We start from the raw sequence: 143,711 nt of genomic DNA, 5'->3' as shown, positions 1-143,711 counted from the left end.
ATTAGTCACATCCTATCCTAAGGACCAAGGGGAATCTCCTGCCAGACACTATCTTTGATCAGTTTAGCAAAGTTTTAATGTGAGGCTTTAATTGCTGCCTCTCATTAGATACAGTGACTTGAAAGAAAAGCACTGGTGGAGAGAGAAGATCTTTATAAGCTAAAAGTGATGGTTAGAAATAAACATTTCTGACAGTCAAATTAAAATCAAGGTTAATCTGGAAGTGGGATGAAGTTTCCAACTTTACTCTTAGGGCAACAAGTTTATGGAAGCACCTCCAAAACACTGTAAAAATGGCAAAAAGAAATTAAACAACAACAAAACACCACAAAAAAGAAAAACAACAAAAACCCCCAAACAAACAAAAAAAAAAAAAAAACCCACAAAAACCCTAACAACACAAAACAAAACAACAACTAAAACAAATTTAAAATTTAAAAATCATGTGCTTCCTGAAAAATAAGGCCATTCCTGGAGAACTTCCTTCAAAAAGAAGAGAGAATTGGAATTCTCCAACTCAGCCATGACTTTGACTAAGGTTCCTTCCCACCCACTGTCACTCATTTATCAATATTCTCTTCCTCGGTCACACAAAAATTTCTGCAAGCTCCCACAGCCAGTTTTAATTAGAATATTCTGAGTCATTTTGCATCAGCAGCAAATTGTCACCTATTTACTTCCTTTTCCAGGCCACCCTTGGAATTGCCTCCACATGAAAACCTGTCCTTCAGTTTCACTTCCTTTTAATAGAGAATTGAACAAGAGTTTGGATTAAAAATAGAGATTTTCAGGCATTCACATTTTTAGTAAGTTGTCAATGCCTAAAAAACCTGATTTTTAATCCAAACTCTTGTTCAATTTCCTAAAAAGCTTTTTTATATATTTTTAAGAGGCTTTTTTTGAAAAACTCTTATGTAAAAGGTAAATTATGTCATCCTCATACTTGTTAACTCCTCCTAAAATCTTCCAGGTATTGTTTGTCATTATAAAAGCTAGAGAGAACTCCCCAGCATCTGTTTGTCCATTCCCCTGAGCACCTGAATTTATTTTATGCTGTACTGAGTCAGATTTGGATTCAGCTGCACACTGGCACAAAGGCTGGGCTGAGAATTCCTCCCTGCTGCTCCTCCTGCACCCAGGCAGATCTGAGTGCTGTCCCACAGCAGCAGCCTGGTGATTTCATGGCTTCACATTTTCATTCCCCTGCAAGCACTGGGTGAGGACCATCTGGTCTCTGTGCACTGCTCCTGCTCAATTTATTGATTTGTCTCCAAACTCGAGGGTGCTGAAGAGAATAAAGCTGCTACAAAGGTCGACCCAGTCCAACAAGCCCTGCAGAAAAAAAACATTTTGCAGCATCATTTACCTAGGAAAACTCAACTACAGATGTGATGCCTGCTTTTGTGGGGTTTTTGCCATCATTCTGGCTGGGTTTTGTGAAGGAACAGAAGGGAATCCGACCAAAGTCATAATACTAAAGCTGCTCTATAGCCCAAAATTGTGCCACAAATCATTTGCATTTATTAAGCAATTTACTTTTATACACACCCCAGCTGAAAACACATGAACACAGAGTTCAGCATCTATAAATATGTCCCTGCTCTTGCAATAGGTAACCTCTTCATTTTAAATCCATTTCTCCTATAAAAAACACACAACAGTCCCTCAAGTTTCACAGTCACACACCTTCTCTTTATCAGTACAATTAAACCTACTCTGGTTTTCTCTGTTTTTCCTTTCCCAGCTCCCCTCATTTCATAAAAAATAGCCTGGAACTCAATTTATTAGGGTTTTGTCTACTGGAGGCTGCATTTCTAATAAATAAACCCCTCATTGGATGGAAATGGGCACACCTGAAGTTGGAATTGCGCAGAATAGTGTTTGGTGCATCCTGCAGCAGCTTTTAGCTCCTGGCTGCCACACACACAAAAGAAACTGATTATTTGGGGTTCTTGAGCTGGATCCCAAGAATTTGGAAGGGAGCAGTCTCCTTGCTGAGGGCTGCCAGCCAGAGAGGGGCAAAAACCAGAGTGGAGCCAGGCCCTGCTGAGGGACAGAGCTGAGGGCACTGCTGAGCAGCAGGGAATGCAGAAAACATCAGCAGAGCCTTCCCCTGGCTGCAGCAAGGGCTGCCTGGGGAAAGGCCTGGATACCTCAGTGCTGGAGGCCAGAAATTCCTGTAAAAAGTGCAAAATCCAGAAATCTCACCTGTAAAGTCCATCTCTGCAGTGTGATCGGGATTTTCTTCTCTTCTTCCATGTGTACATTACCAGCTGCAAGAGGGGGGAAAAGAACAGGTGAAGGTGATGCCTCAGGTTTGAGCTTTTCTGTATTTCACATTCTGTGCTGCTTTAGTGTGTGGGTCTGAGCTTCACATTTTGGGATGGTGAGCTGTGTGCACAGAGCAGGGAGACAAAACAATTCCTGCTCCAGCTGGGCACCAAGGACAAATGACCCAAATCTCAGCCCAGAGCACAAACCCCGTGGGCTGCAGAGAGAAAAACAAGCAGGGTGGGACTGCAGGGGCTAAAGCTGCAATGGGACAATGAACTGCAAGGTGCAAATGGAGCAGAGCTGATCCCAGGGACAGACCCCGGCAGCGCTCGTGCATTTTGGGGCCATTTTGGTTCATCTTGGGTGCAGCCCTGGCTGGGCTCTGGTGCTGCCCAAGGTGGATCCATGGAGGAGATCCTTGGAATAAATCCCTGCTTTATTCTGGGACTCTGCCCAGCCTCTGCTCCAGGGCAGCCTGCACAAGAAGCAAGGTTTGAGGAGCAAGGACAAAATGCCTCCTGTAGCAGAGGATACAGCAAAAGCAGAAGGAATTGCAAATGCTGATTGGCTTTATCTTGCAGTACACTGCACCTTGGTCAGCACTGCTGGAAGGAGAGGGAGCCAGGCTGGTTGGAGAACACAAAGAGAGCTCAGGAGAGTGTGGGAGGAATCTGGGCCAGGTCTCAGTGGTGTCCAACACCCACAACAATACTTTGCAAAGAGTTTGGCAGCAGGAGTTTATTCAAAAATCCAGGTAAAACCATTTGGCTCTTTGCTGTCAAACAGGATTCCTGAAAAAGCATTTCCAATCAAACCAACACCTTTACTAAACAAAACAAACAAAGCCACCTACAACACTGCTCAGTTATCTTCATTTGATGTGAACCTCAGAATGGAGCAGCTGCCACATTCAGGTGGCAATTTGGTTGACGTTTTGACACATCATTCGCACTCAGAGCATTGTTCTTCTCTTGGAAGCAAACAGATTGTTGCTTTAAATATCCCACTTCATGCAGTGATACCTGCAGGCACAAAGCCTTGGGTGTCACTCATGAAAAGAAACGTTTAGTTGAGTTGTAAATTATAAGACAGTGGAATTTGAATCAAAATGAAGAGTCAGATATTGAGTGGATGACACCAAAAGGAGACATTAAACTCCTTTTTTTTTTTCAAATTAAGAAGAAACAGCAATAGCACCAAGCAGGATAATTAGAATTTTCAGCATGTTTTCCCTCCAGCACTTGTTGAAGCCCTGGGAAGAGTCACTGGCAGCAGTGAAATGGGCACAACCACCAGCCCATGCTCTGATCCTGAGCTGCAGTGCTGCAGGACACTTGGAAACAAAATCTGTCACAGGAGGACTCACTCATGTCCAATTTAGCCTCACCCTAAGAAAATAAATGCTGCCAGGAGCAGGCATCTAGCTCCTGTATGCTATTTCTGTCAGAAAAAAAAAAAAAAAATCGGAGAATGTTTCTTTGTTACATTTAATTTAAGTTCGTGCCTATACCCATATTTAATGTCTCATTTTGACTCAAATCCTCCTGTCCAACACTGAAATCTCACTGTGCTTTTGAAAACCACTCCAAATTGACAGAGAGAACATTCCCACCTGAAGCTCATGCCAAGCCTCACAAAGCTTAGTTCCCTTCTTTGGTTATTTCCATTCACACAGAGGCAATTTAGGAAATCAGAGATTTTTTAGAGGTGTTTGAACTGAAGGCCCTTTGAGGACAGAGTCACACAACATCAGCATGGACAACAATGCTGGGAATAGAACTGAGGCTCCCAAGAGAGGAAAAACAAACCTTCTGAGCCCTTTGAGGCTTTCCAAGACCATAATCCACAGAATCCAGAATGGTTTGGGCTGGAAAGGACCTGAAGCTCCTCCTGGCCATGGCCAGGAAATTTCCCACAGCCCAGGCTGCTCCAGGCTGGCCCTGCTGCCTGTTCTGGAGGAAGAGTGCAAGGGAGATGCCACCAGGGATTCAGAGCTTTTCCAGTGGAGCTCTTTCCCCTCTTCCCAATAGATTTTACCTGGAAAGGACACCTGACCCTGGCCACCTTCCTTCCCTGAGCTGTTAATAAACCTTCTGAGCCCTTTTAGCCTTTCCAAGACCATAATCCACAGAATCCCAGAATGGTTTGGGCTGGAAAGGACCTGAAGCTCCTCCTGGCCATGGCCAGGAAATTTCCCACAGCCCAGGCTGCTCCAGGCTGGCCCTGCTGCCTGTTCTGGAGGAAGAGTGCAAGGGAGATGCCACCAGGGATTCAGAGCTTTTCCAGTGGAGCTCTTTCCCTTCTTCCCAATAGATTTTACCTGGAAAGGACACCTGACCCTGGCCACCTTCCTTCCCTGAGCTGTTATAAACACCTTCCTGTGAGCTGTTAACAAACACCACTGCCCTCAGCTGCTTTCTGCCCTCCCAGCCTGCAGGAACAGCATCCCACCAGGAGCAGGAGTCTCTGCAGGGCTGTGACAGTGATGGCCCTGTGCCTTGGCAGAGTATTTAACACCCTTAATACCTCGGGGTGAGCCACAACTTTTGCTCTGTGTTTAAATTGATCAGCTTCTGAGGCTGCTTTGGCTTCTGAGAGCAGGTTTTTTTCTGATGACATGCTGAGAGCACAGCTGTCTGGGCAAGTAATGTGCAACTAATAAACCTCTGCAGCTATTTCTTGTTCTGATATTTGACTAAATGGAAAAAAAAAAAAAAAAGCTTTTGTTGAGCAGCAAACATTCTATTTTGTTTAGAAAATTGTCAGGAAAGCAGCCTCATCATTCTTCTGCTGCCTTATTAAATGTAGATGCCATGCAAAGCAGTCCTGATAAACACCCTGCAGCCAGATCAAAGTCCTGGAGTGAAAAATAACCCCCACTGCTGTAAATTGTCTGTCTGGTGTGATTTTCTAAGCATTCCCCACATGCTGTGCCATAAGCCTGCTCCTGGTGCTGCCTCCCAGCTCTCGCTTTGTGCTGTAGGAAGGATGTAAACACCAGGGATGTTAATGGAGGAGTCAAACATCCCCATTTTTCCAGGTTCAGTAGAAAATGCTTGAGGGAAGAGGAAGGAAAAATGGTTTTACTTGGAGATGATTGGGATATTCAAAGCATTGTACACATAAGTTATATAAGCAAACTCATCAACTTTCACAGAATTACACTGCCAAATCAATTCAGGTAGAAAGATTAACATGAAAAATATTCTCTAGGAAGCTATTTTGACTTTCCAAACAGACATCATGAGGCATAAGAAATGTTATGTGGCAATGCTTTTCCAAGAAAGTTCAGCAAGTTTTAATTTGTACTGCAGGAGGGAATTGCAGATAACTATAAAACACTGTCTTTTGAAGTGCTGTACATTATAAATGTCTGGTAAATTATAAAAAGATACTTCATGTCCCCAGCGCAATTCAGAAAAAAAATAAAGGGTAACCATCACATTCCTGTATTGGTTTTTGATGAAGTGAACAACATTTGAAACTCCTCAGAACATTAAATCTTCTCTTTCACACAGTTTGTAAAACATCAGGATGATTTCCAGTAGCCTTTAAATCCAAGTTATGATCTAATTTCAAAGATTTTCCATGAAAACTCATTCTTGCCAAGCAGGCCTAAGAAATTCTTTGTAAAATTCAAGCTGGCTCAGCAACAATAATATTGATAAGTCTGAAATATATTTATCATTATTGTCAGTTACTCTGTCTTAACTTTGGCCTGAGCAATGGTGTCATAGTTGAGCCAGTCCTTAAACCTTCAGCCCATTCCCTGGTCTAAGCAGTTCTTAATCAGACAGCAGAAAACAGCTGAAATTGCTTAAATACCTCTGTTCACAATGAAAAAAAAGCAAAAATATTCCACAGAAAGCAAATTATTGGCTCTGCATTTCCCACAAACAGAGCAAACTCTAATCTGTTTGATTTAGCAATGACTTTGGATGTTTTTTTTTATTTAGGATATCTTCCATATTGGCTATGAAGCTTTCCAGCTTGAGAACTGAAAAATCTCATCAGCTTGCTTAATACTGACAGGGAAATTAAAGTTTGATGCTGTGCTCCATCAAAATTGAAAATGTGGGGTGTTTTTTTTTTCTTATTTCCATCTGAGCCCCACACAATGCACAAATCCAGAGGTGTTGTGGAGTTCTCATCCCTGGCAGTGCCCCAGGCCAGGCTGGACAGGGCTGGGAGGAGCCTGGGACAGTGCAAGGTGTCCCTGCCATGGCAGGGGTGGAAGGAAAAGGTTTTTAAGGTCCCTTCCAACCAAAACCACTCCATGATTCCATGAAAATTCAAAGCAAGTCGTTTGGAAAGGGCCACATGAAAAAACCATTTTTACATCCAGCTTGAGTTTTCCCACTTTTGCCTACATCAAAAGAGGAAATATCAATTTCCAACCAATCTCTTATTAAACACTACATCTTCCTGCATGGGAGATATTTGTCTACCTACAACCAAGCTGAAGATTTTATTTCCACCCACATTAGTCCTGCAAGCACTGCAAATAAGCACAGGGAATTTAGAGAGCAAAATGTGAGAACTTTCGGCCTGACAGTGACAATGCTTCCTAGCAATGAAATTTTGCACTTATTTTAGTAGTTATATCATAACTTTAAACAAGAAAAGATGGACAGGGGGTTGTAAAATTTAGGTAATTTAAAAAGGTTTTAAAGCAGAAGTCAAGCCAGCCAGCAGCTCACCCTGGGCTCAGAGTCTGTTCCCTGTACCAGAACATTTGTTTGAAGATTATTTCCTCAGCTCTCTCTTTCCCAGGCAGTTTATTAGCCTGAACCCTGTGTCCTACACCTGAGGAAGTTTATAGCAGCTGAAAAATGTTGGAAATTATTTCCAGGAGCTCTTCCCTTAACAAACCACGCACAGGAGAGCAGCTCCTGGCACTCCAAGCCCCCCTCCCCAAATCCTGGCTGTTCCAGGGGCTGAGCACTGGATCCAGGACAGGGATGAGCAAAGGCTCTGCCTTAGGAAGGACATTGTCTAAAATGGATCCCAAAGTCATTTCAGCTGAATGTCACTGAGAACAGGATGTGCTTTTTCACTGGCAAGCCTCCCACAGGCTTTATCAAGAGCTGATTGAGGCTGTCCCTGCGTGCTCCAAGATTTCATCATCCCCATTTTAGCCATTTGCATGATCTCTGCTGAAGGGGAGGCTTTTTTTTGCTTTTTTACCAAGTAGTAAAAAGCAGGAAAAAGAAATCAGAACCCTGATTTCAGCTCCCATTTTGATCTCTCTCCAAAAAAATACATAATAAAAGCAACTCATTCTTTAAATGGATACATGTCCTAAAAGTCACCTTAAAATACAAAAAACCCAAACTCAACAACAAAACCCAACCAAAAAACCAAAAGAACCTCCCCCCAAAAAAACCCAACCAAATAAAAACAAACAAACAAATAAAACAGAAAGGAAAAAATGGGGAGGTATATGTAGGAAATGAAAGGTTGTATCCATACCTGCAGCTCTTTCTGATCTAGAAATTATCATAACTCTGTTCTCTTACTCCTTTCTCACTTGACTCCGAGGCCAAACATTTCTGAAGACTGGTTCAGCTCAACTACTACAAAAAATGTAGCAGAATAAAATTTTAACCTTCATTAACAGGTTGGCCAAGAGAGAAACAACCTGTGCAAGCCTAATAATTGGAATTAGGCCAGATCTCTGCCTCAAAAAGTTGCTGGTTTTTGTCTGTTTTTTTTTAAAACCCTCTTTGTTCAGTTTGTAGCTGGTGTTCTTACTGTGACCATAAAAAGTGGTTTTACAGCACTTACAGCTAAATGCAAATAACAGCAGCTGTGTTTCAAGCAACATATGATGTATCTATTTGATAATTTAATAGTAACTCTAATGTAATATAAGTAGGAAAATTAAATCTAGTAGAGGAGAAAGTATATTTGTATTTGGCAAGCTCCAGCAGCCAGACAGAAATAATGCAACAGAGCATGATTTTTCCAGGCTGTTTCAGAGCACTTTGAGAAAAAATGTTCACATTTTTCAAACTGAGCCACATTCAATTAACTTCTCTTCAGGTTTCCCTGTATAAATGATTCAAACTTACAATAAAAAAAATAAAATAATTGTCAGGGCTCTGGTGCAGAAGCAGCATTGGTAGAAATGGTTTGTGGGCACCACACCATGGGCACTGTATTTTGATAACTTTTCATTGCTCAATTTACAGCATTTTCAGGTTATAAACAGGATTTTGGTAGATCCAAGCATAATTCCCAACTCACATTGATCACCTCTCCATCTTTATGAAGATATTTATTCAGAGTTCTGCATCCACTGCCATTATTTTAAGGCACAGAAACACTGGCTACAGCAGGAAATTATGGAAGGACTCTCCCAATGAAGAGTTCCTTTAACCAAAAATCAGCACATCTCCAGTAAATTTAACACAGGGAGGAACCACAGCAAACAAAGGAAAACAAAATAAAATTGATGGAGTTTTATACTATTTCATCTTGCCAAGTAAATATCAGAAAAAAAGTGGAAGTACCACAAGAAATGCTGCCCCAAAAAATAACCAACTAACAATTATGTTGGAATTTTTCAACACAAACATTGAGTAATTTTTGTTGCATTATGTTCAGAGAAATATGATAGACACACACTGGGCCAAATCCTGACGGATTTGCTGAGTAGTTTTTGTTAGGTTTGGGGTTTATTTCCAGATTTTTATTTAAAGTAAAACAGAATCTAATCCATACCTAGCAAGGTTTCACAGCTCATTCTGCTGAATATTTGTTCCTTAACCCCTCTGTTGTAGTTCCTTTGGAAATCAGCATGTGAAATCCCTCAGTTTTGCTGAAATAAATCAGTTTTTCTTTAGGGGTTTTAACATCCCTCCATATATGGAAAATCAGTTTTGGTTTTGGAGGCTTCCATTCCTTGGGCTTGTTAACTGATCTGTATTATTAACATAAAATAGACTATTATGTTTCCATCCCTCACCAAAAGCATAAGCATATTAAACAATCTAATTAATCCTAATTAACTAGAAAGTCACGGAACAGTTCTCTTGACCAAAATAATTTAGAAATGCCCTTGTGTTGATGGCTTGCAATTTGCAGGATTCATTTTTGAAATGAAAAAGACAGATGTATTTGTCTCTGATGCAAATGGTCTGGATAAATTAAAACTAATTGGGTTTATGTGGTCCTGATAATTAAATGAGATGCATGTAAGCTGTATTATGATGGAGGAAAGAACAACTGTTAATTTTTATAAATGAGATGAAGCAAATGACAGCATCTTAAAGTCTATTAAAGGGTAATACCAAAGGGTAAAACAGAGCTCTGCTCTAGAGCAGGGAGCAGAGCCCTTCACAGGGTTTTCAGTGGAATTCATCCCTTGCTGGTGAAAAAGAAGAATCAACAGAAAAATCTCAATTTTCACTGTCCAGTCTTTGCCCATCTCTGTAATGAATGTGATGTCCTCTCTCAAAACCAAACTGATGGCCAAGTCATTTCCCAGGATTTCTGTTTTATACAATCATGTTACCAAAAGTCAATTGTACACAAGAAGACAAACTCACCTCTGAACATCCAAAAAATAAACTGCTCTTTCATTTTCCCCCTCCTTTTCTCTTTCTCTATAAGGACTGGAAAGATGATTTTTCTGTGCAAATCCCTCGACACTTGGGTATGGATCAGGCATCCCTACAACAGGCACAGGTAGAAATAAAAATAAAACCTAAAAAAATAAATAAATAACATTATCATTTGTAGATTGCATTGATAACAAGGAATGTATTGACATCAAGGAATCATAGAATGGCTTAGGTTGAAAGGGACCTTTAAAGATCATGCAGATAATTACATTAAACCACATTCATAATAATAATAAACAGCTTTCAAATTTCCAACACTAAATTTATTCTCTTAGCAAAAAATGTATCACAGAACAGCAGCAATTCAGATTCTCTTTTTGTAATCTGTTTAGGATATCAGTTCCCCTACTATAACTTAAACAGAGTGGGGAAAAAACAACAAAAACCAGCTTCAAATGTTTTAAATCAGGAAAACAAAACTGAAATATATTAAAATCACCACTGCCTAAACAGAGATCACTAATACATCGAAGGGAGCTTATTGTCAGCCCAAATTTTGTTGCAGGTGTTATCAGCAGCCTTTTTTTTTTTTTTTTTTCCTCTTTTAAGCAAAAGCATTGGGAAGGAAAAACTTTGAAAATCAGATGCTGAAAGCACTCAGTGACTTTCTGGTTATCTCCAACGAGCTGAAATTTAAAGGATTACCCTGCCTGCTGAGGGCTGGAGGCACACGCTGCAGCAGCAGCTGCTTCATCAGTTTTCCTGTTAAAAAAGGTTGGGAACAGCATGGAAGCAGTCAGGCTGTCTGTGCCAGTGGAATGAGTGTAATAGGAATATTTGGAAGAGTAACTGAAAAAGAAAGGTTACATTGATGAGAGAAAAGCACTGGCCTCCATCTCCAAAGTAGAACTCCTGCTTTGTGATTTTATTCTCCCAGTTTCTGACAAAGAACTGCTGTAATAAAACATCAATATATGGTAAACTCTATAAAGAAAACTGAGGTGGAAAATATGCCCTCACCTTAAAGACAAGAAATGAGGCAGGAAATCAAATCAATGGTCTGTTCAGCCTGATGCCTCTAGTTTGTATGAATTAGGGTGGCTGAAGTGCTTTTTCCTGTAAAAGGAATTGTTGCAAAGATTACAGTGTTGTGTGATATTAGTGCAGAGCTGCTGAGGGGGGCAGATAACACAGCAGAGCCCTGGGGCGTGGGGAGAATCCAAAGCAGAGAGGGTTTAACTGCAGGAAACCAAATCAGAGACTGGAATGCTTCCACTGATCCATTAGTGAAGGGCACCTGCCACCTCCGAACACAGGAAAGCAGAATTTAAAGCTTCTCTTCCTAAAGCAAAGTTTGAGGATAACAATTTCCATGAATTTAGAGCCCTGCCAGGCAGTTCACCCATAAACATTTAAGAATTATCAGACAAAAGCTTTTAATTAATCCCACTTTCAAAATTTCCCAACACCAAAAGACAAATCTTTGTCACTGCTTTCGATACACCTTTATTATCAAAACCAGGGGAGAAGGGGGAAATTTTCCCTAAAAACCACAGTGAAGGAAACAAAAGGAGGAGAGTCAGGCACATGAAGGGAAAGAGAACTTTTTCAAGCTAAGCAAGCTGCTGTGTCTGAGAATCCTACAGATGTTAGCAAAAGATACCATTTAGGTAATTTCAAAGCCACTCAATTACTGGGTACAATTAAGCATCTCCTCAACAAGAGAGCCCAAACCCTCTTTACATCAAAGCACCACATTGGCCAAATGACCTTTTACAGAAATTATATTAATTGCATTAAACCTTACACTTTCTGGGGCAGAGGAAGAAAAAAGCTTTTTATACAACATAAATACAGCAAGTTCAAAAGGACACTTGGGACTGTTTGTTAAAATTCAAACCACCCAGGATGAGTTTAGCTGCATTTCCTCTTTGTTCCTTTAATTATCAAAGGCCTGTAAGGCAGTAAGTTACAGCACAGCTGGATTTGCCTGGACTCAGATCCCTCTGAACTGGAATTTTGGAGCAGGGAAAGAAAGGGAATTCACTCCCAATTGATTCTGAGCAGAGGTTTGCTGCTGCTCTGGGCTCCCTGCTGCCTTTAGGAAGAAAGGAGTGTGGCAGGAGAAGTTAAATGTGCAGTGGAAAGCTGTTGAATTCTATTCTGCAAGGTGCAAGTCCCTTCTGAAACATGTGACAAAGGGTCAGAGAGACTCCTCTCCTGTGCTTCTCACCACAAACCTGATCATACAGAAACCCCAATTTATCCCATTAATACCCCTGGTGTGCCACCTTCCAGCCTGGCCACATAAAATCACATTTGGAGACGCAAAATTCCACCTGCAGACAAGAAAACTTAAATTGAATTAAAAACAATAAAACAATCCTAAACATAGCAGCACAATAGAAGTTCTTTTATTCTGTTATTTCTTCATAGTAGGAACTATTAAAAAGCCAAATCAACATATTTTTAAGCAGTTTTAATGACAACTTCACAGAATATTCCTTAGTAAATGATGGCTTGAGCAGAACTTAAAACACCTCTTGATCTTCTTGGTTCTGAACCATCCAAAGGTGGATTCAGAGCTGACTTTTCCATGCTCACTGCAATGCCAGAACCTGCTGCTTGTCCTCCAGAATTGCTTCCTCAGCATCCATTTGGCTTTCCTCCCAGTCCCTTAAAAGAAACACACCCCAGTGATTTCCAGTGCCTCCGGTTCCCTAAATTCTCTGCTTTAAGCCCTGCTGACATATGTTCACATGTGCTGAACTAAAAGGCACATAAAAAAGCTTTCACTGGAGATGTTTGGCAGTACAAGCTACTCTAATTCAGCTTTTCCCTCAGTTTTTGTCCCAAATCTCTGAATCAGCTCTGATCACACAGCATGGAGTTCCCTTCAGCACTGCTCTGGCTGGATAGGAGTAGGAGATCCCAGTAAAAAGCCAGTGAGACACAGAACTTTGGGAACTTCCTTTTTTCCAGTCATCTCCTCAGTGTCCAAGGCAAAATAACAAATACATGGTGACTCATAACCCAAAAATTGAGATGATTTTAAGAGATTCACCTCTAGTAAATAAACCTCAGTGTTAATGCACTGAAAAACCCACAATGCCCAAATTTATCATTTGGAGTCCAAACAACAAAACAGATTCCTCAGGTCTGACTCTGGGCTGCCTGAGAAGGGGCTCAGCACACCAAGACACCACACAGGTCATGCTGACTTTAATTTTCATTACCTGCTAATTACAAGAGGGTTGGGGCTGTTTTGATTTCAGTTCTGACATGGTTGGCATCTTGAATAATCTAAAATGTCATAAAAACACAGCCAGCAAGTTGAGCTTACCCAAAAAGATCAAATGTGTCATGGTCTTCCAGCTCCAAGGTGTTCTGGAAATCTGCATTTGCAGAGATCCCCATGGCTCTGCTGGAGGAGGTTCCATCCTCACAAGCTAAGCTGGAATTACTTTCATGGCCTGAAATGTCTTAGGAGCAAATATGAACAAAAAGATGCAGTATTTCCACTATCAGCTTGAAAAAAATTCAACATATTGGCAAAAACTTGCCATTGAAAGTCTCAAACCAACTCTAGCTAATGTAAAGTACCACTACAAATTAAGATTTTACTTTCCAATATATTTGTAACTTTTTTATTAACACCTATAAATTCACCACCTCCTACTTCAGAAGTATCTTTCAGAAAGAAAAACATGATTTAAGTATTCTGCACAATGCCACAAATTTTGTGTGAGGGGAGACACTGAACTACTGCAGAAAGCTCTGAAGTTTGATTCTTTTTTTTTTTTTTAAATTTAAACCAACATGAATAAAATATAGACCCTTTCCAATATTTTCCTGGGATTCAAAATTGACAGCTTCGATTTCTGCACACAGCATTATTTAAATTAAAATGTCAACCTGGTAGCTCATGATGTGAGAAATAATGCAGAGCTACATTTCCTGGGATGGAGACAGTTGAAATTGAGAAAGGTAACACAAAAGTGCAGATGCAGTTATTGCTTGTGTCCCTGTTTCTTAGAGTTCATATAATCAGACTTGCTTCTGTAGCAGAAGAAATCCTTTATTAGATCACTCCCAAATTGTACCAGGGACTACCAACACACACAAATACAGAAACGTCTTCTGGAGGGTTTATTCTCTAAATATTCAAGATAAGAGTGGAGTAAAAGGGCAGCAGCAGAAGCAGAAACCAAGCTAAATAAAAAGAATTCTTGGTGAGAGCTGAAAAAAGGTAATTAACTCCAAAGCCTATTAAAAAAAAACCCACTAAAATACAAATTCACAAATGAAGACATAGAAATGACCAACTCAAAATTTAACTTTCCAATTTTAATTGTGGAAAATTAAAATTTTGTGGTAAATTTTAATTTTCCACAATTAAAATAACCCTAATTAGGAGCTCAGAGCTGTGGCTGTCCCTACCTGACCATGGCATCCACGCTGCCATCAGATGAGAAAGTTGATTTTGAGCTTGGAAAGCATTTGCAGCTCTGCTCAGCTGACTTTCCAAGACACCTTGAACTACAGAGTCATCAGCATGTTCACTCAGGCTCCTCTCAGAAACCCACTGCTCCTCTCCTGAAATCCAGCATTATTAGAGGAAATTATTTGCAGGTTTTGTGTTAATATCATTTACTCTATTCTTGCTGCATTTAGCGTGCGAATTAAAGAAGCCACACAACAATTTTTTTTTTATAGATAGATATGTAACAGACTACAAGCCTGATTTCAAGTGATATTTTAAATCAGATTAATGATGTTCACTTATTGTTGTTTCACACACACCATGAAAAGCAATAGGAACCTCATGGAACTCTATTATCAGGAGACGTACCAATATAAATAATTACATTTATTTATATTGGTATATATATATTATATAATCTATACATATTATATATATGTATAGATTATACATAATACATACTATAATATATATAAACATATACAGTTTATTCATAATTATAAAGATTAAATTTATGGCACTAGATTGCCTCAAAGTAGGGAATTTATTTTATCCTTGCCCAGCACCACTTGTGTGGCATGACTGTCACCCTGACGTGACTCCTAAAGCAAGCTGGATGGAAGGGAACTGAAAAAACATGATAAATAAGTATATTTTTGAGGATTTATTCACACAAAAGTACCTGGAAAAGGGATTTTCCTGTCCCTAGGGCTGGAGGCAGCAGACAGGGAAGAAGGTGCCTCCAGCTTTTCTTGTTTAGGGTTTGCACCTACAAAGAAACCCTCAAGTCCCTGATATGATGTAGAACCACATTTCTGTCTTTTGGCTACATCCTGTAACTTGGAAAAAAAAGAGAGATTACAAACAGGAAACAGCAAACTTTATAATTGCCCCTCCAAGTTTAGATTAATAAAATGCTCATTTCTTAGAGCACGGTTATTTGGACAGCCAGCTGTAATAGATATTCATGAGGATGATGTTTTTGCTCAAGGTGTGCTTTAAAATCCTAAAAACTTCCCATGTTGTGAGAGCTTTGGTCTATTCTTTCACTAGGGATGAGAAAGTTGATTTTGAGCCTGAAAAGCAGATTTTCTTTGTGTTCACTTTTGGGTACATAAAGGAAGGTGATCACTGTTTACCAATAACTCCAAATCAATGTCCCAAACTTTTCTATCATTTTATTGCTTATAATTTTATTTTCAGCAAATGAGGATCTGAATAATTTGCTAGATAAGACAGGGCAGGTGTCTTATCATTTTTAGTCATTCAGACAAGAGGTGAAGGACTGTTAATACAAATATGGGAAAAGCTGTTCCTACAACACCTTTTTTTAATATCTGAGACAAGTTTTGGAACATTAACAGAAAACTGGCACCACAAAGTGGAGCCTTTCATATCAAATATAGCAGACAGTGACAATCCCCTAAATCTAAAGCAGACAAAGCAACATCCCTAATCTATTCAGCAATTAAAGACACCATCACTCACTGCTGAAGATTTTGCAGTCCCAGGCAGGACCAAGGCCAGTCCCTGTGGCTCTGTCCTGCCCTGCTGCACTTCTGTCTCCAGATCTCTGCTGCTCCTCAGGTCAGCCCCAGTGAGAGCCTTGCTCACCCCCTCAGTGGGGTCAGAGAGCTCCTCAGGAGGTTCACAGCAGCTCAGGGATCCTCCCCCAGCCTTTGGTTCAATGCTCTCCTCCTGCACTGCATTTATTTCAACATCACCGCAGACATTCAGTTTTTCTATAGGAGTGCAACAAAATCATGAATAGAGAAATGCTTGTAATGAATATTAATTATAACCTGCAAGTCAACTATCTTTTCTTCATGAATTTAAAAAAAAAAAAAAACAAAATCTCCACTAAAGCTAAAGAAAGGCAATCGTGGAAATTCAATACAATTTCCTTAAAAGCATTATAAGGTTTGAAATCCATCTTGTCAGGCTGTGAATGAATCTGTAAGTTGGTTTTCTTTGTTATATATGTTTATCACAGGCCATCAAACTGCAATCAAAGCAAATTGTGATAGCCCAGAGAATGGGACTTAATTTAATGACCTTTAACTATTTTTCAGCCCACCAAAGTTCACTACCCCAACCTATATGAGAATGATAAACTGAACATATTTATGTATTTTCAACAAAGAACTTAACAACTCCTCACATTTACCTTGAGAAATTTCTTTAGGACAAACAGGATCTCTGTTGAGACGAGAAAGTAAAAATTAAGTTTCAGCTGAGGAAGTTAAATGGAAAGAAGACATTAAGACTTTCCCATTTTACCCATTTTTCTTTTAAGGGGTTGGTTCTGTCTTCTAGTCTGCAAATGCTGAGCTTTGATAGAGGAGGGGAAAAAATGAGAAGGACACAAAAAGCAAACCAGGTCACAGTTAATTCAGTAAGTGTTGGGAGATCAGAAGAATTGCACATGTAGCAGGTATTGTTTTTGTCTGGAGTTACAAGGTTAGTTAAGTAAGAGTATCTTCAATGTGTAGAGCACTGATCCATGGTAAAATCTGTATGTGAGTTCCTGCTCCTGCTGAGGTAAGAGCTCAGAAAAGAGAATTTCACTAAAATTCAGGACAGGCAAGTGGAAAGAAATGCATCTCACCCCTATGGGTTAGGATTTCCAAGTGATGCCTCTCCAGTTACAGGCAATTAATATTCCTTAATGGCTTTGAAACACTGTATGCACAATAACTCAAATCTAACTGCCTGCAAAGAAAAGCCCCCATTCCTTAGGGACTACCACAAATTTGGGATTATTTCCTTTCCTCTCCCACAATCTCTGCATTCCTGATACCTTCTACTCTCCAGTGGGTCAGTTTTTCCTTGCTTATTCACCCCCTCATCTCCAGTTTCCTCTACTGAAGAGTCTGAAGATTCTTCCAAGTCCTCACTCTGAGACTGAATAAAGAACAAAAATAAAAAATAAAATAAAAGTTTTAAAAAGAAGTAAAAAAATTTAAGAGTGCTGAAAAGCTGTCAGACTTTATTTGTGTATAAATCCCATACAGTGCAAGTCCCTGAATTAAACAACTTTTGGAACTTTCAGTTTTCCACATTAGTATGGAAAGCAAACAATGCTCCAGCATTCTTCATTGTTGGAAATTATTTAACTGTTGCTACTTTAAACACTTAACAGATCAAAACTTGAACAAATCAGTTCATTGTTGAGACTCATCAAGTCCTTTATCAGTACTCACATCATCAAGGAACTCAATTTTCACAGAGGACTCTGCACTTTCAGGAACAGTGTTGGATTCTTCAGCTCTATAAACAGATGCCCAGTATTTCTTCACCTCTTCATCTGTGAAATATAAATAATTTCATGCATTTCAGTTTTTCCTGCTCAAAACTGAAACATTTTTATTAATTATGAAAAACCACAAATATCTCTTTTTATTATTGCTGCTTTTAGCAAACTGGTTAAGTGTAGGAATGTTCAGCATCCACAGAAAAAAATCTGAAGAAAAAGGTATTTTAGATTGAGTAAAGAAATCTGTTACACCTGTTAACTCCTCAATGCCATCATCATCATCATCATCTCCTTGTCCTCCTCCTTCTACCCCATCCTGTTGAACACTCTGGGCTTGCACAGGCCTTGAATCTTTCATGCAACTTGCAAAAAATTGATCAACTGGAGTTCTGAAACAGGAAAAAAAAAATCAATCTTAAAAAGTCATACTTTTAAAAATATATCACAAAAAAAAGGAAAAAACCCTATGAGCCAATTTACTGCAGCAGCATTTACTAACTCCTCCTAACTTCATTGAGGTGACTTTGCTTCTCAAGAACTCATAAAACAGCTCTGGAATGTCCACAAAAGAATCCTGAAAATTCCTTTTCTCTATAAAACTCCTGTGGCAAATGCCCCAAAATCAAGTAGCCAAATATCCTTACCGGTCTTCAAAATCTACAATAAACAGATAGCAAAGAGAAATCCTCTAAATACTCCCTCTGCAGGAATTCTGAACTATCAAGTCATCAAGTCTGGTTATAATCATTATTTTATTAAAACAAATTCTACAGTAAACTGAGAGCAAAGCAAATCCTTCTAAATACTTCCTTTACAAGAATTCTGAAATATCAAGTGATCAAGTCTGGTTATAATCATTATTTTATTAAAATAAATCTCCCTGTATACACTCCCCTTGACTCTTGATAATATATCTAATATTTTAAAAGTTTCATCTGGGTTTTTGTTATTCAGTATTTCTGAATTCTCTCATTAGGAGCAGCAAATGCAACAACACCTTCTGTATTTCTTCAGCAGGAGTTTCTCCATGTAGCTCAGGCCATCCTTCTGGAATTCCACACGGATGGGTTCCTTCAGAGCACTAACATTGGTCTGCACCTCACAGCTCCCCACAGGTTCTGTCAGAGTTATTTGAAAAAAAAAAAACACCAGTTTAGGCTTATAAATATGCTTAAACATGCTTTTTACCTACATTATTTTTGAATGAACATCACATTGAGTCTGTGCTTAGTTCAGTCTTTGCATAACTCCAAAATTTAAATGGCCAGCAATATTATATTTACAGAACACAGGCAGTAGTGGGGCAGCCCTAAAAACTCATTTATTACAGATTACACACTGGAGCCATAGAAAGAGTGGGGGGATGGAAATCTGTGACTCCACAGATCAAAATCCCACAGAAAAGAAGAAAAAACGGGGAAAAAATCAGTTTAATATTAATTTTGTACAAAAAGCCAGAGAGAAAAACCACCATCCATGGACTAGAGGAACAAGACACAGATTGGATTTGCACAAATCCAATCAGACCAGAGGAATTTTCCATATTTTTCCATGCATACTTCAGCTGATTGCAGCTTTTCATTGGGACAAAGAAATATTAAGAGCCTGTGGAAGGCAAGCAGAAAATGTACTTGGATAGAACACAAAATCCTGAGCCCTGCACATTCCTTGCCTCATTTTAAAGCTGGTTTTGTGTTTGAGCATTGCAGCGCATGCTGAAGTGGCACGTGAGACACAAAGCCTTGGGAGGGTTCAGGGACATGGGCTGGACATCCTGGCATTAAAAAAACTGAGCTAAACATTCTGAATATCATTTAAAAACCCTTCAGAGATGATTGTTGTTAATAAAGGTACACTGAGAAAGAATAAAATGGGTTTTCTTAACTTGATAACATCTGCCTTCATTAATCTAACTCCCCCAAATGGCTCCCATAGTATTTAAAATGTCATCAATCAGAACAAACCATACCTGGTGGGACCTCAGTGGCACACAGACCTCCTCCAGGATCACTTTCACCCTTCCTCCACTCAAGCAAAGCCTCCTGGAAAGACTCTGCAGATGCCTTCTCATCAAAGGCACCACTCAGCAGCGATCCTCTGTCCTGCTTCCCAGGGCTTGCACTGCTCCATGCTGGGGCTGGTTCCTAAATCAGCGCCACAACATTACTGATAAAGCATTTCTGAGCAGCAGCATTTTGAGTGTCAGCTGTGGAACTGCAGCACTCACTTCCCTTGGCTCAGCTGAGCTACCTGGTAATCAAGATCACTCCCATTTTATGTGATCTTGCTCACAATTAACTGCAAGGATCTATCAAGAGCTAAATAAGAAAGACAAACTTTTTATTACCAGACACACAAAACCCCTGCTTTTAAAGGTTTCTGGTATCAGAGCAGTGGCCATGGACACCCACATCCCATGTTTTGGATACAAAGCCATGGACACCGCATGTACAAGGGGATTAAGTGAGGCATTTAATGCAGCATTTCTCATTTAAAGGAATTTATGAGCTATGTGCTTTACTAATGAAGGGCTGCTTATTGAAGCTTCCCAGTGGACAGGGGCACATCTGGAGAGGTCAGCAAGAGGAAAATGGTCATTTAAGGGGCTAACTGGGATAGCCATTAATACAGCAGCCCAGGGAAGTCCAAACTGTAATTGATGAGATTGATTGAAAACAGCTACAAAAGGAGAAAAACACTCCTGCACTGGGACTTTCAATCCAGTGGTTTTTCAACCTTTATTAGAACAAAGAAAATTACTGTGGAAGTTTTTCATTACCAACTCTTGGATGATTATCAAGCAAAACCACGAAATAATTTATGTATCTATGGGAAAAAATCCTTTGTCTACATATTCTCCAAGTGAGTGACCTGCTCTTACCACAACAAAGCAGCAAAGGTACGGGCAGACAGATGAGAGTCAAACATTGTAGCCATGATATTTTCTGAAAAATCCCTTTGCTAGGATTTTTTCTCCTGAGAAGCTGAAAGGCCTCAGGAACAAAATGCAAACAATGGTTATCTGCTGCTGTGGAATGCAACAGGTGCATCTGGGATTGGTCTCGTGTGGTTGTTTCTAATTAATGGCCAATCACAGCCCAGCTGTCTCAGTCAGTCACATGATTTTATCATTCCTTTTCTATTCTTAGCTAGCCTTCTGATTGAATCCTTTCTTCTATTTTTTTAGTATAGCTTTAATATAATATATAGAATAAAATAATAAATTAGGCCTTCTGAAACATGGAGTCAACATTCTCATCTCTTCCCTCATCCTAAGACCCCTGCAAACAGCATCACAAAACATCAGCAGTCCCTACACACTCAGGATGTTTTCCTAACCCCTTCTTTCCACCTGCCCTATGCTTTAACTGATCCAGGGACTGGCTGCACATCCAATGGCACTTGTGACTTGCAAAAGCAAGAAAAGTTGGCTGTTAAAATTGTCTGCACGTCCAGGGCATTCCCTCATCCTCTTATTGCAGTGCGGGGTGAGCACTGTGTGAACAGGGCATCAGCAGGGAACGACTCCAGCGACTCGCAGTTCAATTTCCCCCAGCAGCACAGATTCCCAGCCCCATTCTTGCTCCGGCTGGATCCCCGCCAGCGCGGGGATCTCCCGGGATTCAGGAGAAGCCCCCGGGGATCGCGGGGAGATGCGCCCCGGGGATTGCGGGAGACGCGCCCCGGGATGCGGGAAATGCGCCCCGGGGATCGCGGGCAGACGCGCCCCGGAGATCGCGGGAAATGCGCCCCGGGATCGCGGGAAATGCGCCCCGGGATCGCGGGCAGACGCGCCCCGGAGATCGCGGGAAATGCGCCCCGGGGATCGCGGGCAGACGCGCCCCGGGATTGCGGGAAATGGCCCCGGGGATCGCGGGCAGACGCGCCCCGGGATCGCGGGAAATGGCCCCGGGCATCGCGGGCAGACGCGCCCCGGGATCCGCGGCTGCCGCAGCTCCCGCGGGGGCGCAGCGCCCTCGGGCGGCCATCGCCGGCACTGCAGCCGCTCCGGGGATCGCTCCGGGGCCGGGATCGCTCCCCAAAAACCGCCCGGAAAAAGCAAACCACGCACGATCTGCAATGCTGGGAGTGTGCGGAGGTCTTTGCCGAATGAAATTAGCAGCACGGAAGCAAAATCCCCGCGGTTTTGTTGGCACGTTCTCTTAGTTTCCAAATCGGCGTGTATTTTTCCCCAAAGGAAAAGCATTACAAAGACACGCACAATACATCAGTTCCTTTTGAGGGTTAGCAGCTCCAGCTGGTTTAATAAAAATGGAAAAAAAAATCATATCGTGTATTACAGAGAGATGTCCCTCCACACTCTAAAAGAAATTATTCTTTTTTAGAATAAAAATGTTATTTTCTTATTCAAAAGTGGAAATCCACATGAACTACTTTAAAATTGAGATGTATGAGGCTACACCACACTTTGGAGGCTGGCTTTCCTATTTATTATTTGTTTCCTATTTCCTACTTAGGTAAAAATACCTAAGTATTTCCCTAAGGTAAAAATACCCTTAAACAGAAATCACCTCATACTTGATAATAGAAATTTCCACTCTAACACAGCCAAAAAGGTGCCAACTTGAAAATCAGAATTGAACACGTGCTTTATGCAAGGATTTAAAATTACAAAAGATTCATGGACCACTTAATTTTGGCCCCTTTGCCTGCAACCACACATCTTTCTTTAATCACAAAGTGTTCTTTAGTTAAGGATGAGATCAGCCTCCTTCAGCAATGGCCACATGCTGAGCAAATAATAAAACCAGAGTTTAAATAAATTCTTTAACAGTTACCAGTTTAAAAAGTGGTCACAGTTCTGACAACAGAACCATTTAATCTGTTTCCTTGCATTCAGGGAGATCAGTCTGTAAAATTTCTCTTTACAGGCACTAAGTAATTATCAGAGAGAGAAAAAAATGTGTGTCTACATAGTGACACAGAAAAATTCTACACACATTAAATTGTGTTGCTTGAGAATTATTTTTAACCATTTACTTACCAGCAGCCCACCCTTAACTTCAGGTGGTCTGTAGCCCACCCCCTTCACTCCCAACTTTTCATGAGCTACAGGATTTCCTTTTTTAGGCTTAACTGTTTTTTTCACTGGCTCTGAAACAAAACAAACAACAAAAATCTCAACTAATCCAGTGTTCCACTCTCTGATTTCTTCAGTGTTTAATTGCAGCAACCTCTACAAAGCAATGATCTATCAGAAGTTTAAGTTTTATTTGGTTAAGAAAGACGCCTTTACCTTCAGTCTGTTTGAGTACTTTTAACTTCACTCTTTGTGGAGAAACCTAGAGGAAAGAATATTTCCATATATCTGTAAAAGGTTCTAATGCTAATGAATAAACAGTAAGTTCTACAGAATGAAAATGTTAGGGAAATAGGGCATGTACTTACAGAAAAAACTCCATTATTGCTCATGACAGCCATGAAGCCCAGGACCAGTTTCCCTCCCCAGAGATGAACATCGTCCATGTGGCCCTTCCATGATCTAACATCCCAGTAATTAATGATTTTCAGCATTTTTGCTCCTCAGTCTTTCCCTGCAAACTGAGTTCACCCTGCAGCCTCACTGCCCCTCACTCACCCCTTATTTTTAATTTTGCTTTTTTTACAATTCTGCCCATTCATCTCCTCAGCCACCCCAGCTGAAACCTCAAGTCTTTGAAGCAGCAACAGCTCTGAGTTCCTTGTCTCAGAGAAGGGAAAGAGGTGTGTAAAGAAAACCTTCTCATTCTGATCCTCTCCTCTCACAGACAAGGAGGCAACTGCAGTCAAGGAGGCAATTTCATTGAGTTCTCATTTTCTGCCAGTTTAAAAAAAATTGCCACAGATTTTTCCAAAATAAGATAAGTATCCCATTTGTACTTACTGAAGAGAAAACAGATTTTTCAAATATTAACCAGGAAAGTTCTACACCCCCTCTTTTAGGTCTGAGCAAGGTTGTGATAGAACAAGAATCAATATAAGTGAGTTAAAGACTTTAACTGTGGTGTATTTTATCTGGGAAGGCAGAGAATTTGCACTCAAAGTTTCACCCAAAGCCTTTCAGGGTTTCAGATCCATCCTGGGCACCAGCCAGCCAAAGCCAGGCTCCTGATGAGTTCCAGCACCACCAGTGCCACTCTTACAGGATTAAATCTGTAGGAGCAGGGATAATTTGCTGTTTATTGCAACTGATCACCCAACAAAACTTGATGTTCCTCCAGCTCAAAGGGAATCAGAAGCTTGGCATGGAAAAATAAGCAGTCAGGAATTTTACTCAGATAGGGCTCAACCTTTTGGTTTTACAGTGTTTGAAATTTTCCTGTTCTGCAGCATAAATCCACTTCTAAAACTTGTTTTACTTTAGATAGCTTTACTTGCAAATATGGTTTCCTACCTTCTTCCTGTTTTCATTATTTTGTGCCACAGTTCGGGTTTGGGGGGTCCTTGGTCCTGCCTGCCCAGATTTCCAATGATAAGCACCTAATTTCCTACAAACCAAGGCAAGAAAAACTTCAAAATTCAGCCTTCTGCAAGCAAGAGAAGCATATAATTTTCCTTTAGCTTGTTAAATATGAACAAAAAATCACAAAAATAAAATTCTTCTCTATAGGACAATCAAGTTCCCAAAGCACAACTACTCCCTTACATTGAAACCTGCTTTAAAAGCAGTAAATACAATGAATGTGTGAGAAAGTACTTATTTTTAAACTATTAAGTTTGTCCAAGTTTTTATATTAAAAAAAAAAATCTTATCAATTCTCAAAGGCTGGTTTCAGAAGAATAACAACAAAAGTACATTTTGTGTGAGCTTTCATTGTCCCTGTTTACTGCAGGACTTGATCCAGCACTGCTAACAATGCAGGAACTCTCAGATCCTTTCCAGCCCAAACCACTCCATGATTGCAGTGCTGCAAATGCCAAATCCTCCTGTCCTCAGAGCTCAGCACTGCAACCCTATCAGGGGCTGCAGGTACAGGGCCTTGAGAACAAAACAACAATACCATGGAGACAAAAGTGCCACACATGCCCTGGAAAACACTGCCCCAGCAGCTCAGGGCAATGCCAGCAGCTCAGCAGCACCAGGGCATCCCAGCCCAAGGCATTTGCATTCCCAGCAGGCAGAAACTCAAGGAAAGGGAAGCAGGTGTTGCAGGAATTTGCCAACACTCAGGGTGACTCAGATTTAAAGCTCACCCCAGCATTTGCCTCATTACACTGTGCCTGGTTCCAAGCCCTGTTTGCCATCATGCAGGAGAGGCCCCACAAATGTAAAAGGGGATCAAAAATATCAACAGCATCCTCTGCAAAAACATCAGAAATAAACAAGGAGAAACTACTCTGTCGCCTGCTTGAAAACTAAGGGGACAAATCCAGTCAGACAGGGGGAAAAGGGAGAAGAGGGAATAACTGAGGAAAACAGATCAAATATCATATGGGACTTACAAATTAACAACGTCATAAGGAAGCAAGTTTAACATTGAATATTTCTTCCCAGTCTCCTCTCTCCAATCTAATTGTAAATTCCAAACTTTACAAGAGATCCCACATGGGGAGTTGGAGGTGTGGAGGGAGCATCTCACTGGATTCTTTTTTTCCAAAGAGAAACTGAACCTACCTCCTCTCTTCTTTTTCTCTGCTCATGTTTAACTGCAGCTGCAATAATCTTCTCTCCATCTCTTTGTTTTCTGTTTCTAACTGAGCTTTCTCCAACTGCAATTCCTTGACAGTTCTGGAGGAAATAGTGAAATATTCATTAGAAGTCACCTGGAAGTCAGTAAGGTACCTGAAGAACCTTGAAGCAGAAAAACAGAAGCTGGAAAATTTGTCATTAAAACCATGTCCCTCCTTTATCTCCCAGCAGGACTGAAAGCAGGAAAATTTGGGACAGGTCAAGTGCAAATTCCAACAAAAAACTGATACAACTGTGCCTGTACTCAGAAAGGTTTGGAGTATAATTATATTTAAATAAGCAATCCACTGATTTCTTCAGTATGCTTGTATTATCTGTGGATACACAGGGTTGGTTATAAAACCTATAATTTAATCAGGAAGTAGATTAAAGCCTGAGAAAAGAAAGGCTTGTGGATAAAAGCATAGAGAAAATGCTAGAAAAGAAACACATGATTCTTCTTGTTCTTCCACTCTCCTATTTAATGTTGCATTAAAACTTATTAAAAACTACAAAAACACATCTCAATCTCAATCAGATTGAAGGCACTTACTTTGTTTTTAATCTCACTGAGGTTCCAGCTTTTGAGCCTGGGAGAATTACAAAGTCATTGACATTCATGATGCCCAGTATAACTTCTCCTAAAAAGAGAATTTCAGTGATTTAGAGATAGGAACCTGTTGAAATGGGAATTTGATTGAAATTAAAACAGTAAAAAACTCATTACACATCCAAAAACACTCATATATAGAGGGAAATGGAGCACAAAACTTGTTTATATGAAGTGCCAATAAAATCCTAGAGCAACTGAAAATTAAATTTAACTGGGGAAAAAAAAACCCTTTTTTATTACATTTATGATACCAGGGAAAAGATTTCCTTGGCTGTTTCATTTGGACAATTCCCTAAAGTTCATGTGCAAGCAGATTAATATTAACTAAAACACAACTTTCTTGAACCAAGCCTATAGAAAGCACCAAGGAGGAGAAAATTGTACCAATGGCTATGAAGTGAAACAATCTCACTCACCTGATTTGGGAAGATAAATTCCTTCTGTCACAGACAAATTGATACAGAGAACACAATAACTCACAGAGCAGAGTTAATTCCTCCTCTCAAGACTTCAGTGGTATTTTGAATGCTTTTTTTTTTTTTTTTAATCCAGGTTGTAAAATAAAATACTCTTCAAAAAAGCAAATTCATACAGCAAAGGGTTTAAACTGAAGAGCTCTGCTGGGATGGAATGTTTGTGGGGTAAATGCAGCTCAGTGCAAAACTGGGCATTTCCTGCTGCTTCTGGAAATAATGGAAAAAGAATGGAATAATGGAAAAAGGAACAAAAGCTGACAGTGCAGAGACTTACAGCTGCCAGGGTGCTTGGAAACTCTTCTGCAGCTCGTGGGTCTCACCTTCCTGGGGAGAGCAGGACCTAGGAAATGAGAAGGATTAGAAATATCCCAAGTGGAAAACTGCCTGTTCACAGGTAAACCTGAAATTCAGCATTAGTACAGATAAAATGTACCCAAAAATCTCCACCCATGGGGCCAAACACCTCAATGGCACATGGAACTTAAAACACCTGGTTGAAGTTAAAACACAGAACCTAAAATGCTGCATTTGAGTGCTGACAAAGCATCAGATTTGTGCACAAAACATATTTCTTGTTGTGCGAGAAAACTCAAGCACTCAATTCTAACATCACTTCAAAACAGTTTATCACTTTATCACTTCCCAAGATAAAAGATTTTAATAATTTTGAATAGAAGAAAGTTTTTCTCTTGGCAAATTTGAGCTGGCAAGACCAGCACAGCTGGAGAGGAGGAGGTCACACACTGGATTTGAGGGGCCCAAAGGCTATTTAATAGTAAAAACAGAGGGAAATGACACAGGTCAGCTGAGCAAGCTCAAGGAGGGAAAGTAGTTAATAAAAAATACCATTTATACAAGTTAACTTTCACATATTCCACTGAAAGCAAATATTTAAAGGGATAACTTAAAAATGGTGCAATATCAGAGATAAATATCAGAGATGCTGGGTGAGAATACGAGAGATAAAAAGCCCTACAAAGTTACAGGAACACTGGGCAGACAAAAAACACCATCAAATTGTAGGTAACAGGGGATAGACAGTGCGCAACCTCCTGAAGTTTTCTGAGAAAATACAGGAATTATTGAACAGATAAGGCATAAAAACAACTGTTAAACACTGACATTGGAAGAGTCAAATTTACACAAACCCCATGGGGAAATGCACACCCTGAAATACCCCTGAGCTGGGCCCTCAGGGCTGCCAGGGAAGTACAGCAAAGGCAATCCCAAACCCCTCAGAAACACATTTGGAATTTAAATACTCAGAGGAGTTCCCTCTTTCTGTCTGGCTTTTCTTTAATGAATCCCTCTTCTCTCTACCAGGCAGCACAATTTGCCAGTGAGGCAAACACTAAAGCACCTCATCAACATAAATAAATCAAGCACTAATTAGCCACATCCTTTCTGCCTGCTCCCCTGCCACACTGGTGCTCAAATTTCATCATTCCAGCAGGCTCCTCTGTGCTGACAATGGATGTACAGTTAAAAGTAACAAACCAAAACCTGCTGTATGGGCTAAACAAAGTTTGAGTCAACTTTAAAGACTACACAGCTAAATAAACCCAAATTCCACATAGTCTGTACCCCGGCTTAGCTCAAGTCTCTTCCTAATCAATTTAAAGGTTTATGACTTACAGACAGCTGAAGATGGGTGTAGTTTATGTCATACTACAGGAGTTTAACCAGGGCAAATTCCAACAGCTTGCTCACATCAATAAACCCATCAAATCCAGAGGGATGCTACTGTCTGTGCAATAGCTCACATCCCATTATCAACACCATGAATGTGGATTTCATGCTACACTAAGTTCCATCCACTTACCAATACTTCAAACTAAACTATTTCCTTTGAATTATTATTCCAAGTGCAATAAAGAGTTTGTCTATCATCACTCCTCACCCATTTGCTGTTAATTACAATGACTGAGACTTCTGGTCCTTCCAAACATCTAACATTATGATAACTACTTTAAAGAAAGAGGAAAAAGAATGACATTAAAAGTATAAGAAAGAAAAAAGTTACACATAAGCTTTAATTCAGATATGCTGAAATGATTCCAGCCTTCAGAATAAATTCATGTTCTTCATGCCCAAATACCTGTGACACCAGCCATTTCAAACTCCACTTTCTATTTTTAAACCCATTATCCATTTCTAGGTGTAACACTCTACAACATTCAGTTGTTGTAGAGTGTTAGATCAGAACAAAAGTCAGATCAGGAAAACAACATGAAACTCACTAAATGCCACTTTCCCCAAGCCCTTTTACCATATTTTGCAATTTCACCACAATTTGGGAAGATGCATTATCTTGGTAACTCTGCAAACTCAACATCTCTTTCTACAGCTTGCAAATCTTCACTGCTGTGGTGGTTTAAAACAGCTTGGTTTTTAGTTAAGGGGAAAAAAATACAGCAGTTAAGGGAAAAACCACAGTTAACCACTACAACTGTTTAATTGAGAACTGTAATTTCAGCTGTATTGTAAATAACTTCAAACACAAAGGCCACAAGCAAAAGGATGCCTTTCCACACAGTCTACTAAAAAATAAATTAAAAAAAAATTTAAAAAGAGAAAAACAACAAAACCAAAAAATAAACAAGCCAACAAACAAACAAAAAAACCCACTCCACATTATAAAGCACGTTTCTTAAGACAAAAACCTTCTTACCCACACAATGGAAATACGGTCACCCTGCTCTGTGAGCTGCAGCAGTTCTGCCTTGAGCAGAGTAGGGGAAATAAGCAGGTGGGGTAATAAATAACAGATGGGGTGATAAATAACAGATAAGGTGCTAAATAACAGATAAGGTGATAAACAACAGGTGGGGCGATAAACAACAGGTGGATGATGGCAGCAGAGTCAGAACTTGCCTTTAAAGCTCCTCTCAAGGCTCGGTGTGAGATGGGTTGTACTCGGTCCCGACGGTCGCTCTGGGGAAACAGAACAGAGCACAAGGGCAGACAGAAAATAAAAGTGTAAAAGTTTGCGTAGGAAAGTGTGGGGTTGTTAGGGTTTTTTTTTGTTGTTGTTGTTTTTTGGGTTTTTTTTCTTTCATTACCGGTGTCTTTTCAAGGCTGATGAAAACTCGGCGGGGCAGGCAAGAACAAAGTGCAACCTAAAACCAGCAAGGAGTGAGAGGGGCAATGAAGAGAACAGTGCCAACTGCGCGGGGGTGTGCCCAGGGCACACTTTGGGGGCATTTACACAACTCACACCGGCCCGGGTACTCTCAGGGCACACTCTGGGGGCATTTACACAACTCACACCGGCCCGGGTACTCTCAAGGCACACTTTGGGGGCATTTACACAACTCACACCGGCCCGGGTACTCTCAGGGCACACTCTGGGGGCATTTACACAACTCACACCGGCCCGGGTACTCTCAGGGCACACTCTGGGGGCATTTACACAACTCACACCTGCCCGGGTACTCTCAAGGCACACTCTGGGGGCATTTGCACAACTCACACCGGCCCGGGTACTCTCAGGGCACACTCTGGGGGCATTTGCACAACTCACACCTGCCCGGATACTCTCAGGGCACACTTTGGGGGCATTTACACAACTCACACCGGCCCGGGTACTCTCAGGGCACACTCTGGGGGCATTTACACAACTCACACCGGCCCGGGTACTCTCAAGGCACACTTTGGGGGCATTTACACAACTCACACCGGCCCGGGTACTCTCAGGGCACACTCTGGGGGCATTTACACAACTCACACCGGCCCGGGTACTCTCAGGGCACACTCTGGGGGCATTTACACAACTCACACCTGCCCGGGTACTCTCAAGGCACACTCTGGGGGCATTTGCACAACTCACACCGGCCCGGGTACTCTCAGGGCACACTCTGGGGGCATTTGCACAACTCACACCTGCCCGGATACTCTCAGGGCACACTTTGGGGGCATTTACACAACTCACACCGGCCCGGGTACTCTCAGGGCACACTCTGGGGGCATTTACACAACTCACACCGGCCCGGGTACTCTCAGGGCACACTCTGGGGGCATTTACACAACTCACACCGGCCCGGGTACTCTCAGCCCCCCTCAGGCATGGGCTGCGCGCAGGGAGCCTCGGCTCCTGAGGGGAACCCGCAGGGCTCACCCCGGCGGGGGCTGGGGGGCAGCTGAGGGCTCACCCCGGCCAGAGCTGGGAGGGAACTGAAGGCTCCTCCGGCAGGGTCTGTGCTGTCACTGGCGCTGTCGCTGTCCCTGGCGCTGTCGCTGTTCCCGTCCCGGCCCCGCCGCCCCTCGGTCCCTGAGCGTGGCGCCGTTGCCATGGCAGCGCGGGAGAGTCCATTGAGAGCTGTCGTGTGGGGAGGACAAAGGGAGAGACGATTCCGTGTGGGGGGCGCGGAGCTCGGCTGAGGGCAGAGTTTCATTTGTCACGGAACCGCGGAATAAACTGGGTTAGAAGGAACATTAAAGATCATCCAGTGCCACTGCTGCTCTGGCGGGGACACTTTCCACTTGTTGCTGGCAGCCCCGCCCAGCCTTGGACGCTTCCAGGGACGGGGCAGCCACATGCGCTGTGGGCGCGCTGTGTCAGGGTCTGGCCGCCCTCACAGGGAACAGTTCCCTTCGTAATCTCAACCTGCCTTCCCTCAATTTAAAACTATCACCCCCTTGTCCTGTCATCTAAACCTGCCTTCCCTCAACTTAAAACCATTATCCCTTGTTCGGTCACTCCAGGCCCTTCTAAAAGTCCCTCTCCCTCTTTTTAATGAGCCCGCTCCCGTCTCATACCAGCCTTTATTCCCGAGTTTCTCAAAACATCCCCGTTTGTCTTTGAATGCAGACTTTTCTATGGTTTTGCTTTAACCTTTTATTTATTCACCACTCTGGAGGAAGCAATCTGCTCTTCCTGCTCATTTAGTGCCGTGCTTTAAATAGGTAAAACCTAAATCAACCTCGCTGAGCTCCAAATGGCTTTTTTAACAAGTTATCCCATTATCCACACTAACCTTTAGTTAGTGCTCGGGACCCACAGAGCTAAACATCCTTGGGATGTTTAATTTTTTACAAAAGCCCTATTTATGCCCACCCTGTAGATTTGTGCAGTAGTAGATCCATGCATCACATCCAGCCCAGGTATTTATTGATGTCTCTGCCAATAAATGATAATTCCCATGCCTCCCCCTCAAGGGATACCTGGAGTGCACGGCAATATTCGAGTTTTTTATCGGTTATATTGCTGCAGTTTATTTGCTTCGAGTCTTGTCCTTCCAGTTTTGGTGGCTTGACCATTATTTATAATTGATCCTCCTTCAGGGGACAAACAGCCTCCACAGAAAAGCTGGAGTTTAAGGAAAAAAAAGCACTCCATGATCCAAGCCAGGATTTAATAAGGACAAAGTATTATCTGTTTGAAATTTATGCACTCTAAGCTGTATTTCATTTGGCAAATTTGCATTTGTCCCATATGTATTCAGGCTAGGAGGCACACTATAACTTACCCCGTTTTTCTTTGCTATATAATCTGTCTGGCAGTAATTTTCCTTCATCATCCTGGTTACAGCACAGTTTTCAAGATTTTTTTTTACTCTGACAGGCAATTTGAGTGGAGAGCCTGCGGAAACACATATGGATTTATGGATCTTTTGATCTTGAGAAGGAACTCAAGTAGTTTGCATAATGTGTAATCAACCTGAAAATATTCTGTATTCTGGACCTTGCCTGGAGTGTTCTTTTGTTGCATTATAACATGTTCTTCCCTGCAGGAAAATCATGTTCTTAGTAGCCAGATGAATACAGTTTTTAATATTTTATAATAATGCCTTCCTGAAAGGCATCCCATTGTACATGGGATACTTATCTGTTCTTTTAAAAGAAAGTAGAAGCAATACACTATTCTACATAAATTATCTTACAATACTCAAGACTGTTTTAATTGTGAAGTTTCCTCTAGGAAAAATGCAGTTTTTGATGTAAGGTAATTTCCTGCAGAAAAATTGGCGCTCAGCATTCAAAAATAGAATTATTCATTTAAGTTTTGGGAGCTTTGTGAGCTCTGGATCGAGGACCTCAGTTGGAAGAGCATCAAGAGCCTGTTTTGTTGAGGTTTGTCCCCTTAGATTTATATGCATGGGAGATGAAGTAATGCAGGATTTGATGCTGGCATCCTCTACATAATCTTATTTGTAATTCGATTACTTAATTTCCAGCCATTTTATGTGTCTCCTCCAATGCTCAGTTGTATTTTTTGTTTCATTTACCAAGATCTGATTCTCATAAACATAATTCCCTATTTTTGCAATCAGCTTTCACAAATGCAGATCACACAAAGAAGTCAGTGCTTGCCTGATTTCTCCCACAGTCAGTTTATTGAAAGTAAACATAAAGTTTATAAAGAAAATAAAAACTGAAATTCAACTCAGATCCATCTGGTGGAGTTGTACTATAAGTTATAAACCTTCTGTTGCCATTCTCTTCCTTTGTTCTCATATTGCTCCTGACAAAAATGAACCAGATTTATTAACTTTGTGGAGCTTTTCATCCATATTAAAATATTTTTAACTGGTTTTGAAGCTCTGTATTTACAGCCAAGATTTTTAACTGGTTTTGAAGCTCTGTATTTACAGCCATTGTTAGAAAGAACTCCTGAGCACAGAGATCACTGATGGGCTGACCAAGAGCGGCTTTGAGGGCTTGTACCAACCCACATTCCCACTTGGATTTGCAATCCCTCACATTTGTTTCAGGCTTTGGGTGAGGTTCCAGATCAAAATTTCTGAGCTTGCAGGGCTATGAGTTACATTAATACTGGAAATGAAGAATGATCAAGAAATAGAATTTAAGTTTTTCCAAGCTACCTTTGATCACTTTCTACAAACCTTCATGCAGCTCAAATCCCACTTTCATGACCATTTACCAAAAGCCAGTTTTAGAACCTTGTAAACCAGGATCTGCAGGAAATGAACTTTCAATTTGCTCTGGAACTCAGGCAAGAAATAGAAGCAACATCATTTTACTTACCTGATGGCTTTCAATAAATACACTTGCAATAAAAGCAGGGTACTTTTAGTCCTCAGGAGGAGATTGTGTTACTTATTATTGTGAATTATTTGCTGCATTTTGGCCATACCAAGAACCTTGTTTTCCCTCTTCCTCCCCTGTTTTTGGCTGCAGAGGCATGTTTGGAATGACAGCTACCAATCAGATGAAGATCTTGTACCTTTAGTCACATCAGATCCCATTTAAGATGGTCTGGAGTATTGAAACAATTTAAATTTAGGGAAACCCTGGGTAGCTCCATCCCTTTTGGTTGATAGGAGAGGGCTAATTAAGTCCACTGGGGAGCAAAACCCAAGCAGGGTTTGATTTACTGCCAAAATTTTCCATCACACTTCCCAGAACAACACAGAACAACACATTAAATTGCCATGTTCTGTCATTTTTTAGCATTCTTCATAAAATAAAAAGATTTCCTTGCTCAGCCAGAGCTCCTGGTTTGATCTCAAACCTTGGGCTCAGCCAAGCACAGGCAGGAATGAACTCAACACCTCCAAGCATCAGAATTTCCCTGATGAAAAGAGGAGTGTTCACCTCGAGGTGTGCAGTGCAGGCCAGGCCATTAATTTGTGCCTTGAACTAAAAACACTCAGTGCCTTTATAGGCCCTGCTTGACCCAAAACTCAACCCAAAGCATCCCAAATTGGAGCCAAGTTGGGGGTTTGCTGTGAGGCCAGGAGATTTTCAGGTTTCATGACCACGTTTCAGGCTCTGTGACCTGCAGCCTGCACATCTGAAGGCAAAGCAGGCTGATACCTCCAAGGAAAAGCACTTTGCTGTAATAAATGGGAGGATTATTTCCAGTGAATACAGCTGCTGGGAAGTGTTTTATTTGCTCACTTTATGAGGGTAAAAGAAATGAACTCGTTTTAAGCCATTCAGGTTTAAGACAGGTTTTATCTCCCTGGTTGGAGGGAAAGATTAGCACTTATTAGAGCCTAATCTTAATGATATCCATTTATAAATAGAGCTTCAAATTGTCTAAAATATTTAAACATGATGAAATGTAAAGACTTAAGACAGCTGAAGTCTTTAGAGAGAAAAGAAAAATTTCAAAAGCTGAAGATTTATCTACAAAGATTAAAGCAGCTTGAATGGCAAAGCCCTTAAAAGAAAACAAAATACCAGGAGACAGAAAACAGAATCTTTTGCTGCGTCTGTACAAGGCAAATTAAGTTATAGATGTGGTAAAATGGCTTAATAAATTATAAAAATTTAACCATTTAGCTGCTGTTCCATAGCCAAAGGCATCACAACTGTTTACTTTTTTCTAATCCTGTTTTTCTGAATTTTAGACAGTCTTTGCTTTCCGTACAGAAGACTGTTAATGCATTGAGCCATTTTCAGGTTTTAAAAATAGAAATGGTTTTGGGTTTTTTTTTTCCCCCAAACTGTAGGAAAGAGAGAACACAACTCTTGTTTGTGTGCAGGTATTGAAGTGAAGCAGCAGGGGAGTTCCTGGCTGATCACAGGGTGAGGCAGGTTACAAGCACAGCCTTGCAGACATTCCACACTGAAATTTCCACCTCTGCCCAGCATCATCCTTCCCTTTGACTCAAAAGCTTCCCCATCGTGAGGGAAATGGTGTTTTATGCCCAAACCTCGGGGGAGCCTGGCTATGAAAAGCCTTTTCCTGAAGGTTTTCAGTGGAGGATGGGTGTGAGGAGCAGTGTCCTGGTTTGAAAAGCCAAGTGTGTGCTAAGGAAGGCAGGAGCCTCTCTTGAAATGGAAAATGTAAACCCTTCATCTGTATTATTATAATTTTGAAATTAAGGGACTCACAGGCAAAGAAATGGGAGTAGGAATAACAGTTCTTTATTAGGGAAAAAAATTTAAAAATTGAAAGAAAATATAAAAATAAAAATGCAGTAATACAACACAACACTGCCAGAGTGAGAGCAGTCCCTGCCCCCTGTGTGCCAGGGCGGTGTCCCAGCCCCATCCCGTGGGGGCTCAGCCCTCCTGCAGTGCCAGCTGTGGCTCTGCTGCAGCAGGGATCCTGCACAAGGGGGGAGTTTTCCTCTGCAGCTCCAGGGCTGCTGCAGATGGGCCTGGGCTGCTCTGGGAGTGCAGGGCAGCACAAAGCTGCTCCTCTGGGAGTGCAGGGCAGCACAAAGCTGCTCCTCTGGGAGTGCAGGGCAGCACAAAGCTGCTCCTCTGGGAGTGCAGGGCAGCACAAAGCTGCTCCTCTGGCAGTGCAGGGCAGCACAAAGCTGCTCCTCTGGGAGTGCAGGGCAGCACAAAGCTGCTCCTCTGGCAGTGCAGGGCAGCACAAAGCTGCTCCTCTGGCAGTGCAGTGGCCAATGGCTGCTGTGGTGTCCCAAAGCTCAGATTGTACCCAGGTAGGAATGCTTGGCTCCTCCCCTGGGCGGAGCATCTCCCCATGGGATGGTGGGATTGGATCAGCCATGCAGGGACACTCGCTGGCCATGGACAGAAGATAATTAATAATTAATGACCTTTTAACAGCAGAGAATTAATAATTAATGACTCATTAACAGAAGAGATCTCCTGGAGGGAGGATTGGCTGTGGGAGAGATAAAGAAAACTGCCCAAAGAACAGCAGAGAACTGCCCCAGCTCTGACAGATGGGAATTGAACACACACCCAGCTACACCCAAGACAAGCAGGAAGCCAGATAAATGCAGGGATCTCCAGAGCTGAGAGGGCTTTTCCAGCAGGATCAGGGCCTTTTTCCAGCCCTGCCTTTTTCCAGGTGTGCCTTTCAGGAGATGTCCCCATCAGGCTGAAGTCCCCATGGCAGCACGGATCCCAAACAGAAGGATTTTCCCTGGGCATGCAGGGAATGAGCAGCTGGGTTTTTGTGGAAGGCTGGGCTGAATTTGCTTTACTTCTCCTCACCTGATCCATGATGACACATTTGAAATGCCCAGGGTTATACAGATGTGAGCCGGAGCTCACCTTGCATCCTTCCTTCTGCTGCTCGGGCTCACAGCCCTGCTGCTCTTTCCTGATATCCCAAATTCCTCAGTGCTGCTTTTCACGGCCACTGCAAGGCTTTTGCTGTCTTTCCATTATTTGCTGTTAATACAGGTCTCAAAGAAGCTCCTGGCCGGTTTAGAGCAGCTTTTACCTAAAGTCAGCAGAGAATTCTGTTGTTTGAAGTGCTTAGTAACCTTTTCCTTCCATTTTCACAACTCCAGCACCTCAGTTTCTTTCCATTCCACAATGAGAAAAACCAGGAATCAGGAATTTGCTTACAATAACATGCACAAACTGCCTAGAAAGATTCAAACTAAAAAATCCTCAACTGAACTTTATGTATTGGCATTCACTTGGCATAGTTAGTGAGTGTACTCACTTCTGCAATTCATCTCTGTAACAGATTTGCAGAGCTTCTTCAAAGCCTTGCCAAGTTATTTTGCGTGTCATCATCAATATTTTCTTCAGAAACTGGATATGAGAAACAGCAAATGGGCAGTTTATATGTGAATAATGATTAGTTTGAGCAGCAATACCAAATCATTTCCCATAGCCCTGGTAGAAATAGTTCAACAACTCCACATCTATAAAAGAGGGGAAGACACAAAAAAGAATGCAGATCACAGTCCAGTTTTACAGCCAGAATGCCAACAGATCATCTTTTAAAGAACTTTCACTGGAATTGCTTACAAATATGAGGAAATATTGCTTATTTAGCACATCTGTAGGAGAGAGAGAGATGCTTCCCTGGAGAAGAGCTTTTTAATATAGTCATTAAAATAATTCTGTCTTGCAAAAGTTTGCAGTTTTAGTAGGCTGTGTATGAAACATGGATGGTTTGGTCTGCTTGAACTAAATTCCTTTTTGTAGCTAAACCACTGCAGTGGCTTATTGAAACATAAAAAATCTAAATCTCAGATCCTGCTTTTCTGGGATGGCAGGGATATCAGCCCCTAGAGGTCACATTGCTGTCATTTGTGATTTGCTGAATAACTGAGATCAGCAGGCAAACCCTCCTGGGGGCATTGGGATGCAGGAGGGACAGAAAAGTGGGGGGAGCAAAAGTGATTTGTGCATCCTCCTAAATCTTAATGGTGTTAAAAAAAGGACTCGCCTCATTCCTGGTTCAAAACTTTCCATTATAAAACATCTCTGTAAGTTCTGTGATAAAGAGAGGAGGGTGAGAGGGGATACTGGGAAAAATTCCTTTCTTTGAGGGTGGTGATGCCCAGAGCAGCTGTGGCTGCCCCTGGACCCCTGGCAGTGCCCAAGGCCAGGCTGGACATTGGGGTTGGAGCACCTGGGACAGTGGGAGGTGTCCCTGCCATGGCAGGGGGGGAATGGGAGGGTTTTTAATGTCCCTTCCAAACCACTCTGGGATTCCATGAAATTCTTGAATGTCTTGCTGCAAGCCATCAGAATTCCAAATGTCTGGAGAAATGTCTTTTGTCAGTTCTGTACAAGTTTGCAGGATGTAAACTTTGAAAAGCTTTTTCTTCTCTGTGACCGTGTTCCCAGGGATCTGAGGATGAGGGAAGAGACGAGGATCTGACTCCATGTTTCAGAAGGCTGATTTATTATTTTATTATATATACATTAAAACTATACTAAAAGAATAGAAGAAAGGACTTCTTCAGAAGGCTGGCTAAGGATAGAATAGAAAAAGAATGATAACAAAGGTTTGTGACTGAGACAGTCCAGACAGCTGACTGTGATTGGCCATTAATTAGAAACAACCACATGATACCAATGACAGATGCACCTGTTGCATCCCACAGCAGCAGATAACCATTGTTCACATTTTGTTCCTGAGGCTTTTCAGCTTCTCAGGAGAAAAAAATCTTAAAAAAGAGTTTTCATTAAACATGTCTGTGACACTCCTCTATGAATTTAGTCACAGAAATGCTCATTGCATGTAGGCACAGAGCTCCTTGAGTGGAACCTGGAGCTCTGGATAAACCATTTAAGGGCAGTGGAAGGGAGAGGAGAACATCTCATGAAGCTCATCTGAAGCACTGACTGCAAATTCTTTCATTCCATGCAAGAATTCCTTTCTTGATTTAATTTTAAGAACTACAACTGTCAATATATCCACCTCTCACACAGTCTGCTCCATACCCGTCCAAAAAAGGGGGAAACTTTATCCTTGGATCATCTCAATGGAAGGAATGTCCAACATTTTTGACCTCCCAGCAGAGGTGGGATTCTCTGAGTTTACATTGTGATTTTGGCTTTAAGGTACCTCAGTGCTGCCTGAATCCTGTTGGCAATGCCAGAGCTCTTTCCCAGATGGAATTCCTGCTGTGCCTTTCACAGAACACTCCTGACAGGATGCCATCATTGAATTGAATCATTGTAAACACTGGTACCCCACAGATGGGCTCTTTTTCCATGTAAAAATCCCACAAAAATGTACTCTGTGTCTCACAACATAAGGAGTGTTCAAGTTACACCCTTGCTCATGGCTCCACCAGAATTCAGGGAAGAAATTAGCACATGGTCAAAGTTTGCACAAAAATGCCTTCATGGTGCAAATGCTGTTGTCTGGTTGTTGGGTCATTACAGGCACAGGCAGAAATATCCACCAGGAAGTTGCTGGCAATCCTGCAAATAAAGGAGGAAAGGATTCACCTTGTGACTCCAAAACCATCAACAAAAAACCAAACAAATACAAATCATCTGCTGGATTTAAGAACAAAAAATTAAAAGGGAAAGAATTGCTTCTCATTTAGAAGAGCTTCAGTGGAGTCCTTTCTTTGTCCCAAAAAGCAATAGAAATTCATCATCTCTGCTGGCATGCCACAGTTAGAGACTAAAACATTGGTCCTGCAAGTAAATACAAGGGAAGGTCTTGCTGTTAAAAATTCATGTAAAAATCATTCCAGCAGAGGAATAAGATCAGATATTTTCTTCCAGTTCCAGCAAGCTGACAAAGGAAAGAATTAGATACCAAGTCACAGCGTGCATGAATTAATCAATATGGATTTCTAATGCATCTCCCTGAGAGCTGCAATGAGAGGAGCAGGCAATTATTGCATGGCCAAAACCAAGCTGCTACAGACTCAGAATTCTTATTCTGACATTTAAGTTCCTCATATTTTTTACAACTTAATGAATAAAAACTGTAGTTAACTATTATTAAGGAGATTTTAATTTCAGAAATTAGACCTTATAAGCTTTATATTTCTTAAAGCCAGTGATCTTTTTCAGCACTCCCAAAAAACCATGGGGCCTACATATTCAAAGGAAAGAGAAATGTATTTAGTGCTAATCATTACTGTGAACTTTGGGTTTTCATCAGTTGCTAAATGGCCTTGGCATTAGAAAATATCACAGTGATAACTAATGTCACAGAACATTAACAATTCCATTTTTCTTATCAATTAAGCTGACCTTACCTACACTTGTTTTTTATTTGAACAAGAGAAATCTAAACACATCATGGATATTACAGCCCAACTACCACAGAGTTCTCTAAATTATTTTCCTTACCCCAGGCTTTCCATAATTCATCTCTGAAGGCCCTAATTAAAACAGCAGTTATATAATCAGTAAAAGCAGGATTTTCTTTTTCCTTTCCTTTCCTTTCCTTTCCTTTCCTTTCCTTTCCTTTCCTTTCCTTTCCTTTCCTTTCCTTTCCTTTCCTTTCCTTTCCTTTCCTTTCCTTTCCTTTCCTTTCCTTTCCTTTCCTTTCCTTTCCTTTCCTTTCCTTTCCTTTCCTTTCCTTTCCTTTCCTTTCCTTTCCTTTCCTCCTACAAATGATCTGCCATTTATCCAAGCCTTTAATTTAAGAACCAGCCCAGTTTTCACACCAAAAAACATCACATTTATTTTTCATTAAAGTAACTTTGTCAATAATGGTAGTGTGGAAGGGTGTGGGGAATTTCTGTCTCCTCTTAGCATCCCTTTGGCAAATGGAAAACATAAAATGGCATAAAATAATGGACATCTAAATGACAGTGGAGATGCTTAAGAAAAGGGGTTCACAACTGAAAATGTGCTGGTTACAAATGAAAATTTGATACTGGCAAATTCCATCATTAAAAATAAAGTTTAATTACCTCCAATTCCCTCCCGGCATCCTTGCTGGATGTAATAAATCATTGTTCAGCTTTAAAACAAATTGAAAAGCAGATTAAGGACCAGAAAACTGAAACAGAAATTAACGTAAAGGCAAAATTTACATTTCCAAGGTGTAACAGAAAAATGGAGGCAGCAGTCCTGGGTGTCCTGGAGTTGGAGGTTCTTCTTTAATTAAAAACAAATTATTTGTTTTTAATTAAATTATGAGAAACAACCGTGGACATCCTCACAATTTCTTTGTCAAGCTTTGCATTTTTACACTGACAACCAACAAAAGATAATGGAAAGAAGTAAAATTGAAAAATATATATTAGTTAAGACTTTTTTCTCTTCTTCCTCCTGAACTTCCTTAAGCCAGGCTCAGCTGGACTGTAATTCCTTTGTCCAACCACTCCCACAGCTCAGCTTGGCCTAAGCTGAGCCCCTCCTCTTTTTGGGACCATTGCAAAATTTGATCATTCCCATGGTTGTGAGAAAAAATTATTCAAATAGAGGCAAAAAGGTTTGCTCAGTAATTTATGATAAAGAAGGAAATAACTAATGCTTGATAAATATGAAGAATCCCCATTTATATTGAAATACCAGTTCTTGTTCTCTGGGAAAAATGCAGCATCTCAGGAATAAACATTTCATGTCCATGCTTAGAGCACTTCTCCAAGACAGAAAATTTTTGCTTGGTGAATTCCCAATGTCCCAATTCCCCAAGCTTTATCCAACATCACTCTGCATGACAATATTAAGAAATGTTTCCAAGGGTTGGGAATCTAAATAAAATCCCAGATGTTTTCTGAGCAGTTTGGAGTCCCTGTCCCTCCCAGATCAGCTGTTGGTGCTGCTGGTTTCCAATTCCACTGGGCAGTGCCTTGGATCCATCACAGATCAGAAAATCATTGCCAAGCAAACATTTAGGACATGGGCGAAAGTGGAGAATAACTGGCAAAAAAATTATTCTGAAAAAAAACTGTAGAGGATTTACCATCTGTTTTGTTTTCCATCCAGGTACTTCTGGGCTCTGAACAAGCTTTTGTGCCTTGGAAATTCACCAGTTCTCTGAAAAAAATCCCTTGTTGCCATGGAAATACCATCCCTTCCCGATGAATCCTTCTTGAAGGTGGAGGACTTTGGCAAGAGTAAACGCAAACTTTTTGGGGTTTTTATAAATGATGTGTCAGACAAAAGTGGCTGGAGCAGGGAGAATTCCTCACCCCCAAAAAACACTCGTGGTACCATCACCTGCATGGGAGAACATGAAGTAGCTGTGGTGGGGTCCTTGTCCATCCTCAAAACACATCCAGAGTGCCCAAAACACCATCCAACCCCACATTATCCACCCCAAAACACATCCAGAGTGCCCAAAACACCATCCAACCCCACATTATCCACACCAAAACACATCCAGAGTGCCCAAAACACCATCCAACCCCACATTATCCACACCAAAACACATCCAGATGCCTAGCTATCCATCCTCACATTATCCATCCCCAAAACACATCCAGAGTGCCCACCTATCCATCCCCATATGATCCATCCCAAACCACATCCAGAGTGCCCAAAACACTCTCCATCCCCACATTATCCACCCCAAAACACATCCAGAGCGACCATCTATCCATCCCAAAGCACATCCTGAGTGCCCAACTATCCATCCCCACATTATCCATCCCAAAACACATCCAGAGTGCCCAAAACCCTCTCCATCCCCACATTATCCATCCTAAAACATGTCCTGAGTGCCAAAAAGAATATTCATTCCCCAATTATCCATCCCCAAAACACATCCAGAGTGCCCAAATATCCATCCCCACATTATCCATCTCCAAAACACATCAGAGTGCCCAACTATCCATCCCCATATGATCTATCCTCAAAACACATCCAAAGTGCCCAACTATCCATCCCAAAACACATCCAGAGTGCCCAAACCCCTCTTCATCCCCACATTATCCACCCCAAACCACATCCTGAGTGCCCAAAACACCATCCATCCCATTATCCATCCTAAAACACATCCAGAGTGCCCAAACCCCTCTCCATCCCCACATCATCCACCCCAAACCCCTCTCCATCCCCACATTATCCATCCCAAACCCCTCTCCATCCCCACATTATCCACCCCAAACCCCTCTCCATCCCCACATTATCCACCCCAAACCCCTCTCCATCCCCACATTATCCATCCCAAACCCCTCTCCATCCCCACATTATCCATCCCAAACCCCTCTCCATCCCCACATTATCCATCCCAAACCCCTCTCCATCTCCACATTATCCATCCCAAACCCCTCTCCATCCCCACATTATCCACCCCAAACCCCTCTCCATCCCCACATTATCCACCCCAAACCCCTCTCCATCCCCACAGTGTCCATCCCAAACCCCTCTCCATCCCCACATTATCCACCCCAAACCCCTCTCCATCCCCACATTATCCATCCCAAACCCCATCCCCAGTGCCCTGGAGCTCCTGGCACGGCTGCTGTGCAGAACTGAGGGCTGGCTCCGTGCCCAGAGCTCTGTGTTAATGAAACACAAAGTTGAGAGGGATCAATAGCGCTCTACCCTCCCTAACAGCCCCTTAGAGCAAGCTCTGGGAAGGTGATGGGGAAGGAAATTGGATGTCTGTGAGAGCTGGCACCGTTCCTGACAGGTTCACACCACGGAGGCTGCCTTGTCATTCCGTGGCAAACCTCAGCAGGGGGATAGAGAACAGAGTGAAAGACAAGAGTGTGAAAAGAACATGAGAGAAAACCTCTCTTTTCATCCCCTTTTGCCCTCCCTCCCACTTGATTTTTCTCTCTGCCTGCAATTCCAGCCACCCCCAAGTGAAATTCCCCCAGGTGTGACCCTCGAGATGAGCAGCCAGCCACAATGACAGACCTGGTGATGTTCAAACGCTTCCCCCACTCAGAGCCCTCCCATAAACACAACCTGGCTGCTGAAGATGCTATCGACCCTGCAGGGGTAGGGTGGGAAATAAAACGGAGCCACCCCTTCAGAATTAAGGCCTAATCCATCCTCCTGCAGCTCAGACTTGTGCAGTGATTTATGACCGAGTTCCTCCTCCCCTATGATGCACTCACCATCACAAACAGGCTCAGGGACCACTCAAAAAAATTAAAAGGCAGCTCAGCATAAGCATGGCAAATCTGTCTGTTAACCTCATGAGTTCCTTCAAAGGGTAATACCCAGTGAAAGTCATTTCAAAAGCAACACACGGGAAAAAAGCAATTTAAAGATGGTGTGCCAGTGAGATCTTGTGGTTCTCTAATAAATTGATGTCAGGAGCTGAAATGTTCACAGAATCCCAGAATGGTTTGGGTTGGGACATTTGGGATAATGCAGCTCCACCCCTCCATGGGCAGGGACACCTTCCACTGTCCAGGTGCTCCAAACCCCAAAGTCCAACCTGGCCTTGGGCACTGCCAGGGATCCAGGGGCAGCCACAGCTGCTCTGGGAATCTGTGCCAGGGCCTGCCCACCCTCACAGAGAAGAATTTTTCCCTAATATCCAGTCTAAACCTGCTCTCTGTCAGTGGGAAGCCATCCCCCCTGCTCCTACCACTCCAGGCCCTTGTAAATTGTCCTTTTCCATCTCTTCTCTCAGCTCCTTTCAGGTACTGTGTAACAAACTCACCTCAAAGATTCCTCCTCTCCAGGCTGAGCAATCCCAATTCTCCCAGCCTGAGAGCAGAGCTGCTCATCCCTGTGATCATCCTGGTGCCTCTTCCCTGTGCTGGAGGCAGCTCTGCAGGTGGGGTCTCACCTGAGCACAGGGGCAGGAGCAGGGGGACACAGGTGGGGTTTAATCACAATTGGCTGGTTTTATTGAGAACACTCCTGTGTTGAAATCAACTCTTTTATTGTGTTTTTTTTATCTGTGGAGCCTGAGCCAGCTGCAGTTCCAGAGCACTCCCACTGATGTCACCAGCATTACAGCTAAGCTGCTTTCTGCCACTCCACCAGTTCACTTTATTACAGCTTATTTTCCCCTCTCTTCAGCTGCCTGCTCATCTCACTCCATTCTTCTGAGACTCCTTTTTACAACCTTTTCAGCGTGGATCCATTCAGTGTTTTTGCTCCCTGCAGGGAGAGTGTGCTCAGAGCATGTTGTACCACCAGGCAGTGCCCCCTGTGCCAGGGACACCTGGCAGCACTCACAGCCCTGCTGCTCCCTGCAGCCTGCCTGCTCAAATATCTCTGAAACAAATCCTACCAGCTGCAAATCACCTGCCAGAGTGGCCAGCCTTGCATCACAAACCTCTGCACAATCAATACTTGAGGAAAGCCAAGTGGTCCCTTGGTAAGTTAATTTTTTTTGAGAGTTTAGAAAGGTCTGTGGAAGGAAGCAGCTCAAAGCAGCATTCAATGTGCTGAATACTTTTTATTCCGAGTGCAAATCTGTGGCTGTACCTGTTGAGATTGTATTAGAATGATAAAACCAATTAAAACAGATTTATTGCCTTTCTAAGGTCCCCTTTTGGAATGGAAATAGTCCTGCTTTTAAAACATGAATTCATCTGTGCCATAAAGGTTGCAGACATTGAAAAAGTATTATCAAAAACTGTGGGATTGCCTTTTGAAGTAATTTTTTAATCTTTCACTGCCTGCCTTACTTGGCTGAAACAAGTCAGTAGAGAACACTTCTTAAGGAAAGCTGAGAAGAAAATGGAGCAAATTTCTGATATGGGACCAGAATGTGACCCCAGAAATCTCTTGCGGTAGGAGCAAATCCCCCAGGAATTTGAGTGAGGAGCTCATGGGTGCAGTTTGTACACACACAGCCCTGGGCTCTGATCCTGCCCTTCCTGCCCAAAGAACAGACCCTTGCTTGTCCCAGGCTGGTTTGGGATGCTCAGGGGAGCTGCACATTCCCTGTGCAAGCTGGAATTGAGCTCCAATGCTTGACCATCTGTGCTGGTGTTCACAGGGGTCCCAGGATGAGGGAAGAGACGAGGATCTGACTCCATGTTTCAGAAGGCTGATTTATTATTTTATGATATATATTATATTAAAACTATACTAAAAGAATAGAAGAAATGAATTCATCAGAAGGTTGGCTAAGAATAGCTAAAGAAAGAATGATAACAAAGGCTTGTGTCTCAGACAGAGTCCGAGCCAGCTGACTGTGATTGGCCATTAATCAGAAACAACCACATGAGACCAATCCCAGATGCACCTGTTGCATTCCACAGCAGCAGATAACCATTGTTTACATTTTGTTCCTGAGGCATCTCAGCTTCTCAGGAGGAAAAATCCTAAGGAAAGTGTTTTTCATAAAAGATGTCTGTGACAAACACCCTTCCCATGAAGAAATTCCTCCTGCTGTCCATCCTGACCCTGCCCTGCTGCTCAAGGTCCTTTCCTCTTGTCCCATCACTGGTGAGAAGAGCCACCCTCCTGTTTTAGAATTATTTACTGCATAGATTTGTAGTTGTTACCATATAAAAACACATTTTAAAATAATAATCTGCTGCAATTTATGGCAGCAGCAGGAAATCCCTGCCAGAGAACAGCCAGCAGCAGGGCAGGAGACACTCACCATAATCTCGAAGCTGTTTTTAAGAGCTTGTCCTTTGTCTCACTGCCCCATTTCAGGCACTGGAGCAGCACCAAGGGGTGAAGAGCCCCATGGAGAGTTCAGGGACAGAGGCAGGGTCCCAGCAGGGACATCCCCGCAGAAGCAGAACTTTGCTGTCACACACTGGGCATTATCACACTGTTTATTGCACTTTTTCCCTGCCAGATGATTGAAACCAATTAAATTATTGGAACTAGGGAAGTGATTTATCTTCAAAGTACTGCTCTTGCCTGAGAAAATTAGATAAAACTACTGAATTTTCTGAAGTTTCATTGCTCCCTGCCTTTACTCATGGAAGGAAGTTGCCCACATCTTTTGGGAGAGTTATCTCTGACCTGGAGCAGGCCTGGGTGTAAATCAGCCTTCCCATGAAAACTCCTGTATCTGAATGGGTGCCAGAATCTGATCCCACAAAAATCCATGCCAAGGACAGTTAAAATTCCTATTTAGGGCTTTCTTATCAGTATTATTTGGATAAGGAACACATTCTTTTAAATGCCCCACTCACAGACACAATAAGAGAGTTCCTTTCCTCCTGTGGAACAATTTCAGTGATTGTCTCATTTCCCTGATCTGAGCAGCAAATGTTTTATCCACAAATGTTGTATCAGTCTTGCAGACAAACCAAGCCCACATATTATTTCAATTATTGAGAAATACCATTGAGAAACACTCTGTAGCAGAGAGAGTGAGCTCTCATGGCAAATACAAACCTGGACTTTAAATTTTGTAGTGCTTCCCTTCAGAATTTTTAAGTCAAGACTTAAAATCCTGGCAAAAATTTAAAGAATAAGAAATGGGCATTTTTTTGCTGATCCTTGGGAAGCCAAGTCAAACTTTCCTTTAGAAAGGCATTCAGATATTGACTTAGAATTCCACTTCAAAAGGATCACCAACACCCACACCCCCTTTTCCTCCATTCAAAGAACTGCCACAACATATTTACTTTCTTTCATGGGGATCTTATTTATTGCTGGACAAGCAGGATACAAAGAAATAGGATCTCTGTAATGCCTTAACCCAGAGTATGAACGTCAATCACATCAGGGAGCTGAGAAGGGGATTTTAAAAGCATCTCAGCAGCTCTTGGGAGAATCCTGCCCCAAATCCATCCTGCTGTTTATCACCTGCACTGTCCTGAAGGCATCAGCTGAAAAGGAATAAAACCAGAGGGACTCTTCCCATTTGCTTTAATGGACTTTGGAGCAGTGCCCAAGCACATTAAGTTTTAGAGATAAATATATTTTTAATTCAATCAAGTTTTCTGAAGTTTCTGTTGAGATCAATCAGGAACTCTGTGGTCCTGTGGGAAAGAGCAGAAGCCCACACACAGCTCTGCCTTCTCCTAAAGCTTAAGCAAAATTAACCCAGATTTAGGCATTGGGAATACCAAACACCACTTAAAGATTTAACTTGCCTCTGTTAATGGCTGTCCCCTGTGAATCCCATCACTGCCACATTCACTGTCCCCAAAAGCCTTGGGAAGGATTGACATGCACAGCTACCTGAAAAACACTGCCACACCTCTCCACTGGCCGGTGTTCAAGCAGCTTTGCCTTGAAAAATAAAGCCCAAAACAAGGACACAGATAAGCCTAACATGAAAAACAATTTGATTAATGCACCACGGGCCACCACAGGCAGGCAGCGAACGCTGGGCTGTCAGGGCTGCCTTTGGAAGAAATTAATGGAGGGAACAAGGTTTCAGTTTAATGGGATTAGGAGACCTTAAGAAATGCTCATTTCTGTCTCAATTTACCTGACATTTTCGTTTACTTTGCAATCTCTTCTGTAACAGAGTTCAGAGCTCTGCATTTGTAACTAATACATTACAGAGGGCTCGTGATAATCTTGTCCTGCGTGGCTCCCACAAGGAATTGCTCTGTCCTGTGCCCTTTTCCTTCCTTCCTTCCCACAGAAAAAGGAGTCAGAAGCAGCCTGAGAAATCCCCCTTAGTCAGCACAAGGCTGTGGCTCAGCCCAGCCTTTACCCTGCAAATGCAAACCCATCCCTCACTCCATCACCGGCTGATCGTGAACAAAACAGCTTTAGGCTAAAAGCAGTCTAATCTAAACCAGAGAAATACTGTGACATTAAAAGCACTGGAAACAGATGATAGAACATCTCGAAAGCTTTTAATCTGGATGGGCTGGAGATAAGGCTGTTGTCACTCGCAAGAGGCACGACAAGCTGGGTGTGACTCAGTGATGGATGGCCCGGCCTGCGAGCACAGGGCCTGTACACAAACATTATTTGTGGCCTCCTTACAAACATTCATTGTCACTCTGCCTGTTTTTAAATCTGAGCCTGCTCAAGCTTTAAAGGGAAGAGAATGCCATAAATAATGGCTTGGAAACTTCTGAAATTGAGCAAAAAGGCTTTTCTGTGCGTAAAGGTGGCACTGGTTTAAAGTCCAATATATTGCCGTCTCCTCGGACTACAAGTTGTGGGAGGGTGGGAGGGTGGGAATTTGAATTCTCCAGGAGTATAAAGGTTTCATTTCGAGCCCTGAGGACAGAAATAATCAGGCCTAGCAAAGCTGTGTCCCATTTTCACCTCAGCCCTGCCCAGCATGTCCGGGGCAGGTGTGCAATGCTGGCTTTCCATTCCCTCCAGGCATGAAAGGCCATTGTCGCAGACATCTTTTGTGAAAATCTTTCTCTTTAGGATTTTTCTTTCTGAGAAGCTAAAAGGCTTCAGGGACAAAATGTAAACAATGGTTATTTGCTGCTGTGGAATGCAACAGGTGGATCTGTGATTGGTCTCGTGTGGATGTTTGGATTTAGTGACTACTCACGGCAGAGCTGGCCCTCTCTCTCTGCCCGAGCCACAGATCTTTGTTATTCATTCCTTTCTATTCTTAGCTAGCCTTCTGAGGAAACCTTTCCTTCTATTCTTTTTAGTATATTTATAATGTAATATATATATCATAAAATAATAAATCAAGTCTTCTGAACATGGAGTCAACATTCTCGTCTCTTCCCTCATCCAAGAACCCCTGTGACCACTGTCACAGGCCATGACTACAGCAGATCCATTTGTAAAAACTGGCCTCTGCCTGAAACTCCTCAGGTTTGAAATGAACTTTAACTGATATGAAGAAGAGAAGGCTCAGTGCAAGCATCAGGCAGCCAGAAGGGAAGGTGCCTGTGCTCCTGCAGCAGTGGCAGACACAGATTTCTGTCACCTCCAGAGCATCCATCACTGCCTCCCTATGCCCTGTGACCCCACAGAGCTCACCAAACCCCCTGAGCCCCCACCCTGCCACCCCAGGCACACACCTGGGGGCAGGAGCTGCTCCTTTCATTTCCCCCTGCCCTCGGATTGTTTTAATTATCTGGCTCAGAGTTGGAGTTGCTCAGAGCAAGGATAATTTTTCACCACTTAGAAAGCATCAAGCATCTACTCTGCGTGTAATTGAGGTCCTAAAGTCGTTAAGGCAATGACACAGGAGAGCTGTAAAAAATTATCAGAGAAAATGCAGATGGGAGAGATAAGATGCAGCTCTGGGAAAAGGAACAAAAGTGCTTTAAAGTTCCATTCTTCGAGCCTTTGGCTTAATTAATTAGCTCTCCTCAGCTTGCTTTGCTTCACAGAAACTCCCCATGCCTGGGAGTGTCCAAGGCCAGGTTGGACAGGGCTTGGAGCAGCCTGGGACAGTGGAAGGTGTCCCTGGAATGAGATGGACTTGAGGATCCCTTCCCATCCAAACCCTTCCATGGCTCTCATATCCACAGCCCTGATGCTAAAATTAGAATTAATGAACACACATTTGACATCACCCATTATCACCTTACTCTGCAAATGTGTCCTTGCAGGAGGAGATTTTATTTGCTTTGAAGTTTATGTGATACTGGGAGAAAAACAGGCTTTGACCTTGTAAACAACTCTGCACTTAGGATTTGTTTTTTCAAAAGCATATGTAAACCTGAATAGTCCTCCTGAATTCAGCGTGACTCAAATCTCTGCAGGATTTGGTCTGGCAAATTACACATGCAAATTATTCTACAAGAGGATATTTTGCAGATTGACTTAAACTTGAGGATGAGCCAATATAGTAACTATTGCAGTAAGATATGTAAATTGCTTTGAATAAAGCCCATTTTCTAGTAACAAAATATTTTCCAGGAGAAATGAGATGACAAACACTCGAGCAGATACTGCAGAGAGCAGCATCTCCTGAGCAAAAGCTGCCTCTGAGGTGGGAAAGCAGCTCATTGTTTTCTTCCTACAATCTGACCTTGCTCCTTAATGAACAGCAAAGTTCCCGGCAGAGAAAGAATTAAAGCTGGAGTTTTTAGAGAAAGTGCCTCTTAAAACATTGCTGTCACTTTAGGCAGGCACTGAATCCTCAATTACTTTCCCCAAACTTATCCAGAACAGGTATTAAGCTGGAAAATGGAGGAAATGAGGTTGTCTACAGAGATTTCTTGCCCTTCGGAATCAAAGAGGAAATTAGAGTAAAACAGTGCCAGAATAGTGGGGTTTTTTTCATATTCAAAGACACACAAATTTTGTTTCCTTTTTTTTTTTTTTTTAGTTGAAAAGATCCACGATTGCCATGATTAATTCTTTGCCACCACCTAATCCAATCAAGCATTCAGCTCAGCTGCTAATTCCATTTTCATGTGGCGCACAGGGAAGGGTTGGTACAAGGGGGAGATCTGGCTGGGGGTCTGCTCTTCCTTACTCTGAATTAATGATATCAAACCTTGGGAACAATCTGGGGAAGAAAATCCCTGCAAGCACCAGGTTCTTCTCTGGGCTCACACTGTTTTGTTTTTTGCTCACACAGGCATTTGTTTTTTTAGGGTTACAACAGGGAAATCAGGGGAAACCATAAATTTGGAAGTGAATAACTGAAAAGTAACTTCACTGCACTCAACTACTTGGTTTAAATCAGATGAGGATTTGATCCCTCATGGTTTTAAAACATTTCAAGAGCATCCAAATGCCTGCAAACTTCAGCTGGGTTTCAATCAGGGAAATTACTCAAACCACAAGAAATAAAGCACAAAAGTGACCTCCCTGATTTTGTTGGGTTTTTTTTTTTTTGATGAAAAACCCAACATGAGCTGGAGGGAGGGATCCTAAGGATGAGATCCCAAGTAATGGCTGGAAATATTGCTCCTAAGAAAAAAGGGAAAAAATAAACTAATGGCACAGAGCAAAGACAATTTCCCTGGATCTGCATTCTGTGTACACACCTTCCTTTGGAAGAGGAGGTCTATTTTTCTGCCAGCTTTGCTTGTTGCTTATTTCTTTTTATTTTTTCCTCCGCACTCGCTGACAGAGTTGCTTCGCTTGTTTTGTTCAGGATCATGAATTTCTTTTGGGAACAGGCTCTTCTCATCAAATATTGCTTTCAAGGGTACAAAAGAGGAGTGAATTCCACATCAAAACCAGGGGAACATTTGGTGAGGTGCACTGTGAAAATCAGGCTGCAGGAAGAATTTTGAAAAATGAGAGGGGCAGAGCTCAAGCACTGCCCTGCTCCAAGGGAAACCCTGGATTTTCTGCTTCCACTTCTGCTGACAAATTTAGATTTTTGGGCATTTTTTCTCCCAGTTAGGGAACTGAGACTTGTTCAGCCCTGAGTGCCATGGTGCATCCATCTCTGCCTCACACACTTTGAGTTCATTGGGCAGGTCTAGCACATCTGATGGGATGGAATCATGGAATTTTTATGGTTGGAAAACATCTTTGAGGTCGTGGTGGTCAATAAAGAACCACCACCCTGTTTACTATTAGACAGGGAAGGTGAAGATCTCAGGGAGCAGAATTCTAAGAGAACAGGAATGCAGAGACTGCATGGATGAGGATCAGCCCTTCCTGGGCAATCTTCACCCGCAGCCAGCTCCTCTTTGGGCACCAAAATGAAACCAGTCCATCTCAAAGGAGAAACCCCTGGCAATGTGCCTTCAGCAGAGCTTTTGTAACCGCTCATTCCATTTTATTCCTTCCCCTCTGGACTGAAAATCAGCTGCAGATCCTGAAGCATCCAAAGGGAGAGGGTCCCACCTTCCTGTGCCACCAAAACCTTCCCTGTATCAATTAGAACTTTGCTTTTGACTTTTGCACAGGAGTAAATTAATCCCCTATTTAATTCAGGGAGTCTGGACTGGCTTTTTTTTCCCCCCCTTCCTCCTCCAAGTCTCCATTCCTTTAATTTATTAAACCTCCCATCCTGCCATTAAGGACTGAAAAAAATAATCAAATTATCCTCTACTGAAACAAGAGCATTAAAACTGTTCCCTGGAGGCCTGCGTGACTGAGCAGGTTTAGCCTGCAGCCATTTATTTACATGGATACAGAGGGATGATCTCCAAGGATTCCTCCAGTCCCGGACAAGATTCCGTCTCCTCACGTGCACCAATCCACACTGAAGCCAGACTAATTCAAGGATAAGAATCCAATGATGTTCACTGAGCTGTTACTATGACACCTGATAGCATCTCAGGAGCAGGGTGGGAGGCAGGGATGTGCTGCTTTTCCTGGGAAAAGGAGCCTGAGGAATTGCCTGGATGGGAATTTTGGATATTGTTAACGAGGTGATGAGCACGGATCTCAAATTGCTGCAGCCACTTCAGCTGAGAGTGCACTTGCATTTAACAAGGCAGGAGAGCAGCAGGCAGAGGCTGGACGTGGTGCCTGAGTGATTGTTATCGCTGTAGAGAGCATTAAATCAAATCAAAGCAGAAGTACACAACGCTCCTGGAGCCCTGCTCGTTACTGGCCAGGCAGGAGTACCCTGAGTGCTGGGGGGACAAACAGCAAAGCATCCCAGGAAACTTTCTGTCCACGCTCTGGGGCCTCACCTTCCAGCTGTAATTACAGGCATTTAGCCCTTGGGAAAGCTACAGGACTTTATCTATTGATTTCTGTGAGTTTAGGACAAAACTTGTGACAATTTAAAGGATTAGGATTTTAAATGTGTGAGTGCTGGGGGGACAAACAGCAAAGCATCCCAGGAAACTTTCTGTCCACACTCTGGGGTCTCACCTTCCAGCTGTAATTACAGGCATTTAGCCCTTGGGAAAGCTACAGGACTTTATTGATTTCTGTGAGTTTAGGACAAAACTTGCAATGATTTAAAGGATTGGGATTTTAAATGTGTAAACTGTGTTTCTGGCTTCAGTTAATTAAAAGGTACACTAAACTCCAAATAAAAAGGCTAATTAATACATTACCAGGACCTAATTTCAGATACAGGATAGCCATTTAAACACACCCTCAAATGAGAAAGCTTCTGCCTGGGAATTGTTAAAGTTAGCAGCAGAGAAGAATGCGATGCAGGTTTACTGCCAGCCTGATGCTAAAGGCAGCAGAGTGGCTTTAATGAGTGATGCTTCAGAGCCTCAAACAGCAAATCAGCTCCCAGTGCCCACATCTGCAGCACAGCCAGAGCAGGAAAAACCTCAATATTCCCTCACACAAAAACTGGCCCGACGTGGCAGGATTTGTGTGAGCAATCCAGCTGTTCCCTCTCTGCTGAGGTCACTGGGAAGCCAAGGCCATTTAGAGCTGAAATTCAGATTTGCCAACAGCTGGGCTTATTTACTTTGGTAATGGGGATATTCACACACAACCAGCACGCTCCACTCGAGTTTGGCTGTTAAAATTGCACTCCCCACATCATTTTAATGGCTTTGTCCCTCATTTATCTCCCATTTTGAGCAGCTCGTGGTAACGTGGAAGTGCCAGACCCATTTTTCTTTTGCTTGATGAGGGCAAGGTCTGGACAATTAAAACTAAATTAGCGAGGAAGCTCTGAAATGCTGGAATTGTCTGAATAAAAATGACACAAAGCTTACACCTGGCCTTGCACAGAAAAGCAGAGACAGCATTGCTGCCATCATCCCTACACAGAAATAGCACCCCCATGTCAGACAGAAACCGGCACCTGATTAAAAAACTCACAGCTCATGTGACAATTAAATCGGCTTCAAACTGTTTAATTTGGAGGTTGCACACTTGGCCTTGCTGAGTCAGCTGCAGGGTGTCCAACACAATCAGGTTCTTTCACCTCATTTCTTTCTGGGGGCTGAGCTATCGACCTCTGGAATCCATCTCAGCCACAGTGAACGTGTCCCACAGCAAAAGTCCAGATTTTCACCTCCAAACTCCTGATCCTGGGATCTACAGCCACAGTGAACATGTCTCACAGCAAAAATCCAAATTTTCACCTCCAAATTCCTGATCCTGGGATCTCCAGCCCTGGGATCACCTCCAGCCTGCAGGGTTGGATGTGCCCAAATCCTTCATCCTTGCCACCATGGGCAGGCTGGGAGCTGTAAGCTTTGGAGAGGAGCTTTTCTAAGGAATAGGAAGTGCCAAGCAAGATTCCAAAGCCATCAGAAAGCCTCCTGGAGGCTGCAAGGACGCTGATGGATGCACCAGTCAGATGCTTTAATGCATCCAATTAAGCAGCTGCACAGACCCTGTCAAGTGGTTTCCAAATGGACCGAGGGAAGTCTCTCATCTTATTAAACAGAAATCACCTGGTGCAATCCCCAGATGTAATTTCCTCTTATACTCCCATGTATTTCACAAATTAAAATCCTTTTTCTTCGATCAAACCCATTCAGAAGCCAGTACTCCAGACTGGTGTTTTCAATTAACATGTGAAGTGTGATCCAGTGCCTGATGAAGGAAGTTCTGATGTTCCCATCAAATTCAGGAGGTTCTGGAACATCCCTTTACAAAATAAGGAAGTGTTGAGATAGGATTAAGAGTCTCACCACTTACTTGGAGCCTCAAATCAGCTGCTAAGCAATAAATCTTGGGAGTTCTCTATTACCTTCATCTCATTTTAGCACAGATGGTAAAAGCTAGTGACCTTTACATTTTTTTGTCTTTCTGTGCTGAGAGCTGGAGTAATGAGAATATAATGAAGGTCTCTTTATTTTCCAGCAGCCTGGGACGACACAGATTTTCCCAGCACTGCTCTGCTGTCCTTTCCCCACAGTATTTCTCAGGGAGAGGAACAAAGTCAGACTGGTTCATGCCATCAGTCTCCTTGAGGGCTCCAGCACTCAGTGACCCAAACACACCCTTCAGATCCAGGTTTGCTGGAGCACCAGATGGAATTGTGCTTCTCTGAGTTGACTTTTCCCATCTCATCTTTGCAACACTGCTCTACCAGGCACGGGCAAAAAGCGTTCAGGAAGTCTAAATAGTGTGAAACCATGTTTTGTTTGGGGTGTTTTCATTTTAGGGGAAATAAAATGTTCCAGGTTTTTCCTAAAAGCAGCTTCCCCTTCAGTTAAAAAGCCCAGATTGCCTGCTCTGGTGAGATTCTTCCCAACTAAGATGAACACAGGTAAGTGCAGTAAGTGCTGGGAAACTGGGCCAGCCTCTTGAAGATAATTAACAGCGCTAATTACTGCTTTGTTTTGTGCAAACAATTCGGTCCTGAGAGAAACTCAGGTGCAACACATCATTTGTTGCTGAGATATTTCGATGCCACTTGAAAGAAAGACACCGAGACTCAGCTGGGATTCAGTACCAGAAGCAGAAATGCTGTGAAATCAGCTGTAGAACTGAAATAATATTTTACAACCCAGGACAGCATCAAACACAAGCAGCAAATCCTATTGCAGCATTTTAAGGTAACACCAAGAAGCTTTTAAATCCAAGAGAAAGTTTCTTCACCATTTTGGAGGGTTTCAGGCCAGGTAAGGAGCAATCTGCAAATCACAGCCTACTCATACAAACACAAGATGTTTAGCAAGTCAGCCAGAAATCCAACTTACATAATAAAGCTTCTAATCATCTTTTTAAAATTAAATTTTAATTATGGAAAAATTAGTAACCAGTCTAGAGGTTTCTGCATTACCATTAATGTCTCCAAAAAAAGCACATAGTGTAAGAAATACCTCACATTGCTGCAGAGCTGGAAAGTAGGACATGTTGATGGCATCCCAAAGCAATTTTTACTAAAAGCACTATTTCTGAGGAATCTGGCTCCAACAAAAGAGAGAATCCCTCGTGAAGCCACTTCCTAGTAAAATATTTACAAGAACACCCAGAAGCCAGTTTCATCTTCTTGTGCTTTTGGTAAAAATGTACCAAAAATTGGAACAAGTTCATCTGATTTTCTTCCAGGCACTGAAAACTCAGAGAAGGAACCCAGGGTCCCCACTGGGAGGTGGGAGAAGGGGATCACACCTCTGCTCCTGGCTGGCATGGCTGGGAACGGGCAAAAAATGGCAATTCCTTGGGAAAATGCACCTTTTGGGCCATTTTCTGTTTTCATATAATAAATAAAATAATAAAAGAATAAGAAGAATAATAAAACCTACAATTCAGGTGTGATTTCTGACAGCTTTATAGGATGAAATCAAGGGAGAAGGCTCAGGAACTGGATTCTGGATTGAAAGTGTACAAAAAGTGCTTTTCACTCCATGTTCCTTTTACTTCTGCCCAGTCTTCAATATCCCATACAGAACTAACCCCACATATAACAAAATCCCCTTCAATTCTAATTCATTTTGATGATTCAGAGGATGGAGCTGGGAATTCCCATTTCTGATAAATCCCATTTCCTCTTTGCCCATCACATGATGGTTCAGTTCCTAATTGAAAGCAAACTTGAGAAAGCAAGAATTTACTTAAAATGTAATTTCTGTCATGTTAACAGGCAAATGGTTCAAATTGAAGGCAGTTTAGGTGTTTTCTTTTAACATCAAATCTTGTCTTCCATCATTGTTAAAAAAATATTCTGAAACATCCTATTTTTTTGGGCTTTTTACCAAATTTTGATATGTCAAAGCATACCCTCCTTGTATATGTTACATACAAGTAAAATAACTGTTTACCTCCAAAATTTGAAGATTCTTCTTCAAAAAAGAGTTGTTTTTCTTCTTGTCTTCATCCTCATCAGCCTTTGCTCTTGTGCTTGTTTTTTGCAACATCCTTCCTGTGAAAGACAAGCAAGATTTTCAATTTGCTGATTTTTCTTCCAAAAAAAAATAAAAAAGGATGAAATTTTTGCTTGAAGCTTGAATAATTTCTTGTAGTGTTCAAATAAAATCAGCAGGCTCTCCTACAGATAAATATATCAGTTGTCATTCTTTTCCTGGAAAAGAGAGGGAGAAGGCACATCCCTCCCCTGGGACATCTGCAGAGCCATAGTATTTATTTCTACCAGAGAGGTTCTTAAAAGTGTTGTTTTTAGAAGTCAGGATAACTCCCAGACCACAGCTGCTTTATATTTATAGTTCATCTTTCTACCCAACTGCTGCTAAAGAGGGAGAAGCTGTTCCTGAGGTACTCCAGCCTTCCACAAGAGTTGGACAGAGAGTGGGGCTGGACCCAGCATTGGAAAAAAAAAAATAAATAAGGAAAGAAACACCCAGAAGTATTAAATATTCCCTACATTCAAATATTCTTGGGGGGAAAAAAGGCATTCTATAAGAAAAAGGTTCAGGCTGTTGTCAGTGAGATCAATGCAGCTCATCTGTTTATATGATTCGAAGGAGAATATCTTGGGTAAAATAAGAACTTCCAAAAAGTTTGGAAGCTTCCCAAGGCCCATCACTTGCTGTTTGTAATCCTGGGCCTGAAGGATTGATAAGGCAAGCTCTCCTCCTCCTCTTCATCTAATTTATCAAATAGTTTTTTGTTGAGCTGTCTGCTAGGCACTCGTTGGGTTGAAATGGATCCCTGGACTTCCCTCAACAGCTCAGACCTGGAGTTTGAAGCTTTGCTCCATTTTTCCCTTTGCTAAAACCAAACCAAACCAAACCAAACAAAACAATATCAAAAATGAAAGCCACAAGTGAAACTTGGTTGATTTGCCCTTGGCCTATAGGGAACAAAAATCAGTGAGCTGATTTCCTTGCACTCTGGCTGTATTTTCCATAATTTCCCTTGCCTGATCTATCGGGAGATCCTGAGTGCCTTGAGCAGTGGCCATCCTGAACCCAACTCCAGCCTGAGCATCCCACCCTGCCCTCAGCCTCCTCCCAGGATTGCGCAGCTTCCATGGAGCACAGTTTGCTGCTCCAGATTTCTCCTCCAACACCAAAGGGGCTGAGCTGATGCCTCAGGTTTGGCTTTTATATTTTTCACATTCTGTTCTGCTTTAGTGTGTGGGTCTGAGCTTCACATGAGGGGATGGTGAGCTGTGTGCACAGAGCAGGGAGACAAAACAATTCCTGCTCCAGCTGGGCACCAAGGACAAATGACCCAAATCTCAGCCCAGGAGCACAAACCCCGTGGGCTGGAGAGAGAAAAACAAGCAGGGTGGGAGTGCCTGGGCTAAAGCTGCAATGGGACAATGAACTGCAAGGTGCAAATGGAGCAGAGCTGATCCCAGGGAGAGACCCCGGCAGCGCTCGTGCATTTTGGGGCCATTTTGGTTCATCTTGGGTGCAGCCCTGGCTGGGCTCTGGTGCTGCCCAAGGTGGATCCATGGAGGAGATCCTTTGGATAAATCCCTGCTTTATTCTGCCCAGCCTCTGCCCCAGGGCAGATTCTCAAGGCATCAGAGCAATTCTGCACTGAAGCAGCCTCTGCTGTGCACAGCCTCATTGTTCCAGTCATCCCTTAAACACTGGCTGGGACAAACCTGCAAATCAATTCCCTCCACAGGAAATACATCCTGCAGGTGGCTGCTGGAAGGATTCATTTCCCTGCACAGTGCAGAATGAGAAAGAGTTACAGCAGAAAACAAGCTTCCTTCAGAACTGTGCCTTTATTTCCTATTCATGAATACAGTGCTCCAAAGTAAATCTCACTTTGTAAACAGTTTTCTTTATAGGACTGAAAGTACCCCGTGGAACTGAATGTAGATGGGGAGGGGGGAAAAACTATAAATCAACAGCCCAATGGACAGATTTCTTTGAGCATAGTAAATAAATCTGCATGTTTTCAAATTGTTTTACAATTGGAAAAGACACATGGTGCAGGTTCAAAGAATGGCCAGGAGAAACAACAGAGAATTTATTTCACTTTCTCCAGACAGAAACCAGCTGAAGATCCCACACAAACCCAGAGTGTGCTATCACAAATATCCTGTGCAACCTCAGTGACTTTAGGACCATTCCATGGGCTGGACACATTAGGATTCTATGTTTATTGCCAGGCTGGGTTTAGACTATTTAAATTCCCTGTCAGGATCAGTTATGGTCAAATCATTTCCCATAAAAAGAGAAATGGATCCGTAACGAGACTTAATGCTTTGTTGTTTGAAAAACCATTTCAACACACTATTAAAAACTCCAAGGACTCTAATTGAACTGGTTTTTTAAGGAGGAGACAATTAAAGTTTGCTGCGTAATTAATACATCACAGCCATTAATAACCCCTAAATGATCCCTAAATTTCATTTTATTCATTATGGACAAATTGGGCCAACTCATTGTACAGGAAATACTTTAAAACACTTGTCAGTGAAACATTCCTTCCACCATCCAGAGAGAAAAGCCTCCTAACAGCTCCCTGAAATTGTTGTCACTCATTAAAATCATCTTCAGACATTGTGTGCCTTCCCCAAGCCCTCTGAGCACCATCACGGGGCTGCTTTAGTCACCGCTCATCTCCGAGAGATATTCCCAGCTTTTATCAAGGAGCTTGTGTTTGTAAATAGGCAGCACAAAAAGCCACAGCTCATTTCCCCACTTTTGTGCTGAGCTGCTTCACGAGTCCCGGTCTCTTTTGAGGAGAATTTGCACATTCATGGGGTTTTATTTTAACGAGCTAAATCCTGCCATCCCTCGGGCTGCTGGAGGGATTCGGATCCCGGGGATTAATCAGGGAGTTTCAGAGGAGCCATTCACTGGGGGATGATCAAACTGCACAAACACGGCAGCAGATGGGGGCCAGGGAGGCTTCCAGGCCCTTCCCCGAGGAGCACAACACCAGCTCTGCCTCCTTTGCACATCCCACACTGGGAGCTGTGTCCACACCAGCTGGGAGTGGTGCCTGATCCTTGCAGGATCTCTGTCAGGACCCAGCACATCCCTCTGGCTGTCCAGGATGGCCCAGACCCCTGCCAGGGGGCTCAGAGACCCTGCAAGGAGCCCAAAACGCCTGTGGGTTTGGTTATGACCCGTGGAGCAAATTACCAACCTTGTGTGAACATCAGCAAGCCACAACAATTTAGGTAGAATATTAGTGAAGTTATCATGGGGTGGAAAAAGTAGATTTTGGGGTTTTTGGTGTGAGGGTTCAGGAGGCAAGATGGAGGGAACTGGGTGTGTCCAGCCTTTCTCCTTCTTCTTGGCCTCCATCTTCTGCTGTGATGGTGGCACTTTGGGATTGGTTTAGAGTAGAAGCTCACTGTCTAACATAGGTGATAGGTGTTGGAAAGGAATTGTGAACATTGTCTATGTAGTTTTTTAGTATAAAGACATAACACCACCCTGGGGGCAGGCAGAGTGCTTGGACTGTCTTACTGAGCTGACCTCGGCAGGACAGGAGAAAGAATTTTATAGATGAGATGCAATAAACAACCTTGAGACCGAGAAATGAAGAGCCCTGACTCCTTCTTCGACCACCAGGCTGGGAAAAGAGACTTTAGAACTTTTCTCAGGGTCACTCTGACTAGCTAGAGATCCCAAGAGACCTAAGCTCCTGGACTGGCTCCTTCTGGAGCCCCAGAGGTGGAGAATTCAAGGACAGTTTGGAAAACACTCCCAGGCACATGAAGGGATGCTTGGGAACCCTGTGATCCCTGTAGGTCCAGTCCAGGATATTCATAGAGACATGGAAGGGTTTGGAAGGGAATTTAAAGATCATTCAGTTCCATCCCCGGCCATGGGCAGGGACACCTTCCACTGTCCCAGGCTGCTTCCAGCCCTGTCCAGCCTGGCCTTGGGCACTGCCAGGGATCCAGGGGCAGCCACAGCTTCTCTGTGCCAGGGCCTCACCACCCTCACACCTTCCCAATATCAAACCTAAACCTGTTTTGTCAGTGTGAAGCCATTCTCCCTTGTCCTCTCACTCCAGACCCTTGTAAAAAGTCCTTTTCCATCTTTTTTCTGGCTCCTTCTGTGATGGTGTTCACAGGGGTCTTAGGATGAGAGAAGACGAGGATATGACTACATGTTTCAGAAGGCTCATTTACTATTTTATCATATATATTATATTAAAACTATACTAAAAGAATAGAGGAAAAGATTTCATCAGAAGGCTGGCTAAGAATAGAATAGACTCAAAAAGAATGATAAAGCTTCTGGCTCGGACAGAGAGTCTGAGCCAGCTGACTGTGATTGGCCATTAATTAGAAACAACCACATGAGACCAATCCCAGATGCACCTGTTGCATTCCACAGCAGCAGATAACCATTGTTTGCATTTTGTTCCTGAGGCCTCTCAGCTTCTCAGGAGGAGAAATCCTAAGGAAAGGATTTTCCATAGAAGTTGTCTGTGACAAACTCCTTCAGGCACTGGAAGGCCACAATTGGGTCACCCTGGAGCCTTCTGCTGTCGAGGTGAACAACCCCAGCTCTCCCAGCCTTTCCTCCCTTCCATCCCTCTGCTCAGCCTGGGGCCTCCTCTGGGCTCTCTCCAGCAGCCCCAGGTCCCTCCTGTGCTGGGATCTGCAGGTGGGCTCTCACCTGGGCACAGGGGCAGGATTCCCTCCCTCACCTGCTGCCCACGCTGGTTTGAATTTTGACATTTCAGAATCTGACAAATTTCTGTCACCTCAATGTTGGGGATGTTCTGTGGGCCTGCAGAGCCCGCGGCACTGGCAGCCCAACTGCTCCCAGCAGCAGGGTGAAGAATAAACCCCTAAAAGCTCCACAAGCTTATTGTTCCTCTGACATATCAGTGACATTCACAGCACCATAAACCTCCCTCATGTGAAATATTCAGCTCCTTAGCAGCAGTCAAACAGACATGCATCCTGCCTGGCACATCCGCATCGCCGAGCACTAATTTATTTCTTACAGCCCTCCTGGGTGCTGTATGTGCTGAGACAACTGCATTCCCAGAAATGGGCATAAATATCTGTATTTATTTTCTCATCATACTGGCTGGGGAGTTGGGGAGAGAGAGAGAGAGAGAGAGCCAGAATAAGAATCATACAGAGAAAATGGCCTGAGCGCACTTCCTCCAGCGGAGCACTCGACATTATTCCTCATCTGCTGTGCCACAGCTCAGAGTGGGCCCTAATTATGGATTTCCAACTGGCATTATGGTTATTATAGATTAGATGCTCGTCTGTAAAGACTGTCAAACCAATGAAATTTTCAGGTTTTGAGTAGCCTCCGGGGCAGGGCTCTGCAAGGCTTGCTTTCCTGAGCCGTTAGTTTTATTTATAGTCCAGGACTAAACAAGGCAGGAATTAAGGGAATGCTCCTCGCTGAAGGTAATGGCATGGAAATGCTGATGTAGGTCTGTGACAGCAGACAGCAGCAATAGCCTTGAGGAAATATTGGAAGTGTGGAGCTGAGCAGAGCGAGCAGCACCTCAAGGCTGCTTTTTGTCACTCTGACAGGACAGAGTTGTAAATAACCCCCCCACGCTCTGCACTCAATTATCAGTAATTTAGGGGCTCCCAGGATGCACAGGAAAACACAGCTCTCACCTCGGGTTCTCACCAAAATCTCTGGCATGAGTTGCTTTCTCACCTGGTTTGGGCTGCAGAGGCTTTGGAGCATTGAAGCACAGCTTCAGGTTGGCACTTTCCAGGTTCCAGCTTTCCCACCATAGCTCCTAGGAACAGCATGAGGTTTCAATGAATCAGCCAGTCTTGAGCTGAAATTACAGACATAAATAAAGAAAGATATAAATTTTTATCATATACATGTGTTCTGTGAAAGTTCCCCTTTTTAAGGCAAACAGAACTTGCAGGTCCACATGGGTTTGATGCTGGTCACTGAGAAAGAGAAGAAAAAAGAGAAGCTGTGGATGCTCCATCCCTGGAAGGGGTCAAGGCCAGTTTGGATGGAACTTGGAGAAACCTGGGATAGTGGAAGTGTTCCTGCCCACAGCAGGGTATGGAATGGGATGGGCTTTAAGGATTTGGGATTTGGTCACACCTGGCCAGTCCCAGAACCTTGGGATGGATGTGTAAAAAAAGGAACAGATTCCCACTGATCCATGGGACAATGGATCCATCCTGCTCTCTGTGACTTGCTTTCAGAGAGCAAAAATGCAGCAAAATGGAGCAAAAATGCATCACAAATTTTAAGGCAGGACACTGATCCCGACCCCCTTTCCCTCCTCCAGCCTGAACAGACAATTGCTCCCCATTGCTGCAATTACCCTCATAAAAGATGCACAAATAAACCAGTCTCAAAGAAATTAATCCGGTCACACCTTACTACTTCACGGGAGTGTTTTATCTGCACTGGCTTAAGCACAATTATTGTTTCCAATAGGTCGAGCTGGGTTTTGAGCAGAGCTGCCATAAAAGTGCTGCCTGCTGACAAATCAAAGGTAAAGCAGGAACTGCTGCAAAGGCAGCACTGAACAGGCTCCCAGCATGTTCTTATCAGATCGTGGCTGCAGGGACTCCAACAGGTACAGAAATCATATAAATATCTCATAATAGCTGTTACCAGCCAAGCACAATGACACCCTGATCTCAAGGAGAGTCAGATCTTCATCTCTAGGACAGAAATCTCTCCCCCAAAGAGGTGTGGATGCTTTCCATGCCCAGCAGGATGTCAGCACTCACACAGAGCTCTGTGAAAGCCAAGGAATGTCCAGTGGAGCCTTTCAGGGCTGAAATTCTTTCCACTGCTGTTTAGCCATTGATTGGAGAGAGACAAACTGAACCAGGCAGCAGAATTTGTGTCTCCCCAAGGAGTCCCAGTGGCAGGATTGTGTCAGATACAGGTGGGCATGGCCCAGCTCCAATCAGGGAAAACAGATGGCTGCCTTTGTCACCAATGGGGATTTAAATGAGAATTTGCCTGATAGAAATAGGAAGCAGAAATAATCCCTAACAAAACTCTTATCTCTAATTTCCCAGTTTGCTTTTAGGGAGAAAAAAGGGCGAGTCAGTGAAGTGATGCCAGCTGAAAAGTGGCAGTGTTCAATGGCTTGGTAGGAAGGAAAATACATTGATCTTCACCAAAATAGAGACCTTTAGTCCTGCTTCATGTGCAGAATACAAACAGAACTTAGTCTGTCTACAACAATATTTTACAGAGTGCAAGAGTGTTTTGGTGTCTGTAGATTATCATTGACTTCCTACTCCCCATGCCAAATAAAGCTTTGCTGTAAGTGTCCAAAAATAAAGAAAAAAATATATCAGAACAAGCATTTGGAGGATGCAGTTTGAATGAGGTGAAGTTTAGACCCAGCTCTCTGCTGAAAACAACATAATGGTGAGCATTATTCTTGGTTCACTGCAAACATCCCTGATCCAGGGGTTCAGAGGGAGTTTTGGCTGCTCAGGAGCCATAATTCCTGTGCAGGCTCGTGTGGACAGCAGCAGTTTGTTCCCATCCCTGGGAGTTATTCCATAAACCCAGTAAACACTCTAAACACACACTGCAAAGCACAGAGAGAGGCAGCACACACCTCTGGGGCTAAAGGCTTTTCCCTCCCAATGGTGTTTCCCTTCCTGAATTTCAGTCCTAAAAGGCAAAGATATTTGTTTGGAGAGTTTGAAAATAGACAAGAGCACAAAAGCAATTTATTATTTTTTACTCCTCCTCTCACAACTGCAGTGCAAGTCTTCTCCTTAGCCAGAGCGACATCTGCATTCCTGAAAATTCAAAGTTTACAAATAGAATGTTTGGAAATTATGCCTCAATGTTTTTCATAATAATGGCATAAAAACCTAGCAGAGAAGTGCCCTTTATCATTTCAGTGCTGTGATGATCCTGAGCCATTTTAAAATGCCCTTTCTTGTCTACTGCAAAGCAGAGAGAACAAAGCCTCTGCAAGTCAATATTGGTCAATCAGTGCAGTAAACACCTGAACGTGGACAGAGCCATGGATTGAAACGGGATTTATCGAGGACAGCTGCTGCCTTAATTTGCAAGAGATGTGGGAAGGCATTTCCTCAGTGTGCTGCAGCTTTTAGAGCAATTTAGTGATGTGCAGCCAGACCCCAATCTCCTTCCTGCACCAGGTTCCCAACCAGCCAAGGGAGTTAGTCAGCTTGGAGGAAATCAGGCTTTGGTAGATTTTTATATCTCAAAAAAAAAACCAAAATCCTGAATCAAACAATACATTTCAGCAATTTATCTTTGCCCGCTTTTTCTTATAACATGTACCTGTACCAGCACGTCACACTTTTCATCCTCTTTAGTGCCAGTGGATCTGCTCTTTCCAACATCAACTTTATGAAATCAAACTGCTAATTAAGAAACCAAAAAAGAAGAAAGTAGCATAGGCAGAGCAGAAAAATGCTCTGTTGTATTCAGAGTTAATATAGCAAAAAATAAAGCATATATATATAGGCAAAGAAAAATCAGGTGATAAATCAGTAGCTCCTGTGGCCACATCACACCCCTCTCACTATGGATTTTTTATCTGTATGACAGTTTCCCCAGCACTGGTCCAACATCAAGCTGAAACCCAATAAAAATAAAGCCTGTACCTTGCTCTACACCAATATTTGCTTTTCCTAGGCTGTTTTTTGGTTAATTTACAGTCTGGCTCCCGCAGATTAAAACAGCTTTTGAAAAGATGCAGTTTGGGGGAAACACTGGTAGCACATCTCATTTAAATGCAGTCTAATTCATGCAGTGATAATTTAAATTGACAGCACTTGGAGATAGGAGGTGTTTGCCATTATAAGCTGGAATGCATTTCACCTGCTGGAATTCCAGCATATGCATATTTCATGGCATGAATCGATTTCAAAGGTGTTGCATGTGTTTGTTTTATGTCTGTGAGGTTCAGGGAGGCTCCATCTTCAAGTTTTATTTACAGGACAGGAAAACTGAGATAAGGAATTCCCTTGCTGCTCCTTCCCTGCTGGATTCACTCAACCTCAGCTTTCTGGCCAGAAATGTAAAATTCTGACTGTTCTCAAGATTTGAACTTCCAGATTATTCTTTGAAGAGCCTCACCATTGCACCTGCTTTTTCATTATTATTTAAAGCAGGGTTATGGTTTTGTAATGAGCTTTTTCAAAGTGGAAATGGAAAGCAGGTACAGTACTCAGAAGACCTGATGAGACCTAATGTTCTAAGGCAGAACTTTTGTATTTAGACAAGCCCTAATGGAGCACTAAGAGAAGCCTCTTTTCCAGGAAATGCATATTATTATTACCATTTATTAGCGCTTCTCTGAAATAACCTTCCTGTGAGAGCACTTCTAATTAGACAAAGCCAAGAGCTTAATTCACATTAACCTCAGCTGCAGCCTCCTGGATAATGGGGGAAGGCAGAAGGGCTCAGGCTGGATCTTTGTACAGCAAAGCAAGAGAACAGAACATTTAAAAAGAATTTTCATTAGGGAGAGAGGTTCCTGCCTGTGAGGCACATCCAGAAGCAGAAATGCATTACAAACCTGTTAATTGTTATTTATTTTTTAACCCAGCAGCACCTGGCTGCACACGGGCAAGGGAAGCACCACCACAGATCCCACTGCAAAACCTTCCTCAGGCAGGGATAAATGTCTGATTCCAGGTCTCCAGCTGAGGATTCTCCCCTAAATCTCCTGCTGGGATTTCCAAGAGTCTCAGACAATGTAGGGTTTGGTGGGCACTGCCAAAAAGGGCAGAAAAGCTTTTGTCAGGTTTCTGACACAGCCTCTCTTGTTTAGCTGGAAATAATTGAGTTAAAACCAGCAGGATTTCTACCATATGTTGCCCGGTCCTTGAATCAAGGATTACAGATCGAGGGTTTTGTGAGTGACTTGTGGTTTAGGTGGGTGATAAAACCAAACTCCATTTCCCCACCAGCATCACAACCTCAGCATTTTCCTGAGCAAGGCAGGGTGAAACAATTCCCTGTGGTCTGACCATTTTGTACCAGTGTGGGTGAAACTGTGAGACAGGAAAATGCCTTGCAGGGCTCAAGGAGAAGGATGGGCTTCCCCACAGCAACTCTGCCTTGATACATCTTCATTAAAATCATCTCATACATTTGTGCTCTAACCTGGGAAAGGCTGAGAGCTGAAATGCACATCACGGAGCACTCAGCATTGATTTTTTATTTTTCTCCCCCACCTTTTCAATTCTTTGGGAAGATTTCTGATCCCACAGTGGTGGAGCTTCCAAGGGGGCAGCTGGGTTACTGCTTTGTACCACAGGTGCAGCCCCTGGAAAATGGAATTTAAGGAGGGTGAGGAGACAGCAGCTGAATTGAGAATTCACTGATAAGATCACAGTTAAAAATAAGGAGAAGTTTAATTAAAAATCCACCTTCACTGGGTTTTTTCCCCATGTTTTGGCCCCAGGACAATAAACTCCTGTTGTTTGCAGCAAGCTCCCATCAGAGGGCTGGGTTTGCTGCTGGCATTCAGTCCAAAGCCAAGGAACCACCAGCGGAACGTGGCATTTCTGACTGCACCATCACAGCCGTGATCCTGGGTTTATAAATGAGAACTGACGGGCTCTGGAGGCTCAAGAGCATCCCTGGAAATGCCCAGAACCAGCAGGATGGGGCTTGGAGCAGCCTGGGACAGTGGAAATGTCCCTGTGATGGATGGCACTGGATGAGCTCCAAGGTCCCTCCCAACCCAAACCTCCCGTGGATCTGTCCTTACCTCCCAAATTCTCTTCCCAAAAGCTTCTCACTGTCTCTTTGGGCTTTAAAAACCAAATTTAAATGTTGTATTTCCTCCCAGTGCCAGCGACACCTGAGAATTTATGCCGAGGTTTGCAGCCAGGACATAAAACAAAACTGCTGAAGCCTCACAGCACAAACCAACACTGCTCTTATCATTTAAAGCTGTAAATATGACACTGATCTATTCTAGCAAAATCTGGTCAAAGCCATCAGAAATCTCTTCTTGTATCCTTGGAAAAATTCATTGAAGTGAGGCAGCATGATGCTGCCCTTTAGAAATTCTTATTTAATTACTGAAGCCCATTTGAGAAGCAATACACTTCATACTTCCCCAATTACAAAGTCTGATTCTGCCATTAAAAAAAATCTCAAGCAGAGCCAAAACTAAGCTCTGATTATAATTAAATTTCCTTTTTACATGAATGTTGGTATTTTCTAATGCATTCTGAGCTCTCTGCTGATTATTGAAGGATACTGAGAGGGTACAGGGTGCTCAAAAGCAAAAAGAAGATGAAAAAGAAGAGAAAATATTATTTGATCTACTAAGGAATCATGCCCTTTTGCAAAAATATGCTGGGAAAGTTATGGGGAAAAAAAGTTATTAAAAAAAATAATGGGAGCTATGATATTATCCCTAATTTCAGAAGGTCTAATATATATATCTATATAGATATAAATTTTTATGAGCAACTAGCAGAATCAAGAGCATTGAAAAGGAGAATTGCACAAACATGAATAACAAATAATATATAATATAAACAATATAAACAATAATATATAATATATATTTATATATTATAGATTCTATATATATAAAATCTATATAAAAGTATAATATATAATATATAAAAATATATCATATATAATATACAATATATAATATATATTTTATATGTTTATATATAGTATATTTATATATAACATAAATATATATAATAAAATTAATTATCTCATAATAAAAATATAAAATATATCAATATATAATACAAATATATAATATATAGTATAATATATAATATATAATATATAATATATAATATATAATATATATATTATATGTTATGTTATATATTATATATTTATATCATATACATGTAATTATATATATATCTATATATATATATATACATACACACATATTTTTAATATATATACAAAAATAATTTAAAAATATTCCAAGGCAAAGTAAAGCAAGAGCAAAGACAAGAGGGAAACCAAGGGGAAATGTTGGTTCTTTGGAGAAAGATTTCAGCAGCGCCAAGGCCAGAATGTTCAATCCATTATTTAATTAGTCCTATTAAAGATGTCAAGCAGGGAGTTACCAGCAAGGACAGGAGGGTGAGGGCCGTGCCTGGACCATAATGGGAGCAGACAGATGTTTGCAGAGCCTGAGCACTGAACCTCAAACCCCAACAGCTCTTTGAGGCACCATGGAAAACAGCCCAGGAGCAGGAAATTGAAAAAGGCAATTGTTCTCCCTGCCTGCCAGCAAAGGGAGGACAGAACAAGATGACAGCATTATTTCCATCCAGGAAAAAATAAAAGCAATCAGGAATAACATAATGGTGTTAGTGGGCTGCCAGCAGAGGAGGTGAGCAGGACACCCTGAGCAAGGACAGAGCTCCTGCACAGCCACAGCCAGAGCAGCACTGGGAAATCTGGGCTCTGGGCAGAAATGAGCTCTGACAAAATCCAGCTCTGAGTCCACCAAAGGGTGCTGTTGAACATGCCCAACTCAACAGGCACTGCTCAGTTCAGGAAAACCAGCATCTCAAATTGGAATGTTAAACAGCAGAGGGGAAAATAAAACACAGGACAGGGAATATCAAAACCCAATAGAGCAGTGAGGGTGAAAAATGCCCATTTGCAGCCCAGAAAGCACAAGTTTCACAGGTACCTGCCCTAGATGTGTTTATCATCTTCACAGCCATGGTTCCAGATACTAAAAAGCAAAAATAGCTTTAGTAATAAAAAACACAGGCCACAGAGCAAGAAAATAGGTTTAAATCTCGATACTAAGAACTATAAACCTCTGAGGGAAATAAATCTGTAATCTAAATCACATCCATTTATAGATGGGAGACAGATTTGCTCTATAGAAGGAGCTGATTCATCTAAATAAACTACCAGGCTTGTATTTACAGCTCTGCTGAGATGACTCTGTTCTCCTTCACGTGGGTATTACTTGATTACCAGCTTTCTTGGAGCAATATTTCATTTCAGAAAAATGAACTGAAAGTCCAACATTTCATGTCAAAGCTGGGATGCTCATTCCAGCCAGGATTAGCTGTGGTGTTTGACGGTGATATTTAATGGTGGCATTCCCAAACCACCACGAAGCAACATCTTACCTGGTTCCTCTCTGAGTTGTGGGTTCATGGGATGGTTTGGGTTGGAAAGGACCTTAAGGAACATCTCATTCTACCTCTGCCATGGCAGGGACACCTTCCACTGTCCCAGGCTGCTCCAACCCCAATGTCCAGCCTGGCCTTGGGCACTGCCAGGGATCCAGGGGCAGCCACAGCTGCTCTGGGAGCTCCATCCCAGCCCTGCCCTCCCTCACAGAGAACAATTCTGTGACCGTGTTCACAGGGGTCTCAGGATGAGGGAAGAGATGAGAATGTTGACTCCATGTTTCAGAAGGCTTGATTTATTACTTTATCATATATATTACATTAAACTATACTGAAAGAATAGAAGAAAGGATTTCACCAGAAGGCTGGCTAAGGATAGAATAGCAAAGAATGATAACAAATGTTTGTGGCTCAGGCTCTCTGTCCAAGCCAGCTGACTGTGATTGGCCATTAATCAGAAACAACCACATGAGCCCAATCCCAGATGCACCTGTTGCATCCCACAGCAGCAGATAACCATTGTTTGCATTTTGTTCCTGAGGCTTTTCAGCTTCTCAGGGGGAAAAATCCCAAGGAAATGATTTTTCATAAAAGATGTCTGTGACACCAGGGATGTTCTCAGCCAGGCTGGACAGGGCTTGGAGCACCTGGCACAGTGGAAGGTGTCCCGGCCATGGCAGGGGTGGCACTGGGTGAGCTTTAAGGTCCCTTTGAACCCAATCCATTCTATGATTTATGATCATGAGATAATTTCCTGTTAAGTTTAGGGCTTGCTTCTTTTCACCCCTCTGACATCTCTGAAATCCTTTCCAGTGACACACTTTCAATCTCTATTTTTTTTTTGTTTTCCAGGGGAATTCAGAAGAAGATCAATTTGCCTTTTCCCCTTAGCTGCTTCAGAATGGAGTTACCCAGGACCCAAGCAGGGCTTTGCCTCTGACCCTGCTGCAAGTTCCCTGCTCCATTTGCAGCAGCATCAGCTCATTATTAGGGGAGATGAAGGGGCACCTCTGAGCTTCATTAGCACAGAGAGAAGAATGGGATTTCAGATCTCTGGGAAGAAACCAGCAGTCTTCTGGGTGCACAGCTGATGCTGAGTGCCCCCAGTCCTCAACACCTGTGGACATAACAAAGAAATCACCAATTATCTCCAGGTCTTGCCTCAGAATGGGATTCAGGAGCAAATAGCTCACACAGCAGAAGGTCTGCCTTGCTTATTATTTTCCTCATTTGCAACTAAACACATTTTGGTTGGCTCTATAAAGAGTTGTTATTTGTTTTGTGTCAACAGTCAGGGTCCTGCTGTACCATTATTCATTGCATAAACACACATTTATTCCAGCAGTACCCTGCTCCTACTCCAGCACATTTTATTCTCTGGCTTTCAGATTCCTTTACAAAAGAAGAAAGGAGCTGCAGGGATGTTTGTGCCTTGCAACACTTGTGCATCTCAGCTCATCAATCACACTCGTTTCCTTGCCCACAGTCTGTGCCTTTCTCACGTGATGTGTCTGCATTAAAACCTATTTTTTTTTTTTTTTTTTTTTTTATAATCAGGTGAATCAGAGGCAGTAGAGCCTCTATTGTGTCTGTGGCTCATAGACTCAGAAGGAAATCAGAAAAATCAGAATTATCAGCGAGGAGCTGGAGCATCAGCACTGGCACAGACCTGAATTTTGGAAAGGTCTCCAAAGAGCTGGATCTGTGCAGCCCCTGAGGAGGAGATCCAGGAAAAATCCCCTGTGGGATCACCCAGGGGTGGTGCAGGAGGCTCAGGTGGGAATTTCGTGGTCTGTGTGCACAGACAGGGACAGACAGACTGGTGTTTACTGGGTGTGCTGTGAGGAGCTCTCAGGGAGCTGCTGGAGCAGAGGGAATCCTGCAGGGGTGGGCTGGGATCTGTGCAGCACTCCTGGAACATTCCTGCAGCACTCCTGGAACATTCCTGCAGCACTCCCTAGGCTGGCAGGGATCAATAACTGGGATTAGACAAGGAATAAACCTGCAATCACAGAAATCAAACAGGGTTTGCCACTCACCTTTCCTGTATCACATTCTGTTGTCCAGAGAGACAGAGATTTTACCTTACCCCATTTCTCATTAAATGAGTGGACGATATCTTTCATCTATTATATAAATGCAACCACTTTTTACAGTGGTAATAATATGTAATTTTATTTCTTTTAATTCTACCTTCATTTATGTGTAATTTCACCCAGCTTGTTTTCCAGGCTCCATCTTCTCTTTTCTTTCAAGCTGATTTATCAGATGAAATCACAGCCACCCTCTAACTGAGGCAATAATTCACTCTGATGGCTGACACAGACACAGGTGAAAAAATATTGGCACAACACCACAAAGTCATCTTAATAAATCATGGTAAATTAGGAGGGAGAACTAATTTTCAAGCTTTTAGCATAACAATTAAGATGAGATAGAGGAGAGTGGAAAGCAAGAGCTCAGGGCCAGGTTGGATGAAGCTCTGGATGGTTGGATGGTCTGGTGGAAGGTGTCCCTGTCCATGGCAGGGTGAAAGTAGGGGATATTTAAGTAATTTCCAACCCAAACCATTCTGTGATTCTGTGTAATTCCCTGGGCAATCCTGAAAACCAATTTTTGTAAAGAAGGCTCTCTGCACAGCAGCAGGAGTGCATTAATATCCTCGGCTGCACTTGAAATGGAGGCATTTAAGGAAGAACTACATGCAACCATAAAGCAGTTCAAGAAATGTGATCCTTACAGAAGCAGGCACATAACTTTAACAGATATTAAACCTCACTGCAGGCTGGCAGCAAGGCCATGGAGGAATCTGCCCATGGTGAAGTGCATTTAGTGGGAATTACACCTGGGGATGTTGGATCCTGGGAGCTCCTGCTCCAGTGCTCCTGCTCCAATGCCAAACAGCTCAGGTGGTGAAATCTGTTCTTGGAGAGCTGCCAGGGATTCTTGCAGGATTTGGGTGCAAGGACATGAATTTGACAATGCCCTGGCTAGTGGGTGCTCAGAACTGGGGGGAGCCCAGTGGCACCAGCACTCCAAGGTGTGGGAGCTCCTCTGTTCCCTAATTTTGGCTCTTACAACAAACATTTCTTATTCTCCCACAAAGGCACAGCTGTTCTATGGATGATCACAACAGGTTAAAAATGCACAACTTTCCACTCAAAAGCCAAGTGCCTTTGTAATTTTTGCTCTGCAGTCTGTACAGAAAGACAAATAAGGAAGGGTTGGAGCCTGATTGTTGCTCCAGGACTCAAATCTGCAAGGCTGTAAGAGGCATTTATGAGAAGTGGTTCATGAGCTTGGTAATTTGCAGTTTGTTACAAAGACAAATTCGTTTCTGACTAAATTGTATTGTAAGTCAGGCTCCTCAGGGAACATCTGACTAAAAGGTGATGTTAAAGTAATTTCCATAACATCAAACTATGAGAAAAATTATAAACTTCATAGAGGAGAAAAGTGGGGGAAAGGAGCAGGAGCTGAGATGGAACAAATTCCTTCATGGAAGTGCTGAGAACACTCAGAAAATGCTGAGAAACCTGCAGTGCTGAAGCTGCTTGGGAACAAGCACAGCCTTGGGTTTTCAGCTGTTTGACAGTGACTGCCTTCATCCCTGAGCCATTTCTCACAGCATCCAGACACCCTGCAAAGCTCTCCGGGCTCCTGGCAGGGACAGCAGCTCAGCCCCTGATTGGGAAATTCCCCAGGGGGATCTGCCCCCAGAGATTTCTCATCTCAAGCAAGGCAAAAAGCAAATCTCTCAGGTCAGGAGAGGATTGGACCTGCCAGGGCTCCAGCAACCAGAACTGCCTCTGAGTAATGGCATACTCAGGGGGAAGGAGCATTTCATCCATTGCTCTCCCAAAAGGGAGCCCCAGCAGTGAGCACAGCTCAGACCAGACAGCAAGAGCTGATTTGGGGTGGTTTGGGTTGGGAGGGTCCTTAAAGATCACACAGTGCTAGCCTTGCCATGGCAGGGACACCTTCCACTGTCCCAGGTGCTCCAGCCCTGTCCAGCCTGGCCTTGGGCACTGCCAGGGATCCAGGGGCAGCCCCAGCTGCTCTGGGAATCCCATCCCAGCCAGCAATTCCCAATTCCCAATCTCCCACCCAATCTCCCTCACCTGCCCACGCCGATTTGGGCTTGAAGAGGAAAACCTTGACTTGTCAGCCTTGGCGTTTCCAACCAGGGCATTTATCAAACTGCAGTCGCAACTGCAGCACAGAGATCCCATCTTACAGCAATCCTCACCCTGCAGATTGAAATCTGCACTTTAATGTTTTAATGTCACTGCTGTGGTTGGTTTCCCTAAGGAGGCAGAGGGGGCTGCAGGAGCTCAGTGTGCCCAGCTTGGGTGGGACAGAGCCTGGGAGTCACTGCAGGCAGCAAGCACAAACAGAAAAACCCTGTTTGGTGTGTTACAATGGTTCTGAACGTGAGGAATGCATGCAGCAAGGATGAGAATTCACCCTGAATATTTGAAACAGCTCAAACACTGAATTCATGCTCATGTGCCAAGGGAAAGGATAAATGACAGCAGAGAGTTCCTTTTCCTCCGGTAATTCCCATCACCTCATGATTCAGTGATAAATTCCCTTCCACCTCTGCATTTCATGCAGGTCATGCACAGACACAGCACCAGAACAAACCTCCACAGCCTCTGATGTTGGGAGCAGCAAAATACAGAGTCCTCCCCAAAAGTTAATCATCTCTCACTCGGCTCCAACATCAACTGGATATTTTCTTGCTGTTTGGTAATTTCAATTTTCTTCTTACAGTTCCCACTGGACAGCTGGAGCACTGACAAGCTGCTCTAATAAGAATTGCCCACCTAAATTATTCAGGGCCAGTTTATATTTATATATATAACTGTACTAGTGCTGGACTTTTACCTGGCTACATTTTCCTCATACCCTTTATTACCCAAAAATGTAAATGAATGCAATCACAACCTCCTTCAGCCTAGGAAAGACTTACCAAAAAAATATTTATGTTTAAAAATAATACAAGAAAAAAGGGCAAGAAAATAATTTATATTTATATTTTTATATATTTATATCCTAAAAATATAGAATGTTATTATTATATAATATACACTATGCTGTATAATATATATTATACTGTATTATATCATACTATTTATATTATATCATATATCATATCATACTATTTATATTATATCATACTATATTTAATGTTATATATAATGTATTAAAAAAATCTTCAAGCTGAATTAGGAGTTTTCCTCTGCTAGAGATGTTTTAAATCAGATTTAAAGAACTAAAAACCAATGCCTAAAAGTTAATCGTTTTTTAAAAAGGGATAAAACCTTCTTCTGCAAATGTTGAGCTAAGTAATCTTGATTTTTTTATTAATCTTCTCCCCATACACACACTTCTGTTTCTCTAGTTAACTACAAGCTTTGATCCATTTTTAGAGCTAGATGCAATCTGTCCAGAGTCACATTTTTTATTCCAAAAGAATTTTGTGCTGAAGAAGCTCACCAAGAGTGAAGCTTCAATTGATCCCTACATTACACCAGCACTCCCCCAGGTCCCAGCCCCTTCCAAGCAATCCACAATTTCCAGGATGCCTGTAGGGGGAGGAAGGGAATTGCTGCTGTAATGCACACACACAAAATGAGTTTATTTTACCCAGGTGCTTCAGCATTTGCTGCACTTTGTCCCTCAGCCCTGACTCCTGCAGCCAAACCTGTCACTCAGAAAAAGTGAGAAAAGCCCAGACACCCCCCCCTGCCACACACACAGAGCCCTAAAATAAATAAAAAATAAATTGCAGCAGTCGAGGAGGGCAGAAGCAGATGGGTGGCCCCAGCAGTGCCCAGCTGAGGCGTGTGATGGGCACAGAATAAATATTTCCAGTGGCTCAGCAGCCTTTAAACCTCCTGCCTTGGGTGGAGATAAGCCCCAGGTATTTATAGACCTGATCTCATCTCCTGTCCTGAGTCACACAAGGGTTCCCAAGGACTCCCATCCCAGCTTTGAGCCATTTGGGCTCCTTTTCCCAGCAGAACGCAGAATTCTTCCAGGAAAAGGAGGATTTCCCTGTGCCAGGAGCTGCGGGCATGGCAGCTCGAGCCCACAATCCCATCAGCTCCTGGCCCCAGCAGCTCCCCTTTTATCCGCCCCAAATGTTGGAGGGGAGATTCACAATCTCTCTTCTGAGCTTGAATAGATTTTGAACGAGCCAAGGGCTTAATCTCTCGTCACAAAAAGATTAATCAGGGTCCTTGATCTCGTTAGCAGCACTTCTCTGGCTCCCACTGCGGTCACGACGATCCTGTGGAGCAGGGGGAGAGCCACAGGTCCACTGTTCCAAACATCCCCTGTCCCACACATCCCCTGTTGCATTTGCAGGGTGCCCCGTGGCAGGAAGGAGTGATGAATCTGACTCCATGTTCTCAGAAGGCTGATTTATTATTTGATGATGCTATATTATATCAAAGAATAGAGAATGGATACTCACAGAAGGCTTAACAAGATAATAATGAAAACTTGTGACCAGAGCAGATTTCCCCACACTCCAACACTCTCCTCCTAACCCTGAAAACCCCTAAATCTTTCCATCCAACACTCTCCTCCTAACCCTGAAAACCCCTCAATCTTTCCATCCCAACAGCAGCAGCTCTCATGAATGATGTTCCACTGCCACACCTGGTCTAAGGAAAATGTCAAACCTCATTTTAGTACTTAATTACACAATTTCCAGCACTGCCTTTCTGGTTTCCATGCTCCACTGCCCATAGTGGGAGTCCCTGTGTCCAGTTTGAAGTTATTTCACTGAGATAAATCAGCCTAAAAGCAGATTTTTACCATGGAGACTGAAAGAGAATTGTAGGTGTGTTATGTGTGAGAGATGCAGATTGAGGGTTGGCTTTTCCAGCTCTAATAGCTCAGGGATAAAATTCATAGAGAATGATCTCCCTGCTTGCTGCTGCTAATTCAGCTGAATACAATATATATATATATATATATATATAATGTATATAAAATACAAAAATCTGAGGGATGCAACAGCTTTTACAACTCCTTTGCTCCATGGAGGGGGAGAATTCAGCAAAGCAGGGACAGCAATCTCACCCCAACAACAGGAACCATATGTAATATAAATAAACCCAAAATTCTTACCCATCTCCCACTGTGGCGAGTGACCCCACATTTATTAATTAATATGGAAACATCTTGAGACATTATTTAAATGTTTAGCTAATTTGTAATCATCATCCCCTCCTCCCCCAGCAACAAACCCAAAAACAAACCCACAAGACTAATGCTCACCACTTGGGATAGTTTTCAGAGGTCAAGAAAATAAATGTTAAGTCCATGTTTTTAATTAATTTCTACCACATAATTCTCCTCCAAATGGATTTTGGAAAGGGAGAAGTAACAAGTCTTGCCTGCAAGGCAGACAAGCAGCAGGAGGTGCAGGTTTTGAATTGGCTTTTAAGGAGTCAGAAAACCCACAAAGCTGCCAGCTGGTAAAATTTAGTTCTGGCTCCTCAATTTGGAGAGACAGACAATCCAGAGATGAGCAGAAGCAACAGCAGTTTGCAGCTGAACCGTCCCCAGCAAAATCCATTTACTTGAGGCATTTTTGATGATGAACTTTTCCACTTGCTGCTGAAGTTGGGCTGGCAGGACAGTGACTGATGGCTTGGGGAGGAGCTGGAATGGGAGCTGAGCACAGAACACAGCCCAGTGGAAATAAATGTGTGTGGAGGTGTTCCTGTGCAAAGCAGCCCCATCCATCCTCTGCAGCCTCAAAGGCTTTGGAAATAAACACAAATTCTGGGCTGGAAGTTGTGACCTGAGCTAAGGCTGAGGGCAGAGCAGGGACACAGGGCACCCTCCAGGTGTTTCCCTGCTGTTTGCACAGTCCTGTGGTGTTAATAATTTTGTGTGGTTCTCTACAGCTGCTTCATCAGTGACAAACAGAATTTTCTTAAGTGGTTTGGAATGGGAGAGCAGAGATTCCTTTCAAGGCTGTAATGCAGTAAGGATAATAAATATTGCCTGAGAAGGTTTAGAAGAAAACCTCTCAGAATCACAGAGGTGATGAGGTTGGAAAAGAGCTCCAAGGTTGGACTCAATCTTTGAGTGATCCCCACCAGCCCAGGGCTCCGAGTGCCACCTCCAGGGATGGGCAATCCCCTCAATCCTCTGGATCTGCACAATCTCTGCAATAGCCAGATCGAAATAAAATCCACCTGTGATCCTCCAGCCCAGCCCCAGTATTTAGGGAGCCTGGGTAGAGTCTTGTCAGACACAAATTTAATGCACTCTGAAGCCCCACAAAGAGCTATGATTGCTGCAGGTAATGGGAGAAAAAAAAATCCCACCTTATTTCTATTCAGTAAGAATTACAAAGCATAAGGGGCAAAGAAAATGTAATTCAGCTGAGTCAGGAGGGAGTTTTGCGTCTGATCCTTCTCTACCACTTCAAGTTGCAGGAGGAGGATGTGGATGCTCCTTGTTTGTGGTAACAAAGCAGCCCCAGCTCACACTGGGAGTTTTTGCTTTCCTCCCTCACTGGGACACCAGGAATGTCCCCTGGGCTCCTCATCCTTGTGGAGCACACCCTGGGACAAGGTTACACATCACACCTGACACCTCAGGAAATGAGAATTGGCCAGGGAGCAGCTTTGAGCCTTAACTGCTGCGGGTGCCAGCCTTGCTGTTAACTCCTGTCTGCCAGACAGAGTACAACAGGAGCTTTCACACCTCAGCTCTGCTCTCCTCATGCATTACTCTGCTAATGCAACTCGCTGCCTTCTATTGGCAGGGAATTACAGAACCATTATTGCATGTTCATGAGAAAAAGCTCCAGATAGCAAGAGGTCAACAGGTTGAGCTTCACTTACTTTGGCACTGTCAGCAGTTGGCACTGCTCGTGTTTCATGACAAAAAAGTCTCTCCTTATGCTGGAAGGAAAAAAAAAGCATACTTTGCTTTAATGTCTTGGTAATGCAGACATTTGGTTTTGAAAAGAGCAGCTCAGTTCTCATTCAAATAAAAAATACTGACTCGCACAAGGCCTTACTGTTAAACGTTTGCTTTGGGCTTATATTTAAAGTCATGTAAAAAAGGCAGGAAAACTCAGCTGAATTACATTTTCTTTGCCCCTTATGCTTTGTAATTCTTACTGAATAGAAATAAGGTGGGAATTTTTTTTTCTCCCATTACCTGCAGCAATCATAGCTCTTTGTGGGGCTTCAGAGTGCATTAAATTTGTGTCTGACAAGACTCTACCCAGGCTCCCTAAATACTGGGGCTGGGCTGGAGGATCACAGGTGGATTTTATTTCGATCTGGCTATTGCAGAGATTGTGCAGATCCAGAGGATTGAGGGGATTGCCCATCCCTGGAGGTGGCACTCGGAGCCCTGGGCTGGTGGGGATCACTCAAAGACTGAGTCCAACCTTGGAGCTCCTTTCCAACCTCATCACCTCTGTGATTCTGAGAGGTTTTCTTCTAAACCTTCTCAGGCAATATTTATTATCCTTACTGCATTACAGCCTTGAAAGGAATCTCTGCTCTCCCATTCCAAACCACTTAAGAAAATTCTGTTTGTCACTCATTAAGCAGCTGTAGAGAACCACACAAAATTATTAACACCACAGGGCTGTGCAAACAGCGGGGAAAAATTGGTTACCACATTTTCTTCAACAAGCAAGGTAAAATCTTTCCAATTAACATTTTAGTTAAGAAATTCACTCACCATGCCTTTTGTTAAAGGTTGTAGCTCAGTCTTTAAATTTTTTTCACTGTGGCTCTATTGGAGATTAGATACCCAGCAGCAAGAAGGGAAACTAAGTGAATTATCATTTTTCCTCATACTTTATTCTCTTTACTTTAAAACTTCAGGAACTCAGGCATCCATTTCACCCATCATTTATCCTTGGAGACCAAGGCAGCTTCAGGGAAAAAAGCAATTACCTGCTATGGAAAGTCTAGGAGTTACAATTATGAAATAATAAAATGTCAAAGACACGTCTAATTTAGATATAGGGTTTTATACTCAGCTTAGTGAAACAGTACAAAATATTCTCTGCAATTTCTCCATCCATCAGCTGGAATCACTCCTTTGACTGTGATACCAAATGCAAATTCACAAGTGTTTACACAGCAGATCTGAGCGTGCGTTAGAAATCAGCAATTGAAAATCTATTTTGCTTATCTTGTCACCAATAATGGGATTACAGCACTAAAAAAAACATTTTTACTTCTGGATACACTAAGTAGAACAGTTCTGTGTCCAGAGAGAGCAGAACTCAATTTCCCTTCCTCTTGGTTCTTGGAGGAATTTAATGTCTTTTCCTCTCAGTGCTTGATGTGTCACTGACAGTCCCCCCCAAAACAACTCCACCTGCCCCCATGGCCACCTCTGGAATCAGCAAATGAATCCTCATGAATTATAAACCTTTAACAGGAAGGAACAAATTCCAAAGGAACAGCAGCAGCAGAGTGTAACCAAACTTTTCACCGAAGCTGTCTGAGCACAGTGATCTTTACCCAACAAGGTTCCCTGGGATGCTCAACTCCTGAACTGCAAATTGTGGCTCTGTGCTGCCAGGAAAAGCCTTTGTGATCTTCACATGGTGATAAGCAGCACTGCCAGGTGGGAGAGAGAGGGAAGAGATAAAACCCTTTATCAAATAATCACAGACTCACCTTTTATCAATTATTCACAGACTCAGATAGTGCCCAGGTGTGGCAGTGCTGCCCAAATCCACAGCCTTGCACCTCAGGTGCTGCTGAGCTCCACTCCTGACCCTTCAATGAACATTAAAGGGATGAACTTGCCCAAATCTGGCAAAAATCATTGTGAGGATGCCAAGCTAGACTGGGGGAGAGATGCCAGTGACCAGCAAGGAGTCAGGGCTGTGCTGTCCCCTCACTGCAGGAGTGCTTGCTGTGACACTGTGCTGCCCCAGCCCCTGCTGCTCCCTGAGCTGGATGGAACAAGGGGGACAAGGTGCAAAATCAGGAGGCAGGGAGAAAATGCTCAGGAAATCCAGCAAGCAAACCTAGGGGGAAGCATCCTGCATTGTCTGTGTCACAGCCAGGAGAGGCACAGAGAAGCCCAGGGACAGCCCCTCCCCAGACATCTCCAGGTGAGACAAACCTTCTCCTCTGCCTTGGAGACAGAAGCACTGAGGGGTTTTGTAGCAAAATTCAAGTTTGTGTTACAGCATGAGGAAAAAATTGTTTTGTCTCAGCCTCAAAGGAGCAAATTTAGCATTGCCCAAAACCTTGTTCAGTTTAGAGGTCCAAACCCTTGGGATTGTGCATCTGTAAGAAATGAAGCCCGTGGTGGTACAAAATTCACTCCAGAACTAAGTGAAGAAGAGAGGAAAAGAGCAGTTGGTTATGGCCAAGGTTAGTGAATTCTTCATCATAAATTAAATTTATGCAGCATATTAAACTTCAATCTTTGAAGGGTGTTTTTATCCTTGCACACTGTTCTAAAATGACATCTAACAAAAGGAATGAGGACAAAGAAGATGGATTTAAAAGAGAACTGGGCAGATTTTGGACCAACATTCTCCCATGTAAGAATTCTGTAAGAGAAGCCAAATGACCCAGGAGCATCTTTTCAGTCCTGTTTTCATGCACCAAGGCTGCTGCTAGGGAACCCTGTTCCCCTACAGCTCTCTTTCAAAAGCAACATCAGGCCAGATGTGCATGAGGAAAAGCAGAAGAGTGAACAGTGCCCACGGCCAGGATGAGCTCAGGGAGCTCCCAGCACTCTGTGCCTGCAGTGCTTCCCCACAGGGCAGTCCTGGGGGAGGATGAGCCAGGCTGAGCAGGGCAAAGCAAGAAACTCAGGCACAACTGCCAGGGCCTCCTCCAAGGGCAAGGGATAATCACTGCTCTGCCCAATCCACTTATTACCATTGCATTACTCCAGTCTGAAGGGGAAATCAAATAAATGCAGCAATCTAAAGCTTAGATCTGTGGCAAGTTTGTCTGGAGAACCTTCCTTTCCTTCCCCACCCAAGTGAGAGAGGCAGAGCCTCTGTAAAATGAGGAGGCAACACCTGCAGAACAAACTGCCCTGGACACACAGTGTGAGATCTGAACAGCACATTATTAAAAGGAGCACTTTGGTGGAGATCTAGATAAAATAATGTTTAATCCAGACTGGCATTATCTGCTGGTGCTTGTGATGGTGTTCACAGGGGTCCCAGGATGAGGGAAGAGATGAGGATCTGACTCCATGTTTCACAAGGCTGATTTATTGTTTTATTATATATATTAAAATTATACTAAAGGAATAGAAGAAAGGATTTCATCAGAAGGCTAAGAATAGAAAAAGAATGGAATGATAACAAAAGTTGGTGTCTCAGTCTGAGCCAGCTGACTGTGATTGGCCATTAATTAGAAACAACCACATGAGACCAATCCCAGATGCACCCGTTGCATTCTACAGCAGCAGATAACCATTGTTTACATTTTGCTTTTGAGGCTTCTCAGCTTCTTAGGAGAAAAAACCCTAAGGAAAGGATTTTTCAGAAAATGTGTTTGTGACAGGTGCTGGCTGGAGCCAGGGAAGGTCTGGCACCAGGACACTGAGAGGTTTCATACTCACCACTTCCCCTCAGCTCAAGATGAACCTTGCTCTGAGCTGGGCACCTCTCACACACCTGGACACAAATCTGGGGATCAGGATTAAAGCTTCCAGCCAAAACCAAGCCAGCCTAAGCTTTCCTTCACTTCTTTATAGGCTGAGGAAAATCAAAACAAGTGATTAAGACGGTTCTTTGCTTCATTAACAAATATACAAAGTTTTATTTTGTTTATTAGATTGGTTTTCTGTATGTTAACATTATCATAGCAGTTATAACCCACATTCACAGCAGAAATTTTCTAAGAGCATTTTGCAGCACTAACTGCTGTATCAGAAATCCTTAAGAGAAACTTATCTTTTAGCTACTCAGGTAACTTGAATAATAAAGTGCAAAACCACAATAAAATTTGACAGACATATGTCCCAGCTCATATTCAGTGGAAAAGAAAGGTTTATAAGACCACTAGATATGGATTCACTGCACACAACAGAAGAGTGTGACCTGAAGACACCAGTTTTCAAGTTTTCCCATTACCAGACATGGATTACAATGAATAACTTTCCATTAGTTTTAAGGGTAACATAGAGAAATCACAATGAGGTTATAAATAAAACAGAACACATTGGCCAGACAACCTGAAGCTTAGCCCTGTATTTGGTACCTTTTACCCAATAAAGGTTTTGGGAAGAACTGATGAACAGGAACAGTTCATTTCTTGATGAAATAGCCTCTGATTTCACAAGGAACCAGCTGGCAGGACACAACACAGCAGCTTGTGTGGGACACAGGTCATAGGTGGATTTTTATATGTATTTTTTACCACCCATAGACATGGTCTCATTCAACTTATGATTGCCAGCAGTAATTATTGTCCTGCTCAATCCAAGAAAACAGAGAAAACTCAGAATATTATGGGAATCAGGTCCAATTCATAAACCACAACCCAATCTTTTGTGTTTCTCTCTCTCCACAGCCACTGCTGCAGCCTCTCCAGTAGCAAACACTCTTTCCAGGACAGATGAAGTATCACAAACTCCAGGGGCCTTTCCCTTCCTTCTCCCTGACTCATGGATCTTCATGAAGCCCTCTGGAGCTATGACTTAACTGAGAATCACCCACAAGGAGACTACTCAACCCTTTTAGTTACAGAATGCAAAGATGCAAATTAAACATCACTCAAATTTCGTCAGCTCCAACATTGCTGTTCTACCACTTGCCAAAAATGACAGTCCAGCAGGCCAAGCTTTAAGAAATACCAGAAAGTTTGAACTATAAATTGATTCTGCATCCCTTGACTAAGCTCACTTTGCTAAGGACACAAGACACCACTGTCAGAACAGAGAACAGGCTGACCAGCAAGCTTTAAGGACCACGTCCTGCCTATAGCTCTATGTGTAACCAAAAATTGCACAACATACATTCCCAAAGAACTCATTTTTACACAATACTCTCCTTCACATTGTTCTATTTGACTACAGTCAGTGCTCTCATCAGGAAACAATTCCATGCACAAATGGACAGCAGAACATCCAGTGCTATTTGGGAGGCTGCACTTTGTATTTCCTCCCTTTTTGATCCTTTCAGAGCAGCAGATGCAAGGACCCAGCTGTTGTACCTGGGATAAGGCACTTGCCCCAGATGAGCAGTACAGCACCAGGCCAGTGTGCCAGACAATCTGCAGGGACCTTTTCTTCACCACTTACAGCCAAACAAGGAATAGTTCTGGAGCAATTGTGCTCTTTCAGCCTGGAGTGCTCCTCCTGCAACAGCTTTCAGAAGCTGCTTCACATTCTCCCCTAAATTTCCTAGTAATGGCCACGGATTTTGCAAACTTCCAGAGGTTTATTCTATTTCCAAATCAGCTCGAGGTGCACTTCCAAGGGATTTGTCAGAACTTGTGAAACATCACCAGGAAATCACAAAGGGAAAATTTCCACCTGTCCAGCAGCAGCTCTAAACCACCTACACAGCCAAGGTTTGTCAGTCGAGGTCTCACATGATTTCAATTCCCTGAAAAAACAAAGTTGCCTTATGGCATGCATAGTATAGATATCACTAGTGCTACCTGGAAGAGTTCTGGCTCCAATCCTCCTCCCTCCCAAAGGGGACAAATTCAAACCCACTTATCTGAAGAGTTTTAAATTCAATCTTTGCTGCATATATTTCAAATAAACCTGTGCTCCAAACCTTGGAATAGCCTAGGAGTAAAAAAACCTGTTAACTTGCCACTAACAGAAGACTAAGAAAGAAGTGAGATCTAGTTTCTATCAAAAACAAAAGCACATCTCACTTCTGGGTTTATTTATTACTTTCTCAAAGACATTTTAATATAATTATTCTGATATTCTGGTCTAGATAACAGCCAAAATCTCAGTTTTAAGGAAAACCCCTCATTGTACACTGATTTGAACTCCCAGTAGCTTTAAGCACCCAAATAATTTTAATTTCTTTTTCTACTGAATGAATGTTCTGCAGTTCTAGAAAGATGAGTTATGCACTTTTGTTCACATACAAAAAGACAGTCTAACAGATGTAAACTATTTATTGAATATTTGCCACCAATATTGTTAAATACATAATCTTGCAGTTTTCCGCTTTCAAGTTAAAATGTCAGAAACAGAACACCAAATATTTACAATTCTTGTAAGGAATGTTACATAATGACACATTAAGGCGTAAATTCTTTTGGCTTATAATTCTGAAAAGAATGATAATAGCAAAAAGTGATGCAAAATCTTTCTTGTGAGATTATGAGTAAGCTACAATGTTTTACAAAAATATGGTGTAAGATGGCAATAATCCCATTCAAAATCCTGCATTAGGCCCCTCGAGAGGGGCTGATAATTTATACAGTCAAAACTTTTAAAATTTACATATAAAGGTACCCTATCCACCATTGAAAAGTACAACTCTCAACATATACAGTTTTCAGGCCACAGTTTTGAAGGTCTGGAGTATCAAGTTGGTTTGATGAATTAGTCGGTTGGCACTTATGAACACATTTATTGCCCTGTGGAAAGAGAAGAATATTGCTTCAGACACTCCAGAAACATGGCAGGGGAGAAAGCCAGCATCACTGGCATCTACAACTGGAGAACTGGAAGCACAGGGATGTTCCACCCTGTGCTGACCTACCTGAAGCTCCCTGCTGGCAGCCAGCCAGCCTCATTTGCATGGCTAATCCCAGGAAGGCTGTGTTGATTTGGCAGGAATTTTAAAAGAATTTGGCTCTCTATCATCACTGACATCTCAATCCTTTCCTTCTGGGACTCAGATAAGCAAGGGAAAACCATGGAGCAGATGACTGGGGTTTGGAGCCAGATGATCTTTAAGGTCACAGCCATTTTCTGACTCTGTGACTGTTCAACACCTTCCCAAAGCTGAGCTCTTCACCCTTTAGGAATTCCAGAATTGGCAACTCTTCCCTCAGGGAATACTAAACGTGCCCACATGTGACAGCAATGCTATTTTAGTTACCTTTCTGCACAGAAAGGTGTGGGGTCACAGAAGTTTTCAGCTCAGCAAAGATGTCTGAGCAGTGCTGGGGGCAGCAGGGATCTCACCCCATGTGCAGCTCAGACAGAAATTCCTCCTGATTTCCCAAGGATGGCAAACACAGGATGGAATTTCTCACACTACTGCAAATTATTAACACACTTTAAATTAAGCCCACACAGTTACTTCTGTCCAGGAATCAAAGCTACTAAAGCCTAAACTTCTCATTTTGGTATCAAATTTAGTCCCAATTTCAGGAAAAGGAGAGAAAAACAAGAATGCTTTGATGGGAGCAGGACTGTACTCCCAGCTGGTCTCAAGACTTTTCTCTCCTTTATAATGCACCATCTCCTGGGTGCTCTCAGCCTTTGCCAAGCTCAACAAGAGCTGACATCAAAGTTGGTTCCATCTTTAAAACAGAACATTCTGGCACTGTCAGAATCTGAGGGGGATCCATTCATCCTCCAAAAGAATCACTACAGTGAATTATACAGGAATAGTGACTGCAAAACCCAAGGTGAAGACCTGGAAAAGCCTCAGTTTGAGGGCTAAAATGCTCAGCTAGAAAAAGATTCAGCTGAATCATTCCAGATACTGTGAGGGTCTATAAAGAAAGGTCAATAAAAATGTAAATCAAAGAGAACCCTGCACAGATGTTTTGTATTTGCAAATGATACTTCAAATAGGTAAATTACTTTTCTCAACAAAAAAATCCCCATAATTTCTTTGTCCTTGTATCTGCACTGAGAAAACCCACACAGGGCCAGGAAATTGAACTTCTCATTCAAATTCAAAACTAACACCACACATGGGTGTTACATGCTGGTGAATTGAACAATTTTCCCTTTCCTCAAAGGCAAAAAAGCAGCATTTTAAGGCAGCCATGGTAATGAGAGGACATAGGTAAGGAAATAATTAGGCAACTCCTAAAAAAGGTAGATTATGCCTGTCCTATCTTCCTGTTAGTCATTATGTAAATTGTTGAAACAACAGGACAAAAGCATACTTACTTTCCATCTTTAAAATAGGTTTTCAGAGTATCACTGAAACTTTTGGAGTATTTTACAAACTCTTTCTTTTGGTGCTCAAGTGCCTACAAAAACAAAAACACCAGGAGCAGAGTCTTAGTTCACATATTTCTGTGTACAGTGAGAACCTTAAGGTTTAACTGATCAGAAAATTAATTAATGTTACATCAGGAATAAAAATTTTGTTTTTTTTTTCTTTAGAAGAAACAACGAGGAATAATTATTTTCTCTAGAATTCCCGAGACCTATCACACAACCATTCTGCTGTTAAAGCATGGTTTCATTGACCAGCTAGGCTCTGCTGTTCATCCTTGGATCAAAGGATGCCTCTTGTGCTGCTATCAGAAATACTGGATGGAGAGCTGGTGCACGTACCCGCCGGTTCTGGTACTGGTATTTCTTGAAGACATTATTTACTGTGTCAAGGAGCTCCTTTATTGCACTTGCAATGTCCCTGTTGGGCAAGAAAAAGAGAATTTCAATATCCATGAAATGCTGGAATTGAATGAGATGCCATGAAATGCTGGAATTGAATCCCTTTCCAGCAGTCAAGTATTTCTCAGGGCAGTCCCTACAGAGGAAATGTCAGACATGATGGAGGAGGCCAAACTCAGCAAGTTTGGTTGAGTAACATCCTCATCATTTCTAAGTAGGATCAGGCTCTCTGGCAATGGGAACAATGCTGGTACAGCTACAGAATTTCAACATTCAGACCTAAATACAGGAAGTTTGACCTCTCCACCTGCAGCAAAATCCACCATATTGTACTTACTTGATTGTCTGAAGAAACCTCACTCTGTCATTGATCTCATCTGGAATCTTACTAAGAATCTGTTTAAGTGCTCGTGCCTTTTCATTAAGATCTTGGAATTCAGGTTCAGGTCTTTCAATCATATACTCTGGCAAAAAGAACATATTCAAAACCACCATTAGTTTGTCCTGAAGTCAGTAGTGACAGCTAAAAACACGACACAAAATGCAGCAGGATTGCCAGGGTGAATTTGAAGGTGAACAGCACAGAACTGCAGTGAATAACCCCTGTGTGAATCAGGACAGTGCAACAATCACCTTCATTACTGCATGGTGGAAAAAGAGCCCATCTTACTTTATTTGACACATTAAAGTCATCAAATTCAGTATTAAAATAACTTAAAGCCTGCAGTATATTCTCCTTCTGTGACAGTGTAACTGCTGCTTTTAATTTGAAGTAGGGGAAAAAAAAAGAGGGTGTTATAATCCATATTTGCCTTTTCCTTTCCTTTGTTGTTAGTGTTGCAAAAGGTGAACTATGCACCCATAAAAACATAGTTCTGAACATTCATTTTATTTCTTTCCTTCTCTTATTAGTCAAGTGTGGTATTCAGGCAGATTTAACTTCTCCAATAGCAGTATTCAAAAATACAAATTTTCTTCTACCATGCTGACAAAATTCTACTAAGAAACAAAGAATCTCTTCTGAAAAAAGAAGATATAGAGAATTGCATGTTCCTAGTTAGCAGTGTAATTAAAAATACAGTTATCCAACACAGGCTTTGTTACCTTCTACATCATCAGCTGCCATACGCAGCAGAGACTCTGTGAAATTCACATCCACACTTTTCTTCTCCAGAATTTTCATGATGATGTCCTGTGTTAGACCTGGATTTTCTTTTTCAGCCTGTAAAGCAGAGAAATTTTATATTTTTAAATAAGCCAGACCTGGACATTTCAAACACTAAGATTTTCATGTAAATTGTTTCAGATACTGCTGGAGTTTGCTAGGAATTTTGAATGTCTAAGGGCTTTAGATATTCAAGTAGATTACATTAAAAACATTTGTCCACTACAAAATTCATTTTTCTTGGACTACATCATTGATTTTTGTATAAGCAACTTTTCCAATAAGCCCTTGCACTCACTCTAATTTGAGTAAGAAAGGTTTTAATAAATGCCTCAATCCTGTTATATTTTCATAAACACCAAGCTTTAAGACAAAGATATGGTATCCCCTGGAATTTAATTCACTCCAACACAGGTGCTACTCCCCCACCTTCCCCTGACATTTATAAATGTGCCCCTCATGAATCACGTCACATGCTCACACATCATCTGGGAATTGCTCTTTCAGAAGAAACCCAGCTTTTGATTGATGACATATCTAAGTAGAGAGCTGGATTAACACTGGAGCTGTTCACATCACCTGTGCTGCTACCAGAAACTGCTCTGTGTGGAAGATAAATGAGCCTCTGTGGGTTTTTAGCTGGCACTACCATTTTTACCATCATCTCAGTTTTACATTATTTGCATCCAGCTTAGCTCCTTCCCACCAATTGTGACAACACACAAAACCAACCCACACTTGTAGGAGCTCACTTTGAGACTTCAGCCCATCAAGGTACATTCAGATTTCAGTGCAGGATCAGGGAACTATCCCAGATTTGCACAGCTCAGATATCTCATGCCTGCCATTACTTTGTTTCAATGTGTGAAAAGATCACCACTTCAATGAAGCAATGTAAAGGAATATCTGTATTTTCACTCCTTAGGAATACAATGGAAAAGTCAGAAGAATCTTTTTTTTCCATTTACTGCTGGATTTCTACACAAGCACTGAAGTTCATCCACAAAAAAATCCCATTACCACTCACTTTGTAAACCAATTTCAAAGTCTGCTACGTGCCTATTGCTCATGAGAGCCTATTCTACAAATCTTGTGGATTTTAGATTAAGTTGATTATTTATTCACTGACTGCTCCCTCATTTAAGCTTTTGTTCTATATGGACAAGAGAAGAGTCTGTTTAAAATTGCTCATTCAGATTTCTACTCATGACATCTGCTGACATCTCAAACTTCCAGTTCATGCAATTGTCCATTTTATTTTTAGACTACTGGATCAAGGATGAAGTCTCAGATAAAAAGACAAAGAAACAAGAGAGCTGACCTTTTAGCTTCATCTTACACAGGTTACTTTTGAAACAACCATTTTTCAATGCAAGTTACTTCTCACCTTAATAAAAGCTGCTCTCAGTGTCTGAGCTGCAGACAGATTTACTCTTTCTAGCTGCAATAAAAGTTTAGAATTAATGATTAGCATTCTGTTGTTATCAGAACAAAACAAATTCAGTAATCACACCTTGCTCCATAAAGCAGAATGGGAAGGGGGATTGACAGAAGCTTTTAAATTGCTGGTCTCGCTTCAGAGATACTATAAAGTTAATCCCAAAGGAAAGAGTTCCCCCCACAAATGAAAACAAAAATCACTGGATGCATTTTGCAGCAAAAGTCTGACAGAAGATTGTGAGAACATCTTGGCAATCTCTGATATTCAAAGAAAAACAAATATTAAATTACAACCATTAACAGTAAAATTAAAATGCATCAAGCTGTTCACAGGTTTGACTGTGTGTCATTTCCTGCCAGAGAACACCAGAGCTGGCATTTTTATCAAAATCCTCTGTTAAAGGCAAGAGAAAAGCTCAGGACCAAGACAACCAGCAAGCTTTGATGGCAAGAAGGGTGAACAATGCAGAGAGAGAAGATGTGTTAGACAAAGCTTTCCCAAGATGAGCAGCATGTTCCTGTGGCCTCATTTCCCAAAATAAAGGGGATTACTGCATTCCAAGGTAAACTGGAGCTCACCTCATTAAAGACAGGGTACATAACAGCATAGAGAGGCATGGAAACCATAGAAGTGGTCTCTGCTTCATTCTTCATCTCTTCCATTGTCATCCTCATTCAAAGAGCCACTTCTCAAGGAAAACACTATAGAAGCAAAAAACTCCTCATTCACTGAAATGTCTCCTCTTTTTCCTCGTTGTGCAAGAATACTTGAAGAACTTGGGAAATCTATTGTCCTTAGGGTGTGTGAGAAAAGAGAAAACAAACACACAATTACAAATCTTGAGAGGGACAGGATCTAAAATTGACAAGGCTCAGATCAGTGTGAGTTCTATTGTGTAGAAACCAGGGATTTCCTATTACATGAGTCAAGTAAACATGGAATGACCACTTGGTGTAACTTCAAAACTCTAACTGAAATCTATTAAATGAATATTTTAAAGAAAAGGTGCTGCTCCAAGTGTTTTCCCATTCAAGTTCTTATGGAATCAATTCTCCTTAAAGCAGGGATTTTATGTGCTATTTACCAAAATCTTGCCACCACTCACAGGCAGCAGCATAAGGTTCCTGACAACTCCCATCCAGGAAAAACTTGGAAAGCACTCCATGCTGCAGCCCAAGCCCCATCCAGATGCACTGTGACTATTAAAACTACCTATAAATAGGTATATTTATAAATACTCCATCTTGCACATGCATCAAGCTGTGATTCTGCTGGAGATCAGCGCCTGCTTTCCACCCTCTGAACGTGAACACTGCATCTTTGGTTTAATATAAGCTGAAGTCATGTTTCCACTCAGGGTGTGCCACCAGCTATGTTAACTCAATGGAAAATTATTGTTCCAGTAACTGAACCTCTGTTTTAGAAGTTCTCCACCCAGCCCAGCTCATCATATCCATCACTGCCCAGACCCAGAAATTATGTGGAAAAGAAAAAAGGTCACCTTACAGTTGATAAAAAGCCCTTGTTCCAGCCTGCTGTATTTTCTCTTAATCAGATTCTTTTAAAAATATTTTATATGACATAATTGAGTTTAAAGACCTGAAGTCCAAGTCAGAAATAAAGATAAAAAGAAAGATATTAAGGGTTTTAATTTTTAGATTTGCTTGGAGGATTTAATGCACTAGAGGAGGGATTTTTTTTTCTCCTAGCAAGCTCCAGACACCTGGCATTTGCATGTCTGTGTAATTCACTGACATTTTAGTAAGAAGTGAAAAGAGTGAAATGGTAAGAAACAGCAGAAACTACTCCAGCAATCAATATCACTTCCTGAGAGCATGAACAGGTTAAGAACATGCCAGGACATTTCTTCAAGCCATATCCTTCGTTGTGCTCTGCACTGGCTGAAGATCTTCAGGCTGTTCAAACAGAAGAACAGGTATTTTCTGTCCAGAGCAGATCTATAATTGCTTAGCCATAATTACACAAGTGAAATTTGTTGCTGATGACAGTCAGCACAGAGAAGAAACGGGATGACTACAAATCTTGTGCATTTCTCTTTTGGGAACAGTAAAAGCTGAAGAAAAAATTCAACATGACTACAGTAAAAACTTTATACAACCTTCTAACATGGACTGCTCACTGCAAAACCTCACTTTGTTCCTCCTGCTGCTCCAGCTCAAAGTGCCACAGATGAGCTGACTCCTCCAGCCCCAGAAAAGGATTCCTGAGGCTTTAGAAAAGGTCTGGATGGATGAAATGCATATTCTGCAATAATCAGGGGTCTCACACTTTATCACCCACCCCTGGTATTTTACAGCTGTCAAGAACATGGAGGAACACAAGTGAATATTCATCATTCCTCAAAAAGTGGAGTGTTTTCCCAAGAACTTGTTTCAGTTACAGAAATTCATGCCAGGTCTGCTCACATGGGGGGAGGGAACTTGTCTGAACAAGTTTGCACTCCCTACTGCAGGTACAAGCTGTCCCATTTATTATCCATGTCTATTCCCTGCTGGATGGAGATTTGTTTTTCTGCTGTTGAATTCCTCCTTTCTGGAGGTTCAGTGAGTGTCCCCTCACACACTTGCATTCACAGATGAATTTATAGCACATTTTCATCTGTAGTCTCAGAGTAAGTTTTTTAAACAGTTAAATCAGGTCACTGAACATTGTTCTACCCAAAAGATTTTTATCACAGGAAGAAGGGCAAAAAAGGACAAAACTGCCATTAGATATAATTACTTTGTTTTTATGGGTTAGCAGTATCCACACACACACAAAAGGAAATACTAAGTGAAATGATGGATTTTTATGATGATGAAAACCTATTACACTGTGAGCTACCATGAAGAACTCATTTTCTCCTGAAGAACCATAAGCTATTGTTACTAATCCATGGTACAGTTAAAACCCTCATATAAAAACAATTATACATTATCTATTACCCCTTTTCCAGACACTGACACTCCTAAAAATAAAAATTACAACACTTGGATTTACATTAACACAAAGGATACCAATTTTGCAACTGAAGAGGTGGGTTTATATATATGTGCACATAAGAAATATTTAAGAACACCAAATGCTTTGTGGTGCCAAGATATGAAAAGAAATATATTCAATTTATCACACTGCTCGTTCATTATTTCAGAAATCTTCCTGTTTTCCAGAAGATACACTAGGAAGTATCACAGGACCTGACTGCTAAAATTCTCAAACTGTTTATCTTTACAGTTAGGAATCAACTTCACATCTTTTGGATGCAACTTATTCACTTCAGTCTTTGCTAGTGTTAAATAGAAAGAATAATTATCTTCACAAAAACTCTGTGTTCACTGTGTTACTGAAAGTCAGTTTGTCATCATAAACCACATCCAAATGCCCTTGAAGGTGGTCTCAATCCTGATGAGGGACCAAATCCTCATGAAAACTGAAGTTTCTGTAATTAGATCAATTATCAGCAAGCCCACTAACCTTCCAAATGGCCTGACTCAAGCCAGTTTAATGCACATTATCAGCAGCAAGGAGGAGCTTTCAGCATTTCTTTTAGGATGTGATCAAAAGCAGCTCTGCACAGCTGCCAGACTCCCTGACAGTGTCTTGCAACAGCTTAACTTCAGTGCCTCCAATCCCAAAAGAGCCTTTTCTTTTGAGAGGAGTTTACCCTAGTTTCATCTGTCATCTGCTTTATTTGACATTCTCACAAAAGGTGAAATAAGATTCCATGAGAAGGTGATTTATTAGGACAGCAGAGTGGAGTGGTAGAGCTGAGAAAATCCTGGAAAACTGTAGGATGCAGAAAAGGTGTTACTGTGCTGGCAAAGCTGTTAATTGGTGTGAGGGGGCAGGTGAGGAGAAGGCAGCAGGACAGAGCCAAACACTGAGCTCAGCGTCAGCCTGATGCCCCTCTGTGTTCCAGGGACCCCAAATCTCTGGGTGTGCCATGAGGGAACAGACAGAATGAGACAGGAATTGAAACAGAATCTGGATTTGCCAACTGTGCCAAAATAATCCAGTTAATACAGCCCTGACTGCTCAGTCCTGGCCCATCAAACACAGCAGGCTGCATTCCAAGAGATGCACTAACATGGAGTACGTGCTTGCACTGTCAGGATAAATCTTACATTCTAACCTTTAAGTTTCAGCACTAAAATATGATCCCAGCCAGTCAGCAAACATGGACAGAGCTGGTATATTTTAGATGAGGAACAGATTTGGAAAGGTTCTTTGACAGGCCTATTCCCCCACAGCCACCCAATGACATTTTAAATCATTCAACTGAACTTTAGCAGAAAAAAAACCCCAAAAACCCAAGTCCTGCCAAGAAGGGTGAAGAGCACAGACCACCACAAATCCCAGATGGACAACCACCATTGTCAGTGTCTGAGGTGACAATCTGCTTTCTCTATGTGTGTCATTTACTGACAGACTTTGGGTCATGCAGTCAAATCAAGCAGAGCTGCTTAACAAGAATACAACATCCCCAGGATCCTCCCCAAATGAACACCTGCTCCTAGGCCAGGCTGAAGAGGTTTGATCAAAGAAAGGTGTTTGTGTAACAAAACCTTCTGAAGCAGTGCTTAAAGCAAAGAGAGCAGACTCTCATGATTTCAACTTTTCAAGTTTTAAACCAACAGAAATATTTGGTATCAATTGGCAGGGTTTCAGCTCTGTCATCAGCAGATCTGATGTTGTCTCTGTTCCCTTCTCCGGGCTCCATCTACCCCAGATCAGGGAAGTGCTTAGACATTAATATTCTTTTTTAGAAAAGTACTACAGAGGAACAAGGCCCAAGGCAGTGATTACAAATATTATTATTTCAGTGGTTGGCTTCTAGCAAAAATCAGAGCTCCATTCCTGCTAGAAAAGACCTTACTGCCAGGAGGTTCTGCTCCACTTTTGGCAGGGAGGATTCAAGAAGAGTTTTCACCTTTAACCTGATCTGAGATCCCTGAGTTACCAGAAAATTCATTCAAGTCCTGGAAGAGAGAGTGGGGGAAGGGAAATAACAGCATAAATTCCATCTGAATCCAGAGGCAGAGCTTGAATCAAAATGTAAGAGCAATGTGCATGGGAGGAGGGAGTGTAGATAATTTACTACTGCTGTTGTAAAGTTTATGGAAGTAAAAAAAAATTGTAGAATTTGCTCCTTTAACTATATACACACCCACACAACCTGTCTTGGTAACTCTTTCTATCATTAACGGTCACTTGAATTAAAAAAAAAGACCTTAACCCACACATCTTCTTTTGCTTGGTCAGATGTTACCTTACCTGCCACTGTATTTTAATTATCAATTGCAATTATTTCCCATTGTACAACTTAGATCATTTGATACAAAGCTTCAAAGCTTTGTGTTTCAGATACAGAATTACTTTCCTTCTTTTTAAAGCTGAGTATGGGTGGATTCACTGGGATTAGCATACAGATCAAGTATTAGGATAACAATCTGTATTTTAAAATCAGCAATGATAAAAAGAGACTTAAAAGGCATCCTACTGAACTGATTCCACATCCTGCTGATTCTTACACCAAATAGTTTCACTGCAGAGTCAATAAAAGGAATGTCACCAGTATTGAAGTTTATCTAGTGCCTTCTAATTCCTCTCACCAGAACAGAAATGCAGTTTCCAAACATCTCCAGACACGTGTAACAGTCACCTGCAGTGACATTCACTCTGGCAAAGCAGAACTGCTTGTGCATTTGATTACTGTAAGAGCAGTTCTATGACTAATTCAGAAATGACACATACCTGTGATAAATCCAAGATGTCTATTTTTAGAACCATATCAACTCAAAAAAACAAAAACCAAGCCTAGCCTGAAGTCAGGCTTATAATTAGTCTGTGTTCTTTTGCTGGACTTCAAAATGGAAGTGATTGAATCTGTCCTAGAACACCCGGTGTGTGTCTCACAAGAGACCCCACAGCCTGTGCTCCAGTTCCAGCAGGCAGCACCACCAGAACTGTTATACAGCACACCTGAAACAGGTCATGAATGTTGGAATACATAGCCACAACATATCCCCGTTTCTCTTTCTTTTTCGCCTCTTTGGGAATGTGAAAGCGAAGCCATTACTTTACCAAAACACAAACAGGTATGACACAGCTCCAAAGGTACAAAAACACATTCCAGCGTGTGAACACATACCAGAGGTGAATTAGTTCCTCTGATAGCAGGAACAGCACAAGGTTTCAGCCACCCAGTATGTGCGAGCTACAGGAAAAACACCAACCCAACTCACCAGTTCAGTGAGCAACTTAATGGAACACCCCAGCCCTGAGTGCTCAGTCCCCAAGGGGGGCACAGCCGGGGGGAGCCTGCGGAGGAGGAACCCCAGAATCAATCGGGCTGGAAAAGACATCCAAGATCACCCAGCCCGACCTTTGAACAAACAGCACCTTGTCAAGCAGACCATGGCACCCACTGCCACGTCCAGCCTCTCCTTAAAACACCTCCAGGAACGGTGACTCCACCGCCTCCCAGGGCAGCCCATTCCGATGGCTAATCACCCCTTTCTGTGAATAATTTCTCCCTAATGTTCACCCTACACCTCCCCTGGCGCAGGAAGGGGGAAGGAGCCCAGGCGCCCTTTCTCCCTGCCCGCCGCAGCCACCTGACAGCGCTCCGCTCCGAGAGGACGAGCTAAAAATAAATACACACAAAAATAAAACACATCCGGGCCTGCGCCCGCCGGGCCCGGCCCGAGCGAACCAGCACCAGGCCGGGAAGCCCGGACGGGGCCAGGCCCCGGCCCCGCGGCCGCGGGAAGGGCGGGCAGAAGGACAAGCCCCGGGCGCTGCCTCAGGGCCGGAGGAAGGAGGTCACGTCCCGGCCGGGAGGGGAAGGGACACCCCGCGCACCTTCCCCGCACGCCGAGGCCGCCCTCAGCCGCTTCCTCAGCCCGGCCGCCCCTCTCGCAGCCCCGGAGGGCGCGGCGGGCCCCGCGTCCAGCCCGCGAGAGCCGGGCAGGGCTGGGCTCGGCACCTCACCTGCCCCGGCCCGCCGAGCCCCCGCTGCTCCCGAGGGGCTTCGCCGCCGCCGCCGCTGCGCCGGAAGCGCCCGCGAGGAGCAGGAGGAGGAGGAGGAGGAGGAGGAGGAAGATCCGCGGTGTTACCACACACCAGGCGTTGTCCGGAACCGCGCGCGGGGCCCTGGGGCTCGTAGTCCGCCCTCCGCGACCACAAGCCCCACAATGCCGAGCGGAGCGGGGGCGGGAGCGATCGGCGGGGCGGGCCGGGGCGGGGACAGCGCCCGGGCGGAGCGGGGCTCAGAGGAGCCGAGCACAGCCCTCCCTGCTCGGCAGAGCCGCGGCAGAGCGCGGAGCGGCGGCAGCACCGCCGGGCAGCGGGCGGGGCGGCGGCGGCGGGAGTGCCGGTGAGTGCGCCCGTCCCTTCGCGGGGCTGTGGGACCGAATAAACCGGGCGGCTCCGGTTTGTTTCTTACACCGTGCCGGGGTAGCGGCGGTGCGGAGGAGCCGCTGCCCGTGCGGGGGTCGCCGCCGTTCCCTCGGCGCCGGAGGGAGGTAGGCAGGGACGGGCTGCGCCCGCTGCGGCGGGAGAGGAGGCGTTCGGGATCAGAGCTGCTTCTCCGGCGTGGGATGAGCGGCAGGCGAGCCCAGGAACCCTCCGGTGCTCGCTCGGCTGCTGCGGGCGGCCGGGGCGGGACGCGCTCTCCGTCCGGCCCCGCGGAGCTCAGCCCGCGCCCCGGCGGAGTTGGGCTCGGGTGAGGGAGGGGTCGCGGTGCCGTGCCCCGGAACGCGCCCGCGCCGTCCCGCGGCTCCCTGCGGCCGCCCAGACCCTTCCCAGCCCGCCCTGGGCTTCCAGAGCCCGCCCGTGAGGGGTTCGCCCGCCTGTGGCAGCCCCGTCCGGCGGTTCGCTCGGCGCGCCGCAGAGCGTCTGTGCGCCCCGGGTGCTGGCCGTTAAAAGAACTAAACTTGGGCGTTATTTGTCGGGGTGGTTCTGCTCCTAGTGAGCTTCGAGGTTTGGAGTTTCGAATTACATCGTAGGAAGAGCTCAGCGATTAAAATTTAATATTAATATTAAAGCATCAATTCAGTTCTAGATCCGAATTTGCATTTCTGATGTGTCCCTGTTATCGCTCACTTTTAAAAAATGCTGTTCGTTTCTGCCTAACGTTAAGGCACTGAATTCCCCAGGGTGAACGTGGGAATGAAGCATTAAACTTGTCAGGCTTTGGCTGTAACTTCTTGCGGTGCTGCTGGCTGGGTGGGAAGAGTTGGGTGCCTTTGGGGACAGAGGGACGATGTGCAGGTGTCCGTGTGTGTCACCCATCCGCATCTCCTCCTTCGGGGTGGGGTAAAAAATAGGAAAAAAGGCACCTGGGTTGTCACACGTGTGGATTTTCTCCTTCCCACACCGCCCTGTTTTGTTTTAATCAGATCTCTCACATATCGATGGGTGATCTCTCACATATCAAGTACTCTATGCATCCTGGTATTAAAGGGCTGCTTAAAACCTGCAGCATGTGTATGAGTTTGGTACTGTTAATCACCTAAAAATCTTCAATTTTCTCCTAATTTTTGTTATGATCTGGTGATTTAGTCTAACGGAAAATTACGCCCTTCTGTGTAGAGGGGAGGTGTTTATTAAAATTATGTAGCATAGGTAGAGCTAAATGTCTGCTTAATGGTTATTTATCCTTTCAGTGAAATTAGTATTTCATTAGCTCTAAATAAAGCTACAAAGCTGCAGTCATGGAGCTGCTAAAACTTAAGATCTTCCATCAGTTTTGTGATACTTTTGCAGATTCTGTCCGGTCTTGGTTGGAGTTCTTGGGGTTGAAGCAGATTCACCCTTTGTTATTTTACATCCATTATATTTTTTGGAATTACTCTGGCTTGGTTGAGTGTGATGAGGAATAATTGCCAAGGGAAGGGAGGGAGCAGAAAAGGTTGATGGGTTTTTTTTAAGGTGTGGGTTGTCTACAGAATTACACAGAGCAGCCTAAGATGTAATGCAATGTGCAGGCTTGTGGCAGTGTAAAGTTTCCTGTTAAAGGCAGTCATGAGCTCCAAAATTTGACCTCATGAGACTGCCTGTCCTGTGTTTTCACATCCTCTAGTCCAATTTGAGTTGGGATTTTTAAATTTGTTCTGAGTTTGTCTCTTCACCTGCCATTGTCAGGGATTTGCTCACACGCAGATGAAAGTTATTCATGAACGTGTCAGTCATCTCCTTTCATATTCAGGGTGAACAGTTCTGGGAGCACTATTGTTGTAACAACTCTCCTGAAATTTATTCTGTTGATGTCAATGTTGTATTTATGTGTAGCTTGGCTCAGTTTATAACCTTGTGTATCACAGCACGTAGCCATGAAAATGGGTTAGTGCTGGTAGAATTCTTCACAGCAAGATCTGACTACTCCCTGCTCTTTAAAGGCTTTTGCAACTAATGTTTTACTTCTCAAAATTTCAGATTTGTTTTTTGGGCTGCTCGTCATCACTGAAGACACATTGTTGGCATGCCTGAATACCTTTTAAAATAATTTCTAGCAATTTGTGTTCTGTGTGGGCAGTACATTATTCTGTCTGTGTAAAGCACAGGCTGAATTAATATAGGGTACATCTGTCCTATAGTGAGTCTTCAGGCTGTCCTTATCTGAATTAAGCTGTGTGTTCAAAATAACGTTAAAAATTGGTGTGTAAGCATGGTTTCCAAAGTTAATGTTTGGTTTTCTCTATGTGGTTTGCATGTCTCTGATACAATATAATGGGCAGATGGTAGGGAAAGATGTCTGTATAGTCAGCTGTAATTAGTGATGAATGTGTCTTTATGAATATATACAAACTTTGTATCTATGAAAAATGAACATATACATACTTTGTATCTATGAAAAACAGAGTGGTTTAATTTGGGAATCCCTTAAAATTTTTGGGTTTAATTTGGCTTCCCAGCATGGTCTTGTGCACTGGATGATTAAACATTAGCAGAATGTCGAGGTGGGGGAAATAACATACCATGTATTCCTGCAGGAGGCAGGGAAATACTTTCTGAGTCTTGAATTATTGAATTGACAGGAGGACACATTTTCTGTCAACTTCTTTGTGAAATAGTCCTGGACATAAAGCTGTAGCTACTGCAAGACAAAAAAATTAATTCCACAGTTCATTAATAACGGTGAAGTTTTTGGTGCTTATTTTCCCTCTCTACTTGGCATTTGAAGCAGTGATGTACAGATATATTGATCCCATTAAGAATGTCTTTATTTCAGGTGTAAATACCTCAGAGCAGTCACTAAACAGGTTGTGTTGGAGAGGGTTTGTAGCTCTTAAGTAATGTGAGAATTGTTCCTTGCCTGCTTGTGGCTTGGGTAGCTCTCAATAGCATCTCGTTTGGTGGCCTTAATGAAGTATCTGTGATAAAGAATTGTTCTTATGTGGTGTGATTAAAATATCAGCTCTAAGGTCGTGTTCTGGTTTGTTTAATACACTTCAAAGCTAATGATTATGAGAACTGCAGGCCGTGGCTAATGGGATAAAAGCTGTGTGAGTTATCCATGTCCTTTTTGGGCTTTTGGAGTCATTGCAGAGCAGCTGGAGCTGTGAGATGGGAAAAGAGGAAATTTCTTATTCATACAAGCTAATGAGTTAAATGTGTGTATGGCTTTTGGGTTAATGAGATTTGACCTCGTGTGTTGTAAAGAATTTTTGGTTTAGTTCAGTGTTTAAATATTATGATAATTCTTGAGAAATATTTTTGCAGACCTTGAGACTCTTCTTTCAGGAAGACTCAATGATGACAACAAGAAGAAGAAAGTTAAAACAATGTATTGTATTTAGTTTTAACCAAATAGCTTCCAATGTATAGGCTGGCTGTCTTTGCACTTATTTATGACCTTTGTGTTCTTCAGCCCTGAAGTCTTTCATCATTACAACTAAAGAAATAATTGCTTAATAATGCTCTCTGTTCCTGCTCTGCAGTGTGAGTCTGACAGTTCCAGCCCCGTGATGCCTTGGTGGCCTAATGGACAATCTGCTGCTTCTAGAAAGATCTATCCTGTCCCAACCAGAGCTGAAGCTGTGCCATATGTGCAGGGGGGTGTCAGATGTACAAACCAAGCTCTTGTTGGCCAGCAGTGATCTCCCCCGACTGTGGAAGAGCTGCAGTCCCTGTGCTTTTCCTTTCCTCTAATTCTCTCATGCATGTTTGTGTGTGCAGTGCGTTTGGGGGGATTTCCTCATCTCAGAAAGGAGAACTCTCATTTCCTTTTTAACCTTTCTGCACAACACAGTGTAGGCTTTGTTTTGCTTTTGCAGTTCTGAGAATTCTGCTCAGATAATTCCCTTTGCAGCAAGACAAAACGCCCAAACGCCGCTCACCAGTTGCATTCTGCATCTGGCACTGTTTGAGCAGCAGCTCCATTCCAGCCTTGATTCTCCTGTGGAACTTTGGAGTGAGCTGGAGGACTTGGACATCTCCTTTTGACTGTGATTTTTTTTAAGTGCCCTTGGCATGTCAAGGTAGTGTTAAGAGCGTGGGTTCTTTGCCAAAGACAGCCTGTCAGTGCTGCTCAGCATCACTCAGCCACTGGAGACTGCCTCCTTCCCTGGCACAGCAGCAAAGTGCCAGGCTTTGGGGACTGTCTCCGTGGCTGAGGTGATGTTTGCTGCCCTACTTTTCCCCATACATCTCAGTTATGTAAGTTGGAAAGAAAGGTCTAAAGATTTAAGGGATTATTTTTTAATTGGTACACCAAAACTGCCCTTTTTCAATGTTCTTTTTTTTCTTTTACCACGTTTAAATTAAAGCAGCTCCTGGAGCATTTAATGACTGTGTACTTCACACAGCAATTGGAGTTCACTGAAGCAACTCATGTTTTCTCTCTCAGATATCTTTTTCTCAAAAGAAGCATTTGCTCCAGTTTCTAAACTATTTAAAGTAATTAATCAAAACGTAAGATGACAGGAACAGCTTCTGTAACATCAGGTCCTCAACTTGAGATGAGGTTGATGCAAAGGGAAAGTGCCCAAGTCCCCAGCAGTGTGTGTAAAGCCTGTAGGTGAATGATGACCTTTTCATCTGCTAAGAGATATGAGAAGTGGGAGGACGAAGACAGGGGAGCCGAGTTATTTTTACTGTAAATATGTCAGTTTATTGACTTGTTAATTTCAGATTTATTCAAAAAAGCAGGAGGAGGAAACACTAATGTCTGCCAAAAACAAAGTAATTAGTGGGAGTTGAAAGATGTCTAATGACTCTTGCAAGTACTAAAGAGGAATAAACTAGTCTCCTATTAAACTGGATATGGACTTTTAAAAAACTGTAGTAATTCTATTTTATCTTTAAAACATGTGCAATTGCATATGGTAAATAAAAACCTAAAGTAACATTGTTTATTCACAGTAACATTACAGGCAGAGAGTGGGATTTTGATTAAAAAAAATTAAAAAACCAAAGCTGACTCCACACTTCTAAAATAAGGGCTCAGATAACACTTGACAAAGCTTGAGTTTGAGTTGAAGATGACAGAAGAATTTTAGATTAATGCTTAATGTGCCTGCTACACCTCCTTGGTCTAGAGTGACAAACAAGATCTTGTTTCATGGCTGCATGTGCTATGGAGCAGCTTCTTTTTTCTGTGCCAGGGGACTCTGGTTGTGATTAGTGCAGTCACAGGATCCATCAGCACATCTGCTCTGCTGCTTGTGTCTGTCCAAGGGAGCCGCTGGTGGGTCTGCAGGCTGGGGAGCTGGGAAGGAGGGGAGAGACAGAAAGGTCTGAGGACCTGGAGAGAAGAGAGCCAAGGGTTGGGAAGAGCAGCCATGCAACACATATTCCAATAATGCAGCAGCTGGAGATGAAACCTGGGAGCTTCAGAGCTGAACCCTTTAATTCAGCCCTGCTCTGCTCTGCTCTGTGGTGGCTGTGATCTCATTTCCATCCTGCAGTAATGCTGATTGAAGTGTGGCAGATTGGGATTATGTGTTGTCCCCAACTGGTGATAGTGAAAGCTGGGAGGGCTCCTCTGCCTTTGCCCCTGGGTCATGGTCTACATCTGAGCTGCTGGCCTGCTTTATCCTCCTCCCTCCATGGCCATGGATGCTCTTCCATCCCCAGAGATCTGCTCCTGGCTAATCTCTGCATCTGAGCTGCTGGCCTGCTTTATCCTCCTCCCTCCAGGGCCATGGATGCTCTTCCATCCCCAGAGATCTGCTCCTGGGTCATGGTCTACATCTGAGCTGCTGGCCTGCTTTATCCTCCTCCCTCCATGGCCTTGGATGCTCTTCCATCCCCAGAGATCTGCTCCTGGGTCATCTCTGCATCTGAGCTGCTGGCCTGCTTTATCCTCCTCCCTCCATCCCCAGGGCTCTGCTCTTCCCTGCTCTGCTGTGCCCACAGTGCTCCTGCAGGCTGTGCTCACAAATCCCTGCTGCTGTGATCCCGCAGGGCTCTGACTTCTGCCACCACCACAAGGGCTCAGAGCGGTGTCTGTGGTGCTTTGTGGCTGTATTTGTCCATGGCTGTTGTTCCTGCAGTCCTGTGCTGTGCACACCTGGCTGCAGCTCCCCAGCTTGTGTCCCCTGCGTGGTCACTGCAGGCACCAGCTCTGCTTGCTCTGAGCTGCCTGCAGGACTTTGCCTTGGATTTGTCCTCCCCACATCTCTGAGGCACAGGGAATGTCCTGGTGTCACCAAACCCCACGGGGATTTTGGAGCTGTTGGAGTCTCCTCTTGCTCAGAAGCTTGGCATCTTCTCTAGCTGACAGTTCCCATCTGTTTTTCCTACCATGCCTCTCTTAAAATACTAAAGAAAGCAGGAAATTAGATATAGGGGAAGATACTAAGGAAAACAAATATCAGAAAAAAAGCAAGCAGAAATATTTAATTATAGGGGATATGGAGCAGCAGGGCAGATAAGATACCCATGACAGTGAGCAAGAATCAAATTGACTGTAAGTAGACCTATTTTGAGGGGATGATATGCATGAAGTAAAAAATGCCATTAGTAGTTTATCATATAGAAGAAATGTGAGGGAGGAAAATGTGCATGCAATATTAAAACACGATGCACTTGTGGATTTGACATAACAGATAGCAGGTCCCCATATATGAAGTGACAGCAAAATACCCTTTAGCTGCAAGGGGACCAGCTTTCACTCAGTCACAATGCAGACAACTTCCTGAAGTGATGGAAGCATATTTCCCAAGAAGAACATGAGGACATCTCATGTTTGGAAGGGGAGAAAAGCAGCAGAAATTCAAATCTGCATCTAGGAACTGTTCCAAGGAGCTGGGTCTCATAAGGATCTTTGTTACCTTTAGTGAAAGCCCTATGGAGATAGAGGTATGGAAATGTGTCCCACTGTTTGTCATCTCGGCACTGGCAGACACCAATTAAATTGATTTGCACCATCCTTTCCTAATCCTTATCCATGTAACTATCCTATCCTGGAGTTTTTACTTAATTCCTTAGGAAGTACAGGGCTTTGGAGGAATCCCTGGGAATATTGCTGAAGCACTGAGAGAGCAAGGACAAAAGTATTTTTTTCCTTTCAAAGGCTCTAGGATTATCCCAGGAACTCAAGAGAAGGTAACACCAATGGATAGGGTAGTTTCAAGGGAAGAAGGGGAAAAAAATTCCTTATTTTTACATCTTTTGGTAGTGGACAAGTCACTTCATCTTTACTTAACCTGTATAAAATGAAAACAGACTCTTCCTACTCATAATGGCTGCGAAGCATGTGGGGTTAATTTGTTAAAGATAAAGGGATATTTGACAGTGATTTAACAACCTCAGTCTATAGGAGCCATGTAAGCAACTAACTGGGCATCTCATTCATCAGGCTGGGTGATCTTTGCTGGCTCAGAACAGCCTGGTATAGATTTTTAGAGACACTGGATCGTTCCTATTACTTACTTGAAGGACAAATTGCACCATTTATCATGGCATTCCCATTTTTATTTTGTAAATCTTTCAATACCGTGATTGAAGAACACTTTGAAAGCCAGTAAGTGCAAATCTCAGATATTGTAAGAATTGTAAAGGGTATTGTGCACCATCGTGATCAAAGTAACAAATGGCATCAATGGACTTGCACAACACATAAATGTTATGTATTTTCAAGGAGGCCATTAGAACACAGCATTCATTTGGAAAATATTTGGAATAATAACCTATCATTCACTCATGGAAAATTTCAGTGTTGGGTGGCGTTTCAGTCAAGAAAATACTTGATATCCTTTAGAAACAAGAAATTGTACCATCACTGAAGCCTTGCAAGGTTGTGCTGAGACAGGAAGCAGCATATTAATGTGAAATTTCCATCTTTTTCACGCTTAAATGGAGCAGATCTAAAGTCAGTTCATTCAACAAAATGGCAATTTGGATCTATTTTACAGAGCTCACTCGAGGCAATGTGCTCTTCCTAGTTCACTTTAAATGTGGATTCTGAGACTGTGGAAGATTTTTGCATATTTTGATTACCATCAGTTCTCTTTGCTCGCATTTTACCTGCTTGACTAGAGAAATAAAGTTTTCCTGGGTATCTTTTGGCATATACAAAATCCAGTTAATTAAGACATGCTATACTTTCTCCCCAGAGTCAAAGTATAATGTTCAGCTGGCCGACTTGCATGAATAATCCATCACTGTGAATCATTAATTTAGAAGACAAGCTATGGTAATTGATGTCTTTATGCAAGCTATGGAAATGCTTAGGGAAATTGCTTATTTTTTTCTTGTTAGTTCCCTTTTTTTTTTTATTTTTCATTTGCTTTGGAATATTTCTAGGCTTGAGAAGTGTGGATTCTGAAATGGATTCACCGGAGATTAAAGTTCCTGTGGGAATGAGATCTCCTTCTTGAGTTTGATAAAAATCTGAATATTTTTGATCTGAAAAACTTTTAAAACCATAAGACTTATCTTGTGTGCCTACATTGGATGAACCACTCTAAGTTTTGGAAGTTTCTAGGAAAAGGAGCTGCCATGGTGATCTTAGCAGTGGCTTTAATGTGGTAAAGATGCTTTAGAAATTCCTGTCATAATTTGGTAATGCAGACAGGTATTGCAAGGTAAGTTGATATTTAGACCTTCCGGAATTACCCAGCATGATTTTGTATCAAAATAAGCATATAAAAGGCTGGTGATGTATATATAATTATATATATATTTGAAATATGTACATTTGAAGATAATTTGTATATGTAATTATTTATATATATATTGTTGGAAAATGTACATTTGAAGATAATTTATCACATCATTCATAAAGCTTACCTGTATGCTACATTATACTGTAACCATTATTTCTCTGTGGCATGAAAAGTTACTAATTTTGTTTTCTTTCTGGGAATCTCTTCCCTTTCACTCATAATTGAAATATGAGGGTTTGCTACCAATTTACAATTATTTTGTCTGCCTTGAGAACAAGGAAGAGGCAGTTGGTTGGTATTGAATGGGAGCCAACACTTGGTGACATTTCAAAAGTAGGATATCAATAACCCATATATGACTTAAAGCACGTATATATTATGTAATAATGTCATATATGCAAAATATTATAAAGTCCTTCCATTGATGTTAATGGGATTTGGACTATAACTACATAGTACTAAGATGATTTTTATTCCATTGAGGAAATTTCCTAAATATTTCTTGTGTGTTCTGTAGCTGAAATGCAAAGTGGACCATTTCTACAGATAGATTTAAAATGTAACAATTCTGAAAATGAGCAGGCAGGCTTATTTTGTGTTCTCTCTTTTTTTTTTTTTTTTTTTTTACTCTTGAATATTTATTTCCCATTTAGGCATCAAACTCAAGGCTTATTTGATCTCATGTGCTTGGCTGCTCCTGTTTGTTCCCAGCTGAGCCCTGATGTGCTGCATTCTGAGAAATCCAGCCCTGAATTTTGACATTTTACACAGGAGCAAAAAAGAGAGCACGTTCCCAATAAATTCACATTTGAGCTGAATTCAAATAGGTTTTGCTGTTTGGGTTCAGTTTCATAAGGTAGGAGAGGTGAAATGCTGCTGATAGCTGCAGTTATTGAAAAATGGTAATCACAACTTTCATAAAGTGAGATAAGCCATGTTTATTAATGTTTTCTGTGGCCGCAGAGTGACTTGGCCCTGGGACATTAAATGCCTAAATGGGTTGTGTAATTAGCTTTTTTCCACTTACAGATCAAGCAGCTAAACACAACATTTTCTGAGCAGCTCAAATTATTTTTGTCGTGTTAGTTTAAGCCAAGGGAAAATAATTCTGATTTTTCAGGTTTTTTGAATAAAATCAGAGCTGCACAGTGAACAGAACTGGGGTCCTGAGGAGTTTCTATGCCAGCCATAAAACTCCTAAACCTGGGATAATTTCTGTGGTCCCACCCCTGGCACTGAACAGAGGTTTGAACCATGCTGGCCAAGAATTCCAAAATTATTGCCCCAAACCCATGGCATGTAGTGGCTATGGGTAGAGACCCCCCCCAAGCAAACTCTTCCAGAGCTTTCTTGTGTTTGCCAGCAAAATTCTATTGTTTGAGCCTGATGTGTTGTTTATAGAGTGTGAAACTCAGTTTGTCCCATCCACTGTGCATACACAATCAGAACAATATTTTAATGCCTTTCTTCTTCTCCCTCCATGATTGACATCAAAGAGAGAGACTGAAATAAAACATCCCCAAACTGGCCAAGTTTGAGCTTTTAAATCCATATTAATTTCATACTTGGCTACCTCAGCTGGCATCATTGTTAGTGCAATTAAAAAATGAACACCCGCCCTAAAGAATTTGCAGCCAGGCTGTGTCGCACTCAATCCTAGGGGAAAATTCCTTAGGCACAGGGAATACTCCAGGTTTTGAAAGGCTGTGCTTGAGTGCCTGCCAAATGTAAGCTTTTTTCCCCACAGTAACCACTTTGACCTCTTTGACAGTATCATAAACCAAATAAATACACTGCAGAATCCCCAGTTTGATCAGGACATTACAGAGGAAAATTTCTAGTCTGGATTTCTGGATAAAGTAATCTCAGCAGTTCCTGGAGGGAGCGAGTGGGGAGTTGCCAGTGTCAAATAGGAGGTAAATATTTCTCTCCCTGAAACAATTCAGCAAAAAGACCTCTGGAAATCTGAACAACCTGAGGACTTTGAGGCAGTTAAGCTCTAATTTTGTCATGGCATGGTTTGACTCTTTCTGCATGAGACAGGTTAAACAAGTAGGACCTTTAAAATGAGAACAAGGAAATGTTTGTTTAATAAGGCCCCAGTAAAGATTTTTTCCCTCATGCAAACTCGCTGAATGGGAGAGCAGAAGTGTTTGAGGTTAGGGATCAGCTGTGGCCATTCAGGCTTGTAATTACAGCTGTGATAAGTGTGTTTTCAAGTCTTGCTGTACTAAGAGTTTTCTTAATCCATTATTTTATTTGGCCTTTCATTGCTCCTCCTAGCACATTGTAACAATTCCTGAAATCTTCTGAATCATGGGAAAACAAGTGTTAGGCTATTAATTTCTGGCTCTATAGAGACATAAACTCGAGTCTTGCCTGGGCAAGTGCATGGCCGTGTCTGACATCACTAATGTTGTATTTGGGAGCCACAGCAAGCACGCAAATATTACAGCTCTGTGTGGTGAACACTGGGCTGTTCAAAGTCGATCTTTTTAATGTAGCATTGGGGGGAAAATGTAGTGAATTTCTAGCCCATTATTAGCAGCCTTGGTTACTGTGGGATTTGGGAGCTCGATAAGAGATGGCTCCTGGTGAAGGCTGGATGTATTCTGCTGTTGGCTTCCCTGTGTTTTTAGGGAAACAAGCGCTGATGTCTCAGCTGGTTGCTAAGTGCAGAAATTCATGGCACTGAATGTCCCACAGCTTTGGACACCTGATCCAGTGGAGCTGCTGTCACCTCTGCACAGGCACTTCACTGCTTCAGACAGCAAAACTCAGTGTTGTTCTTCACTTCAGGGTAGTACAAGTCTGTGTATTCTGCCATGGATGAATTTGAACAAAGAAGAAATCAAGCTAAAAGTAACTTTAGGTGGATGATTCCATGCTCTGAAGGGGGCAGCTGTAATTTTAGTGTCTCATGTGTCCCAGTGATGAACTTTGAGACAGAGGTGGCTGTGCTGCAGTCCACAAGTGCCCAGCTGATCCCTGTGTGCTGCCTCAAGGATTAGCAGAGTTGGTGCAGTGAGGGATGAGCTGCTGCCCATTGACACCTGGGGGTGTGTTTGGGTGCAGTGGAATAACTGTCCTGTGGTGACTAACTAAAGAAATGTGTGTCATCTGAGCACTGCTGCTCAGCCAGCTGCACCAGCTCTGGGAGGTCTGTGTGAGGCAAGGCGTTCTGCCTGCTTGTTGCCTAATGGGTTTGGTGCTGAGGCAGATTGACTGAAAATTAAAATATATTTTCTTCTTCTGTGACCATATTGATGGAACTGCTTGGCACAAACTGGGTCTGAATTCCTTGCTTTGAGCTGCAGCTGTCCATTTTGCCTATTTGACAACTTAATTTAGACATAAAAATCAGATAAACCATGTAAAGCTTGAAATTTGGGCTCTTTGTATAGGCACAAGAATTCAGGTTAACCTACTTAGTTTGGAAAGCCACGCCAATTAAAAAGATTAACCTCATTTTAAATAAGTGTGTGTGTTCCCCACCAATGGAAAATACTGGACGCCCATGAATCATAGCTCATCACACAAAAGCTGGGAGCAGTGTCAGAGTCTTTCTAGAACAAGGTGGAATTAATATGAACTTGCCATAAGAAAACATCTGAGACTCACTGGAAAGCAGGCAGTTTGGTTTGGGGAGGGGAGATCTGAATTGTTCATGGGAGACAATGAGGTTTCAACTTTCAGTTTTCATTCTGGGTGTTGGAAATGATTCAATTCCTTTCTTTAAGGTATCGGAGCTTTCAAATTATAAAAATCTGAATAGAAAACAAAACCAGCCAACCAAAAAAAAAAAAAACCCCAGACATCCTCAGATTCAATTCCTTTCTTTAAGGTATCGGAGCTTTCAAATTATAAAAATCTGAATAGAAAACAAAACCAAAACAAAACCAGCCAACCAAAACCACCCCAGCCATCCTCAGAAGAGCCCAGCACGAGCGTGTTCTGGAGCCTCAGGGAGGGTGTGTGGATGTGAGGCAGCAGAGCACAGCACAAGAGCTCTGTTCCCCCAGTGCTTTGTGATTGCTCTTGTTCATGGGAATTGCTGCAGCGCTTGCAGTCGGCTCTAACGTGCTGCAAACTCCTCTGTGTGGGAGAATAAGCAGGATTAAGACAAATTCAGCTCCCTGCATGTGGTGTTTCAATGGCTCATCGTGGAGTGGGTACTTGGAGCAGCGTCAGTTCCCATAAACACAAAGCAATGAGGCTTGAACAGTGAGCACACAAGTGAGCTCCAAGGCCAGATCCCACCTTCCAGGCACAGCTTGAGTGCTGGACTCTGAACTGAGCTGTTTTGTCCATGGTGGGCCAAGAGTGATGTTTCAATAGCCACAAGCCTCCAAGGCCAGGATAAATTAAGCTATCAAAACAAAAATGGGATTTTATTCCCCGTCAGTAAAATGAGGCTTGTTTTTTACTCTGATTGAAAAAACTATTTTGTGCTTGTGTATCTTCTGTTGTGGATAAGATGCCTGAACAGCAGGAAGTTGTTTTTCCTCCCTGCCTTTCTGTTTCTAACTTTCCAGTTTATCCCTTAAAGCTGCTGCTGTTCCAGATATTCTCTCTGAACAATTCAGAAACACATGCAGGGCATCAAGCTTACATCTTGTTTTCATGTCCTGCCAGCTCTCCCAGTTGGAACAGCATGAGGCTGCTCCTGTCCCATTTGTTGGCTTTTGGGTTTTTTTCCTTGAGTTGGTAAGTTCATGGATGCTTGTGAAGAAACAGGAGGGAGGAAGAACATGAATGATGATGTGGAGATAAAAGCATGAGGATTTTAGTGGCAGTTCTGGCCACTGTGCCTTACTGGGTGGTTCACTCCTCCTGCCTACATCTGACTTGCCTGTATTGGTGTCTGCAGTCTTGTCTGTCATGGGCAGATGTCCTGGTTGCTTGCTTTTTTTAGATATTTGCAGAGCTGCTCTCAAGTGCAAGCAATATAAAACCAGAGTTGTGGGGTTGTAGAAACCATGGAGATAAGGGAGACAATTGAGAATATTTGAGAATATATGAAAAATAGCAGGAAAGTAAATAGCAGTGATGCTGAGGCCTGAGAGGCAAGAATTGGAACTGGCCTTAGGGTGGGAGGAAAGAAGAGTTTAATTTTCTTCTCCACATGGAATTCCCATGCTTCTCACTCCTTTGGGAAGATCAGTGATCAACATCCTTCAGATCAAAAAGAAATTCTTATGGAATGCCTTGTTGAGCTTTTTCCACTGTGAAAAATACAGAGTGAAAAAATCCTGCTACTGGCTGAATTTGGCATCGAGATTATTCTGTAGTTTTTAGAAAAAAAATCTGTACTTTGTAACAGATGTTATTCTGCTATGTTAGAGAAATATTTGGAGAGGCTTAATGCTGAATTTTTCCCTCAGTTCCTGATTTTGCTGAAATCTCCTTGCTCAGTGAGTCCATTTTGCTGGTTCAGAGCTGAACCCCCTCTGAGTGACTCTTCTTTCTCACCCTTTTGTCTCTGGAGACTTTGTGCTAGACCAGCTTTAGAGCATTTTTCCATTCTCATTTTGTGCCTCAGCCGTGGCTTCGCTGGTCAGGCTGGGCACAATTGCCAAGACAGCTCTTTCAGCTGGTTTTAAACCTGGGTTTTTCTAGGTCCTGCCTGGCTCCTGGCTGTGCCAGGACAGCTCTTTCATCTGGTTTTAAACCTGGGCTTTCCTAGGCCCTGCAGGAATGGTGTCCATGCATTACAAACAGCAGTCCTGGTGACGAGGAATTGCTGCTGGTAATTAATCAGGGTATAACATCTACTCTGAATGCTGGGGTTAATTGTTTTGGGTTTGTTGTGGTTTTTTTTCTAAAGTAATCTCTGCCTTATTACTGTATGTAAGAAAGTAATTCTGATCTCAGAAGTGTTAACAGAAGTGAATAATAACTCTCCTGGCAAGAGGGACGTTACCCAAATGTAAATGGAGCCCGGTGTTGATTGCAAGGCTGCAGCCAATATTATTTTGTAGGAAAACAAGCTGGTTTGTATGTCACACTTGCTTTCAGTTCATGCACTGACAGACTCCTCTTCTGAAATCCTGATGCATTTTAATTAACTTTCTTCATCATCTTGACATAGCTATACCATAGCCTGATCTCTTTTCTTCTGAAGTCCTTGTGAAGGGAGCTGGACAAGGTAAGGAAGAATTAACTTCTGCTTTGATCTTTTGAGATGCTGTTTCACACTGTGTGCTTTTTCTATTTACTTATTCAGGGATGATATAAAGATTGTCATTGTTCATTTTGTTTTGTTAAGGATATTTGAAAACTTTCCTGAGTTGGTTGATGGGCTTTTAAAAGACATTCAGCAAAATCTCCTCCAGAGATGCACAATTTCTAGTTACTTCTCCTGCAGTGTTCCCTATTCCAGCAACCCTAAGTAGTGAAGGGTTCCTGTTCTGTTTTTGTTTCTCCTTAATTAGTTGTGTCTTTTAGTCCTCCTACTTTGGAAGGTTTAAAATTGGCTGTGAGAGCTTGTATAATGCCAGGCAAAGTACACAGACTAATGTAATGTATCTCAAGTGACTTTATGCATAAATAGGGAGTTGCAAGAAAAATGCTTGAAACACTGCATTCCAAACTCACTTGCTGGGAATGCTTCCACAGGATGTATTATTAATATATTTTGGTGCTGCTGAAGCTGTAATATCACCATGCATTACAGCAATATCTGTGACATAAGTGACAGCTTTCATCACTTATCCAACTAGGCTCCAGTACATGCAGGGATCTCGCCTTTACACTCCAACTGCAGTGATTGCATCTGGCAGTTGCATATGGTGAAACTTAGCTACTGCCCTTTTAATTAAATTATAGTGGGAGCTTGATGATCAGCTGAGTTTCACAGGAAAATAACAGAAATGGGACTTAGTGTAAGTAGGGAAATTCGTGGTACGTGCAAGAGCAGACAAGAAGTTGTTCTTGTGTCTAAAATAACTGATTGCAGTGTTCTATCTCTGCTGCTCCTGATGGAAAGAGACTGTTACAGAATTAGATCTCACCCTTCCTTTCCCAGATAGCCCTGAGGAAATCTGAGGGAGGAAAAAGAATGCTGCTGTCTCATTTGGGGGATCTTCCCTGGATGGTTGCACCCTGAGTGGAGTCCTGCATTGGCCTTTTCACTGAAAAGTCATTGCAGAGGTAGAATGTGTTAGAATTGATTCTGGAGAGCCTCTGAGAGCCACCTTCCCCTCCTGTGTGTGGGCATTGTCCCTCCTTCCAGCAGTCAGGTCAGCATCTTCACCACCAGAGCAATGCACCTGACAGAGACCTCCTTCAGAGAGCTGTGCAGGACTGACAGCCCTCCCTGGGACAGAAATGGCTGCTGAAACCACCAAAACCAAACAGGCTGTGCCCAACTGAGGTAATTCTGTGGAACTCACCAGGTAAACCGCCTTTTGGTCTGCTGGAAGCAGATCCTGTGTAGTATTTCAGTCTCAAGCTTGAAGCTCTCCCCATCAAACTGTGTTGGCTTTGTCAGATGAGCCACAGGCACACCCCCAGTTCTGAACCTTTTAGAATCCCCAAGTTCCATAATGCTTCAATTTTTCTCCTTCACAGAGCTTGTGGGTTTTGTGTTTTCTCATTTATAGCTCTTACTTTGTGGGGCACACTGGAGCTGTCAGAAATAAGGCATTCTGCCAAAGTATTTCTAAAAATTTGTTTCTCCTAGACAGAAGAAACAAACGGAGAAATTGCACATGAGGCCTCCCAATTGCAGGCCTTAGAGCAGTAGATTTGGAAACAAGACCACCTTTTTTAATTGTCTAGACATGTATTTAGATGTTCGCTTTAGGCTATTCAGATTTAAGTATTTTGGACATGGCTTCTCAGCATCTCTTTTTATTTTTTAATTAGAGCTGAGGGAATATGCTTGAGGAAGCGCAATTAAGACAACTTTGGCTTGCATAATTGCCTCAGCAGGTTAGTGAGTCAGTGCCAAGCTCCATGAAAGTTTAAAAACATTTGGGATTCAATGGAAAAAAATTGTCAATATGAAATTTTTCAGTGTAGCATTTGTCTTTCAGGTTTTCTCAATGTTCCTGGTGCCATGGGGTCATTTAAAAAACAGGAATAAAGAATCCTGAAGGGCATGACTTGGCTGTGTGTTGGAGAGCAAGGTTTTAGTGTGGTCCAAACACTTTGTATGGAATGACTGTTCCTTGTCTTAGTCACTCTACGCTGGAGTTTTAAACACTCCTCTATTTCCTATATCGTTATTGTGCTGCTCTCTAATGAAATTAACCTCCAGGTTTCCTGCTCCAGAAGGCAATGACACCATAATTGACAGATGGTGACAAAATCCCTTAACTTATTAATAAATGTTTGTGCGGCTTGAGATAGAGATGTCATTGCACTGAGACAAACTGATTCCAACAAGGTTCCACATGTGTCTGTAGAGTCTCTGCTTGACGAGGTCAGATGCTCACACAGGCTAAGGGCAAACATTTTTTAGGGATAAACATTTTTTGCAGCACAGAAAATGTGAGTACATCCCCTAACATGAAGGAGCTGCCTTGCTGGCTAAATGGAACACATGTCACAGTGAGCAGTGATGTGCCTGCCTGCTGTCCAAGGAATGCAGAATTCCCCAGGCTTGTCACCACTTCTACTGATACCCAAAGCGCTTTGTAGATCCCTTCCTGTGCTGCTTGCACTGGCCCTGATAGCCAGTTGGTTATCTGTAGGGTTTTCTGTGAGCTGTTTAGGTGGCCTGGAAAGGCCCAGGGATGGCCTTGAAGAGCCGACGCTTCAAAGGACGAGGAGAGACTTCTGATCTTGTCTCGGTCTTGGTGTTTATTAATTGTTTATCTAAAAGATTTTCTTTCAGCCCGACAGAGGTCTGCACAGCAAGTCAGCCATGGGCACACTGCGAGCCCCCGGGGCGGTCACTTATCTTTATACCCGAAGTTACGTGTACAATATTTATCATTTCTCCCCAATACCTTCTACCCTTATTAACCGGTGCACTTTTAGTAATGACCAATCCCAAAGTGCCACCATCACCACAGAAGATGGAGGCCAAGAAGAAGAAGAAGAAGGACAGGACACGCCCCAATTCCTCCATCTTACTTCTTTAGACCCCCCTGTACCAAAATCCTAAACCCCGTGTTTTACACTTTAACTAACTTATCCCTTCACCATTCACCCAGTGAATTCCTCCCAGTCCTCATACAGGTCTCATCTCCTGTGTAGGATCAAAATCCTGCCACCAGACACTTCTGGCAACATTCCAGGATCCCCGAGCCCCCCAAGGGTGGTCTCGGCCTCTCTGCACCTCCATCCTGAGGTGCTGAGATCCCACAGTTATCTGTTCAGTTGTAGCTTGAAGCATTTAATGGCTGTTTAGTTATTTTCCCATTTCCTTGGCTGAATTCTGCTGGTTCAGAGCAGCAGCACCTCCTGAACTGTGCATGTGAGGATGTTGGTGTTTGATTTGCTGCTGTCACCTGCAGGCAGGCTCTGTGTGCAGCCCCAGGTGCGAGCACATCCCAGGGAGCTGGGGGAGCACTGCTGGCTGTGGATCCCAGCAGGATGTGTGATCCCTGGCACTGCTGTTCCCTGCACACCTGGCTCTGGAAAAGAAAGTTATTTCTCAGGTGGAGCCAGCTCAGGTTTGAGCTTTATTTCTCAGTTCTGCTCTGGAGTGAGAGAGGGGCTGAGTGCTGGGGAGGAGAACAAGGATTAACTCAGGGAGCGGCTGGTGGGAGCGTCACATTAATTCTGTGGAGTTTGCTGTGGTAAAACCTCAAGGTTCTGGAGGTGAGAATGCTTTTGCTCCAGTAGTGCTGGCTGGAGGTGCAATTTTTGCCCAGTCTTTAAATAAAAATCTGAGAGGTTGTATTGCTGGACAAAGCAGAGGAAAGGCCATTCTTGTGTTGTTCTGCAGTGGATCAGGAGGGTTTGTGAGCAGCTTGAGGTTTGTGGTAGCAGCCACATTCCCCTGTTGTTGTAGGGCCCGAGGCAAGCCTGAACTAGCTGGGAGCAAATCGTGGACATGTCTGGAGCCTCCTCTGCACATCCTTCAGGGTAGCCATGACAACCATGCCTGGTCTGGAGAGCAGCTGAGGCTCTCACCAACTGCTCCTGCCTCCCCTGGGCTGGGCCGGGGCTCTCTGGGAGGGGAACTTGGGTTCCTTGTCTAAGCTCTGTTCATTTTCTGAGCTGCTATTGTTAGTTAGGTGGTGCCTCTCTCTGGTATTTATTGCCAACAAGAAATCATTCTGAGTAAAGGTGCCTGCAACAATTGTCATATTTCAGTAGTGGCTGAAATTTCACCAACCTCACATCCTTCCAAGATTCACCTGCCACAAGCATGGCACTGTTCTGATTGGGTTTGGGGGAAGGAGAATCCCCCAGTTCCTGCCTGCATCCCCAGTGGGTTTTTCCCCTGACCCAGCAGGTCTTGTTCCCTGAGCAAATCCGTCTGTTGCTTTATCAAATTGTCCTGCCAGACTTCTGTCTGCTCCTGCAGCTGCTCTTTACAGGAGACAATGTAATCAGTGCTCTTACCATGCTTGTTTTCCTCCCAGGGTTTTTTTTTAACTCACTGATCAGGAATCAGCAGTTTTTCTCATTTGTACTTCCCACACCTTTGGTGTTTAGCTTGCAGGTAGCCAAGAGTAATCTCGAAGGCAACTAATCTTAGTTTAGTCTGTGTGCTGAGGAACCAAGGCAATGTATCACAGCTTTATTTTGTAGGTTTTTAAAGCCATAAATTAGTTTCTTTATAAAACCCTCTGTAAAGGTGTAAAAGAAAAGGCAATTATAACCCATTTTTTCAACCTGTCTGACAAGTACAAGGTACTAGAATTCAACCCTTAATTGAATTTTTGGCACCTTCCTACGCCGAGTCCAGGTCTCGCTGTTTCAAAATCCGTGCTACCTCATGTCTGTGAACTCAGTTGGAGTTTGTTGATAGGATATCTCAAAATATCTCAGCTTCCAGAGAGCGCCTGCCCCTTCTGCATTTTGCTGGAACCGAATAGTTCAGAGTTTGTGGGTGTGAGGGGGCGAATTTGTTCTGCTTCCTCTTAGTCATCCCAGCCTTCTGCTGGGGAGAGGCAAGAGCTGGAGAAGCAGTCCTGCATTTATCAGATGAATGTTTTTCTTCAGCCATCACAAGGATGGGTGTCCCTTGTACCCATGCACAGGAGCACATCTGGGCTGGCCCCAGGGCAGGTGAGCAGCAGCCCTGAGCTGGCTGTGGCCACCTGGGGAAATGTGCTGGGCTGAGTTTTGGGGCTGCTGATATCTTTCCAGGTGTTTTCTGAAATGCTGAATTAAAAAGTTTTTTGAGAATTGAACCAGATGGACCTCAGTGCCAACACCTGCTGAAGGATGGATATCTGGAATCTTGTTTTAGTGTTCCATCACTGGTTTTTTTCCCCTGAGAACAGTTGCAAGCCAGAACAGAACTGATATGCTCTGACAAACCTCTGTAGCAAGTGAGGATTTGTGATACACAACTGTTGTTCAAGAGGAGGCTGTGGCAAGAAAAATTTGTTTGCACTGATTCCTTGATTGCCTGGTAGGAGAGAGGTGTTCATGCATCAATTGATGAAATCAAACAAAACTCAGAATCTGTCTGACGCACCCTCAAATGAGCAGTTCATACCTTTGGCCTTAATAACTGTATGGCTGAGGAGTGAAAGCATTTTTAACAGCTTTTTTTTTTTTTTTTTATTCTCATATTTAGCAGTGAAAGCAAAGCGTACCCAGTAACATGTGAAACTGATGACTGTTGATTTTTAAACATTGTTCAGTGGGGACATTGACTCCTTTCCCACTGCTGCAGGATTATTTAACCAGATTGCATTGATGCAGATCAGCAGTGACAGACTGTACTGGGGATGTCTGAGGGAGACAGAAAAGACTGAGTAAAATTTTGATGATACTCCCAGGGACTGTTTAAGTTTCTGGATGTGCATTACATAATGTTCAGCTTCATTTCCTTCAACTTGAAGTGTGTTTGTGAGTAGGGTCCAGGCAATCCAAAGATGCTCTCAGTGCTGCTGCAGTGACAGTCCAGGGTTTGGCTGGACAGGGATGCTCAGAAGTTGCTGCTCCAGAATCAGTCCCAGCTCTTGGTGGGACCCAGCCCTCCTGCCTGAGGCCAGACCCCAAATAATCCAGCCTGCAGTGAGGCAGGATCAGAGGAGCAGGAGCTGCTCTGGCTGGAATGATAATTAAGAGCTGGATTCCCAGTTGTCAGCAGAGCAGTGTGAGCATGAAGCAGAAGTGTGAGAGGAATTGAACTGAGGAATTTACCACAGACATTTCCCATTAGATGGATGAGATGAGACCATTTTCACACTGGGAAAAGGATTGATCTGTGGTGTTTCACAGCCCTTCCCCACTGACCAGCACCCACAGATCTTTAGTTTGCTTTAAAGCACCTTCCCTTCCATTGGACTCATTCATTTATGTATTTTCACTTTGGAGAGCATTGCCAGCAAAGGAGCGGATAAATTCTCTGCCTGTATCCATGTGTTCATTCCTGCCTCCCTATCTTCCTTTCCCCTTGGTGTCTGTGTGGGGAACTTCACTGTGAGCTTCATTAGAAAGCCTCTCTAGACTAAAATGATGTGGAAGGGCTGGGGAGGAAATCAAAATTGTTTGGGTTTAATTCATTCCTACTGGGAACATCTATTTTGCACAGTGTTGCCACCAGTGGGATTAGGCTCCTAGTTAAAAACATAACTTTGGTACTTTGTCTTGTTAAGAGCATTTCAGTTTAAATTTTATTTCTCTCCATCTATGTAGTTACTGTATTTTCTGTCCAACTAAATAATGAAAAGTAATATAATTATTTCACATTAGGAGCTTTTGGTAAGTGGTCACAAAGAAAAATTATTTTGATTTGTATATGATGTTGGGGTTCCAGCATTGTCTAATAACAAATATTTTATTAGCTCTCAGACAGTCTGACCTGCATGTTAAACACTTAATTAAGATGTATAAATTTCTCCCCTCCTTCCCCTGTGCAGTTATTTAAGCCTGTCTGGCAGTGGCACATAGGACAGAGATCAGTGATGGAGTGCTGAGCAGCTGCCTCTGCCACTGCAAGGCTGGGGAACTTCCCTTTCTGAAAATTGCAGATTATTTCACATCTGTTTTAACCACATCAGGTCTCCCAGTGAGCTCAAGCTGCTCTTGATGCAGGAGTGGAAAGCTTCACTCTCTGTGTAATTGCATCCACACTGAGCTGCACAACTTGTTTGTATAGATTAGTGTGGGAGAGCTCCCAAATTTGGGCTCATCCTCCACAAAAGCAAGATGAGCTCCTGCTTATCTATTTCCTGAGCACCATTTTTGGTGCCACTATAGGCCTGTGTGATGGAGCTTTGTTAAGCTTTTCTTGCCTTGTGCAGCTTTTAGGATAAGAGAATAATACCTGGGCTCAGTCTATCACGGGGATGTGCTGGCTCAAGTCTTATGTAACACTGGCAGAGGCATGCTCCAGGGCTTTTAAATAAAGAAATCTACAATGCCCATGATCACACAGAAATCCAGTTATTTTCTGTAGCAGAAACCTTAATATCCTTAAGTCAATAATTTATAAACGGGCAGGTTAAAAAAAGAGTACTGCTATTAAGCAGTTTTGCTGGGGAAGTTTGTGGTGTGTTGATAATGTTTGGGGTTATAAATAGTGTCTCAAGTGTTTCTGGAATAAATAATGATGGTCAGACTGATGTTTTGCAGTGGAGTGCTGGGTATTTCTGTCAGTGCACTGGAACATGCAGACAGGATTAAAGCTGGTGCTTTAGCCTTCTATGACTTTTCTGTGCTGTTCCTAAATAGAATAAGAGCCTTCAGTGGACATTTTTGCTATCTTACTAAGAATCAGAGGAAGCTTGATCAAGTAATCCACAGAAGCGAAGTGATGCCACCACAGATAGTTTATTGGATATTTAGGAAGGAGAATATTTCTTATATATGTGGAAAGATGAGAGGCAAGGCTCTCCTTTTCCCCTGAACCATGTGGGATTGCTGCACTGGTTCATCTCCAGTTTTCTCAGTTCAGGACTGAACAAAAGGCTGATGGAGGCTGGGGGACAGGAGGAATCTTAACTAGTGCTGGCACCAGTGGCTGCCAAGGCACGTGTGTGTACCCTGTTGTTCTTTGTATTTTCCCAGCTATAAAATGCCAGTAATAACACTTAAATTATGGATCACTCAGCGCCGTGTGAGTGAATTAGATAATGCTACACAGGCCTTTGAAGATGAAATGCAGAATATAAATGTTGTATAAAGCTCACTTTGTGCCATGTCTATAAAACCTGGTGCTGCAGCCCCAGCATTGCTGGGAAGCATAAGGAGAAGCACTTGGGCTGCCTGCATTGCAAATTGATGGTGTGGAGCAGCAGCATGCACACAAATCTGGGCTGTGCTGCCGAGCCCTGCAGCCTGGCACAGCAACCTGTAAACACTTGTGGTGAAGCTCTGAGCCTTGTCCCGTCCAAGCCCTGCTGCAGGAGGGTTTGCTCTGCTGTGCCCTGCAGGCAGAGGGAAGGAGCTGAAACAGGAGCTCTGCTGGTCGCTGTTTCTCACCCAAGGCTTGCAGCCGTAGTGGGTCTCATGCCAAGGTAGCAGAGTTTAAAGGAAAATAAAAAAGGAAGGATGAAGTTACACATTCCCTGCTCCAGGAGCTGGGATTCTACTATCAGTAGTTGTGTGAGCTAAACTGGGTAGAGTGAGAACTGCTGCTTACCCCAGAGCATTTCAGCAGAGCCTGGGGGATGGATTACTCAGAGGCATCACCCTTTTTTAAATTTAGTTTCCTTCCTTGTTCCCTCTGGTGTTATTTCTCACTGTACAGTGCCTTTATCCTCTGAGTGGGGATTGACTCCCAGCTAGCAGAGCTGCCCAGCTTCTCACTGCTATTTACTAACAAAAGGGGGTTTATTTGGTAACTAAGGCATGATTGATTTTCTTTTTTTCTTTCAAAGAATTTTTGGCTGCTTGCCACATGTTTTGCAACGGAGCAACATCACGGAACAGTAACTTTGTCTCGGGTGTCAGGGAGCTCTCTCACAGTGCTTGAAACTGTTTTACCTGTTGGGGGCTTCAAGTGACTTAGATAAATAAGTTCCATCTTACTGGAAGGTCAAATGAAAGAAAGAGCAGATTTCTGGGTTTTTTTGTGGAAAAGTGCAGAAACACAAGCCAGTTCCAGGTCAGCAGTGCTAAACAGCCACATTTCCAAAGGGAAGGAGGGAAGGGGTTGCTGTCTTTGGCGTCTTTTCTGTAGAAGCTGTGAGTGTTTTGTTGGTCTGGGGCTGGAAGATTTCACAAACATACCATTACACAAGGGAAGAGGTTATTTTTGTGTGAAAATACATCATCACTTCTCTTTTAATAGTGTCTCCTCCAACTAACTGCACTGTGCATTGAACTCTAGGGATTTTCTTCCCCCACAGATTTAAGATTAAAAAGTTGATTACTCTTCTTTCAAGTTGAACTTTATATTATCCAACAACCTTATTTTGCCTCAAATTTACCTTTCAGACCTTAAAATCTCAAGTCATGTATTTCCTTGGGCTGCTGTCCCTGCTTGCTTTGCAAAGCGAAGCCTTCAAGACCAATTTTCCCGATGAAACCATTGCTGAGCTGTCTGTGAACGTTTACAACCAGCTGAGAGCCAGCAGGGAGGATGAGAACATCCTGTTCTCCCCTCTGAGCATTGCCATAGCCATGGGCATGGTGGAGCTGGGAGCCCACGGCACCACCCTGAAGGAAATCCGACATTCCATGGGCTTTGACAGCTTGAAAAATGGTGAGGCCTTCGCATCGTTTATTACTTTTTGTCCTAGAGAAACAGGAGCAGGGGTGGGAGCAGCCTGCTGGTGTCCATGGGTTATAAATCACTGGGTTTCTTGGTGGATTTCTGGGCAGGCTCAAAAGTGTGGGTTCTGCATGAGCTGAGAGGTGCTGACATGTCAGAGCCCAGGACATTCCTCTGGCTGCCCTGGAGGACTGAGACCCTGGCAGGGGGCTCAGAGACCTTGGCATGGAGTCAGAAACACCTGTGCCTTTGGTTTTAACCCATGGAAAAAATTACTAATGTTGTGTGAAAATTTACAAGCCACAAGAGTTTGAGTAGAATGATAATTAACTTGTCACAGGGTAAAAACGTAGAATTTTGGGGTTTTTAGAATGGGGGTTCAAGAGGCAAGGTGGAGGAATCTGGGCATGTCTTGTCTTTCTTCTTCTTGTCCTCCTTGTCCTCCATCTTGCCTCTTGTGCAGTTGATTGTTTTCTGGGCTGCTCACTATTCTGGGATATGAATGTGATATTCAGGGAAAGTGCTCCCATGATTTCTGCTTGAAACACATAATTGCCATCAGTTTTAAGGTTTATTTTGTTGTGTTTTAAATTAAAAATTTCATCTTTAAGCATATGATGCAGCTTCCTATTTTGAAGCGGACTGCTTTAATCCTGTTCAGGATTCCTCATTACCCACTAAGAATTCTGTACTGTCCCACTAAAGATCCTGGGAAATTCTAGACCTACTTTTGGCATAGAAGAGTGCCTTAGTTTCTAGATTTGAAGTTCATTTTTCCTTAATCAACTGGCATTTAAGATGGAACAAAAGTTCTCTTAAGAATTTCTGGTGGCAAGATTTAGAAATGGAACCTGCAAGAAGAATTTTTTAATTGCTTTTTTGGTGTAGAAAGAATTTCCATTGATAGCTTTGCTTCTGGTGGGACTCAAATGTCTCATTAATTAGACTAATTATAGCTAGTAGAAAAAACAAGCTCTAAGTAATATGATCATGGAGATTATTCCCTCAGATCTGAAGGTGTGTGTAGTAGGTTTAGAAACAAGTTTGTTTAAAAAAATGGCTTTCCTTTGCATAAAACATTTTGGTGAATTTTCAGCAGAAAAGCCATGGAAAAATTCTCCTTTTTGAGCCACTGAAGGTGTTTTTTCCTTCCCCAGGTGAAGAGTTTGCCTTCCTGAAGGAGCTCTCTGACATGGCAACTGCTGAGGAAAGTCACTACGTGCTGGACATCGCCAACTCCCTCTACGTGCAGAACGGGTTCCACGTCAGTGACAAATTCCTGCAGCTGGTGAAGAAATACTTCAAAGCTGAAGTAGAGAATGTAGATTTCAGCCAAAGTGCAGCTGTTGCTACTCAGATCAATAAATGGGTGGAGAATCACACAAATAGTAAGTGCATGTGATCCTTTTGTGCACTTCCTGCAGGAAGTGTTTCTGCTTCCAGACTTGTGCAGTGGTGTTGGGTTGGAGCTTTGGCTGTTATCTCTTCTGTCTGAGGCTGAAGAGAAGAATTCTAGTATTTCTATTTTTTTCCTATGTAGGAATGATCTGTCATAAGTAATATTAGTCATTGTTAATCATGTGGCATCTATTTGAATATTTGTTCTCTGGTCTTACCATCTGTAGCATTTATTGAATGAGACTGTTTTAATGGCAGGCATTTTAATAGTATTTTAAACTTTTTTTTACAAAAGGATTATTACTAATGGCAGAAAAGTTGTCTGCAGAGGGGTTATTGGCTTGTGCTTTGCATGTGTGGAGTATCACTCCTCCTCTGAGGAGCTCATACTCACGAGGTACTGAGAAGTAGAATAGTGGGGAATAAAAAGCTAATTTTGCACCACAAAATCAGAGTGTGTAATGTAATGTTTTGCAGTGTGAGGAAACGAGATAGCATGTTGAGAGGGTAGTTGATTTTAGGAACGCTGTCAACAGTTTCACAACACAAATTTGCAGCAAGGGAGTTAAGCACAAAATTACTGTTGTAAATATGCACGTTGAGAGCTGCAGGATGCTGCTTGGCTTGGCAGCTCCCAGAGAGGTGGCATTTCCTGGAGCCATGCAGAGCCCCCATATCTGGGAGTCTCCTGGTGGAGGGATCAAAGCATGTTCTCATTCTGGTTCCCCACTCTGAAGGTTGAGATTTTGGGAGTAATTCAGGGAAGTCTGGCTCTGACACAGTTGTACCACTGGGAATTTGGAGGGATTGGAATCACCTGGAAGGAATTAACACATCCCCATGAAGTCTGAGCACTTAAGAATCCATAATTCCTTTTGGAAAAGCACAGCTCCAGAGTGGAAAAGCACCTTCTGTAATGCTTTTATTCCCTTTTGAAAACTGCCTGGTTTGTTCCAAGCAGCCATTCTGTTCCTAACAAACTGCCCTTTCTCTCAGGCTGCAGAAATAGCTGGGTGGAAGTGATGCAGCAGATTGCAGAGGGTTTCCATGGATGTGGTGTCTGGCTGAGGGAGAAGGAAAATCAGGGCCCACCAGGGCAGCTGGGGGCTTTTGGTGTCAGGTTGGGGTGGTTCCAGTCCCTCAGCTGGTCCCTTTCTCTCTGATTTCCCCCTGGGGAAAGAAGCACAGCACAGGCAGGTTTCAGTTCCACCCTGTTCAGAGCAGAAACAGAACCATCAAAGGTTCCTCTGGGCAGGAAAACTCTTAACATTTCATTAATGTATTAACAAGATGTGGCTGAAAAAAACACAAAGAAATATGAGTACCAACTAGAAATCTAGAAATCTGGAAACGTTTCCCTTTTGTTTTTTCCCAACACCAAGTGAGTGTTGGTCACACCTCCCTCCTTAGAGCATTCGAGATAAAATGAAGTGCAAACAGCAACCCGGAAGAAATCCAGCCCTGTGATACACAAATTTCACACCAGTTAGTCAGGATCATATGCTCCAGAAAGCAGAATTAATTTGTTTTTTAAACCATGGATTAAGGAGTAATAATCAGAGGGAGGAATGTGTTTATTTTAACACTTTGCATTGCAATGTCAGCTAAAAATAGAAGTGAGCAAGGAAGCAATCTGAAGGAGGCTGTAATTCCTGAAGAACAGTGACAGAGCTGGTCAGTGCACCCCGTTTACCAAACTGGGAACGGTTTTGGTGAAATGGAGAGCTCTGAGATGAGCTACAGCAGGTACCAGACTGCATTCTGATGTAAATTACTTATTCAGGAGTAGGAGCAAAGCAGCTGCCATGCTCAGCTGCTGTACCTCCCATGAATAGAGCAGATGCTGGATGCTTTTCCTCTTTTGCTTTTCAAGAGCCAATGCCACTGGAACAAATGCTGGGAATTTATGTGGATTTCTGGTGTTTGAATTCAACAGGAGATCACTGAAGCTCCCTCAGAACTGGTGGAGGAGCAATGGGTGCAGCTTTAAATCAAGCACCCATTTAAGTGCTGCTCTGGATTGGAACCAAAGTTTGTACAAGTTCTGACCTTAAGGTGGAAGTGCTGAACAGTTCCATAGCAGCAGGGTAAACATTCCAAATGTGACCCTTTCTCCACGTGGCTTCCTTGTAGGGTGTATTTAGCAGTGATCAAGAAACAGTTGCCTAACACGTCCTCGATGGAAGGGTTTCCACACCTACACTGTGATTTAGGTTTACAAAACACTGGCACTTTAATTGGAGATTTAATGAAACATCTGAATTGGAAATTACATGTTAACACTGCTTTTTATTTTCTTGCATTTTTCAAGCTGCCTTAAGTTTGGATTTAATGCTCACTTTGACATGCAGACTGACAGCTGGGTTTCTTTTTAGGCATGATCAAAGATTTTGTGTCTTCAAGAGACTTTGGTGCTCTAACTCATTTGGCTCTCATCAATGCAATCTACTTTAAAGGCAACTGGAAGTCACAGTTCAGGCCTGAAAATACCAGAACTTTTTCTTTCACTAAAGATGATGAAAGTGAAGTGCAAATTCCAATGATGTACCAACAGGGAGAGTTCTACTATGGTGAGTTAGACCTTCAGCAATTTAGAGCTACTAAATCTTCACTTAATGGCTTTGTTGCAGTAATATCCACTTGTATTGTTGTCTCTTTTTCCACCTGGAATTTTTAATGTGCTGTTTGCCCAAAGAAGGGACTCAGAGTTTGGTTTTTTTCCTTAATGTGTGTATTATAGCTGGTAGCAACATTTATAATGACTTGCTTGGTGCCTTAGGATGGATTTCAGAATATTTATCCATTGGATTGGAGTTCTTTGCAATTCTTGAGCTAGTCCTGCTTATCACAAAAATATTTTTCTTGTGCTGTGCTAAACATTCAAATGAATAATGTTTGTTCTTTACTGTTGGACTGGTATAATAGAGGTTCTTTGAACAGCAGAACTAATGATCATTTTTAGTTGGAGCTTGAGCTCCAAGAGGATTCTAAAATGTCTGGCAGCATTTTGCTCAATCTCATCACTGAAAAATCCTCTCTTCTGAATAAGATCTCTGCCCATTTCCCTGAAAGTCTCAGCAGCATTAAATTTCAGGCTCTTCTCTGCCTAACCACGAAAGTTATGTCCCAGAGCTGTGATTATCTACAAACTGTGTGATAGCTTGAGCTTGTATTCTTTAAGAAATCAAATGTAAGCCTGAAATTCTGTGATGAAGACACCAATTTTATATAAAATTTTATATAGAATAAAGAGGATTTTTAATTCCAGTATCTAGTAAATACACTACAGACAAAAACATTAGTTCTAACATGGTTTTTGTTGTTTTCCCCCTCTAGGAGAGTTCAGTGATGGCTCCAACGAAGCAGGAGGGATCTACCAGGTCCTGGAGATCCCCTATGAGGGGGATGAGATCAGCATGATGATTGTCCTCTCCAGGCAGGAGGTGCCCCTGGCCACCCTGGAGCCCCTGGTCAAGGCCTCCTTGATCAATGAGTGGGCTAACTCTGTGAAGAAGCAGAAAGTGGAAGTGTATCTGCCCAGGTGAGAGCGTGCTCCCAGGTCCTGGAAGGGGCAGTTGCATCCCCATTGATGGAGGAGCAGAGCAGGGAACACCTGAGCTGTCCTGCTCAAGCCTGGAGTGGTGCAGCAGCCACAGGAGGGGCTTTGGCAGCAGGGCCTGGGGATGCAGTGCAGGGTGAGGTTATTTCAGCACCTGCACCCCTTTCAGAGAGAGGAGAGCTCTGCAGAAAGGAAAGTTCCCTCATCCACCAGAATGGTGCTCAGAGTAGTGCAGAACTCATTATGGATAAGTTCCATTTAGACAGGAGCCACAGAAATATTGGAAGTCTGAGCTACCAAATGTTTCATTTAGGTGCTAATTAGGTTTCTATGTGCTGCTATTTTCAGAAGTTCTAGTGGTGTCTGTGCAGATACAAATGGTTGAGGGGTAATTCCAGTCAATTTTGGGTTAGTTTTTTCCCCAGCTGTAAGAAGTTCTGCTTTTCCTCCTTACAGCAGCAAAGAACAACAAGACATCAATACCAGAAGGGCTGAAATGTGTGTCAGTCCATTTGCAGGCACTGGCTGTGTGCTCAGGGCACATTTGCCCACATACAGCATTTGGATCTTTCCTGGAATCCTGCTTCTTCCACCTTCAGATATTTCTCATTCCCGTGCTCTGCCTGGCTTGGTAGCAGAGTTGTTTACTACTAAATGTCACTAATAATGTACAGCTGGCTCACACTGTCCTTCAAGTGATTCATGATGTTTTCATGGAAGTGTTTCTGTCACAATAGAGCCCATCTCTGAAAGGAATCACTTCCACTTCTTCTGTTTCTGTGGCACTGTGCAGTGGGTACGTGGCTGCGGAAAAAATAAACTCAGGTGAATCCTTAAATGATTAAAACAGTTCTTTGATTTCAGGTGCCTTGGAGATGTGAGCTTGTTCCATTTCACAGGTTCAGGCTCCCTGCAGTCCATCAGCTCCCTTTCCAAAGCAGAGAACACTGTCCAGGAGCTGAGCACAACAAACAGGGCCGGCCAGGATAAATTAGGGTGAGGTGGGCTGGTGCTGTCAGCGTGGCCTGATCCCAAATTGAGATGGAATCCACTCCTCTGTAGAGCTTAAGGGCAGAGTGCTGAGGGTCCAGCAGCATTCTGGGGCTGGTTTTCAGTCCCCTCAGTAAGAGTTTCTCTCTGATTTTAAGCCCCAGTTCCTTTGAGGAAGCAGAGGGAGCAGCAAGGAGCTGCATTGCAGGTTTTATACACACTGAACCTGCTGCTCTCCGTTCCTGGGATTTGTTTCTTGTTTGTTTTCTCTTGGAGCTTCACGTCCCAGAGCCCTCAGAAAGTCCACCAAGACACATGGGAGGGGATTTTTCCCTTAGCTGCTTTTCCTGCAGGCCTGGGCGAACCTAGGGGTGTGAATAAGAGAAATCTGAGGATTCCTCCATCCTTAACTTTCCTTCTGTACCTGGGACAGCAGCCTGTGCAACAAGCACTGAAGTTTGGCATCTCCTCTCCTAGAATTTCTGGAGTGGGAGATCCACAGCAGATTATGGAGATCCTCCATTGATTATGGAAAAAATCTGTAAAAACTAGTTTCCATATTGAAGTATTTTGGGTATCTAAACACATGAATGGCATTGAAAACATAATTAATTATATTTATGACTTGGAGTCAGTTTATATTGGTGATTTGGGGTTGTGTTTGCAGACACTCCAGGGTTCTCTGGAGCCAGGTTCTCACATGGGAATTTGAGGCCTGGGGGTTTGTGTGATCATAAAATGTCCTTATTTATTCTGCCTTCAGGCTGCTTGGTTCTTACCCAAGAACCCCAAAGAATGGGATAAACACCTGCAAATTCAGGCTGTACAGAGGCAAACCAGGTAGAAACACATGCTGATCACCTTCAATAATCCTTTTCAGGTTACAAAGGATAACTATCCTGAGCTTGGAATTCTGTGTAGGAATTCTGCAGTCTCCTTACAAAATTCCAGGAATTAATTGCATGCTCCCAAGGTGTTGGATTCCATTAGGGATTCAGAGGTGATCTACAGGATTTTGTCAATGCTCTAAATAAACACTTCATAAATATTTGATGCTGTGACTCAGAAAGGCATGTTATGAAATGTGGCCTCCAGGCTCTGTCCACTGAGAAATTGAAAGCAGCAATGGAATAAAATTAAATTTTTATATCTTGAGAGATGCTATCCAATTATAAAGTGAACATTTTTTAAACTTATACATTTGTAATGGGACTGAATGACTTGCCAAAGCAGAGTTAATCACAACTTTGCAATTTCTGTCTGCATTATCTGTGTGCAAATGAAATTGTGTATTATTCCTCTTAATGGCAAAGGAGAGATTTGTACAGAATGGTTAAATTATACTTCCTCATTTTCATTTCCAAATCATTGTTTCCAGCTTAACCCAGACTAAAATGATCAACATTTTAATCCACTTTTTGCATAGGAGTGAAACAGACCATGAATCTAATTTACAAAGCTGTCTCTCCAACATAAATTACTTGAAGAGCATGGGAGGAACTGGTACCTAATAGTGGTGCTACAGTTTGCAGATCCCTTCTTCAGGATTGTTCCAGCGTGCCCAAATCTCTGTAACAACCTTCTTGCTTCTTTTTTGTGCATTTAAAATAGCTTTAAAATCTTTAGATGGTGCCACAATGATAAGTGGTGTTAGCTGAAGGTTGTTTTCTTTAAAAGAAAAAACAGCAAGCACTAAAATCAGTCCTCAAACTCAATATAAATCCAGACCAAAATGAATCCTTGAGCTTTCTGGTTTTACTTTTTAACCTGCTGTCTCAAGTGCCCTTTTGATGAGGAATGGGCCAGTGCTGGTTGTCCTTGAGACACAACCACAGAAGAGGCACAAAAATCCCCTGGAACACATTCCCAGCCAATTCCTGCACATGGAGCCCTGGAAGGAAGGAACTTCCCAGAAAAAAACCCACAACCTGCTTTGCTTCCCCTCCAGCTGAATGGGGTGTTTTTTCCCCTGGTTTTGCTGTTACTGGGGTTTTTTTTGCTCTCTCACTTGTTTGTTTTCAGAGTATTAAATCCTGGAGGCTGCTCTTAGCACCTGGGGACAAGCTGGCTGAAATTCCAGCCAGGATGCTGGAACTGATAGCAGCTGGCACTGGGGCCTGGGTGCCAACAGTGCCTCAGTCCCCAGGGCCTCTTCTCCAGGTGATGCCTCAGGTTTAGCTTTTATATTTTTCACATTCTGTGCTGCTTTAGTGTGTGGGTCTGGGTTTCACATGAGGGGATGCTGAGCTGTGTGCACAGAGCAGGGAGACAAAACAATTCCTGCTCCAGCTGGGCACCAAGGACAAATGACCCAAATCTCAGCCCAGGAGCACAAACCCCGTGGGCTGGAGAGAGAAAAACAAGCAGGGTGGGACTGCCTGGGCTAAAGCTGCAATGGGACAATGAACTGCAAGGTGCAAATGGAGCAGAGCTGATCCCAGGGACAGACCCCAGCAGCGCTCGTGCATTTTGGGGCCATTTTGGTTCATCTTGGGTGCAGCCCTGGCTGGGCTCTGGTGCTGCCCAAGGTGGATCCATGGAGGAGATCCTTGGAATAAATCCCTGCTTTATTCTGGGACTCTGCCCAGCCTCTGCCCCAGGGCAGCCTGCACAAGGCAGCAGCAGCAGGAATGTTGGTGTCAGGCTCTGCAGCCATTGCTCTGCCTGTCCTTGTGCAGGATTCCATCCCTTAGAACCAATCTGAAAACCTGGAATTGTCTTGCTTTGGCTCACTCAGAACCCTCAGGAATTTTTGAAATGATGGCATTTGGAATGAATCACTCCAGGCTGCAGTTCCTTCTCCTGATGAGTAGACCCTGTACCTTCATCCTCCTTGGCTCTTGAGCACCTAAAAATCACAGACAATTCAGTGTTTTAAGGGTTGTATGGCACCATAGAAGATGAACACATCTTTTTCTCTTTCTTAAAAGGCTGTAAAGTAGAAGAAAGATGGCCTGATGTGGAATGTTAATGCTTAGCTACAGAATGTCAGTGACATAAATGCATCATTTTATTCTAATGCTTGTGCAAGTTTTAAATTTCATTAAAATGTCCTGATTCTCTGCTAAAATCTCCAGAGACTTGCTGGTTTCTCTACCTAATCTTCTCTTCAGTGTCTGTTTCTCAGATTTCCCTTTGTGGTTTTTAAAGCTCTCAGTTGCTCGTGCTCCATGACTTTTGATACTGAAGTATTTAAATCAGTTTTTCAGAGTATTTTTAGCATCAGGAGCACCTAAAGGATGGTGGGGGAAATAAAAAATGACCATCTGGTTCATGATATGCAGCAAACAGTGCAAATAACCAAGTGCCAGGGGTAGTGTGGTGGAGCTCAGCATTCCCAGAGTGTGGGAAATGAGCTGGAGTGTCAGTTCTGTGCTCTGGGTTGTCAGCTTTGATTTTGAATATCATCCTCTCTGTCTGTGAGGAGTGCACAGAAATCCAGATCTGACTGAGGGGTAACTCCTGCTGAATGTTTATGTCCAACTGCAGAGCCTGAAATTAAATTTCAGACTGTGTGTGGTAGCTGCCCTGTTACTTTTGAGAAGAGGCTGGTCCTGATGTCAGCTGAAATATTGGCCATCTCATTAATAATTGATCTGTAACTCTGCCTGCTTTTCAGAGCATGTGAGGAAAGAGGGGAGATCTCTTTGGAGCGGGGTTTTACCACCAGACAAAACTCCAAGAAGGGCAGTAATGAGGTTTGCTTTCATAAAGGGATCATTTGATGTTTGTCCAGCTGATGTGGTATTTTGGATTGTTTTGCTGGTCACAAAAAGCAGGAACTCACCTCTGCAGGTGCTGGGCAGCCCCTCACTCGTGCAGCTGCTCAGGATTTGCCTTTGCAGAGCTCCCAGGCAGGGCTGGAGCCTCCATCTCCCGTGGCTGTGCTGTCCTTCCCCCAGGCCCTCCTCGCCTTTACAGCCCATCTGTTTGCTTTCCCTTTCCTCACATCCATGCTCAGTGAGCCTTCCCAGGTTTGTCTTTCCCTGAACCTCTCCTTGGCTCAGTGCAGAGCATCCTGTGCCACAGCTGCTTTCTGGGTCACCTGCACCTCTGAGCAGATGGGTGTTTGTGTGTAATGGTCCAGAGGCTTAAACCCACCTGATTCCCATTTCTATCTTACCCAGTTTCTCTGAAAAAAATGCTTTTTATGCAGTTATTTTTCTTATTTTTTACTTCAAAGTTTGCGTTCCATGCAGACTTTACTTGCTGCTTTCTTATCCTAATATTCCTTGCAAATTCGACGCTGCTCCTACCTAAATCGTGTTGAAAGTTTGATGCATTTAATATTGGGGTGAAATAAAAACCACAAAGGGAAACAGACAGCTCTGAAACTTTTGTAAAATGCATTTTAACATTGATTTGCATTCTTTGTAAAGTAGGTTCAGTTGGAAGTGGTTTTCAAAATGTTTCAATGTAAATATAATATAGAAGGAAATATTTCTGAGTTTATTTTCTGTGGAATTCTTTAATGTGCAGGGACAGGACCTCTGGACTGTACTAACTCTAGCATTAGGAATCAAGTCTCAATTCAGCTTTTTTTAGGGTTTTTACCAAAGTCTCTAAAGTAGTTGTGGACATGTTTTACAAGTGTGTTGTGAGAGTAAAAGTGGTTTTAGTTTTGGATCCTACAGATCAGTGAAATTTGATTGAATGAGCAACTTGTAGAGTTGTTACCACAGTAACTGATGCAGGATCTGCCAGAGCACCATGGGAAGCTTCTTCAGTACTTGAAGTTTTGTTGGTCTCTTTTAGTGATTCTCACAATTTTTCTGATTCTTCTGAGAACTTTCAAGGCAATAAAACCACAAGAATCAGTTCCTGTGTTTTTATTCCATGCATGCCCTGGGATTGGTCTGGACAGAGTGCATGAACACTGCTGATGCCACCAGTGATTTATCAGTGCTGAGCTATCTCCAGATCCTCTTTTAAGTCCTAAAATTATTCTCTGGATAATGATAATTCTGGATGATATCCATTCCACCCCAGATTTTTGGCGTCTAGTGGCATTTCTAAGTTCATTATGAAAGTAGATTATGTACTGGGCTTTTTTCAGGTTTGTGTAAGTGAGGAAGATCACTTGACTCTCATCCAGTTCTGTTTGATGTCCAGATGATTCCTTTTCAAGCTGCTAAGGCTGGTGCATGCCAAGCTTGGACATCTCAGCTCTCCATCAGCTGTGCCCTGCCCACAGCTCTGGGCCAGCCTTTCACTAGAAGAGAACATGTTGTTCTTCATGGAGCTGGGGAGCTCAATCCCAGAGAAACACATTTATTTGTTTCCAGCATTTCTGTGCCCCATCCCCAAGGGCTGAGCTGTGGCTGGGGCTGACTCAGTGGCTGCAGGAGAAGAAGGCAGAGCAGCCTCCTGCAGAGCATGCTGTGTGTTGGACAGCTCCAGCCAGCACGTTGTAAATCACAAATAATTCACTGCTCACTCTCCAGAGCTCACCCCTCACAAGGATTGCAGCCACTCTCCTGAGGCAGCTGTACACATCTGGTATTTCTGCTTGGGGCTGCCATCACTAATATTGTTCTGCCATGTTTCTGTGTTTCTCCAGCTGTCCAGTCTCAGTCTGGCCATGTATGAAGGATTTTTTTTGTTCTCCTGACACCAGGCATAGCTTTTACAATGTTTGAAAATCAGCTTGTAAATGGAACAAGCTTCTGCTTGTTTTCCACTCTCCCAGGTTGCCCAGTGTGTTGCCCTCAGGACAGATGTCAGTTTGTCCTTCCAGCACACTAACCCAGCATGGAACAGGCTTTTTCCAGGTTACACTCAGTGCATTTACACTAACAACTATTTGTTTTCCCTGATCTTTACTCACAATCAAAACCCAATTACAATTGTGCCACCACACTAATTAGAAGCTGAATCAGCAATGCTTCATATTCATATTAATAGCTGGTCTTTCTTGTATTATCAAAGTGAAAATGGAGTATGTATCTTACTCCTGCTTTGCCAGCAGCTCTCTGGGAAGTTCTGCTGTCCTTTGCCTCATTTGATATTCTGTTCTGGTATCTGCACAATTAAATTCAGGTTTTAGAGAAAACCTCTTGTGTAAAAAGTAAGCATTTCCATTAGCTGCTGCATAATTTTGCTCTGCAGTTTTATGGGCAGGGGGCTGCACATACCATTAGCATATTTTTGATTGCTTCTGTATTAGGAAAAATCCAGCTGTGAGTAAACTCATTTGTTTATAAGCATTTTTTGGAAGGTGTCACTAGCACTAGATCTCCCACTTTGCATTATTTATCTTGGTGTTTTCACCTAGAAAATTTAATCTTCTAATAACAGTAAGCAGTGCTTACATCTGGCTTTTTGTAATGTTCCCTTCCATTCTGCAGGTTCACAGTAGAGCAGGAAATTGATCTGAAGGATGTCTGGAGAGGTCTGGGAATTACAGAGCTGTTCAGCAGCAGTGCTGACCTCACTGCCATGTCTGGTAAGAACTTCCTGTCCTGTCTCTCAAGGCAGATGAGGGAATACATTTTTCACCTGGGAAAGTTCACTCTGAGTGTTTCAGAGCCGGCTCTCGTTAGAGACGGGGACAAAGTGGGATGCTCTGCAAGAGGCAGGTGCAGACTGGAGCAGGGCATGGCTGCAGTGCCCGGGTGGGATTCACTCCCCAGGGGGGTCACTCTGGGTCTCCAGGGCTCTTTGTCCCCAGCATGGGGAGCACTGAGCTCTTGCACCACTAATTCCTCTCCCCAGTGTGATGGGATCTCAGGATGAGGGAAGAGACAAGGATCTGACTCCATGTTTCAGAAGGCTGATTTATTATTTTATTATATGTATTATATTAAAACTATACTAAAATAATAGAAAGAATTTCATCAGAAGGCTGGCTAAGAATAGAATAGGAATGATGACAAAGGTTTGTGGCTCAGACAGAGAGTCTGAGCCAGCTGACTGTGATTGGCCATTAATTAGAAACAACCACATGAGCCCAATCCCAGATGCACCTGTTGCATCCCACAGCAGCAGATAATCAATGTTTACATTTTGTTCCTGAGGCTTTTCAGCTTCTCAGGAGGAAAAATCCTAAGGAAGAGATTTTTCTGTGACACCCCAGATACCTGGAAGCAGCACAGGAAGGAAGAGTTTGGGGATAAAAGCAATTTAGTCACAAATGCCACGTGCATTCAGCAGAAGTCGAAATACCCAATACCTTCAAAAATCCATGTGGAAGTGATATTTATGCTTTTAATACCTCCTAAAGCTGTTCGTGGAGTCACAGGATGGTTTGGGTTGGAAGAGACATTAAAGAACATCTCGTTCCACCCCTTGCCATGGCAGGGACACCTCCCACTGTGCCAGGCTGCTCCAAGCCCTGTCCAGCCTGGCCTTGGGCACTGCCAGGGATGGGCCAGGCACAGCTGCTCTGTATTGAAGTGGCACCTTTCTGATTTCTGGGGTTTTTAGCAGCTCCCTGGCTGGTGGGAAATGCTGTTCCCACTGTCTGACCCTGGGACAGTCACTCCTGTGTGCCTTGGTCCAAGCACTGCTCATAAAGCAAACCTCCCTCCCTCATTCACAATGTTTGTGATGCTCACAGCCTTTCATTCTTGCTAAGTTTGAAATATTCTTTATAGTCTATCATGTAGCTTATTCCACTGGTTTGCCACCTTCACTTTTCCAGTGAAATTGAGGAAAAACTGGCTTTAGCTAATATGAAAAGAGTTGAAGTAAATGAAAAACCCCCTTTTCAAAGAAATGGCATTTTTCTGGAGAAAAACACCTTTATTTTCTCTGCCAGCTCAAAGAAAAGTCAGCTTCCCTTTAAATTCTGGTCTATTTATAGGAAATTATTTACTTGAGAAAAAGCTCCAAGGATACTGGAAAATGCACAGGGAACCACAAAGGCAGCACCTGGCTTTTATTTAGTTCCATGTAAAATTCATTTATATATCAGGGACATCTACTTATCAAGGGGTTGGCAGAAAGAACCACATTAGTCTTAATCCATGTGACTAATGATTTATTTAAAGTTTTGTATTTTTGACAATTGTACTGTACAAAATAAACCCCGTGTTCTGCCTGGCTGAATTAACTGCTCTGCCATTTAAAGATTTACCTGTTATTTAAGTATAGAGCAGTGTATAGAGAAAATTCATGAGTTTTACTGTATCTTTCCTGATTTTCACTGAAAATAGGTTGTTCTACCTGGGCATGAAAAGGTTATTTGTAAATTAAGAATGAAAAAATGGTTTTGAAGTAATGTCTTTTGTGAAAACCTCACAATTTTCACTAAAGATATTAAACATTAAACCATACTAAAGACATTTCACTGATGCTGCCTAAATGAAGTTTTAGGTAGTTAAAATACAGAATACTTTCCTTTTTTCTAATTTTCATCATTTAAAATATGGATGGAGGACGGGGAAATAAGTCACAAAGACAAATTGTTTAAAGCTGACTTTTACAGACACCTGAATGGGAGATCAGGAAATGGAAGTTGGAAGTTTATGTGCATCCCAGGGTCACCCCTCTGGAAAATCTGGCACTTCATGAAATCTTAAATGCAGATATTTTAACACAATCTTTAATTGGACACTTAATTTAGGAAGATACAAATCAAATTTAATCTAAAGAGATTTTTGAGATATTTGGTTGTATTTACAAATCCTCTCCCCCTGCTGTCCTATTGCTCTGGCATTGCTGCCAGGAAAAGTCTCCTGCAATTTCAGCAGCAACCCAAATCCTGTCATCAGCTGCAGGCAGAGTGGTGAGCTCAGCAAAATCCTCTGTGGCTTTAGTGGATACAAGCCACACTGCAGGATTATTTTTCAATATTCAGAATTTTTTGCTGTTTCCCCTCAATCTGCAAAATGGACCCAGAAGGAGCAGGTGCACCCTCTGGAATGTCTGAGCAGCCAAAGGGAAAGTGTTAATGAGGTGCATTTTGCACAAATGTTACTCCCTGGCAGGAATTGGTTCTTTGACACAGGTGAGTAGGAGGACATTCCCGTTGGGCTGTCAGCTCTCCTCTATTCTGACTCTCACTTTCAGCAAAGACTTTGACAGTATTTACTTGCATCTGATTCCATCAAGTGTCCAAAATCATCTTGAAACAACCTCTGCTGTTTGAGATGTTACCATTGTGACTTTATCACATCACATAAATTTGCTGCTTGAGTGTTTTAACACCACTGAAGACTTAGCACGGAACTAATTTCAGTGCTAAAACTCCCCTTCTCCTTCAAATGGTTATAATATTTCTGGCTGTTTTATAGAGCCTTAAAAGCAGCTGCTTTTAATGCAAGGTGACCTGGGTGAGCAATGAAGGGATCTCAGTGACTTCCTTCACAATCTGAAGGAGTTAGAAGAGCATCAGCCCAGTAAATAACTCTTGGAAATCTTGACTGACATCCATATAATTTTTCTGGGACAGCCTAAGCGAGAAGAGCCAATAAACCCACATGGTATTTTTAAAAAAAAAAATGAGATTTTTGCAGAGCAGCCAGTTGGCAGCTGAGTGGGAGTGTGCAGACATATGGAGATAGTGACAAATGAAGTGTGGTGCCAGCAGAGTCGTGCTCATTAGGGGGCAGCTCCAGCTCCCTCCCACTCCCAGGGGTCAGCATCCCTGCACAAAGCTCTGATTTGCCACCAAATCCACAGGGGGCTTCCCACAACCGAGTCAGGAAATCCACATTTTCTTATGGAAATCCACATTTTCTTATGGAAATCCACATTTTCTTATGGAAATCCACATTCAGAGAAGCTCCTGCAGAGAAATGAAGTGATGGGAGATGCTCAGGAAAACCCCACCTTGTTCCCTGTGAAAGCCACAAGGGAATGTGGATAATCCTGAGGAGATGGAGGAGATTGGGACAGTCCCAACCTGCAGCAAAGGAAAAGCTGCCTGAACTCTCAGGCACAACATTATGCTTTCACAGGAAAATAGATTCATTCACTGCAGGGAGAGATGAATGAGAAGGATGTGATAGCAGCAATATAAAGAGAAGAATCTAGAGAAGGTAATTTGGGATGTGGAATTGCTCTTTTCATCATCCAAGGACAAAGATATCCAATGAAGTGAAAGGCAACAAATGGAAAACAAATAGAAAGTGCTTCTCTCATGGAAAACTTAACCACAGGGATCTTTGCTGGGTGTTCCTTGAGATTGGCAGGACTGAACAAATGAAATTGCTCCAGAGCAATCAGAAGTCTCTATAGTGCACTGAATAAAGGCACTCTGTGGATGGAAACTTGGGTTAGTATATAAGGTACATGCTGGTGAGAGGATATTTTTCTCTTGTAAGTTGTGCTGCAGTTTCCATTTTCAGGGCTTTTTGTACCTTCTTGGGAAGCAGCAATTCCATAGCTGGAATTGTACTGGGTGTACTGGTCTCATCTGCAGTGGCACTTTTTGTGTTCCTGTCAACCTAAAATGTTGGTTTTAATACTCAGGTCCTGAAAGCTCTCACAGATAGCAACCTTTTATACCTGATGGCAACTGTAGGCAGTGTTTGTGCTCTCAGAATTAGGGGCTCTGAGCCCACCAGATGGAGAGCAATCTTCTAGGGTGTATTTCTCATCAGGAATACACCTTGGAGTTCCATCAGTACCACCAAACTATGCAAAATAAAGCACTGGGAGCAAAAACGTGGAATATTTCTGTGAGTACTACAGGGCACAGCATCAGGCTTCAGTGCTGCAGTGATAAAGAAGTGATTAAAATCCATGATTAGGCTAAATGGGTGTTTCTCCACTTATTATCTTTTATTGAACATAAAAGTGTGTTTGGAGTTAAGATTTTTGGTTAATATTTATGACAAGCGGGTGCTGCGTGTGCCATGTTGTAAAGGAACAGGGTGGAAACCCAGTCCTTGCTGAAGGCTTGGGACTGAAGTCTAGACCTGGTATCAGTTTTAGCAGCCTCTGTTTTCCTGCACACAGTCCCTGAGGGGATGATTTGGGGCTTTTGTTGGTGTGATTGAAGTGCAGCAGCTGAACTGGGAGCTCTAATTCAGTGCTGAGCGTACAGAGCAGCAAATGAGCTCTGCTGGGGAAAGGCTTCTCCAGCTGCTGCTCCTCCTGCCTTTGGCTGGCTTTGGCATTGCAGCTGCTGAGCTTTCCAACAGAGCTGATCCTTCAGCATCCCCCAAAACCCTGGGAGACATGCAGCAGGAGCAGCCCGGGACTGAAATTAAAGCACTGACAGAGAAGGATGGAACAGAAACAAGGTTGAAAAAAGCAGCTCTGTGGTGGTTCTTGCTGTAAATATTTCTCTTCAGCTTCTTGTAAATATATAATAGCAGAAGAAAGAAAAGACCTCATTTTCCTGGAGGAAGCCTGTGTTGTATCTAGTGCAGAAATGAATTTTTTTGTCTAGTATTTGCCTATAATTTTTTCCTGCTAATTGTGTTTAAAATCTTGTGTCCAAGGGCTGTTTTTTCCCTCTCTCTATATACAGTGCTGGGGAGTCCTGAGCTGTTTTAATACCTTTTTTTCCCACTAATTGAGTTTAAAATCTTGTGTCCGAGGGCTGTTTTTACCCTATTTCTATATACTATACTGGGCTCTGGGCTGTCCTGAGCTATTTTAATATCCATGGTGTAGGAGAGCACTACAAATCTGAGTGAGGTAAATGCTGCTGTTAAAAGGCATTGGCAGAAAGTGCTTTAATACAAGAAATCTTTTCTCCTTCCCTGCCTGCTGTAGAAGGTGGATAATGGTGTTTGGGGTGGGTTCTTTAAATGCTTCAATCTTATTGTTGAGCCTCTTGAAATGTGTTCCCCCTTCCTCTGCAGATAACAAGGAACTTTACCTTGCAAAGGCCCTTCACAAGGCATTTCTAGAAGTTAATGAGGAAGGATCAGAAGCTGCTGCTGCCTCAGGTACCTGACTGAAAAGCAGAATTAAATCAAATGTCTGGGTATTCTGTGCTAATTAATTTTTTACAACTGATTTGCTGTACAGGCAGGAAAGCTAAATAGCAGCATGGAGACACAGCATAGCAAGTGTGCTGCTTGCTGAAGAGAATTCTGAAAATCACGAGTGTTGGCAATTTTGTAACATGTTTTAATTTTACCAAGAGTTTTGAGCATCCCGTGAAAAACCTCTCCTCTATTTTCTGATTGTCAAGAGAATACAGACTGCAATTTATGTTTCCTTCGTGGAACTTGAGCATTCATCATTTTTCACCTGCTAATTGAGATGGTCAGAGGCATTTGATCCAGGAGAGTTAGAGGGAGATGAGGGTGGTTGTGGCAGCTGCATTTTAATAGGCAGAAAAACAAGATGGGAAGTGCTGAATGCACAACCAGAGTTGTCCCCTGTCAATGCTGGGGGCTGGTGCTTGCTTTACAGATTGAAAATAAGTTGCATTTGTTGCCCACATATATCATTAGGTGATTTCTAATTGCCTCTTCTTTGCCAGTCTGTGAGGAAAGGAAGAATTGCTGGCCAGGTCTGGGTTGAATTGTGCCCAACTCTCTCTGTGGCCATGCTCCAGTCTTTATGAACTGGAGGAAAAATTTAGAAGTAAATGAAACACTAGAAGTTAGTAATAACATCCTGGAGAAACCCATGAACCTCCAAAGAAAAATAACAAAGGGCCAAATTCTGCCTGATTCACAGTTAATTTTACCTTCAGCTCTGCAGTATTTAAAAACACCAGCCAAAAGCTGCAGGACCAGCCCATTTAATTTTGCATATTCCCTGGTTATTAAGGGTCCCTTTGCCTCTCCACTGTGTAAAGCAGGGCAGCAGAGCTGGTTAATGCAGTGCACTTCCCTCTGAGAGTGAGCAGCACTCACAACTCCTCTGAAGGTTCTGCATCTTAAAATTGATATGCTGCTCCCTCAGCCTGGGAGATTGCAGCACTCTGCATTGTTAATCATTCCTAAGGCCAGAACAGGCAATTGCTGTGCAGGTCTCTTTCCTTTCCAGGGAATGTTTTGCTGCTGGTTTTGGTGGTGAGGGTGGGACTCAGGGAGGAGCAGGAGAAGGGGCAGAGCTGTTGACAAGGTGCTGTGTTCTGTTTCCTCTAGGGATGATTGCCATCAGCAGAATGGCAGTGCTCTACCCCCAGGTCATAGTGGACCATCCCTTCTTCTTTTTGGTCAGAAATAGAAGAACAGGTGAGAATATTGCAGACTTCTCTTGAGTTCTTCACAGCACATCCTCAAGCAGTCAAAGAAGATTACATGTTTTGACCAATGGGCTGGGCTTTATTATGTATTTCCTTAGTTTGTTTTAAAATACCCAATATTGAAAGACTCACCTTTTCCATGGCCTTGAACCTTTCTCCAGATAAAACACCAACATCCGACATAACCCTGAAAAACCCTCCCAGAAAAGAAAAATTCACAATTTCTGCAGTGAGAACAGAGTGTGACTGCCCTGAGTATCCATAATCCTGCACTCCCTGGGAGCCTGGCTGCAGTCAGCCCAGTGCAATGTGCTCCCAGTACCAAATGATTTGCATAATGGAGGCACATTACAGCTGGGAATCATCCTGTTGTGCTCTCCAAGTGCTCTGTGGCAGCTGAGGGATGAGAGCAGCACTCACCAGCAAAAGGGGCAAGGATTAAGTAATTCCTGAGTCTGGTACTTGTAATTTGCTGTAATGATGTGGATGTGACTGGCTGATAAAACATTGCTGTGCACCCACAGGGTTTTTATGGATCTGCTTTGTGGGACTTCATTCTCACAAACTTCATTCCCAGCAAGGCAGGATAACAATTCTTAGGGGTTTTTTTTAACCATAATGAAATTAAATATTATTATTGTTGTAGACACATTAGACAGAAAATATATCAGGAGAAGGGTATTTTTATTGCTGCTCAACATCCAAAAATCTCCCCACCCAAAAAAAAGTTCTAATCAGGACGGAGTGGAACTTGGTCACTTTGGGACAGTTCTTAAAATTGCAGAACCCTTGTTGCATGTAGAAAGAGGAGCTGCCAACAACTGTAGCTAAAGCCTCAAAGCTTGTTACTTATGCAGAAATCTGGGGCTGGAAGAAGTGGAAAATTTTGAAAAAATCCTTTTGGTTGCCCTTTTTCTCCAGACAAGCCCAGGTGCTCAGGTTTGGTTGCTCTCTTCAGACAGGGCTCCTGAGCCATCTCCTGTCCCGGGTTCTGAGACGTTTGTTCCTGTAACAATCACACAGATTGTTATTGTTTATGATTTAAGGTATTCATCACCTTAAATCCCCAGCTCCTCCTGCTTCTGACACCTTTCCCTCCCTCCCTCCTTCCCCACGTTCTCCACAGGTACGGTGCTATTCATGGGAAGGGTGATGCACCCCGAGGCAATGAATTCCAGCGGCCACGACTTCGAAAAGCTTTAACTGCCACCAGCAACCAAAAGGAGGAGATAAGCACATAAAGTTTGAAGTTAATATATTTAAGGTTTGCTGTGTTTTCCCCCAAGACACTGTTTCAAAACGCTTTTGGATCTAACTGTGTGCAAGTCAGTTCCCAGAGGAAAGCTTACAGTATTAAAGTAATGGTTCTGTTTCTGTCATTGTGATTGCTGTGTCCTTAAAATAAAGTTGTGTACATGTCAACAATTGTTTCTTGTTCTAGTGAGTTGTAAAGCAGAAAACTGCAAATCCATTATTTGTAATTTTTTTACAGTCCAAAGACTGACTTGATCAATGAGCCAGGAGCAGAATGTGTGCAGCTCTGAATAATGCAAATGGCAAAGCTTGGTGGGCATTTCTAGAGCTGAAGAAGCACATGTGGACACTGTGACCTCCTCCTGTCCCTGGCAGAGCAGGACCATCACAGCCTGTGATGGATGCCCTGCTCAGCACAGAAAATGGATCAAACTGAGCCCAGTGGATTTGATTCTTGCCTGTGGTAGACTTTGTGTGAACTGTCCCATGTGATTCTCAAGTGCTGCTTTCTGGATGCTCCTGCATGTGACTGCCACTGCTCCCCTGAGTGTTTGATAAATAAAATGATGCCAATAAAACCGATCGCATGAATATCCCAGACCTGTCAGTGTCAGTGTAGAGAGCTCTGTGTGTGACTGAAGTAAAGGAGTTCACTAGTAATGCCATTGGTGTGGACATATTTTTTCTCCCCCACAGCAGTTCTGGGCTCATTTCCGGGCTCTAGAATGTTCTTTCTCAAAAAAAAAAAAAAAAACCACAAAAACCAAAAAAACAAACCCACCCCAACTTAATTTTAAGTGTCTAAAAATGTTCGGTTTGTAAATAACATCATCCTTTTCATTTCCTTACTTTTCCTGGAGAACAGACTGGCAGGAAGGAGAATGACACCTAGCACAAGGAAATATTAGCAGGGGAATTAGTTGCTGTTTCCATTTGGAAGAGTTGATAAATAAAATGATGCCAATAAAACCCAATCCCATGAATATCCCAGACCTGTCAGTGTAGAGAGCTCTGTGTGTGACTGAAGTAAAGGAGTTCACTGGTAATGCCATTGGTGTGGACATATTTTTCATCCCCCACAGCAGTTCTACTCTTCAATATCTCATTTCAGGGCTCTAGAATGTTCTTTCTCAAAATACAAACCCACCCTGACTTAATTTTAAGTGTCTAAAAATGTTTGGTTTGTAAATAACATCATCCTTTTCATTTCCTTACTTTTCCTGGAGAACAGACTGGCAGGAAGGAGAATGACACCAACACAAGGAAATGTTAGCAGGGGAATTAGTTGCTGTTTCCACTTGGAAGAGGAGGAGCAGTGCCCACTGTCAGCACAGAGATGTATAATTATTTCCTCTCTCATTGTGCA

At 42.8% G+C, this 143,711-nt stretch overlaps 3 protein-coding genes across 6 annotated transcripts; 1 reads left to right on the top strand and 2 right to left on the bottom strand.

The window, feature by feature from the left end:
• Positions 1 to 12,356: 12,356 nt before the first annotated feature.
• Positions 12,357 to 29,062, bottom strand: ZBBX (zinc finger B-box domain containing). The gene is made up of 18 exons (XM_058812556.1): positions 29,011 to 29,062; positions 26,614 to 26,679; positions 25,804 to 25,891; positions 25,197 to 25,310; positions 23,976 to 24,069; positions 22,839 to 22,884; positions 22,587 to 22,696; positions 19,551 to 19,725; positions 18,579 to 18,699; positions 17,834 to 17,970; positions 17,529 to 17,632; positions 17,106 to 17,229; positions 16,493 to 16,522; positions 15,814 to 16,067; positions 15,008 to 15,164; positions 14,283 to 14,438; positions 13,186 to 13,315; positions 12,357 to 12,518 (listed from the first exon to the last, which is right to left on the bottom strand). The coding sequence occupies exons 3-18, from the start codon at positions 25,869 to 25,871 to the stop codon at positions 12,443 to 12,445; spliced, it is 1,896 nt and encodes a 631-aa protein (XP_058668539.1). The 5' UTR covers positions 25,872 to 25,891; positions 26,614 to 26,679; positions 29,011 to 29,062; the 3' UTR covers positions 12,357 to 12,442.
• A 53,397-nt stretch (positions 29,063 to 82,459) lies between these two features.
• On the bottom strand, positions 82,460 to 97,306 carry PDCD10 (programmed cell death 10). 4 transcript variants are annotated; one of them, XM_058811978.1, is made up of 8 exons: positions 97,122 to 97,306; positions 90,707 to 90,913; positions 90,075 to 90,128; positions 88,627 to 88,744; positions 87,860 to 87,986; positions 87,463 to 87,541; positions 87,070 to 87,152; positions 82,460 to 85,574 (listed from the first exon to the last, which is right to left on the bottom strand). In XM_058811978.1, the coding sequence occupies exons 2-8, from the start codon at positions 90,800 to 90,802 to the stop codon at positions 85,493 to 85,495; spliced, it is 639 nt and encodes a 212-aa protein (XP_058667961.1). In that variant the 5' UTR covers positions 90,803 to 90,913; positions 97,122 to 97,306; the 3' UTR covers positions 82,460 to 85,492. The 4 variants fall into 4 exon arrangements, with proteins under 4 accessions (XP_058667961.1, XP_058667963.1, XP_058667962.1 ...); XM_058811980.1 differs by having other exon boundaries at positions 90,707 to 90,921; positions 97,254 to 97,270; XM_058811979.1 differs by lacking the exon at positions 97,122 to 97,306 and adding an exon at positions 96,993 to 97,008 and having other exon boundaries at positions 90,707 to 90,921.
• Positions 97,307 to 97,396: 90 nt separating this feature from the next.
• On the top strand, positions 97,397 to 142,516 carry SERPINI1 (serpin family I member 1). Its single transcript, XM_058812294.1, has 9 exons — positions 97,397 to 97,506; positions 121,766 to 122,033; positions 123,200 to 123,430; positions 125,816 to 126,010; positions 126,777 to 126,981; positions 134,337 to 134,434; positions 139,749 to 139,835; positions 140,991 to 141,080; positions 142,218 to 142,516. The coding sequence occupies exons 2-9, from the start codon at positions 121,784 to 121,786 to the stop codon at positions 142,292 to 142,294; spliced, it is 1,233 nt and encodes a 410-aa protein (XP_058668277.1). The 5' UTR covers positions 97,397 to 97,506; positions 121,766 to 121,783; the 3' UTR covers positions 142,295 to 142,516.
• Positions 142,517 to 143,711: the final 1,195 nt, after the last annotated feature.

Source organism: Ammospiza caudacuta, chromosome 11 (assembly GCF_027887145.1).
Source record: "Ammospiza caudacuta isolate bAmmCau1 chromosome 11, bAmmCau1.pri, whole genome shotgun sequence".
NCBI classification, from domain to species: Eukaryota; Metazoa; Chordata; class Aves; order Passeriformes; family Passerellidae; genus Ammospiza; species Ammospiza caudacuta.
Note: the sequence above shows the minus strand (reverse complement) of the source record. Positions and strands in the feature narration are given on the sequence as shown.

What these genes read in the sequence shown, in the direction of transcription:
- SERPINI1 (XM_058812294.1), top strand. Translation starts at nt 121,784, where the DNA reads ATGTATTTCCTTGGGCTGCTGTCCCTGCTTGCTTTGCAAAGCGAAGCC. An exon ending in TGACCTCACTGCCATGTCTG is followed by an intron (nt 134,435 to 139,748) that starts GTAAGAACTTCC and finishes CTTCCTCTGCAG; the next exon opens with ATAACAAGGAACTTTACCTT. An exon ending in AGAAGCTGCTGCTGCCTCAG is followed by an intron (nt 139,836 to 140,990) that starts GTACCTGACTGA and finishes TGTTTCCTCTAG; the next exon opens with GGATGATTGCCATCAGCAGA.
- PDCD10 (XM_058811978.1), bottom strand. Translation starts at nt 90,802, where the DNA reads ATGAGGATGACAATGGAAGAGATGAAGAATGAAGCAGAGACCACTTCT. An exon ending in GGCAGCTGATGATGTAGAAG is followed by an intron (nt 87,987 to 88,626) that starts GTAACAAAGCCT and finishes TCTTTTTGCCAG; the next exon opens with AGTATATGATTGAAAGACCT. An exon ending in ACCTATTTTAAAGATGGAAA is followed by an intron (nt 85,575 to 87,069) that starts GTAAGTATGCTT and finishes CTCTTTCCACAG; the next exon opens with GGCAATAAATGTGTTCATAA.
- ZBBX (XM_058812556.1), bottom strand. Translation starts at nt 25,871, where the DNA reads ATGAATGTCAATGACTTTGTAATTCTCCCAGGCTCAAAAGCTGGAACC. An exon ending in AGAGAAAAAGAAGAGAGGAG is followed by an intron (nt 24,070 to 25,196) that starts GTAGGTTCAGTT and finishes CTTGGTTTGTAG; the next exon opens with GAAATTAGGTGCTTATCATT. An exon ending in GGACTGCAAAATCTTCAGCA is followed by an intron (nt 15,165 to 15,813) that starts GTGAGTGATGGT and finishes TTTTTTTCCAAG; the next exon opens with TTACAGGATGTAGCCAAAAG.